The 144,179-nt window shown below is 38.2% G+C and overlaps 2 protein-coding genes and 1 long non-coding RNA gene across 3 annotated transcripts; 2 read left to right on the top strand and 1 right to left on the bottom strand.

Moving 5' to 3' along the window:
* The first annotated feature begins 23,972 nt into the window (after nucleotides 1–23,972).
* TMC1 (transmembrane channel like 1) lies at nucleotides 23,973–68,819 on the top strand. The gene is made up of 18 exons (XM_088130196.1): nucleotides 23,973–23,982; nucleotides 25,995–26,045; nucleotides 26,924–27,251; nucleotides 31,003–31,140; nucleotides 35,652–35,742; nucleotides 36,676–36,757; nucleotides 38,081–38,187; nucleotides 39,218–39,316; nucleotides 48,124–48,266; nucleotides 49,962–50,106; nucleotides 51,003–51,197; nucleotides 56,080–56,259; nucleotides 57,365–57,517; nucleotides 58,821–58,949; nucleotides 61,067–61,134; nucleotides 64,991–65,230; nucleotides 68,229–68,354; nucleotides 68,714–68,819. Exons 1-18 carry the CDS (start codon nucleotides 23,973–23,975, stop codon nucleotides 68,817–68,819), a joined length of 2,391 nt encoding a protein of 796 aa, XP_087986322.1.
* Nucleotides 68,820–82,385: 13,566 nt separating this feature from the next.
* Nucleotides 82,386–123,122, bottom strand: ALDH1A1 (aldehyde dehydrogenase 1 family member A1). The gene is made up of 13 exons (XM_088130386.1): nucleotides 122,966–123,122; nucleotides 109,488–109,592; nucleotides 106,189–106,329; nucleotides 104,206–104,335; nucleotides 100,790–100,851; nucleotides 98,074–98,202; nucleotides 95,305–95,418; nucleotides 94,181–94,283; nucleotides 93,794–93,978; nucleotides 91,426–91,590; nucleotides 87,839–87,996; nucleotides 85,431–85,505; nucleotides 82,386–82,871 (listed from the first exon to the last, which is right to left on the bottom strand). Exons 1-13 carry the CDS (start codon nucleotides 123,053–123,055, stop codon nucleotides 82,799–82,801), a joined length of 1,530 nt encoding a protein of 509 aa, XP_087986512.1. The 5' UTR covers nucleotides 123,056–123,122; the 3' UTR covers nucleotides 82,386–82,798.
* LOC112540316 (uncharacterized) lies at nucleotides 121,730–139,884 on the top strand. The gene is made up of 3 exons (XR_003084383.2): nucleotides 121,730–121,839; nucleotides 138,871–138,929; nucleotides 139,234–139,884. It is a non-coding gene; the product is annotated as an uncharacterized LOC112540316 (long non-coding RNA).
* The last annotated feature ends 4,295 nt before the right edge of the window (nucleotides 139,885–144,179 follow it).

The raw sequence follows: 144,179 nt of genomic DNA, 5'->3' as shown, positions 1-144,179 counted from the left end.
GTAAATATGTAAATGTATACACACACACACACTGTATATATATTCTCTCTCTCTCGTATGCTTCAGACCATTCCTCTCCAGTGAAGGGATGAAGAAGAATAGGACTGAGCCAAAGGAATGCCGTAGAGAAGGAAGAGCAAAAAGTGGAGTTCTCCTTTTTGCATGAAGGCTAGAATGCCTAAACAGGGGATAGCCTTCCAGTGAAAAGTAGTAGTTATTAAGGTTTATAATTAAGACATAGAAACAAATTATCTTGGAAGACAGTAAAACAACCCTTAAAAATATGGATGCATGATTATATCCCAATTCACAGCAACATTTCTTTTTTCTTGTAAAATGCCAACTTTTTTTATGCAAAAAAGACCAAACTCCCCCGTACATATCACAGAAAAGCACAGTGTGGTTTCACTCAATACCCTCTTAGTTTCTCCATGCTTCAGCGTGTGACTTCTCTAAAGTGGCAAACAGAAAGGTCACTTTTAATAGAGAATTCATAACTAATTGATTTTTAATTAGGAATGTGGGATGGGCACCCTTGGCTACTTTGAAATTGACCCAATAACATTATGGGGACTGGCCTGCAGAGACAACTACAATTGTCTTTAATGAGGGGACTCACTTAACAACCTTTGATAATCCCAATGTATTAAAAGTAAGTTCTGTCTCATGGTCCAAAGATTCCATCCTCTCATTCATCAAAGCCAAGAAAGTTAAATGAGATGTCATAATGTATGGACAGTTCCTAGCCCTGAAGGTATCTTAAAAGCAAGTACATAATTATTCCTGTAACTTAGGGTGAAAGGTAAACTGTGACAAACCCTAGTTTTGGTATGGCACTACAGTTCCCAGGTCATCCGTGAGGGTGGACTATAAGAAAGTCAGGATGGCAATTATGACCATATGATTGAAGTTCCTCTTCTATTTATGTGCATTAATATTGCACACAAGAACAAGGGTTGGGGCTTTGATTGCATGGTTGTGACCACCATCTCAATTTCTTTGATCCTCACTCCCACAGATACCCCTGACAGTGTCCCTAAGATATCTGATAAACAGACTCCATGCTTAGAGGTCAATTTTTGTTTCCTTGAAAACCCTTCCCTGCCTAATCTCATTTATAAGAAGACAAAACTGGTAACAGCTACCCTGTGCCTTATAATTCCATCTTGGGTCATTAAGAAAGTGGGCTTAGCCCCTGGTTAATTTCTCATTTGATGAGTAGACCTAGTACATCATAAATGGAGCATTGTCCTTCATTGGGCAAAGTAACAGTCATTCTTTCTCTCCCCTCCCCCCATCTCCCCCCCCCCCCGAAAGACTGGCTTTCATTTATCGTCAACATTCTCCAAATCTTTGGAGAAATTCTCAGAATGAGGGAGAGAAAAAGGTGACAGTTCTCCAATCTGACCTATAACCTTGGTACTCCCTGAAGATCTCCCATATAAGTACTAATGACATCTGACCTGGGTACCTTTTGAATCCAAACAGGTCGGCCAGGTGTTGCCACATTTTATTTTATTATTATTTGATTCTATTGTATTATTTAATTCTATGTTATTGCTTTGTGGTGACAGGTTTTATTCCACTTGTCTCAGCTTAATGTTATGATTGACTCTTATGTCTTTCAGACACCTTTCGGTGTCATCCATTCCTCCCATACATCGGAAAGAAGTAACTGGAGATGTTAGCCCTTCTTACTTATTGAAAGCTGTCCAGAAAGCGACAGAAGAGACTCTTGCTTTAAGAAAGCTGATTACAATCTCCAACTTAACTACCTTATGGCCGAAATGGATTCAGCTTAATAGTTTTTTATTCTTTTTAATACAGAACATTAAATAAATACTGTAGAGCCATGCTGGAGTTTCAAAACAGCTACAAATATCTGTTTATCATAGCTCAGCACATGTGCAAGTATGCCTTTTATCTGTTTTGTTTTTAAGGTTAGATGCCAGAAGCACATCTGAGAAGTACTGGCTGAAATCTGATCTCTGACAGATTAAATATAAACAAGGTCACTTTCCCTAAAATCCAGTGAATGGAGGAGACAGTTCCAGAGTTTCCTCAACACAGAGGGATATTGGTGATGTTTTTCACTTGAAGTGGTTAAAGTTTGGGGATCTCTCTGAATTGTCTAGCAAGAACATATGTGTGCTTCAGCTCTGGAAGCTGTATTTTTTTAAGTAGATCTATTAACTATCTAATATATCACCCTTCTCCACAGTGCTTATTTAACAATTTTGACTAAATGACCAGAGCAGGACAAAATAATAATAATAATGAAAAAAACCCTACCATGTATGTTCTGTTAATGTCAGTCCCTCAAGGTAGACCAGATCAGGAAACAGGCTCCACAGGAAGTATAGAACTATACTTTATTGAGATAGGCTATAATAACAGAATCTTGCAAGTCTGTGTCTTCCCTTCTCTCTTTCTTGGAAAGGTGTTGGGGTGGGGGCTGGGGGGATAGCAACACTTTCCCATCTCTCTGGACTTAACACATGTTTCTTCTGCATCTGATGTTTCCCTAACAGCCTCTGGATTCCTTCTCAAAGGTCATCTCCCTGGCTCTCTACAGTTTACAACTCCAAATGGAACTGAATGAGCCCTGGAGTTTGAAATGGAGCAGTGTGATCCCCAACCTTCTGTACTTCCAGGGTGTTGAGCTACATCTCCTGTCTTCCCCAGCCAGCATATGGAGAATTGGATTGCAGTTTTATTTCATGGCAACAGCAGCAATTAGTGCCACCTCCTGGTTTTCAGTTGCTGCCAAATTTCCTTCCAAGTTTACGTAATCAATATCTGTGTGAGGTTAGTAATGAAGTGAGGCAGAAAAAAGTGAGATGAATCAGCAAAGTGTGTGAAAGCGATACTACAAAAATACTCAGTGATAACAGAAATACCAAAGGATTTTTAAGTTTCCATGCTTACTTTACATATGGCCAAATTAGAGTATAAGAGAGGCCTGTTATAGCAAGGGTGAGGAGAGGATAATTCTATTTCCAGAAGTTCCTTATAGTAAAAGAATGGCACAATCCATAAAAATAGTAATGCTGTTGTTATTAGAAGTTATGAGGGAGAAGGAGTGAGCCTTGGCCCTACAGATGTTTTTGAACTACTCTGATATATTTTAAAACATGCCAATTTTTAATATTCCAACCCCTTGTAATCAGACAAGAGGCCATCTCAATGACTCTTTTGCTTTTAAAAAGTTTTATCCCTGTCCCCAAAAACAGAGGATACTAATCTTTTTTTTTCTCAACAGAAGCACCAGCTTTATACTTGGTTTTTAAATACAGTATAAACATAGATGACCCTCAATTTGTTGAACCACAAAGAAAGAGAGATACTTTTATTATATTTCCCCCTCCCCCTGAAATAAATAGATCATCAAATGTGAGGATCTTTTGGGATGTGTTTAAAGGTTTTTTACAGGGTAAGACTACAACATATGCCTCATAGAGGAAGAAAATGAAATATTTTAGTGTAGTAATTAAAAAATCTAGGGGAAGTTTTGAATAGGTATGCTAGGAATCATACTTTGTCATTGCACAGTTACTTAACTTTGCTAAGTTGACTCTTGATCAATTGTATACTTTGAATGCATTATATAAATTAAATTAAAGTGTAATTTAATTAGAAGGAGGAAAACCAAGCAAATGGTTGGCTTCTTGACTGAAACAATGTAATGTAATGTCCACGAAAAGAGATTCCACAGGGAAATACACAAAGATTCAGGTGCAATTAATTCTCAATGGTTGATTTTTATGTATGTCTTTGTAGCACAAATGTGGACATACCTATAGAAGAGATTATATTTTACCCCAATGCTGCAGAAAATACTTGATGAAATTGAATTTAGTAAATCTAGGAAGCCCCTGGACAAGGGGGATTCCCATAGGATAGTATAAAAAATAGAGTAATTGGCTCCTATATTGTCAGAGATATATAACGAGTCTTAAAAGTGGCCTTTTACTTATTCAAATAGTTTGAAATTGCAAAAGGATCCTACAAATTGTTCAAGTTATTGACTACCATCTTTGTTAAATGTAGAGGTAAACATTCCAACTACAGCTTTGGCATGAACATTGCAGATGTGGTTATCAATCATTCATCCTGTACAATCTGACTTTATGAACAGAAGCTAAACTTTTGTTAATATGAGATTACTGGTAAATATTTTAGCAATACTTTCTAAGAAATAGCCATTCCTCATTGGATGTAGAATAAACCTTGATATGATACTAATTACATTTCTGAAACAAGCACTAGAAGCAAAATAGATTTCCATCAAAGTGTATCTCTTGGATTAAATTTTATTATTCCAGTCCTTCTGCATGAGTAATTATTAATGAGATAATGAGATTATTCTACCACATGTACACAGACATTGAAGATGTCTGGAAGTCAACAAGGATGTGCATTTCTTCCCTTATATTTAATTTGGTATTTGACTCTTTGGCTTGACCTTTCATATTCAAGATATACAAGTGACAGGAAACTGTTACTATATGCTGATTTAAATGATCATAAAATCAATGTGGTAAATATTCTGGATATAAAGGACTTTGGAATAAATCCAACATTTTGCCAATAGGTACAAAGATTTCAGTGGAAATACATAAGAATGGATTTTTTTCCCCACTTTCTATGAAAATTTGGGGGTCATTATTCCCAAGAGAATATCCTCTTTGGTAGATCTGAATAGTTCAAACTGTGTAATGCAGATCAATTGTGATATTAATAGGTGGTTGAAAGTGCCTAGGAGTTTATGGGGGAGAATAAATATTAGGAAAATGAATATTCCCTCAGGACTGATATACTGTATATTCCAAGAGGGATATCTATATTAATCCTTTTAGATATTTTTAACAAAGTGATACATTATTGATTAATTTTTTTATGAAATGGTCAATCTCCAAGACTTTTCATTTCAAAGTTATGGTTTTCATATAAGATACGTGTTTTAGTTTTCCTGATTTTTAGTTATTAGTTGGGCATATCTGCTAACTCCTGCATTGTATTGGAACAAAAATGATATTGAGTATGCACCGTGATGGGTTCAATTGGAAAGTTATTCTTTGGCACCTTTGCAATCTTGGCATGTGGTGAGTTCAAAGTATAGTAGAAGTTCAGTAGTCTTTTCAGAATTGATGGTAGTCAGATGTAGTTGAGCAATGTTGGGTAAAAGTTTAAATTTTGAATCCTATTCTTATGAGAAACTGGCCCTTTAAAATAATCCATACATTTTAAATGAGGGGTGATTTTTTTGCTTGGAAAGTATGAACTTGGAAAGTAAGGGGAGAGTTACCTTTAGTCAGCTAATTCTTAATGCTACTACTACAAGCAGAATGGCAACATATCCACTAAAGCATTGATTCTGCTCTCTGTTTGGAAACCACTATGATTTTGAACATATTAAAGAAAGCTTTTTTTTAAAGAAGCTAAACCAACAGTTCTGTTTTATTGACAATTTAATTTATTTTAAGAACATATTCTTAAGTTTAGTAGTCTCTTCAGTAGATGACTAAAAAAAGTTGGTTGTTGATCTTATTTTGGAAATGGAATAAATTTGAAGGCACACACTTTGGTCTTGTCCTTTGATAGATTTTTTGTGGTTGCTGTTGCTTGGTGCCTTCAGCTCTGGTGACCCCCTGGACTAGTCCCTTCAGTTTTCTTGGCAATGTTTTTGGAAGTGGCTTGCCATTGCCTCCTTCCTAGGGCTGAGAGAGAGTGACTGGCACAAGGTCACTCAGCTGGCTTTGTGCTTAAATTGGAACTAGAACTCATGGTCTCCAGTTTATATCCCACTGCCTTTGACCACTCCATCAAATTGGCTCTCTTGGTAGATTCTTATTGGTTGGATATTCTTACTGTGTTGAAACTGGATCTTAGAATGAAGTTAATATTTAAAGATGCCAGTGTGTTGCTGAATGATATTCCACAAATTTGGAATTTCTTTATTTATGAAGAACTTTGGATTGAACGTGCCTGGACTGTTGCCCAAAAGTTCATTATGTGTTCTCAAAAAGGCAATTGTGGTTCATAGATCAAAGCTTGGTTTGATGAAATGTGACACTGCTCAGTGTCTGAGTTGGATCTTTATCAGTGTCAAGGAAAGCCTGAGCGATGTCATTCCATGTGGTCAGGATTCAATTTGTTGTTTAAAAAGTGAGTTGTAGCGGATTCTGTATAGATGTAATTATTATTGTATCTAGAATATGTACTTGATTTAGTCTTTTTTCTTGTTTGTTTTAGTGGCTTTTAAATATATCTTGTTTTGTTTTATTTGTATTAACATTTTTTTTTCCTTTTAGCCACAAATAAAAATGTCTTGCCATACCATCTGCTCTTAACATTGAGTTGCATGGGAAATGTTAAAACAAAAAATACTCTGTGCATGTTCAAATCAGTTATTATTTTAATTATTGCTCCTTTAATTTGAATTAACATATTTCAGGCATCAGTTCCATTGTACTGGGGCTCAGCCTTGGTAAGCCTTTGTACCAAATAATTCTCGGGTCTGCTTATTATCCTAATGATTACTAAAAGTCAAGGGATAGTACATTCTGTTTTCCTTATCTTTTTTTTTCCTATTGGCCTTGGTTATAACTGTATCGCATGCAGGGCATGTGCTCAGAAAATGACATTTGATTAAATAATGGTGTTTGCTTGCTCTTCTCTCTCTTTCTCAATCTCCTGTTCTCCAGGACTCAGTAGGAGATAATCAGAGCTAGACTTTCTTTGACTGCTATTACTAGACTGCTTCTTTCCATATGACTCTGTCTATCACCTGGGTCTTCACTGAAGGTCGTCCCTGGATAACCCCACCTGCCAAAGATAGGCTGATGCTAGTGCAGCCAGAAACATTTTGTAAACATCACCATAAGTGATACATTTCCTCCCATGGATTGATGGTCTAGCATCATCTTTGCTTTCTTTTAAATGTTGGGCTAAAGTGTGGCCTGTTGTCTAAACCATTGAACTGCAACTTTTTTTTTTGTCTCCAGCTGCTATCGACTTTTACGTGTTAAGACTGCACAATCTGCTCTTAGCTGGTTCACACTTGTGAAATTCAAGATGCTTTTCTATGTTTTGTCAGATTTATTTTTATGCTATTATATTTTATCTAGAAACATGCTGACAGGAAGGTAGAATCTAAATCCTCTGAAGAAATGTCAAAATGAGCATTTATGGTACAGTACAACTGCGTGCAGGACTACTCTGAAATTTAGAAAAATGTTGCTAATTCGTTTCTAAAGCTGAACTAATGTTCTTTTGCCTAATCAGATGTTGTTGAGTGGCCTTTGGTTACTCTGAAGTGAAAGAAAGATGTGGGGAACTATAAGCTTAGAACTGTTTGTACTTCACATTTGACTGTCACTGGATCGTTATAGTAGTATACTTTTTTTATAGGACTCAGATTTTAGTTATAATTCAGCTATCAAAAATATACATGAGCATGAAGTAGAAAATATGATTGACAGCATATTTTGGTTAGTGATCTGCTGTGCCTGTGTAACTTTTTAAAGCACCACATGTCCAGAGAAAAGAAAGGAAGAATAGCTCTTTGTTTTCTGGAGAGCAACAGATCTTCAATTGGGGGCTGCTCTTATCAGAAAGGTGTGGGCAACATGCTGAGACAAAAGTCCGTGTGGAAGTTGTCTGGCAAAGGCATGGAAAAGAGTGACATGAAATGCAGATTTCATGATGGGTTGATCCAGAAAGCAAGCCAGTTATTTTATTGTCAAGGCAACTGACTAGGCATGGACATTTTTGTATTTTAATATTTTTTCTTTTAACTATTGTGTTTCTTTATAACACCTCCAGGTATTTGAATTTGTGAGTAGTATTACAGGAGCAAAAGTAAAGCTCCATTTTATTTCAGTAATAGTGATGGTGCTATGATGTAAGAGAATTTGAATTCTAAACTAGCATGTGCTTAGAATCCTTCCTTCCTTCCTTCCTTCCTTCCTTCCTTCCTTCCTTCCTTCCTTCCTTCCTTCCTTCCTTCCTTCCTTCCTTCCTTCCTTCCTTCCTTCCTTCCTTCCTTCCTTCCTTCCTTCCTTCCTTCCTTCCTAAAACATCATTGTGTTTTCATGCTTCACAACTGAAGTAAAACAACTGTCAATTGGCTATCAGCCAGGTACTGTAGATTAATCTTGGATGCCAATTGATCCTTTCCTGGGTAGGAAGTCCCTCTTCACTGTCTTCATGCCCTGGTCACTTCATGCATGGATTACTGCAATGTGCTGTACATGGGGCTACCCTTGAAGACTACTCAAAAGCTACAGAATGCATCAGTATGAGCAGTTATGGGTATACCAAGGTGTAACAGCTATGCAAGCTGTTCTGGTTCTCAGTGAACTTTTAGGTGACTGTTGTTGGATTGAATAATACGTGGCAAAGGAAAAACTGACTGAATATATTCACAGCAGAAGTCTAACCAAAGTCAAGGAGGAATGGTTCCCTTATATAGAATATCACACAGCAAGGCAAGCTAAGATGCTTAGAATATGTGGAGCCCTTGGTGGTCTCTGAGCTTGGTTGTCTGCTTGCAGATGTTTCATTACCCAGCTAGGTAACTTCATCAGTGTTGTTGTAACAAACAAGTCAACAAAGTAACAACAACCATAAAGTAACAATCCCACCTCATACAAGAGAAGCTGTGTAAGAACATTATTCAGATGAGCACAACCCAGAACACCAGAAAAAGGAAAGAGACCACCTATACAACATCTTCTAACAAAATGGATACCCACGGAACTTTATCAAAAAGTGCCTGACCACTCAACCCACTATAACACAACAGCACAAGCTATGAAAAGGATAACACTGCCATACATCAGAAACAATCAACAGACTATTACAACCACAAGGCATCACCATAGCACACAAACCAACTAAAGCCCTCCAAAACATCTTAAGTAAACCAAAAAACCAGTAGCCTAAGAAGAAAAAACAGGAGTCATCTATGACATATAGTGTAAGGACTGTAAAAGCGACTAGCAGAGCACATCCCTAACACCAACTAGCAGTCAGAAGACACAATGAAAACTTCTCAATTTCACAACATATGGACAGACTCAACCATAGTTTCAGCTGGAAAATTGTGAGCATCCTAGACTAAGCTAAATCCAAAAATGCTAGGGAATTTCTGGAAGCTTGGCATTCATACAAATCAGCCATCAATAGACACATAGAGAGAAACCACATTTACACACCATTCAAAAGAGACAATAAAAAAAGCAAAGAAGGAAACAAAAAGACTCGAACACATCCTCTCTAGCCGCCTACACCCAGATAAGCAGGGATTAATACCAGACAAACAATCAAGCAAAAAAACCCCAATTGTCTAATCAAGTAACTACCAAGGAGAACCCCCCCCCCCCAACACTGGCAGGGCAAAATACTGTATATATACAGGGAACAAACCCCACACTCACAAGCACTGATGATGTTACCTAGTTGGGTAATGAAATGTCTGCAGGCAGACAACCAAACTCAGAGAGCACCAAGGACTCCACAGTTCAACCCTGAGCTACATATATTCTCTTCTATTGATACCTAGAATATGGTTTTAGAAGAAAAAGAGAAACTGTTAAAAAATAATAATAATCAAAATGATCCAAACAGAAATGAGTAATAATGTCCAAAGTAAAGTATTAAACTATTCAAGTAGCAATTAGTGTCTGGAAAAAAAAAAAGGGGGGGGGGAGAAAGAGGGTGGCTACCAGAATGCCCTTTTAATTAGTGTTTTCTAAAATCCTTTTTTGTTGGTTTTGCTTTTTTTACTTTTTTCAAAATCTTTTATGTATGTATATACATACACTCTCTGGAATATTCTGCCCCCCAGAGGTGAGATTGGCCCCCTCACTCCTGGCCTTCTGGAGGGCTTTGAAGACCCGGTTCTGTCACTTGGCCTGGGGTAGGGAAGGAATACTTCAAGCGTGGGGATGGCTAGCCCAATAGAGGCTTGCTGTCTTCAGCCCCAGATCCTTCATCATCTTCTTGGACTCTTTTTCTCTTTTTTAGTAATGTTTTTAAATTTTTATGTTTTATGTATTTATATGTATTTATGGTTTTAATGTTTTGTGTGAACCACCCAGAGTCCCCCATTGGGGGGGAAATGGGCGGGGAGAAATGTAATAAATAAATAAATAAATAAATAAATTAAATAAATATGTTTCTTTTTCCTTTCTCTTTGCTTCTGCTTTTTTTCTTTGCATGTTTACTTAACCAATGGAAAAAAAAATCAATAGATATTTAGATTACAACCTTTTCAACAAAAAAATAATATTTTAGAAATGACCTCATTGGATTTATGTTGCTGGAGATTCAATGAAATTAATGATTTATTTAAATAATTGTTCCATTTAGAAAAAAAGCTATTATATGCATTAACTCAACTTTGAGATTTAATATTTTCAGATGTTTATATTCTTTTGAAGTTTATCACATGGGAATTGACATCTGAACAAAGAAAATGGATTTTCTGTACCTTACTTACAGCCAAAAAATTTACTGTTTAACATTGGAAAGACAAACATGTGGCTCCAACTATTCAGTGGTCTGCAGAATTGATTAATAGAGATTAGCTATAGATGACTGTAATGAATCATGGTTTCCATTTATTGATGTGTATATGTCTGTAAATATATGCCCTGTATGTTTTGATTCCTTTTTTTAGTCTTTCCCCTTCTTTTATAATTTTGTGTATTTTTTCTTTTTCTTTGTTTTTTATATTAGTGTGGGTATCCATCCATCCATCCATCCATCCATCCATCCATCCATCCATCCATCCATCCATCCATCCATCCAATAAAGTAAGCTTCTGGGTGTAATTCAAGATGTTGGTTACCCCTATAAGCTCTTCATGGCATAGGACCTGGTGATCTGAGGGAGTGGCTTTGTTCCAGTACTTCTGCCTGCCCCACCCATTAAGCAATGTCACTTGATGGGACCTAACAAGCATGGTTCCTGTGTCACAGCACTTGCCCTTTGGAATAGCATCCCTCTGGAGGTTTGGACTGCCCTCACCCTACAATCCAGTCCTTAAAAAACTGGCTTTCCCCCCAAGCTGTGGGACAGATTGGTGGTAGGCCAACTGATGACTTTTGTCAGTTTTGATTGTGATATGTGATATTATGTGATATTTCTTCTGGATTTTTTAAAAAAACGTTTGCTTGTTTTTTGGTATTGTACTGGTTTAATTGTATGTCGCCCAGTGTCAGCTTTAAACTGGGGCAGCTGTATAAATTGGAATAATAAATAAATAAATAAATATCCCATGTGGCAAGCAGCATCAGTGGGAGTCATGATTGCTTCATCCTGTAGCCTTCTTCCATGACTCTGAACTGTAAGATTGGCAACTTGGCCTGGAGGAAGACCGTGTGTTGAGACCGGAGAGAGAGATTGATAGTGAGTGTGCTCCATCTTTGATTAGCGTTGCAAGGGAAAAGTGCTGGCAATGAATGGTCGTGGCTAGCAGCACCCAGGAGCAACCCAAACTGCAGGAGTAAGAGTAGGCAAAGCGGTGCCTCCTATGCCATAAACAAAGCAAGAAGTACAGCCATGTGAAACCACTTACCAGCAGAAGCAGGGGAAAACCTGTAATGTACTCACTGGTGACCGATCCAGCAACCCCCAGCTAGTAGAACCCTGTACTCTTTTCCGGTTTACATTGACTTTCTGTGCAGCATGGGCTTAATGCTTGTTGAAAAGACTGCTAATCCTGTATTTGAAAACATGAAAAAGCAAAGCAAATCTGTATAAAGAAGGAGCCCGCATAAGACCTGACAAGTGCTTGAGAAATTGTGGGCATTATGCGGGCAGATGCTTTGAGGAAACCAAGTGTCTGGTCTCTCTTGCAGTGCCAGCCAAAAAGGGCAATGGCCACAGTAGCCTAAAGTGGCCATAGGAGAAAAGCAGAAACTACCTCAACTTCATCAACAACCGCATGCTAAATTGGTGTCCACAGCAAAACTTGTGCTGGGAGAGGAAGGAAAACACTATTTTAAAACCGCATCAGCTAAATCTGACATTGAGCTACCTTAGTTGTGGGGTGGGGATGAAACATCATGAGGACAGCATATAAAAAGAGGTATTGGTCCATGGTGCATGTCCATGGTGCAGTTAGAAGGACATAAGAAGCCCAAAGAGGGAACCAGCAGAAAGAAACATGGCAGAGATGAGTTGAGAAAGATGAGATGGGGTTTACAAGGAAGATGTTTTTCAGACCTTGAGAAAGTGGATATGGGTTGCCAAGAGCCGAACAGAAGCACAGTGCAGGGAAAGTAGAAAGGAAACAGCTGAGAACGTACAATAATAAAAAATGGGTGGAAAACCCAGTGGCAGCTGTGTGCAGGTAGGGAGAGAATGCTGCGAGGGCTGAGGCCACAAGGTATATGGCCTTGTTTACTCCCGATTGTTTAAAATGTGGTTTGTTGTTTAAGCCATAGTTAATAGCTAAGTAGATGAATTCACAATTACCCATACACACATTCACATTCTGTTTTTTTTGTGATGTGTGAATCAGCAAGGGAGTTCCTGCTTCCCCCTAAGAACCAACCCAAGGCCTCTCTTCCAGATTTATCACATGTGTCATCAAAGCAATTTAAGGGCATAGTTGCACTGCGCTAACAAGCTGCTCCTGTCCTGTGCTCATGGGAGTTTAAGTCTTTGTTGTTGTTGTTCAGTCATTAAGTTGTGTCTGACTCTTTGTGACCCCATGAACCATATTGCACCAGGCCCTCCTGTCCTTCACTGCCTCCCGGAATTTGCTCAATTTCATGTTCATTGCTTTGGTGATGCTATCTAACCATCTCATCCTCTGCCATCTCCTTCTCCTTTTGCCTTCAATCTTTCCCAGCATCAGGGTCTTTTCCAAAGAGTCTTCTCTTTGCATCTGAGCTTGAGCTTCAGTATCAATCCTTCCAATGAGCAGTCAGGGTTGGTTTCCCTTAAGATTGACTGGTTTGACCTCCTAGCAGTCCAAGGGACTCCTAAGAGTCTTCTCTAGCACCACAGTTCAAAGGCATCAATTCTTCGGCGCCCAGGCTTCCTTATGGTCCAGCTCTCACAGCCATACATTACTACTGGAAAAACCATAGCTTTGATTATGCGGATCTTTGTCGGCAAGGTGATGTCTCTGCTTTTTAATATGCTATCTAGGTTTGTCATAGCTTTTCTCCCAAGGAGTGAGCGTCTTTTAATTTCATGGCTGCAATCTCCATCTGTGGTGATCTTGGAGCCCAAATAAATGAAGTCTGTTACTGCTTCCAGTTCTATCCCTTCTATTTGCCAGGAATTGATGGGTCCAGATGCCATAATCTTAGTTTTTTTAATGTTGAGTTTCAAGCCAGCTTTCACACTCTCCTCTTTCACCCTCATCAAGAGGCTCTTTAGTTCTTCTTCACTTTCTGCCATTAGGGTGCTATCATCTGCCTATCTGAGGTTGTTGATATTTCTCCCTGCAATCTTAATTCCGGCTTGTGATTCTTCCAGCCTGGCATTTCTCATGATGTACTCTGCATATAAGTTAAATAAGCAGGGTGACAATATACAGCCTTGTCGTACTCCTTTCCCTATTTTGAACCAACTGGTTGTTCCATGACCAGTTCTAACTGTTGCTTCTTGGCCCACATACAGATTTCTCAGGAGACAGGTAAGGTAGTCTAGTACCCCCATCTCTTTAAGAATTTGCCACAGTTTGTTGTGATCCACACAATCAAAGGCTTTTGCATAGTCAATGAAGCAGAATTAGATGTTTTTCTGGAACTCTCATGCTTTCTTCATGATCCATGTTGGCAATTTGATCTCTAGTTCGGTGGCTGGTGTGGTTCTTCCGGGCTGTATGGCCATGTTCTGGAAGTTTTGTTTCCTAACATTTCGCCAGCATCTGTGACCGGCATCTTCAGAGTGCAGGAGCACAGACAGGAGCATCTCTAGTTCCTCTGCCTCTTCGAAACCCAGCTTGTACATCCGGTAGTTCTTGGTTCACGTACTGCTGAAGCCTAGCTTGTAGAATTTTGAGCATAACCTTGCTAGCATGTGAAATGAGCACAATTGTGCGGTAGTTTGAGCATTCTTTGGCATTGCCCTTCTTTGGAATTGGAACGTAAACTGACCTTTTCCAATCCTGTGGCCACTCTTGCGTTTTCCAAACTTTTTGGCATATTGAGTGCAGCACTTTAACAGCATCATCTTTTAGTATTTTAAATATCTCAGCTGGAATACTGTCATCTCCACTAGCTTTGTTGTTAGCAATGCTTCCTAAGGCCCACTTCACTTCAGTCTCTAGGATTTCTGGCCCGAGGTCAGTGACCACACCAGTGTGGACATCAGGGACATTAAGATCTTTCTTGTATAGTTCTTCTGTGTATTATTTCCACCTCTTCTTAATCTCTTCCGCTTTTGTTACGTCCCTCCTTTTTTTGTCCTTTATCATGCCCATCTTTGCACAAAACGTTCTCTTGATATCTCCAATTTTCTTGAAAAGATCTCTAGTCTTCCCCATTCTATTGTTTTCCTCAATTTCTTTTCATTGCTCATTTAAGAAGGCCTTCTTATCTCTCCTTGCTATTCTCTGGAAATCTGCATTCAGTTGCTTATATCTTTCCCTTTCACCCTTGCTTTTTGCATTCCTTCTTTCCACAGCTATTTGTAAAGCCTCATCAGACAGCCACTTTGCTTTCTTGCATTTTTTTTTCTTTGGGGTAGTTTTAGTTGCTGCCTCCTGTACAGTGTTACGAACCTCTGTCCATAGTTCTTCAGGCATTCTGTCTTCCAAATCTAATCCCCTTAATCTATTTTTCACTTTCACTGTGTACTCACAAGGAATATGATTTAAGACATACCTGAATGGTCTAGTGGTTTTCCCTACGTTCTTCAATTTAAGCCTAAATTTTGCAATAAGAAGCTCATGATCTGAGCCACAGTCAGCTCCCGGTCTTGTTTTTACTAACTGTATAGAGCTTCTCCATCTTTGGCTGCAAAGTACATAATCAATCTGGTTTCGTCATTGACCATCTGGTGATGTCCATGTGTAGAGTCGTCTCTTGTGTTATTGGAAAAGAGTGTTTGCTATGACCAGCTTGTTCTTGTGACAAAACTCTATTAGCTTTTGCCCTGCTTCATTTTGTACTCCAAGGCCAAACTTGCCTGTTATTCTGATTATTCCTTGACTTCCTACTTTAGCATTCCAATCCCCTATGATGAAAAGGACATCTTTTTTTGGTGCTGGTTCTAGAAGGTGTTGTAGGTCTTCATAGAACCGGTCAACTTCAGCTTCTTTGGTATCAGTGGTTGGGGCATAGACCTGGATTACTGTGATGTTGAATGGTTTGCCTTGGATTCGCATGGAGAATATTCTGTTGTTTTTGAGGTTGTACTCCATTTCTTCTAAGGGTTGCTTGCCCACAGTAGTAGATATAATGGTCACCTGAATTAAATTCATCCATTCCCATCCATTTTAATTCACTGATTTCCAAGATGTCGATGTTCAATCTTGTCATCTCATGTTTGACCACATCCAGCTTGCCTTGATTCATAGATCTTACATTCCAGGTTCCTATGTAATATTGTTCTTTACAGCATCGGACCTTCTTTCCACTCCCAGATACATCCACGACTGAGTGTCCTTTCGACTTTGGCTCAGCTGCTTCACTCTTTCTGGAGATACTTGGAATTGCCCTCTGCTCTTCCCCAGTAGCATATTGGACACCTTCCGACCTGAGGGGCTCATCTTATGGCATCATATCTTTTAGCCTTTTGATATTGTCCATGGGGTTTTCTTGGCAAGGATACTGGAGTGGGTTGCCATTTCCTTCTCCAGTGGACCACATTTTGTCAGAACTCTCCGCCATGACCTGTCCATCTTGGGTGGCCCTGCACGGCATAGCTCATGGCTTCATTGAGCAATGCAAGCCCCTTCGCCACGGTGATCCATGAAAGGGAGTTTAAGTCTAACCTGGCTTAAAAAAATCCGAGAAGGTATAGCAAGATGTTGAAAAGGATTCCATCTGGATTGCAGGCTACCATGCCCTCCCATTGGACAATTCTCTGCTATGCCCTCCCACCATTCTGTTCTAGGAAAGCAATGGCCAATTACTTTCCTTCCCATGGGCAGGTCTTCCTGCACACACAGACACAGAGTATGTGTGTGTATGTGTTTGTGTATATGTGTGTGTATGTTGTGTGTATCTGTTGTACTGAGGTATCTATTATGTCTGATGTATCTGTTAATCATTTCAGGCTAATAACAGTTCTTCAGGACTCTTAAATCCCCACACTGTAATGCAGATTAGAGAAATTCCAAAGTGCCTTTCAGCTGCAGGTTTCTATCAGCTGAGGATGAAGGCCATAGAAAAAAAGAAGTGTAAATGTAGTAATAGCTACAAAATTCAGTTTCTTGAGATTCCTAGGATGTTCTTAGTCTAGCCTACAACCCTGGAAGTTCCAGGTTGTCTCCTATCAAATTCTAGTGAGGTTGGACCTTGCTTTGGTTTGGGGAGGAACAGCCTTTTTTCTGCTAATTTATACTACTTGAAATCCAGATTCTTAAGAATTTAGCATTCCAAATATATATTTTTCTTTAATGGACCAATCTTTTAGTTTTGCTACTTTTACTATTTAATTTTTTTTAATTCTTTTTTCTGGGAAAACAGGTTATTTTAGTAAAATGAAAATGAACCAAATAAAATACTGATTCTATGTGGCCTTCTTGGTGTTTCAATATGCTTGTAATTGTACAGAGAATGTCTTGGGATGTTCCTGACAATATCTATGATTATCTGACACCATCATTCAAAGCTGGGTCCAGTGAGGAGAAACTAGTCTGTGGGTATCTTATTTACACTATTTAGGAAATCTTAAATATGTTGCCCTGAAGTTATATCATGATCAGCTTTATGAATATACTGGCCTTGCTCTGAATCTCTCTGAAAGAATACAAAACTTCCAGCCTGCTCTGTGGGAAATGAAACTTAGTTTACTGTTTTATACTGAGTTGGGCTGTTGTATCTGAGTATTATTGGATTGGGAATATGTGGTCCTCTAGATGTTGGTAAAAGATGACTCCAAACAGCTTTGCCAGTATTGCTGAGAGATCTGAGAATTGTACTTCAACCCCACATTTGTTTATCCCTGCTATATTGCATACTTTGTCTGGTGGGAATCCCAAAGCAGCCTTTCAGAACCTGACAGATGTGCTACCAGCTGGAAATTCTGGATTGCAATGTCAGTACCTTCAGAGGGCATCAAATTCAGATAACACCACTGGGTCTTAGGCAAGTCTTTATGAAAATAATTCCATCGATAGCTCTTTTTAACTGGTTATGTATGTAGAATATCTGCTCTGTCATCAAGCTATAATCCTGTCTTGCAGAACAACTGCATTCATGATATTATGCTGGAATAGATATACCATATAATGAATGATCTTCTAATTTGTCTAACATATTTATTCCGTATCATATATAGTGCCTTGTGCCGTTTCCCAACTAGTGACTTACAGCATCTTTATAGCATCACCCAGTTATTGTTGAAGTGATATGAAGCCTGACCAAATTACTCATATTTTGGCACAATGATGATTGGACGACTCTAGAAGGCACTGTGAGTTGCTAGTGGGGAAATGACTTCAGCGTTCCACTGATTCTTTCTTTGTAAGAATTCTTAGCAGTATAATCTGATATATCTTTCCATGCCAACTTCTAGAAACTTTCCTACTTTAGCAGAAATAGTATTCTCATTCTGTTTGAGGGGAGTGGGAAAGAAACAAGGTGAGAGAAACACTTCAACTCTGTTGACCCTTCTATGCTGCCCTTAAATGATAAACTTTCATGAAAAATGAATGACTAAGGAAATTAGTCCCTTCTTAAATTTCAGAGAATTAAATTGCAGCAGTACCCTTTCATTGGCAGACAAAACTATGTTGATATGCGAGATACTTTATCTTGAGCTACTTATCCTGGTAACTGCCAATGCAGGCAGGAGCTCAACCAGCCTTGTGAAATACAGTCCGAATGCCTAGACGTGAGAAACCAACCGCCTCACCAAGTAATGGTAATGACAGTTTTAATTATACATCTTATTCTTGCAGTCTTTAGGTGCATAATCCTAGTGTGATGGAGGATATATGGAAACTCCTTTTGGACACCAACTCTCTTTGAGAGGACTTGCTTTGCCTTTGAAGCTTATTTTGTTTTTGTGGATTTTGGCTTCCTCTTTTCATTCTGGTGGTCTCGCTACTCACTTGTAAATCAAAACTCTTCATCAGTGTTCCCTGTTTTGCAGTACATCTAAGACAGGAGAAGAAAGCAAAAAACGAACTTTTGGATCAGCTTGGAGTCTCAGTAGAGGCCTGCCTTTGTATATATTGTATTACAATAATGCAAGCTGTCAGTCATGAGATGGGGAGAAATGTTAGTGTTTCCAGCTTATTGTTGCTAACATCAGCAGGTTATTTTTCATCTGAAAGTCATCTGGTTTTATAACATCACAGGCTGGTTTTCTAGAAAATTGTTATGTAAATTATGCTAGTTGGGATCAGGATTTTGCCTACTATGGAAAAAAAAAGTATATACTGTACCTCTTCCAAAAAAAGAAAAAAAAATTAGAAACTGGATCATACATTTTAATCACATAGTTTTCCACCCTGTGTATGGTTAAGATAAATCATATCTGTTGTAAAGTCCAAAAATATTGGAAAATAATTCATTCTAGAATGGAACATATTTTGAAAGTTGTAATCCTATTGCAACCTGAAATAGTCTAACTAAATTTCACTAAACTATATATCCCTTCAAAATACACTGAATTAGCATTGTATATATTAATGGCTGTAAGGACTTTATATACCTTTTATTGGAAAAGATCTTTGATTCCCTGTTTGGAAGAATAGATAACTAAATTGTAGGATTATGCCTCAATGTCTAGAATAACTTTGTATTTAAAAAGTAAATCTGGTGTAGAATTTAATTCTAATTGGAAACCATTTTTGGTCTACAATCTTATGTAGGGAATTGTGTCACATCCAAAATTTGGGTTTTAGAATTTGATGTAAAATTTACTGTATTGATTTAATGTATTGCATAATACCTACAGTTTCTTTAACAATTTCAACTATTCTTAACCAAGCATTTTTAGCTCAACATTCAACATAAAATGGATATGAAATATTTTGTAATATCATAAGCTTCCAATGATATTATTTTTTTGCCTTTTTAGAATTGTTGTTTATCCACTCATATTTCATTACCTGTACGTGATTCTTCCACTTGTGTTATCTACCTCTTATATTCTTTCAAAAATACAAAGCAATAAATTTTTAAAAAAAGATAGCTCATACTGACGTTGGTTCATATTACATTAGAAAATGATTATTTCTTTGAAAGAAAACAGATCCTTTGTCATGTAGATGTTATGCAGCTAATTCCCAAAGTAAATTTGGGGTCTGGTTCTGAATTTTCTGGTTTCAATACTAGTTTCTATTCATTCTGAAGCATCAGCAAATTTTATATAGACCCCTTCCCCCTAATGTCAGTGATTTTTAGGATCAGGAAAACTTTAAAACTTGTGCCAAAACTCAATTTAATTAAAAGGCCTAGAGTAACATTCACATTCCTCAGATGAATTTCCCCTTCTTCTCTCCCCCCCCCTTTCATTTTTCACTTTTTTTTTTGTAAACAACACGCTGGGCTTATTTTCACTGACTTAGATTGAGAATGTCTATTGAAGCTATGAAATATCTGAGATTAATTGACTGCAACATCAAGCATGTTTATGGATGAGTGCATACTTACTGTGTTCAGTGGAATTTACTTTCCTGTATGTCTTACATATCAAGTTCAAAGTGAAAGATAGACATTGTCTAGTCCTTGCAGCAGAACATCATCTAATACTTTTTCTACCTTAGCTTCTGCCTTGTTTCCTTGACAGCTGGTCAGAACTGACTCCATGTTTGTGCTGGACCTTAGCAAATTGCCCCCAGTGGGCTCTGTCCTATATCTGAAACCCCTAATAAACATATTTGGTAGCAGCAGTAATATAAATAGCAGTGGCTAGTTTGGAACCACAATCAGTCTTTCCCCAAGGATCTGATATGGTGACTCCTAACCATAACTATTCCCGTCAGTCCAGTGGTAGATGTTAACCCTCCCTTGTTAACATTTATACCAATCCAGGCTGTTCTGTATTTGGACATTCATCTTACCTTTTCTCTTAAACCTCTGCCATATCCAATCCTAAGATATCTCAAATATAAGATTTGGGAACATCTACTGATCCAGTTTCTGCTTCAGAACCTTGAGCATCCTTAATTGGTGCAACAGAGACAATGACAGCTTTTTTAAACTGCTCCATAACTGAAGTTCTTACAGAAGTGTACAAATAACAACATAACTTACACAAGTAAAAATGTAAGCCAAGAAATCAATGATAAAACCACGGCAAACCCAGCAGCAAGAATCAGAACAATGCAGTGTGTGATAAAATCAGAATAAACTGAGTGACAAAACAAAACTGCCCAAAGATGTACAAGCATTAAAAACATTCTTAAACTGTCTTGGAGGATACAAAGGTCTTCCTGGAGCAGAAAAAAGACTAGAGTATTGATGCCAGGCAAGACTTTCTAGGGAGAGGATTCCACTTATGGGGGATATTGCATCTGAAAAGACTCTAGATTGTAGTCAGTCACCTAACTTCATTGCATTGGAGGCACCTTATGCAGGTCTCCCTTGAGGAGTTTAGAATCTGTATAAGTAAACAAGAAAAAAGATTAGTCTTTTTGTAACCTGGCTCCAAAATGTTTAGAATGTATGCATTGAAGAAACATTTAGGTTTGCCACCACTTACCTAGAAGAGGTCACTGAGGACTGATAGCATTTCTGTGATACAAAGTTTATTTATACTTATATAAATGCTGAGTATAATAGTTAAGGTTTGTTCATAACATTAACATTTCAAGAGATGCCTTCTTTTCACAAGATCTCTAGGGACACTCATAGCATCATTGAATTTCTTGCAAGAACCAAAGGCAATTCTTAATGTACTTCTAGGACAAAATTGTTTTCTGCCACGTATGTCCTTCTTTGACTTTCCCTCTCCCCTTGACTTTTGGGAGGAGAGAAATGTGAGTAATCTCTACCTATCACTGACCATCATAGTTCCTGTGGTTTATGAGATTATTATAGCCATCAGCTGTCTTCCTAGGCCATTAAAAAACAAGTCTCCCTGTCAGCTGCTCTTTTAATAGGTTTTTATATGATGAGAAAATGAGAGGTTAGGAAGCATTGTTTTTAAATTGTAGGACTGTGAAATGATTATGATACTCTAACCAAGGAAATACCAAGGAGAAAACTACACCCCCACCAACACTGGCAGGGCAAGCTACTGAATATAAACAGGGAGCAAACCCCACACTCACTCGCACTGATGATGTTACCTAGTTGGGTAATGAAGTATCTACAAGCAAACCACCACGCTCAGAGAGCACCAAGGACTCCACACTGATGGATATGTGTAAATGAACTCACAGCCTGGCTGCTTTAGTGCACATTGCAATACATATCATAAACCTCAAGCTTGAACTCACCCAAATCACCGTGTAGCTATTCCATTAGCTTTCGAATACTTCCAAGAGAATTGTCTCTTTGGAACAATCAGTGAAGGCATTATTGCTAATAACAGATAATGCGCTATTCCAGTAGGCAAAACATTTTTCAGAGGTGTTCGTCCTCATCCCTTTAAAGGTTTAATTGTCTATAAGGAAGACCAATTACTGCTTCCAATAGAAAGTATATAGCCAGATTCCACCTTGTTCTCCCCACAAAATGCCCAACACATTATTGACTTTGTAGAAAGAATTTCCACTTTTGCATGCATTTCAATTTGACATTTCAGCCTGTCAAATTCATATTCAAAAACAAGATGAAGTGTGGCTCTGTTTTTCACAGCAGTATGATTTGTATCATTCTTTCAACAAGGATGCTGTTAAATTAAATTTTTGTTTTAACCAACTAAAATGCATGCTGTTGTTTTTCAAATGGAATAGATTTATTTCAGGTGATGAGAAAATAGAAAGCAATAGAAAATAATATGATTGAAAGAATGTAGACTTCTTAACTTTTATTAGAAAAAGATGAATCTGTACACATGTAACTAAAGCAATCTGAGTGCCAAAGTTGATGCCACACGGGACGTTTGTGCTTCACTTTTATTTTTAACAGCAGCCATAGGTTGCTGCTGGAATTGGATATGGATTGCGGTTTTGAGGAAGAGGAGGTTAACCCTTTCCTTCTGCATTTTTTGCTCCAGTTTAAATTTAGTCTCTTAAGGCTTTTCCAGTGAGACTGAGAGGCAGATGGTCCACTCAGCCCATGTATACACCATTGCCACTCTCTCAAACATCACAAAGAAAGCTTCAATCTCTTTCTCTTTTGCAGCTCAGGAATTGTAATGTGGTAGGGAACTTCCCTAAGGACACGGCTAGCATCTGGAGAATATTCTACTTCTTCCCCCTCTTGTTTCTGAACCTTGCAGTTTTCACTGATTCCTGAAACTCCTTCCTGCAATCCATTCTCTCTTTCTCCACTGGCCTTTGACTCACTCTTTGCATTCTGTCTCCCTGCACCTTCTTTCTTCCTGAACCATCTGTGCAGTGAGTTCTGTTTCTTCCTGGTGCAGTTTCAGCATTTCTTGGAAAACTTTGAGCCTAGCTGGGGTTACCTCTTGAGGCTTCCTCAGACTTTGGGGTTCTTCTTCCTTCATTTACTGTGGGAAGTTTTTTGTTAGCTTAGGGTTTAGCATCAGGGTCTTTCATTCTCCTCAACCAAATATTCTTTTGGTATCTTCCTGTCATATGGAAACATTCTATCAGTCTTGGAGTTCTCTCTTCCCTCATTGGCTCATTGGCAGGTTTGATCCACCACGGTCTGTCTCTGCCAGGCCTGCTTTGGTTATTAGCTCATCAGTAAACATCTTTGCAAAAAGCACACATTGGTGGCCTTATGCCTGGCTCCAGGCTTGCAAGATCCTCTGGATTTCAGCAGGGCTCCTTGGACTAACTCTCCTTTTTCCCCGTCTATGTTATGCTTTTTCACAGAAGTTGTTGTTTATCTGCTGAGTCCCACCACTGCTGTCACCTTGATATTAGTTCTCCAGATTAATTGGACAAAGTACAGCATGTAACATCTTAGGTGTGAACCATTCCCACTTTTTTCTTTTTTTCTTAGCATGACAAGAATAATATTAATAAAAAATCAGCTAAAAAGCAGAATTCCAGTAATACATACGAACAGATCTACAGTTCTCACCCTTTTGACCCCACTCTTCCTGTGTTGGTCTTCCGAGGGGTTTAGAAGAGAGTAGAGTACTTTATGACCTAATTACAATTCCGAAATTAACTATTTTTGTGCCAGCAATAATACTGCTTCTGCTAAAATAGCAATGTGCCTAAAATGTAATTGCTATTAAATTCCCCAAAGAGAATGGTTTCAAAGTTTGGGTCTTCCTTCTGGTGGCTTCAGTTCTTCTCCCTCTAGATATCTGTAGGGTAGAAGATCCATTCTGTGGCATGCTCCTTGAATGTCAATTCCTATGCTGAAATCTTTTCAGTAGCCTTGAATCCCCCTGGAACCTGAATCTCTTTAGCAGCCCAAAACTGCCTAACTCCATCCTTGCTTGCTAGCCACTGCTGCCGCTGCTTGTCCATCTCCTCCTCCTCCTCCTCCTCCTCCTCCTCCTCCTCCTCCTCCTCCTCTTCCTCCTCCTCCTCCTGTCTGTCCCACTTCAACTCAATTCCTCCTTACAAGCTTCTTAGCCACTTTCAACTTCCTTCCACCCCTAAAAAGCTCTTCCTGTAGGCAACCCCTTATCTGTTCTTTTCTCAGCTGTTTCCCAGGCTCACCTTATTAGCACAAGTGCAGTTCATATGTCCATAACCACATGATCGTTGTCCATGGTCACATGACAGAATGGCTGATGGTATTTGCCTTCTATGTTCTGTTATATCACAAGATACTCTTGGTTGCATGGTGCAGGCTGGTTTGTGAGAGGGACAGGTTTTTATACTGCTACTCTTGTACAGGTAGTCCTTGCTTAACGACCACTCATTCAGTGACTGTTTGAAGTTACAATGGCATCAAATGAGTGGTACTTACAACCGGTCCTTGGTTGTGGCCATTCCAGCACCCCAATGGTCATATGATTGCGATTCAGGTGCTTGGCAACTGGCTCATATTTATGATGGTTGCAGCATCCAGTGGTCATCTGATCACCATTTGCAACCTTCCCTGCTGGCTTCCCACAAGCAAAGTCAAGGGGAAGCCAGCAGAGAAGGTTGCAAGTTGCTCTGGTAAGCTGCTTCTGCTCCTGCCGCTTTTTCTCCTGAGGAGCCTCCAGATAGCAGGGTGAGTACAGGCCCCAGGTGGGCAGGCAGCTGCCCACCTGGCCACACTCACCCTGTGCTGCTCCCCACCTGGCCCCCCACCCACCCGCGCTCCATCTGCCAGCCTGCTTGCAAGCCACCTAAGGAAAGGCTTGTTGTGACTAGGACTTGCAACTTCCTGCTGGCTTTCCCTTTGACTTTGCTTTTGGGAAATGAGCAGGAAGTCACAAGCTGTGGTCACATGAGGTCCTCACTTAATGACCCACAATCCGAGGACTGCTGGGATTGCCATCGCGAAGTGATGTGGTCATGTGACATCATGCTTTACAACTGCATTGCTTAGTGATGGAAATTTTGGTCCCAATTATCATCTTTAAGTGAGGACTACCTGTAAAACAAACTATTACATTTTATTTATTTTTATAATGTTGTTCCTCCTGAAACAGACAGAGCTGTGAGGTGGGTTGGGCAGAGAGAGAGTGACTGGCCCAAAGTTATCCATCCAGCTTTCATGCCTAAGGCAGGATTAGAACTCACAGTCTCCTGGTTTTTAGGCCAGCACCTTCACCACTACATCAATCTGGCTCTGTTTTTATAGGCATTTAACATGAATCTTATTTTTCCAGTTCAACTGAATGATATAAGAAATAGGACTCCCCATCTTTCTCTCTCTGGGGTCACCCTCACAACCCCCTACCTATGACAGGAAGATGCCCAAATAACAGGTTTTATAAGAACCTGATGTGGTCTTTGCCTCATCCCCTGCCTATCACAGGGGAAGTTTATACCTCTATTTACCTGATTGAGTTAAAATAGTGCTTTCCCTCTTCTTCTGATAAAATCCTTGCAATATACCTGTTCTACAATATTTTGACAGTGATGTGCTCATACAGGATCAGGGGGTGGGATCTGCCCAGCTCTATTGGCTACTTTACATTGCTGGAGGCAGATGCCCCCCCCACCTGCTTCCTGGGCACTGTTTCCCAGGACCATTCTGCTCTTGACACTGGGAAGGTCCAGTTCTTCACACTGGGATTTCCCCTGCACCAATTACTTTCCAATCCCAAGCTGATCCATGGAATAAGAGACCTAATGGGCAAAGAGTCAATTTCTCCACACTTCTATTATCACTACTAAGCAGAGTGATGAGAGAAGCAAGAGACGGGCCCACTTCACTGGTAGCTCTTTCCTCTAGACCAAACCATGGCATAGTGGGAGGAATTCAGGTCACCCAGTGAAGCAGGGAGAGTCTCTTCTGCTATACTCTACCCTCACCCATCTCCACAGAGTGGCTGTAGCCCCTGATTGGTGGGGTGGCTATGGCTTTTTGGTAAAGAAGGAGAGGAGAGCCTTTTGTGATTTACTGGGAAACTCCTATCTCTGATCCATGGGATGGTAGGAGATTCCCAGTAAGAGAGAACAACTTCACCTACTTTACTGATTAGCATCTCCCCCTCATACATTAAACAATTTCTAAACTCACAACTGTACATAACAATTAATATATGTGAATCTGTGAATTTTATCCTCTTTATTCTCTTCTTTCAACAATATATCACAGATCACCCAGTTTTTACAGTGTACAGAATATCTGTTTTTTTCTCCACAGTGGATATTGAAGATGACAATAAGGAAGGCAATGCTGCTGAAAGTGAAGAAGGTAAGTACACTAAAACTTACTCTGTGGAAAACAACTTCAGCCCTAGAGATAGCCTTCTCTGAACTGGTGCCTTCCATATGTGTTGGGCTAAAGGTGCCATCAGCCTCAGTAATGCTAGCTGGGGATAATAGGATTTGTAGCACAACATATTGGATAGCTTCACGTTTGGGAAGGCTGAAATAGTACCTACAGTTTATGAGCATGTTGGAAGATAACTAAAAACTGGTTTACACTGCCATTTCTGCTGCTGTTTCTGCATAACAAACTTATTCAATTTTTTTGATTTGTGAGACACATTGAACATAAACATGGGCTGGGTTCACACAACTCACTAGGCTAAAATGCAGTAGGTTAGCTTGTGAGTCAATGTATTGTAGGAAGAGGGCAGAGAATGAAGAGGATCACTTCTAAAAATTATAGGTAGTTTCAGCTTTAGCAGCATTGACCATGTTTTGAGTAAATGCACAATGTATTGCTTGGTTTGGGACAAAGTTATCAAAATTATACCTTAGATATCCCTGTAGGTCACCAGTACTTTGCACTGTTTGATGCAGTTGAGCACTGAATGCATGTATATTAGCCTAGGCATTCCAACACAATTATAAGGAATTTGCTATTTTGATAATTGTATCTAAATTCAGATGGAAATGCTGTAGTTTAAAACGTGTGACTCTAAAGCCGATTCCCAGAAAATGATCACCTTTTACGTTTTGGTGGCTTTTTTTAACACTGTATTGTGAATGGCTACCAAACAATTCATTCATGGCATCAGATTGTGCTACTAAAATAATAATTTTATTTGGGATGGAAGGCAGAAGAGAGACAAGTTTCTTTTTGTCTTGGCTAAAGTGAGTGTTTCTTTCCTCCTTTCTATGAAGAGGAACAGTGTGAGCGAAAGAAAAGATCATCAAAAAGAAAGAAAAATGAAGCAGAGGAAGAGGATGAAGATGAAGATGAAGAAGAGACTGCTGCAGAACGCAGGAGAAGATACAGAAGACGTCGAATGAAAGATGGTGGGAATGAAGGCAGTGAATCAGAGGGAGAAGCCTACAAAAACAGGAAGAACAGAGAAAATCAGAAGATTAGGGATGAGTCCAGGGAAGATGGGGAAGATGAAGAGGATGAGGACAAAAGAGGCAAGGACAAGAAGAAGGAGAAGAAGAAAAAGAAAAAGAAAAATCAAGACAAGAAGAAAAAAGGATCAAGGTACTATCTTCTTATTTATAGCTCTTGGTTGTTTTATTATCATCTGAGCCAATAGACTAACAGGTTTTCATTCTTTATAAAATAATCTGAGACTTTCAGTTAAGCAATCGTAACTTAGTTTACTGAGAGTGACAAATATATAACCCACTTATAGTATTTTGTCCCTACTAGCAGCCTCACTCCTCAGCTAGTTTCTGCTTCTGTTTTTTTTCAGGGTTTTTCCTTCTTATATATGGTATTGTCTTCTCCTATTTGCCATTTGGGATCACACTGCAATAGTGGAGAATCTAAGTAGATCAGTATTGAATAGTTGGATTCTTGGTGTTCTGCAGGTGTTTCATTACCAAGCCATGAACATCATCAGTACATGGGGAACTCAAGTTTGCTGGCGGCTTATATACGGTAGCTTGTCCTACCAGCCTTGATTGGGTTATTGTTTCTGTTATCTGGTTCCTGTTTATCTGGGTGTTGGTTAATAGGCATAATGTGGTGAGGAAGGATGGGCTTAGGACTATTTGCCTCTTTTCTTGACCTTTGGATCACATTTCACTACAATACAAATTGCAAAGGCTTCTGTAACTCTATGGACCATACCCACAATATTGAGGTCTCATAAAAACAGAGCATTTTCAAAAACAGTCCCAAACTTGCTAAGAGAGATGATGCTTAAAGCAGTTAAATATGAGGCATGTACTGAAAGATGATGAGACTTCAATATCCCAAAGACAAAGCTCTTTCGGTAATTCAAATTGTATCAATTCCACATTCCAGTCATTTGGGCTCTACCCCAATGCCTGGTTACTAGACCTTCAGAGACCCCAGCTTTTGGCTGCTGCTTAATGCCAGATGAGGCTGTAATAAACTCCCCTCATCCGTGATATAATTACAGAAGAGAGGGCTGACCTGGCATGCACCATCAAGACCTGAATAGAGGAGGAGGGGCAGTTTCCCTCTGAACTTGTGCCTGTCAGTCTGGGGTGTGGCATCATCCAAGACTCCAAGCCATGGACAGAGGAATAGCTTATGATCATCTAGAATACTGTAGATGATGTGTTTTCCCACTGATAACTGGATGTGAGACTCACTTTGTAAAGTTGGGCTCTAGGGATTAGTTGGGATTGCTGTGTGTAGCAACTTCCCTGCCTGAGTTGCTCAGTTCTGTGGCTGGGTTAGCAATGGAGTTCTCCAGGCTTATGGTCTTGGGGGACTTCAATCTATCTTCCTTGGGTGCAAATTTGGATACAGCTTGGGTGTTCATGGCTATCATGGCAACTGTGGACCTGATCCAGGTCATCAGAGGCTATAGAGTTGACTGGAGTGTGGTTTGGCTGTGTTTGGGATAAGTTTGATCCAGGTAGTCCTGGATTCTTGGGGCTGTGAACTTAGCCACCTGTATTAAACCCATGTCCCTCTTGGTTAGCTAAGACTTCCTGGGAAATGACATGTGGCTGGGTCCAGGTGATGGTGAATTCATCCCTGAGAGAGGAAGTTCACCTTAAGAAATCTTAGCCGGACCCAACTGTACTGGATAATTTTTGTCCTATTTCCAACATTCCCTTCCAAGGAAAGGTTGTTGAAAGGGTTGATGTAGATTGGAACTCCTTTTAAAACCACAGTTAAGAATTGTCAGATCAAAACCTCCACAGTGAAACCAATTTCAGAGCCATAGTTTTCATATACACTTTGATATGAAATGTATTTTTTTTAGATTGAAGGGGGATTTTCTCCAGCTGAAAAATTACCTTCAAAAGGTAGATTTTCCTCAAGATCATACCAAGGGATGAGAGTGTAAACTATGTTGTAGGCTTGGCTGGATTTTCTACTTCATGAGCCTCCAGATGATGCATTTTTAAAAATCTGCATCTTAAATGCAAAAATACATTTAATAACAGGTCTTCTTTGGACCTCCAGGAAAATTCCAAGAGATAGGAGCATAGGAGATAAAATAAATGGACATCCATTGCATTCTGAGATATTGTGATGACCTTAAAACAAATAACATCTGGGAATCCTAATGGAGTTTTTGATAAGAGCTAATAATTTTTAAATGGATAATAAAGGCCTATAGAAATCTGGTCTTAGAATTAGCTGAGTGACTTTCCTTGACTTTTAGAGAAAAAAATATCATAACTAGTAGTAGTTCTTTGCGTGTATGTGTGGTGCATGTGTAGAAACCATGTCTGAAAATGACATCTTGAACTCTAAAAGCAAGAATCAGAAGAAACCCTTTAGAAATAGCTTATACCCCAATTAGTTTTCTATTAAAGGTAAACACTATTTTTAAGTAGAATGGAAAAAGACCAAGATCCATGCACTGATAAACCCTGATTCACAGTTTGCATTGGAAGAAGATGTAACATTTCTCTGGCAAAGTGGGCTTGTTTCAACACAGACTCCATATAGTTTCTTTAGTGTTCAAGAGAATTTTGGCACAGTTCTTTTTATCAGTTTCAACTAGGTCACTAACTTCAACCTTATCTGAAAATGTCCAGCCTGGCAATAGATGAAGTGGCTGCTTTAAGGTAGTATGGAAAGGTAGAAACAGTAGGCATTGACTCTTCCTCCCAAGGTCCATAATTCTGTTCCCTTAGTAGGAGGACAGAATTATGTATACCACACAGTCTGCATTCCCAGTGTGACCTGCTGCTATCAGAGGTGATAGCACAAGGTTGTTTATTACCAAGATTTAAGTATGTTTCTGTTTGTGAGAAGAAGGATACCATTTTGTCCTGGTATGTCTTGGGCTGCTGCCTTCTGGTTTCAGTTTTTTTGGCCCTAGATGCAATCAGATGGACTCATGGACTATTGATGCATACATGAAGGGTAGGGAACATGCGGCCTTCCAGATATTGATGAACCGCAACTTCCAGAGTTTCCAGTCAGCATATCCAGTGATAAGGGATGCTGGGAGCTGTAGTTCAGCTATATGATGAAGGACATAGATTTTTCATGGCAGTATTGATATTAGGTGCAGGTTCTTATCAGTAGTGACTCCCTTTGTTCTCAATTTTAGTAGCTCACCTCTCTTTCTACAGTTGTATGTGTTGGAAATACAATTTTTTTTCCTGAAATGCTTTCTTTTAGTAGAACATCTTTTTCCCTTAGCGTGACTCCGAGATGCTAAAACTGCTTTTCCTGATCTAATTCCTTCTAGATGTGTGGGACTTCAGTTCCCCAAATTTCCAGCCATGAAGGCCATCCAGGTTTAGCATAAAATAGGATGAAGAAAATGATACATTTGCTCTCATGAAGTTTCTTTTTCCTCACATCCCTCAGATAAGCAATATTGCTCATAGATAACAACTGACTGAGGCACTTCTATTAAAATTCAGCTAAATTGAATTTTAGCAGATATTGGAAAATTGTCTTTCCTGTTAATTTTTCAGGACATTGCTTCATTTTCTTTGAGACTACATTGCTTGGTGTCTGTTTTGTTGCAAAGGAAGTAGCAAATATTGCAAGTGCAATGTATTTTTAAGAAAAGCAATATGTGATAAATTAATAAATTTTATTCTCCCCAACCTTCAGTTTGGTTTCATTATCAACATTCAAGACTGCATCTGCTGACTCAGAATGTATACATTCTGCCAATGGCAGTTCTTTTACCACATAACGTAGAAAGCTTAACATGTAATGTTAAGCAATATATACCTATTCTCAGAAACTCCTCATAAATTTTCAGGAAAGGTCTCATCCTTTTTATACCCTTTTCCTTTGTGTCTCTCCTTACTTTGTGTTTTCCCTCGCAAAGCTCTGATTCTACTTCTGAAGAGGAACTGACTGAGGAGGAACTGGCCAAGCTGAAAGAAGCTGTGGAAGAGAAGAAGAAGCTGATTTCCACGTTACGAAACAAACCTTGGAATATGAAAAAGAAACTGAAAATCTTGAAGTAGGGTCTTGTTTTATGTAATATTTAACCTAGAGTTTGAATTGTGAATTCCATTTGTTTTTAAATTCTTTCTCCCATAGATCCGCGTTACTTTTTTTTCAGTACTCAATAGGGATGCTAGAAATTGTAAAATGTAAGATGTAGACTCTCTTTTGAACCAAACTCACCTCCTAGTGACTCCATGGGCATGAAGTTTTCTTGGCAACAGTCTAGACAGCCCTGCTATTCCCTGGAGGTCTCCCATCCAAATATTAATCAGGCCTGACTCTGCTTAGCATCCAAATCTAAACAAGTTAAGATAGTTGCTACCATTTGGTAAGACCCAATCTGTTCTGCCAGGCTGCACAAAAGGTGAGCTTATATCTGCCTTAAACTATGTTCCGGTCACACACTTTATGGTGCTGAGCTTTGGCATTGTGAAAAACCAATATTTGTGAAGAAATTACTTGAACAGTTGAAATTGGTCAATATTTGTACCACATTTCTCACTTGTGGGATTTGAGCTGATGCCTGAATCCTTCTTGACCTGTTAATGAAAAGTTGGCCAACCTATTCAAATCTTCAGCAGTGACCTCTTATGTTTAGCAATTCATTCCCACTGTGGCAACCTTGAAACAGCCTCAGTATAAGACACCACATGCTTTGGGAGTTGTAACCCTACACCTACAATTAATTATTAAGCCAAGCCATTTAAGGACAATTATGCATGGGCTAATGAAACATTGATGTACCTTGTGTTGGTAATTAGATTAAAGTTCCTTTAATAAAGTTTTCATGGGCTAACTAAGAGTGTACATTTTAGTCTATCATGTGTTATTTAGAATTTACCCTGAACACAAGTTCATGCAAAACCCACTTCCACATTTCCTGTGTTTTTGACACTACCCCATTTATGACCAGGGTTGCCTAGGTTCTATTTTTTTTTTTTTTTGGCTTTCCAAATGGCTTTGCAAACAGTTGAGGTGACATTTGGCATTATTTAGCATTTTAATGCTATGGGTTGTCCACATAGCTTCAATTTCAGATGCTACAGGGTGTTCAAGGAGCTTTATATGCCTACAGCTCCACAAACATACATGTCATGACATGCCTGTTGGGAACTCTGCATCAAGCATGTTTAATTTTGGAGTTCTTGGTGCTCTCTGAGCTTGGTTGCTTGCTTAAGTACAATCAAGCAGAAAACAATACCCTAATTAAGGAACTAGCAAGGATAAAACCACATAAAAGAGAATATGTGCAGCTCAGGATTGAACTGTGGAGTCCTTCGAGTTCTCCGAGCTTGGCTGTTTTCTTGCAAACGTTTCGTTACCTGGCTAGGTAACATGCACTGAAGATGCTACCTAGCCGGGTAACGAAACATTTGCAAGAAAACAACCAAGCTCGGAAAACTTCAAGGACTCCATAAAATCACATCCCTACCAAAACTGGCAGGGCAAGCTACATTATATAAATAGGGAGCAAACCCCACACTCACTTGCACTGATGATGCTACCTAGTTGGGTAATGAAACATCTACAAGCAAACTCAGCCCAGAGAGAACCAAGGACTCCACAGTTCAATCCTGAGCTACATATATTATCTTCTATTGGAATATTTAATTTTCCATAAAATCCCTGTGGAATCTACATTTCAGTGTTCTACAATATTTCTGTGGGACACTATGTGAGAAGTTAAAATGGTGGCATTGGTGCTCTGCCACTATTTCCAGATAAGGTGGAGAAAACCCATTTTCTTTCCAACAAAGGGCTGAAATCACAGTCATACTATAAACTCACCCATACTGAAGGATATGGAGAAAGTTTGCATGAGTGTGTGGATGTGTATATGTTGAGCAATGTCTATGTACATGTCTGTCTGAGTCTGGAGAGAGGCTTGGATGTATTTGCAGCTGTGTGCATTAATGTTTGCATAGGTATAGTCTTTAAAGGCTTCTTGGATCTAATGTGGCCCTTAGGATCCAAAGTTTGCTTCACCCTACATTAAAGGACACTTTCCTGGAACATATAAAACATTGTACCAAAATAGAATTAACATTTATGTGAATAAAGTCAATGTAATATAAAATCAGTATTTAGGAGACACGAGAGTAAGCCAAAGTTAAGTCCTCTGCAGTAATTTAATTTTGATTGCACTTCTGTAGAAGACTTCATTTTGATTGAACATAAAAGCATGGCTATTTTCTTCATTATTAATCATTGGCTGTCTTTTGGGTGATTTTATTCATGCAGCACAGTTGCTTTTCAATAAATTTTGTTAGGTTAGGTTCTATAGTAATGGTTTCTACAGCTATATTCTTACTGAGATGTTCTTTGAAGTATCTGTTAAATATGACATTTCAGCTATCCATTCAAATATTCCATGAGTCCTCTTAATGTGTAGATTCTCAGAATATATACGTGTTTGAATGTGGCAGGCCAACAGCTGTTTCTTTTAGGTTGTTACTTTTAGTAGAATACAAAAGTATTTCATTGTCCACTGATCTTCCTGATACAACCTTGCCTATAATTTCACACCTATAGGCTACTGTATTTTTAAAAAAACTTTCTAAAACTAGTGGGATTCAAAGAAACCTCCACTGCTCCCCAGTTTAATCAGATATACAAAAGCGGGGAGCAGGATTTCACTTCCTGTACATTTTGTCACAGCTTCACTCAGGGTTCTTTCTCAGACTCAAACCTACACTCATGAACCAGCAATGAAGAGTCAAGGATGTGTCTTGAAGAGATTGATTATTGAACATGCAAGAAACCCTAATAATGAAGGCAACTAGCTGCTGCAGAATCAAGCAATCAAGCCCTTCCTTTGTAACAGCCCCAGGGTTTAAAACCTCCATCTCTTTCTCTTACACTTATGTGGTAGCAGACTTCTTGCCACTCATTTCTTCACTTTGGATGTGGAAGCCACCTTAATGGTCCTGCCTGGTCTTAGGCTCTTTGCTACCAGTTCTGTCTCTTTCAACCCTAACTGATACCTTCTGATAGCAGTGGACTTGCTGGCCACTAGTGTGGAAAGGCCCTTATAATATATGATATGCCCCTACAACCCCACTCCTTCAAAGGTTTTGATTGGCAAAAGTTCTGAAAGCCATGCCAGAGTCATACAAATTGGGCATGTTTCATACAATGCCAAATGAATGGCCACTAGAAGCCATGATCTTTTTCCTCTCATTCATTCACTGAATGCATAGAGTTAAGCTTATCACATATTCCTGAGTTAAGCTCATTATATCTCCTTGCCAAAGGTCTGGAAAAATATTATTCAGCGGGATTCTTTGCAATTATTTTTCTTCCTAAATGTTAACTTTTAAAGAATGAAGAGAAACAGAAAAAAACCCCTGAAATATAGTTTTTGACAAGAAATTTTTTTTGCCTTGTTTTAGCCAGTTTATATGACACTGTAAACTAGGTGTATACAACATTTTGGGGGCCAAAGGGCACACTTTGGCTTTGGATGAGGTGCCAGGAGTTTCATTCTGAAATGTGGGCAGGTCCAGGCAAGAGAAGTGAGTGAGGCAAAAACAAATTAATTACATATGGTAGTCCTTGTTTAGTGACTGCCTCATTTAGTGACCATTCACAGTTACAACAGTGATGAAAAAGTAACTTTGTGACCAATCCTTGCATTTATGATCTTCACAAGTCTGTAAAGCAAAGGAAAGCTGAAGTAAGATCATAAGCACAGTCACGGTTTCACTTAGCAACCTCTTTGCTAAACAACTGAGTTGCCGGTCCCAATTGTGATTGCTAAAGGAGGACTACCTGTACAGTTAATACAATTATACCCCAGTAGGTGACAGTATCCAGCCAACCTTGACTGTGCCCAGAATCTAAGCTAGGTCAGGTTTGGTTAGTGTTTGGATTAGAGATCATGAGAGAATGTTAGAGGTGCAAGCTAGACTGGGAAGTTGAAAAAAAAAAAATCCCAGAAGTCAGAAATGGCAAACCACTTCTGAACTGTTGCCAAGAAAACTACACAGATACACACAGGGCTTGAGGGGACCACAAGGCTTATTGACATACTTAACGTAAATAAAAGTAGACTCAATATTTTGGTGGGTGATACTCACATTTCTGTAGAGACATAAGGTGAACTGGGAATAACTTAAGAAAATCTACAAGGAGTTGAGGTTATTACATCATATTTCATGATGTTGTGCCTGAAAATGGCACAATTTTTCTGGTTTTCCTCTCCATGGTATCTAATACAACTTTTTATGATGTCCTGGTTGTTTGTATTTAATTGGCTTGTTCTAGATTATTGGCTATTGTTAGCAGTTAAATGGGAAACTGAAAAATATCAGGACATGGGTGAGCTGTCCTAGACACATTACAGATGCGATGGAAGAATGCAAGGCAGAGCTGCCATTTTGGAGGAAAAGAAGTGCTTTGAAAACACATCACTGGATAAAAAAGTCTTGAGCAATTGCTACTGGTTTCAGGGTATTAAACAGATAGGACAATGCTTTTTTTCTGGTATATCAATGTATCTCTTTCTTTTAAAAACTTGTTTAGAGATGCCCAGCGCTTTGTGGAAAAATTTGAAGGGGCTCTCGGTAAAGGCAAGGGGAAGAAGTTTTACGCATATAAAGTGATGATGATGAAAGTAAGCCTCATCTTTCCTTATTTAATCTCTGTGAAATAGCTCAACTGAAATGGCTAATTTCTTCTTTCTCCCCAGATCCTCTTCTAGACTAAATAGCTTCATTTTCACTTAGATTGCATTCAGTTGTTTTTTTTTTTTTTTAAGAGCAGGATCAGGCAAATACTGCAAAACACCATCCTGGTTTTATAATAAATTTTGAAGACATAGGTATTTTCAATCTATAGTACTTATGAAAAAAGAAGAAATAAAGTAAAATAAACTTCAAGTGCTTATTGCAAATGGTAAGGCTTGAATAATAGCATATTAATTCTGATGATGTTTGACTGAAATCACACTGTAAACAGTCCAAAGAAGAACAGTGTGGCAAACTGTCATGAAGATCACCAACATTAAGTACTTCCATGCGCACTTAGAACCACAGTTTTAAGTACATTCACCCAAAGTGGACAGGCTAGGAATAAAAAAGGAAAGAAATGTTCACAGAGTAAGCACAAACCTGAGGGAAGAGTGAGTTAAGCTGTGTAAGTCAGATTATAAAATGTATTCAGATGTTTTGATAGAGGTACAGCCCTAACTGGCTTCAGGTGATGAAAAATACAGGTGCAGAAAGGGCACAGAAATCGTCTGCTTTATGTGTCTTTCATAACAGCTGAGATACTGGAGAATTTTTAGATTACTCAGGCCAATGCTATGTGTACAACATGGCTAATTAATACAGCAGCTTGCTTGGGTGAGGTAGTCAAGTTTTATTCTGAAAGAAACAGAACTACACAGAGATATTAGAGACATCACTGCCAAAGCTATTCTGAGGAAAGGATTGTGTATGCATTATGGATATAGGTGGAGAGGTTTATATCCGCCATTTTCACCCTCATTTCCTTTTCTTTCCGTGTTATCCAAATGGGCTATAGCACTGTGTGATCTTTCTTTCAGAAATGGATGAAATTTCAGCGTGATTTTGAGAATTTTAAAACAGCCTGCATACCATGGGAAATGAAAATAAAAGAAATTGAAAGTAAGTGACCAATCCCCTTCCTCTCCTCTCTCATTCTGTATAAATAAGTGGCATATTGCTGGGAATCACAGATGATGAAAGAAAAATTTAAATTTCCATGAAAGTATTTGCAATATAATCTCCTCCCTCAATATTTAAGGAGCTGCCCCGTAAAGTAACCCTGATGCTCCGTCTAGGCTGGTATCACCTGCACCAATTGTCAGTGCTCATCTAGTGTGCTAGGGTTGGGATGTTTTGCATCCAAAAATTTGCTGTCCCTCCACTGCTGATTCCCATTTAAATGGCCTCACTGCCATTCAACATGAGTTATCTCCTTCAGCTATCACCTTTTGTTATTGCATGCATGTATGTGTGTGTGTGTGTAATATATAGACACACACACTATATACATATACATATATATGTATATATAAAAATAATTTGGTGCCTTCAAGTCAATGTTGACTCGAGTGTGCCTGGACTAGTCCCTGCAGTTTTCTTGGCAAGATTTCAGAAGTGGCTTGCCATGGCCTCCTTCCTAGGGCCAAGAGAGAGTGACTGGCCCAAGGTCCCCCAGCTGGCATTGTGCCTAAGGTGGGATTAGAACTCACAGTCTCCTGGTTTCTAGCCTGGTGCCTTCACCACTACAACAAATATCAAATCAGCTTCTCCAAGAGAACAAATAACACCAAAACTAATGCAGGTTGTAACATTTTGACCTTATTCTTGTTCAGAAAGGATCCTTTTGGAATAATTTTGTGAAGGTTCCTGTTTCTCAAAGAGGTGGATGCTGGGATTTTATAGAATTAAGGAAAGGGATAAGGCTTGAAAGCCTGAAGAAAAAGGGGTTTGTACGAAAATTCCATTATAAGTGAATGCAGGGATAGTAAATCTGTACGTCCAATTACTGTGGATACAGCTGAATAGTTGAACAATAAATGAACAAATTCATAGATTCGTAATTTTATTCTTATCTTGTTAATTTTAGTTTTTTAACCTGTTAATTTTAGTTTTTTAACCTGTTAATTTTAGTTTTAAAGTTTAAATTCTGTTGTTTAAAATTACTATTGTCCCACAATTTTCATTTAAAAATATGCCTTCCTATAAAGGATGCTGAAAATCCTTTGCGTGTACACATACACACACCCCTTTACCACATAAGCCTACATTTATACTCTTCTGTAGTTTTTGTCATATCAAATAGTAATATATGTTTATAGAAAAATGTTATTTGCTGATATATGAATTTGTTAAACCCACTTAAACATTTTTATCAGTTTTTTTTTCTTTCAAAGGACAAGGACAGTTTGCCATTTTATCTGACTTTATCTGAATATTTCACAGGTCATTTTGGCTCTTCAGTTGCATCTTATTTCATATTTTTGCGATGGATGTATGGAATAAATATAGTTCTGTTTGGGCTGACCTTCGGTCTTGTCATAGTGCCTGAGGTAAGCACTATTTCATTTCCATGTGCAACTTGTTCCTTAATTTAAGTTAAAGACTCTTTGCTGCCTCTGTTTAATTTTACCATGGTAATAATTTTTATAGCACTTTTAACAGTGAGGAGCCTGTGAGCCAGCAAGGTGTAATGGACAAGGTGCTGGACTAGGATAAGAAAACCCAGGTTCTAGTCCTCCCTTAGACATGGACATTTCTTGGTGACTTTTGGCTAGCTACTCCGTCTTACCTGAAATCAGCATAAGATTATACAATAAACTGGCTGGAAAACAAAACTCCTCATCACATCATGCATTGATAATGCTTTGCTGTAAGAACTGCTGTAATGTATTTGTAATTTAATTTTAATAACATAAAAAAAAGATAATGCTTCGCTGTAAGAACTGGCCAAATGAAGTGCAAGTGGATCTTGCAATTTAGCCAGACAAATGCTAAGAAAAACACCAATGTAGAGCCTGTGGACACCTAGAAGCTTTGACCTACAATTTCTATAATCCCTGATCTTTGGCTACATTGACTGAGGCTAATGTAGCATTTGGAGGGCCACACCAAGTATAAAATGAAAAGTTCCCTCCATCTTTTTTGCAGATATAACAATGTTACAACAATTCCTACTTAACTAGAGGAGTTCCAAGTTTTCTGACATACATCTCCTATGAATACACTTTATAGTTTTGTCCATGTGTTTGTTTTGTAGGACTTGCTTTAACAACGATTTCAGTATGACTTGGTAGAACTGTCACCGTTCAAGGCTCAGGTCCCCATCTCCTAAAATTCCTTGGCTAAAAAAAGATGGTAATAGCCATCTTCTCCTTCCCCAATACAAAATCAATAGTTCTAAATACAGGTTCATGAATATTTGAGATCTTATTGATGTGACATGTGAATGATTTTCCATGTTGAATTTCATATTACATTTCCAACATATTGGAACAATAAAAAAATAACATCCCTCTGTATTGGAATATTGACTATTGATGCAAATAAAATGGAAATGCTTCCCTCTGTTTTTGCATACAGGCGTTGATGGGGAAACCTTATGGGTCTTTGCCTAGAAAAACCGTGCCAAGAGCAGAGGAAGGAAGCGCTATGAACTTCGCTACTTTGTGGGACTTCAGTGTAGGTAGACATTTTCACAATCATGTGCTACAGCAACCATCTCCAAGTTAGGGTTCTCATTACGTGTGATGAGAGTACTTATGCTTTTGTGGCCTAATGTCATGCTGACTAGTAATTTGGGAATGGCGTCCCAACACATTTGGAAGATATTTGACTGGGAAAGACTATGCAGTGTTGGTTTTACTGCATTATGGAAAATGTTGAATTAAGTCTTTAGCAAATTACTAAGGGTTGCTAAGTCAGTATGTGGTATTTAATTGAATTAAGCAAAAACATTCAAAATCATTTTGGGAAAAAGAATAAAAATGGTCACCAATAGGATTCAGTGGAACTTTCTCATAACACAAAAGAAAAACCCTAGGACTGATTTGTCACAGTTTTCTTATGTGAATAATGAAGATAGAAGATCTCACATTTTATTTTATATTTATTAAGTTGATGTGCTGTAAAACAGATTCCAGGGGCCACTTTCTGAATTGCTCCAGGACAAAATTATGATGTTCAAAAACCCTGTAGTGGGATCTGCTTCAGGAGCAGAATTACTCTGTTGGATTAATTTGGCCCTTTCTGCCTATAAGTCTGCAAAATGATAGTCACAAGAAAAGTAAGTGAGGAGAGTGTGACAGGGTGGAAGAGAAGGTGTGTGTAGAGGATGTGTGTGTAAGAGGAAACATGACAAACAAACAGCCTACAGATGGGGAAGCGGAGGCAACATCTATTACTGTAGCTACTACAAGCAGGCAAGAGGACTAGTATTCAACTACCAAGACCACAGGTTGTGGGGAGCAGCATATCTTGGTGGAAGTCCTGCCTGGAGCTTGAAGCTTTGCTGAGAGAGATGGAGAAGTGGAGGTGATGCCTAAAGACTGGGAGCTGTGGCAAGCAGACAAAAAGACTATCATTCAACTGCCAAGTCCGCAGGTTGTGGTGAGCAGCTTATCTTGGCCAGAGTCCTGCCTGGGGCTTGGAGTTTTGCTGGGAGCTCAGTAGCAACTAAAAGAGGAACAACCACACCAAAGCAGTACCTTATCTCAACTAGTGCAGGAACATTTGGAAAAAAGGCAAAGGTTGTATGCCACTTTACAGACTTTATATATTTATACAGACTTTGTGCATTTGATAGACTTTTGCTTGAACTAAGTATTAAAGGACTGTGTATCACTTTGAAAGTCCTAGATGGGTGAAAAGTAATAGTCTGTGGTTGGGGGATGGTGTGTGCTGCAATAAGGCTGAGCTTCTAATCATAGATTTCACTGCCGTCTTTTACTCTTAGCAAGTAACTCTATGGGATTAACAGTAAACTACTTAATGGAGTTTCCAAATTACTGAGATACTGTGATGCAAGAGTTTAAAGTGCTGGAGGAAGCAATTCACTGTGGGAGATGTACAATTCTTGTACATCCTATAGTAAATATTTGCTATAGCCTGTCCTCTTTGAAAACCAGCATGAGGTCAGTAGCTAAGCTAAGCCCCTGACTCTGTAGGCAGCTTCCTCGTGTGATTTGCCATCAGAATTAAACATTGCGACACCTTCGAAACAATGAAATATTTGCAAGGCTTGAAAATGACTTCACCAACTCAGATGGATCATTAGGCCACTCCTATACTAGTCTTTCTGCGTGATTGGTTGGATTATTGGGCATTAAGGTCTTCCTAGCTCTGGTTTGTTTATGTTGCTTGACTGTGTTTCTCTGCTTCATCTTCATCAGTTATCTGTGATTCTTCCTGACATTTTCACTGCTAGGACGAAAGGTCAAGGGCACTAGTTAAAGCTGCTGGAAAGAACTGGATGCAACAAGGGTGATCAGTCCCTACATGCCACTGCTTTCATATCAATAATAGGGGTGCACACTGATGTGGTCAGGCTCAGAGAATTAAGATGTCTGTCCCCCCAACCCCCCATCTTAGGAAACAGCTTATTTCCAAATTTCTCCACCCACATGTTATCTAGAGCAGGATCTTCCTTCATGCTCCCTAACAAGCCTCCAAGCTACAGGAGAAGGGAAAGGGTTCAGGCTAGTAGGAAATGGATTACAAGTTACAGAGAGTTTCAAATTCAGGCAGTTGCTATTTTCTCATAGGTTTTTTTTTTTTTTGCCCCCCCCCTTTTTTTAAAGTGACATTTCTTATATTTATGGGTAGAATCTGAAAAGGTAAAAGTGCCCCAGGCCTCCCTCAGGTCTCATTCTTACATCCCTCTAGTCAAAGCACAAAGACGCCTTGATAATTGTTTCTAAAGGACACATCTTCATGCTGTAGCCTTCAACCGAACCCCAGCCCATCAAGGAGGCAGCTTACATTCCTCTTTAGTTCTTCTATTTCCTCTTCTTCCAGCACAAGCCTTGCCTTACAAATGATTTAACAAGCCTAATTGCTAATGTTCATGACATGACAGTGTGCAAAGTAGATCAGCATGCTTTTCTGTCACCTCAAGGACTGAAGAAGGAGCTTATAAACTCTGAGGGGACCTGAGTATCCACAATTCATATCTGTGAGCCAGGAAGTATAAAACTCCTCATACTGAGTAATTATTCTCTCTCTCCCTTCCTTTCTCTCTGTCTCTCTCTCTGTGTTTGTATGTGAAAGCGCTATTCAGACTACTATCAATACATTGTTTTCTGTAAAACTGAGATATTGATTTCAATAAGCTTGAAAGCCATATATTACATTGTCTGTAGAGCTTGAGGGATTCCTTCAGGTCAAATCAGAAATCCTGGTGTTAAGCTTCAGAGGGATAGATTTAACCAACAACCATACAAAGTTGTCATTTTTAAAAAGAAAGAAAAGATGAGCATTTTTTAAAAAATACTGATTCATGAATCAAGTAGAAAGGCACTGGAGAGATATAAAAAGAAAAAGGATGGAGAAAAAGAAGATGAAAGCAGAAAGTGGCTTATCCCAAGAATGAAATGGGCTCTGACAGTTTGAGAGTATGAACTCTGCATTAAATGTATATAGAGTCCCAAGGAAGGCATGAAGTCATGACAGCCAGTTGGGTGTAGTGGTGAATGTGCTGGCCTAGAAACCAGGAGACTGTGAGTTCCAGTCCTGCTTAGGCATGAAAGCCAGCTGGGTGACTTTGGGCTGGTCACTCTCTCTCAGCCCAACCCATCTCACAGGGTTGTTGTTGTGGGGAAAAGAGAAGGCAGGAATATTACATTACCTTGAATTGACCAAAATATGTTAAAAAGATGGGATACAAATCTAATAATAATAATGAATATATCAGAAAAGAAGGGGTAAGACTATTTGATCTGGGCTGTAAAAATCCAGATGACCAATAGATGACAGTAAAGAGATGGAGTTTTCTCTCTCTTTGCTGCCATCTAGTGGTCATTTGGATTTGTGTAGGCCTGATATGGAGGGGAGGGCACAGAGAGATGATCTTACTGGAAAACGTAGCAGTGATACCATTCTTGCATTTATGCAGTATGCTACACCAGGCTACGGTCAGATTGGTTAGTGGTTCAGGGTATTCTGGCAAACCTGCCACTGTTTTGCCATCCCGTGTGAGCAGGCCATCCTATTATGAAATAATGTGGTTTATTTATTTCTGTACAGCATATTGTATAAACACCGCAACTGAGGGAACCATGGCTGTGGGTGATTGGTACACCCCTGGGTGCCCCCTATTTTATTCTGGAGGCCAAGAGAACCAGGACTTGGATGAGCTCACAGCAATTTAGCCTTTTAAGGGCATCGCTCAGAGGTGCCATATCTGGGCTACAAAAATCTGGATGGCCACTAGAGGGCTCCTAGGGTTTGTCTGGAGTTTTGCAGCCCAAACCTGCTAATCCTAGCCTACCTGCCAAAGCGTCACGTGGCTAGTCAGCCAGACCTAGAAGGAAGAGTGCAAACGTTGGTGGTTGCTGCCCCCCAGTGTCATATGTTTCTGCTTCTCTCCTGTCCCTCAAACAGTTTGGGAAAAGAAAAATATTATATCATTTTTGGTTTCAAGTAGGGGACCAATGAGAAAACAAAGCAACATTGTACTGCTTGTTGAAAAAGCCACAATGATGGGATCACATGAAATTGTATTTCTCTATATAGCTGATTCAGAATCATTGCCTACAAACAATGGTGGCTGAGCTCACACATTTTTTTTTTTTTAATTTGCGCTCAGTCGTTACCGACTCTGCAGTGACTGCTTTTTGGACGAGTCCTTTTGCAGTTTTCAAGGCAATTGTTTCGGAAGTGGTTTGCCAGAGCCTCCTTCCTAGAGCAGAGCCCAGCTGGCGAGCGCAGGAGGCGGGGTTTCCGTTGCTTCGCGCCCTTTTCGGGCGCGCACGGTTTTTCGCGCTTACCGGCAACTGCTCCTGACTCCCTTTTTGCAAGGCGCCGCCAGCATTTTTCCTCCCACCGGAGTGAGAGTCCCCATTTATCTACTCATGTGAGTTTTCGACCTGTTGGGTTGACAGGAACTGGGGAGGAAACAGGAGCTCACCCTGCTAACGCGAAGGCTGGACTCGAACCGCTGAAGCGTCGACCATTTCTGGCCGGCAACTTTCAGCGTCATTAAGCTGCTGCGCCACCGCGTCCCCCTGAGGTCACACATTATTCTAAGCCAAACTGTACAACTACATTATAGTTCAGAACAACCCAGCCACTGTAGTTTATCAACATCAGTTAGTTAGTTAGTTAGTTCATAAGGCTGCCCAACTCTGCAATGACTCTGGGTGACATACAGTAAAATAATCATACAAGAAAGATTTACAGTAGCATTACATTTGTACTTTATTGCAGCATAGTAGAACTAATGTTTTATGAAATCTTAATTGTTCCATATTGCTTTATTATTTCCTTTTTTGGTAACATGTTAAAAAAACTGATTTATTTAAAACACACTACATGCATAGATTAACACTGCTGTCAGATTATTCTCATTTGTCAGGACTTTCCATCTTCAAATTTACTAATAAGTAAATTTGTTCAAACTGGGAAAAAACAGGCTTCATCAGGAAAAAATAGATTGGTGCTATTGTGTTATTGTTTATAATCTTCAGTTGCATTTTACTGGTGTACAGATGTGCATCAATAAAATAGAGAAGAATGAAAAGGAGAGGCAAAATATGCAAACTCTGGAATTTCAGTGCAACCTTTTTTTAGTTAGACTGGAAACCAGAAGGAGGAGACACCAGGGCAGAGAAAAGTAGAGGAACAGTAATAGGATTTTTTTTTCATACATAAAAATGCAGAACCCATGTAATATTCAAGAAACCATGTTCTTCAGGCCAGTCTTTGACTGACTGACTGATTGATTGGTTATGTGCCTTCAAGTTGGTGTTGACTCCTAGTGACAACATAGATAAATTTTCTCCATGATGATCTGTCCCTAATCTAACCTTTCTTCCAATGGCTCACCCATCACCACTGTAACTGAGTTCATCCACCTTGCTGCTGGTCATCCTATTTCTTTCTATCTTTCCCAGCATTATAACCTTCTCCAGAGAGTTAGATCTGTATATTCTACATCATATTATCTGTGCAGTCAAAAAGAACACCAGAATATTGTAGGCAAGAGCTGTCAGCAGTGTTGTAATTTGTTTACAGATGTTTCATGTAAAACCCACATTCCACGTCAACTCGGCCACATCTGTTCCCTGTGGAGGAAAAAATTTGCATCAAAATTAGCTCCTAATTTCATAATGAGCAGAGATTAATTGGAGGCAAACACCAGCAGGGTTATTGGCATGGAATCATGGCTTAAAATAGAAGCTATAATCCACAGAAGCAGAATGAGAAGCTCTTTGCATTTGTTCTTTTATCTATATTGTTGCATCAACAGTTGCTGCCACGTATTGCACGGTAAACTGCTTCTCAAAGTCAGTGGGAATTAAAAACACTGTATCACATGGTGGGATAAGGAACAGCTTTACACTGGAAAAGTGTGTGGAAATAGGAAATTATGTAGGGATGAAAACAGGGAGAATTATTTGGGAAATGAGTTTAAATAAGGGACAGAGGATGTCCTTGCCAGAAATGCAGCTCAATGTCCTTTAGACATCTTCAAAGAGTGGGAGAAACAAACATCAGACTGGTGACATGTTTCATTCATGTCTTTATCAAACTTGTATGGAAACAAAGAAAGGAGTCTCACTCTTCCTTGCCAAAGGCCTGGGTGAAGAGCCAGGTCTTCACAGCTCTTCTAAACAACAGCAGAATAGGGGCTATTTTGATCTCAGGGGGGACCTCATTACAGATGGCAGGCACTGGTACAGAGAAGGGTCCTGATAGACGACATTGTTTAACTGAAGGAACCTGGAGTGCGCCAAACTTACAAGATTGAATTGGCTGGGCAGACACGATGGGAAAGAGGCAGTTCCGCAAGTAGCCTGATCCTAATCACCATTACCTTGAATTGCACTTGGAAGCAAACTAACAATCAGTGTAGCTCGCAGAGGTGTTACATGCCCATCACTGCCCATACCACTGTGTTCTGGACTAGTTAGAGCTTCCAGATGGTCTTCAAGGGCAGCTCTATGTAGAGCATGTTGTAATCAAGCTGCAAAGTGACCAGGGTATGAGTGATTGTTTGATCTAGGAAAGGGCACAGGAAGACCCTCCATATTGTGTACTGCCCTTGAAATGGGAAGTGTAATCCCATCCGAGGTCAAAGATAGAATATCCCCAGATCTGGGTGGCTCAAACACCTACAGCCACTTGGTCTTGGTAGGATTGAATCAGAGATTGTTCTTCTCCATCCAAACCCACCCAGCCTCCAGGCACTGGGACCAAACTTTGACAGCCTCACTTGGCTGGCCCTGGGGTCGAAAAAATATAACTGTTAAAAAGCCAATTGATTCATTGTGGCATAATATACTGAGTACTACCATCTCTGAAACCTTATTTTATAATAAATTTGTTCATCTTTAAAATTCCACCAAAGGGGACTAACAATTATCAGGATCCTATCAAGTCAGGAGAGAGAATTTATCTTGTCCTCCTGATATAATCTTCTGAAACTGCAGTTTGTATGGGAAGAAATCACCCATTGGTGCTAATATGTGATCTTCCTGAATGTCAAACAGCAGAAGAGGGTTAATTCCTCCCTTCTTCCAGTTAGCTGCTATTTGAGTTTAATAGCTGGTAGTATTTGCATTTTAAAAAAATTCTGCGTGCTTCATGGAAGCGTGTCTTTAACTTCATCTTTATTTTGTATTATTCACTTCCTACTACTTAGTCATGAGAATTTGTGGACAGAACTGAAATTGATAAGCACTACTCTACTTTCTTTTTGAGAACTGAACACTTAGAGGGTAATAACTGAGAGAACCTGTGCTAAATATGTGCTAAATGTGTGGCCAATGTGGTGGGAATTCTCATACTGCCAATTTTCTGCAATTAAACTGATCCTGGCAATCTCTTGGTCCTGTAATTCACCAATGAAGGCAATGCTTCTGTCTCTGCATTTGGTAAAAGAGATTGATAACCACACTAAAAGTCAATTAATATTTACTTGCTCTGTATTAATATTTCATTTTTATCATGGTAATGATTGCAAATGAGGCTTAGCAGGTCCATGGCATGATTCATCTTAAACAGCCCAACAGCCTCGATCTATCAAATACATAGTTAACTAAATGAAAATGAAGGATTTTGACAGGTTAATCTACTAATTTTTAAAAGAAATAGCCAGCAGCAAAACAGGAAGAGGAAAAGCATTAATGCAAAGCACTTGCAAACCCCTCTTCATTACCCCATCCCACTGAAGGCCTGGACACAGGTAGAGTATGAAAGCACATGCTGAACTCTGCTGTATTTATTAGGGCCACATCCAAGCTCTGCAGCAGTTTGACTTTCACCCAGGGGTGGTCACACACTGCAACCAATATTAGCTGCAGTGAAAATGTTTGGCAGAAAATCCCCAACCCTGTTCCATTATGTTAGGGCAGTGTTGTCCAAACTTGGCCACTTTAAGATGAGTGGACTTCAACTCCCAGAATTCCCCAGCCAGCCATGCTGGCTGGGGAATTCTGGGAGTTGAAGTCCACTCATCTTAAAGTGGCCAAGTTTGGACAACACTGTGTTAGGGTCTGTAACTCTTGACTGGACATTACACTTTGAGTATCCTTTTATTCTGGAAAACATCTGCAGTCTCACTGTACAAGATTATTTTCTTATTTCCATGATGACTTTGTTTTAATATGCCTATTGCTTTTCTAGTGCATTCCAAAATGATGGGTTTCATTTATAGAAGCCTTGGTCTTGACATACTTTGTGGTTTCCTCCCTCCCTTCTCTCTCATCATAATATTTAAGCACAATCAAGAGTACTCTCCGCTCAGGAGAGTCTATTCACTGGGCAAACAAATCTACTGACTGTGGGATATAATGGACACCAAGAGGATATTTTTCAGTTTTGTCTACATAGCATAATCTCCATTTAGAAAAGAGGTCACCTGTAGGCAGGATGGACCAGGATGACTACAAAAGTTTCCTAAAGATGACTACAAAAGATGACTACAAAAGTTTCCTAAAGGTTCATAGGCTCAGCTCCCAGCAGAACTGGCTCCAGAAGGTGAATCATGACATGCAATAAGTATTTGGTTCCAGCTCTGCAGCCGCTATTTTGCACATGACTCAGACTGTGTATTGAAACCATATTACCTGACCTTTAGATACATTAGAACCGCATCTCCCAGAATTTCTAGCCAGCATGACCAAGGTTTAGAAGTTGTGGAAATTGCAGTCCCAAGATGGTGCCAGGCTGAGAAGTGGTGATTTAAAACAAATTAAATCATGCCAGGCTAAAGTTTGCCCATGTCTTATGGAATATACTTTTCAGAACTCTCGTCACTGGTTTTTCAGGGCTTTGCACAATATTCTGTGCTCTTCTATGGCTATTACAGTAACCAGAGAACAATTGGGTGGCTGAAGTTCCGAATGCCTCTCTCATATTTTTTGGTTGGCGTTGGGACCATTGCTTATAGTTTCATGGTTGTCATCCGCACGTAAGTTTCTGGTGATTCAAAGGTATTAAAAACATGTCATTGTTGATTGATCTGATTATTATTGTGTGTTACATTTACAGTATATTCTGCTTTACTTCCAAGAGTCCGAGACAGCAAACATTTTTTATCCCATTCTGTTGTGGCTTCACAACAATCCTATGAGGTTAGGTAGACCGAGAGATGGCTATTTCCAAAGTCATCAAGTCAGCTAAGAAGGAATGTGAAAGTAGGGCGTCCTAAGACAAGACAAATCCAGCATTCCCCAACCTGGTGCCCTCCAAATATCATAGGATCATAGCCTGAATCCAAACAACATTGATTGTTTGGACTTTTCAGAAGTAAATAATCTTAAAATAGTATCAGCCATGTTGCTAACCTCTGTGTTTGATTATTGCAATGCACTCTGCATGAGTGTCTTTTTATTTAGTCTAACACCTAGTTTAAACAGCTGGTGCAGAATGTAGCAGCTAAGTTGATTCCTAGAATAACTCAGAGTTATTAAAACTGCATTTTGAAACAAATTAGGGAACAATATACCTTAAAGCTTTTGAATAATTTGGTCTGAGTCACCTGGGATGTATTGAGGCAGCAGTTTATTTTTGAGATCTTGTTCCTTTAAGAGTAGACCTTAATCCTACTGAGTAGCAGTTAGATTTGTGAGACAATGTTCTGTGACTTAGGGCTGGAGGTTTCATTCAAAGAAGGACAAGAAGCTGTCCAGAGAAGCTTGCTTTTAGTGCTAGCATGCTTAAAATGTGGATTTAGAATTATGTAATTAAATATTCTTCATCAAACTTGTGGTGTCTTCCTATGGTTTTGTTCACAACTCCATGTTATCTGAGTTTCTTCTTCCCCATAATCTCCAGTCTCTGTTAAGGTAATCTGGGGAAGCCTGTTTGTAGTTATCACTGGTCTGTTGGATAGTGACTTGAGACTGCATGTTTGAATAGGTGTCTCTGAGGTTTGGAACGCCCTGCCTGCTGAACTTCTGTACATGTGATCACAGAGTATTTCAGCTCTAGAGCTGCAATATGCAGGGAAAATGGAATCTCCCAATGCCAGGTTTTAAGGCTACATACCTCATTCTGTTCCATTTCCCATTGCTTACTTGATTAAGGTATAAAAACAATTTCACACAAAAGTTATACTTTTTTAAAAAAAAAAAACCTGTTATAAATATTAATAATATTTCTTTGTGTGCCTGAGAAGTTTCTTCCTATAGATTCCTCATGGGGCAGGATTGCTAAGTAGCTGCTACTTAGTAATTTTTTTTTTTTTAAAGAAAACCTTACAGCACAATCTCGGGAGGATAAGACAAAGGAAATACCCTTGAATTAGCATGTAGTTCTGTACATGCTGACTTTCCATCTGGCCACAAGGTAATCTTGATCTATATTTAGAGAAACCTGAGAGTAAATCCTCTTACCGTCTTTGGCTTGTTGATAATTTCATCAAAAACAGTAAGATAATTGAAAGATCCAGTTGTATTTATGTGCTTTTTGTTTGGCTATTTTTTTGTTTTTGCATGGACAGATCAGAAAACAAAGGCCAGTCATGAAAGGAACTGAGATGACATCTACCTAAATCTCTCTATAGTATAATTCATTTATCATGGAATCACAGTGTTGGAAAAAGACATTGAGACCTTTAAAAAAAAAAAAAATCATATAAACTCCCCTCTTTTGATCTTTTCAGAATGGCAAAGAATGCACATAACGATGGTGGGGGAGATGATACAAGTTTTAACTTCAGCTGGAAAATGTTCACCAGCTGGGATTATTTGATTGGCAATCCTGAAACAGCAGATAATAAATTTGCATCAATAACTACCAGCTTTAAGGTAATCTTTGCTCACGGTTTGTTCAGACTGATCAAGGGTGAATAATGGCATTTCATTGACTAAAGTGATATTACTCTATTATTGCATATATTACTGTGAAATCAATATCTGAATCATTCAATAGCAGGGTCCTACTGTAATACAGGTAATTGTGTTGCTGACAACACTTAGAAATTCAGCATGCATAATACAGGGATAATCCTGTCCGTTTCTTGCTTCCTTTGTAGTCCTCTTCCCTTGTCATGAGAATGCTATATGGGTCTACTAGAAATATTCAAAATCCCCACTTCCTTTGTCTATGAAACCCAGAAGAATCCAAACCAACTCACTGCATATTGAGCCCAAATCCAATCCAGAACCTTTTTTGTAGAAATGATACATAATATTGCATGCTTAATGTTACTATGGAAGTGAATTTTGCAGTCTTGGCCCTATTTGAAGGGTCTCTGACCTAAATCTCAGACAGCCAAACCTCTCAGGTAAAATGATAAGGTGCAGCAAATGCAGTCAACTCAGCAGCTTAGTATTTTGCACATAAGCATTGTAATTATTCATTCACAAAGTAGTCATACATTCCCGTCAATTAGTTTTAATATTTGGATTCCTTTGTATATTATTATCTTCATTCATGGCATTATAGTGAATTATTTCATTGACTTTCACTGATGTTTGAAACTGTCCATGCTTTTTAATTTGTACTTTGTAACATCTTATAATAATAGTACAACATGCTGGCCAGCAACTGCCATAAAGTTAAAGGTACAGAAGCTCTAATGAAGAGCAAAAGACAGTCTTTTAAATATTCTGGCCAGAGATCTTTTGACTGGTATCTTGATTCTTCTCAGTTTGCTTACTTATACTTTTTTCCCCCTTCCCCATGTTTCAAATAAGTACAGGAAGCCATTGTGGAGGAACAAGAGAGTCGGAAAGAAGAAAATATCCACTTGACTCGATTCCTGAGGGTCCTCGCTAATTTTTTTGCTTTATGCACCCTAGCTGGGAGTGGTTACCTTATTTACTTCGTTGTGAGACGATCCCAAAAGTTTGCTCTAGAAGGTCTTGAAAACTATGGATGGTGGGAGAGGAATGAAGTGCGTTCCAGCACGCTTTGGTTTCTAAAACAGATGTGATTAGAAGAGTTATAATTATGTAGTGAAAAACAAATACTTTAAAGAGGAGAGCATTTACTATCATTAGTTTAAAATAGTTGTTTAAATCAGAGGAATAGAATATACTGATAAATTATATCAGGTTACGTTTGGATAAGAGAAGATGCCCGTTACATCAGTTTTGTCCTTATTTATGCTTAGCTGAGCCAAGATGCATATGTTAACATAGCTTGTCAATGAATGATTTGTAATGTTATTCAAACGATTTTTTCATAAGATGCTTTGGATTGCATCTAGGGTACTCACACTTACTTTTCACAGAAATTAACAGGATAACCCAGCTATGAAATCCCGTAGGTTTCAACAAGAAATGTATGACTTGTTAGGATGGAGTCTACCAACTGAAGAGCTTGGTGAAAATTACACCTAACTGCTCATTCTTCCTATGTAATGCAACAGTTACATTTGTGCTGAAGTAATGCAACTGCAAACGTTGGGCTTTCAAACAACATTTCTGAGTCTGAGCAATATTTCTGAATTCAAACAACAAATCTGAAATCCAGCTGTATTACAGTTCTGTTGCTACAAGTGATGATTACATGTTCTTGTCAGATTTGGAATGCAATATTTGGTGATTGCACCAGAAGATTTTCACAATCTGTACAGCCTATGCTTTATATTATTAGGGCTGTGAAATGCTTTGGATCCAGTTGGGAAAAGGTGCTTCATATCACGGAAGAGTGCACATGCAGTGCCTACCTGTGGCTTGTTACAGCCATAGTGTCTACTTCTAGGATTATACAGTTGCAGCAGATCTGGAAATAGGTTTATCTCCCTCCACACATTTCAAGCACCTTTTTGTATTCAAAGCCAAAGCACAACAAAGCTCTAATATTCACAGGAACTTGATGTTATTATAATAGATTATCTACTACTGCTAATAATAATAATAATCTAGATTCTGAATCCAGAATACATAAAATAGGTGGCCTTGGGCCACTGCAGAACTAGAGTTGGCTCACTTTATTTGGGAAAGAGTTCTGTTCCAGCCTACAACTGCTGAATATTGAAACCACTGATAATGAGATCTTGAGTCTGTGGGAACTGAGCAATCGGGTCCCAGAGTCCCAGAAAATCACCAAAAATGCACTGCAAAGAACAGCGTTGTGTGGCAGGAACACAGAGGCTGATGGGAAGAAGGGGGCGAAGTGTTGTGAAGTTCAGTGGATGAGCCGAGTTGATGATGGGAAGATCAGCAGCAGAGTGCTGAGAAGATAAGGTAGAGGCTTGATGGATACTTTTATGAATGAGCAAAATCAGCACAAGATCAGAAACGTGTTCAGATCCATTTACCACAGATGATGAGGCTTGGACATGAAGTATGGATATGCAAACACATGGATAATGAGACTACAGATAGAAGGCTACCTGTATTCATTATGGTCATCCAGTCATAACTTTACACCCTGGCTTTGTTCAAATGATTCTTTAAACATGGTTTGGAGGATCACAAATGAAGACAATTCACACACGTTTCCATTTCTCCATCTCTCCCTTTACATGTGAGACTTGACTCTGTGCTTCCTGTCTGAATTAAATATATCTCATATAATAAACTATTTGATTGTAGTGGCCATTCCAAATCATGATTGCAAACATGGTTTGTAATCCTGCTTTGGTAGGGTTGTTCAGTGTATAGTCATTTGATTTCAAGATCATGGCAAAATGGGTTTTAATACATAACACTGAACATTTATGCAGCATTAGGGATAGAAGAGATAACTTTCAAGTGAAGTGGTGTAACCTGCAGAATAACATTTGTCATCCCATGCAGAAAAACATAACTAATGGATTCTGCTGGCATCTGTTTCAAAATATATATTAGCTCAAAAATTGAATCCAAAATATTTGGGGAAAGTTGAGCACAAAAATAATGTATACTTGGCAAAGCTGCTCAGGAGAAAAAGTGGGTATTAGGGAAAATTGTGCACACGTAAGAATGAGCTAAGAAAATTGTTATATAACATTAGTTAACATAAGAATGAACGGATACTTTCATGCATATTATACAGATGACATTTAGACTGATCCATGCATCCCTATTAAGGCTGCAACTGTGGCGGTTTTATTGGTATGCTACAAGCAGACAGAAATGTATGCACACAATTGGTTTTGCAGATATATATACAGTGTTTATGTGTGTATGTGTATGTACCAATAGAGGGGTGTGTGTGTGTGTGTGTGTGTGTGTGTGTATGTATATGTATGTATGTATGTATGTATGTATATGGTTTTGTGTGAACCTTAGATTATACTGAAGAGAATGCTGCAGATCGTGTATTTGGAGGCAATGGTTAGAAGATAAATATCCAGAGTTCAGTGTTTTATATGAGATTTTAGAATTGTATTTCTTTTCAGCCCCCCTTGTACTTGATAGCAAGAAAGGCTTTTAAATGGAATGTATCAGCAAAAACAGTTTATGGAAGGATGTGTGTAAAAAAGAAAAATAATAAAACAATGCTTTTGGGTTCACCCAAGGTAGGTCTTTTCATTCTGATCAGGACTGAATGCTCATTGGGCGGCCTTGATTCATGATAATAAGGAAATATGTGTGCCAGTTAAAAGAGTTGTATTCTTGTTCTTGGCTAGAACAAAGACCTGTTTTTGATTGGTGTTGGTTGGATACCTCCAATTCATACTCAGTTACTTAGGCTGTCTGAGACAAATTTTTAAGTAGACAAGTTTGGGATATCCTCTTGTTTTCTCTCTCATTTTCTATACCATTCCTTATTTGCCATGGTTACACTTTTTAGTTTATATATCAATCAGACGCAAGCTGGATATTAAAGGAAAAACAAAGTGAGCTTGTATTACAGAAAGGAATAATGGATTAGCAAATATGTGAGTTAAAGACTTGAACTACTCTGCCATTGCTTATTTTCAAATTTTCTGCAATTTATAACTAGAATAAATAAATAACTTATACTTATTACACTAATTATGCAGAAACAAAATATGTTCATTCAAAAGGTAGCTTTTTATTATTCTCTGCTGCAGCTGGGTTGTCTGAGAAGGTTTTTGCTACTGTGCACAGTGTGAGTTTGAGTGCATGATTTATATACATACATCTGTTAATTCTTAATTAAGATACATTTTAATGGCAACCAGACAAGATTAAACTTTTTTTATGGAGCTGGAATATTGGAGAATGCTAGGATTTGGCTGTAATCTCAGCCTTGCATATAAATTCATGATGATGCTTAGAAGTGGAAAATCTCAATATCAGTTATTGTCCAGACTTTATAGCCTAGGTTTAAAGGGGAGATTAAATTCATGAAAGCATAGGGTTGGAACAGGGCATGTGGGCCACTGAATTCATCCTCTTGCTAACTATGGGAATCCAAATTAAAAATCCCCAACCAAGTTGCCTAGCCTCAGTGGAAGAGAGCCCACCATCCTTCTGAGTAATTGGTTCCACTGCCTAACTGGTCTTTCTGTTACAAAGTTTTTTTCTATCGAAATCTGCCTTTATGCTACTCAAGACAATTAGTTTAGAATGATAAACAACCAGTCTTGATTGACTGTGTGACATTCTTTTAGGTATTTCAAGAGTGCTTTCATCTCTTCTCATAGTCCTTTAATCTCTCTTCATAGAACTTAGTTTCTAGATGCCTGATCATCAACCTTGTCTGAGCCTATTCCAGTCTGTCTGCATCCTTCAGTGAGAGAAGACACATTCTCAGCTGTAAATGAACAGAAATCTGTTTATGATTCTTACTTTACTGTTAGTAAGAATTAGATAATTAATTAATGTGATCTGTTCATTTATGAATTCATTTCTCAAAATAAAAATGTAGATTTTTATTCCAGTATAATCCCAGAAAGAAAATTATCCAATATTGGTGTTGTGTCATAAATTACATAGCTAAAAATCTTAATGTTCCCTTTGCTTATTTTTAAAATGATAGTTTATTGCGCTGGGCTTCTTTTTAAAAAAAGAACAGCTTATAAATAAAATAAACAGATATTTTCCCCCCAAAATCAAATAAGTAATACAATTAAATAAGCAAAATAATACTTGATCCAAATATGAGAAAGTACAACCCATTAATTAAGACAGACCTTCATAAACAATTATGCAATGATACAGACAAGGTTTAAAGATAGCTGGGTGATGTTATGAAGATGCCATGAGTCACTGGTGCAGAAGTGACCTCCCCAGCGTATAAAGCTTGTATATTAAAAGAAATCAGATGAGAACTTGTATATTTCTCAGATGTGTGTATTTTTCATAAATATTATAACTGCCCAAACCCATAGATTTAAAGGGAGGAGAACTTGGTGCTTTATTCTTCTGCCTCTTAATATTGCTTTTCAGAAGACAACCCCACAACTACAATTTATGTGTAGATACTCTATTGCCTGCTTGACATTCTCTATTCACTATATGATGTTTGATTGTGTGATTCATTTGATTACCTGATGAGATCAGATATGTACTTTTCTCCAAAATTATCTCATCTGATGACTTAAGGGTTCATCATTGTCTAATCTCACTGTCCCTTTGTACAGTAAAAAGAAAAACCCACCTTTTTAGTATCTGCGTTGGTAAAACTCTTAGTGCTTTGTTTTGATAACATGCTACAGTAGAACTTTGTTATTTGCTGGCAAACTATTTCAGAGTTTCACCTTTCAACGGTGAAGAAAGGAAAAAAAGGAAGTAGGGTAAATAGAAATACAGATAAATACGGCTACTATTTTTGTTACATCTTATTCTTTAATAAAAGTTAATAACTTTTACTGCTATAAAAGTAGGACACGAGCACTACATTAAATATTTTAACTTCTATTCCCCCTCCCACAGGTGAACATGGTCATGTCTCTTCTAGGAATGTTCTGTCCAACTTTATTTGATGTCATCAGTACCCTTGAAAATTATCACCCTCGAATAGCTTTACGGTGGCAGCTGGGACGCATCTTTGCTCTTTTTCTGGGCAACTTGTACACATTCATTATTGCTCTCATGGATGAAATCAATCTCAAGGCAAGAATGATAGCCGTTTCTATATTTTCAGCTTTCTAGAAGGAGGTTCCAATCTGAAGTTTTGAATTTCAGAAGTGAGAAGAGCCCTGATTTGGCTAGTTATTAATGTCATATTGACACCAATGGAATGCTAGTTGAGGCTTACTTGCTTTAGATGGAATTAATTCAGACTAAATTGAGCTGGATTACAAATATGATATCTTGGATTTTGTATGGCTAAAGAGGAAATAATTCTTTTCATATGTGGGGAAGAATGGACAAATATTTGCTCTTAAATTAAAATGTTTATGGAAGAGGTGTAAAGATATATTATACTTCTAGAAGGATAATCCTAATCACAGCAAAAATAACAGAGTCTTCTGATGCCTTATCATGTGCTTTCTGGAACAGAATTGTGTTTGTTAGATGCACTAAATGTTATTCTCAGTTACAGTGTAATATGCATGATTTCTTGGATGTAGGTAAGAGGTAATTTTACATTTCATTTTTCCTGGACTTCATTGCTTACAGTTCCCATGTTTCCACCAAACAATAAAATTTACCTGCCTACATATTATATATGCAATAAATAGATTCATCTTTAACACTCATTGTTTTGATAACAGTATCTAGTAATACTTACAATTCAAGTTAATTAGTTAGAACAATTCTTTCTCTAATAGTTTGCAGGGGGTTGGGTGCCTTTGAATCAGGGTTGACTCCTGGCAACTGCCTGGACTAGTCCCTGCAGTTTTCTTGGCATGATTTCAGCAGTGGCTTGCCATTGTCTGCTTCCCAGGGCTGAGAGAGAGAGACTGGCCCAAGGTCACCCAGCTGGCTTTGTGCCTAAGGTGGGACTAGAACTCATGTTCTCCCAGTTTCTAGCCTAGTGCCTTAACCTATACACCAACCTGGCTCTCAGTTTGGTATTATCATTACTAAATTATAAATGATGAACTGAGGGTTGATTTAATGTATCTAGTTTGTTGCCATCTATTGAGTTTTTTACTGAAATAATCTGAAAATGAGTCTATGTTATAATCAGTTTTTCTACACTGGTTCTGAATTATCTTAATTAATATGATTTGTGATACCAGGGGAAAAAGAGTTTTCTTTTTCTTTTTAGCTGGAGGAAGAGAAGATCGTAAAGCAGAACATGACAATCTGGCTAGCTAGTCTCTACAATGGAACACTGCCAGAAAACATCACTACTCCTCCTGTTCAAGTCAACCCTGCAGATGTTCCTAGAGGCCCTTGTTGGGAAACCATGGTTGGTCAGGTAAAGCAGGTTTCTGAAATCATGAAATGAAACTGAAATCATGTTTGCTTACTCTTAGTTGCTTGTTCAGTTGTAAGTTCTTATCACAACTCTACATAATGTCCTTTGTGGAATCACTTTAAGACAGATATGGTGCTGAACAGTGAGGGAAGGAAAGTATTCGATTAGGTAGCATATTAATGAACGAATGTACCTAGAAAAATTATTCCAAATAAATCCATTTTTTGACAGTGTAGAGGTACAAGGGAATTGTACTCCTGAACTTTTCTGAGTGATTCTGCCTCTTTTAACTCACATAACAATTTCATCAGACAGCCCAACGCATTCTACCAGCATATCAAGTGGAGGGAGCTCTAGCTTCTTCTTCTTGTTTTCAAATTTGTGCTTTTTATACAATTTTTGAAAACAGTGTTCTCCAATATTTTGTACATTATTGTCATGAATACATATACCATTAGAAAGACTTTTCTTTAGGTTGCTTTTGTAATGGGCAAAGTACATTGCAAAATTCCAATTTTGCACATTCTGAAGTTTTTATTAACCTTTAGTTCATATATTGGCTTAAAAATGCAAAATTTGATAAATTCAAATGCAAGCTAAATGAATTTTTCCACTATCTCTAGAAAATCTAAGGTTTAAATTTGGCACTTAATTTTTGATTGCATTATGACTCTCCCTATCTCTGATTTTGTGAAATAATAAATGAACCCCCCCTAACAATTTATTCTCTTTTTGTGCCATCTAAAATTAGTGGATTTAGTGGCTTTGCTTTTCTGAATGAATGGCTAGGTTGGGCCAAGCATTTTTTCCTAATTAACTCAGAGTGGCCTTGACAACAAACTCATCTACATCTGCTTGAAACAATCCAACAATGCTTTTTTCACCCATGATAGGGGGTCAGATTTAGAAATATTAAATAATTTGACTTAATCCAGATCTTATGGAATTGAGTCAATTCATACTCATGGAACTACTACTTGGATTGTTACATAGTTATAATATTCTTCAGTTTTGCAGTCTATGGTTCAGTTCTTGGCTGAAAGATATATATTAAGGAAAGTTGCATACAGAGAATAAATATGAATTTAGTAACTTGATTAATTATAAAGTTATTTTAACTGCATCCTAATGCTTCCTGACTGTGTACAAGTTTTAGTGGAAACTCCAGAAATAAATTTGATAAATAAATAAAAAATAAATAGAAGAAGGTGGGGTGGGGGAGCAGAAGCCCATCAGTTTGGCAGTAAAAGCAATCCACAGTTCTTTTCATAAAAAAAGAGAAAACATTTTTTTTTTTCTGAAGGAATTTGTGCGACTAACAGTCTCTGACACTGTGACGACCTACATCACAATTTTAATTGGGGATTTCCTAAAAGCTGTTTTTGTCAGGCTATTCAATCACTGCTGGTGTTGGGATTTGGAATATGGCTTTGTAAGTATTGACTCTTTGTCTTCTTTTTTGTTGGGGCTATGGAGGACAGATCCTTCCAAAAGAGTCATTATTAGGAGAAATGTTGTTATGCCTTGCAGGCTGTGTTACGAGTAGTTTTATATTGTACCATTGGGTTCATGTGCCGGATTCATCATCATTCATCATCTTTTCCCTATGCCCCATGAATGCTGTTCCCTATGCCCATGAATACAACTAAATCACCTTCCTTTGGGTGGTGAGGATGTGAGAAAACAAAAATTTGTACTGGTGTCAATGGGAGCTATTCCCTCCCCTAAATCTTATACAGTATTTTTACTAGAAGAGGATTTAAGCTCAGATTGCCTCTGGAGACATAAACCTCCTCTCAATATGGACAGTATTTCTGGTAAAAAAAAAGCCTTCCATGCAGCAAATAAGTAAATGAGGAGAAAGTAGACCACATACCTGTAGGATTATTAATTCAGCATAGAGTTTAGCTCCTGGATCCCTCTGGAAATTTACACAAGTGGCATAGTGAGATAACTGTTCCCTTAAGGTATGTGTTAATTTTCAAACTCCCTGTGCTGAACACTGTCTCCTGCAAGATGGTTAAAAGGTAAATAAAAAGATGGTTAAAAGGTAAATAAAAGAGGGAGGAAGAGGAATGGCTGACATTCAAGTGGTGGAGTATGTATTTAATCACAGGCTTACAAACTAATATGAGGGGAAAGTACAAAGCTTTATAATAATTTCAGATTGTACCTAGGACTCTCCTAAAGGCTCCTGGATCATGAAGCTATTAGCAAACAATGGTGATCCTCCATTTCTGGAAACTGAAATCCATATTTCAGATGATAGGCACACTGTTCCTTCCACTCTTCTTTGAAATGCATATTGCATAAAACTATCAACACATTTCCTCTTTAATCATGCCAAATGAGTCAGGGATAATCAGTTTAATTCCTTACTTGAGATGTAACATCAGTACATTTTGCTCAGTTTTTGGCAGTGCAATTAAGGGATTAGTATTAGAGGGTTTCAAGAGACCTTCTGCTGATCTACCAACATAAAACATTTGAATTTAGGTAAACATTTTATGTTTAATATAGACCGGTGTTTCTCAAACTTTAAGTTTAAGATGTAGGGACTTTAACTCCCAGAATCCCCCAGCCAGCATGCATAATTCACAACAATCACTTTTTTGGCTGGCTCCTATGTTTTAAAAAGCTTAGTGTCAAGCAGATATAGCAGATAGAAGGTGTTTTTTTCCTTCCAACACTTCAGCTGTAGGCTGATAAAAATTTCCATTTGTGGATTTTCATTGTTTATTTTTATTTTTTTGCTCATCATGCAGCTGTGAAAGATAGAGAAACCTCTTCCAGAAAACTGTTGGTAACTTTAGTAAGGATTATTTACACATTTTTCCTATCTACCATGTTGAATGAAACATGAAATGCTCGATGAGAGTTCTGCCCCTGTTTCTGTACTACACATAATAAGTACTTATGGATGAGATCGTAAGCCACGTTAAAAGAGTAGGGAAGGCATTATTTGTTTTTAGAGAAATTCAGCAAAAACAGTGCACTGAGGACAGAGGCACCTGCCTTTGATTTTTTATGCTGTTATGTGGTGGATGTGAGGAGAATGTTCTCATCCCCCAATCCACATAATTTAATAACAGAGGTTTCCATAAGGTATCATAAATAAAGTCAAGATGACAGCTACAACCGTCCAATTGAAGCACCACAATGCATATAAGAGTAGGTCGAGCTTCAATTGCACTATTGTATCTGCCATCTTGACTTTTTTTTTCTCAAATCCTGCAAGCAATCCTGTTCCAGAATATTCTGGAATTATAATATTTGATTGACTTGCTTGACAGCATCTGTATCTGAAATATAAATTATAGTGTGTTTGTAGTTTTTAAAAATTAGAACCTTAAAGAAGTCCGTATGCTTAAACAGCTCTATCAGCACAATGTAAAATTCTGCTTTAAGAATTCTACATGCAGGTGACAAACTATTTCTCAACAATATGTGTTTGCACCTGGAAACCCTAATGCAAAACAGTTACAGTGGAATAATTTTGCTTTTCACACCATTGTAAATCTAAGAGAATCTTCTGTTCTTTCCCCTTAGCCTTCATATTCAGAATTTGATATTAGTGGAAATGTGCTTGGTCTGATCTTCAATCAAGGCATGATCTGGTCAGTGCATCTCGGGGGATTGCAAAAGACCACAAAATTTTTTTGTAGAGGCTACAACAGGATAACAGGGTTGCAACATGAGAGTGAATTGTTTGTTCAGTCTCTAGATCTGTGCATACAATCACAGTTGTAACTCTGGCTTTGAATCTCCATTTCATTGTGCCAATTTGACTTTTGTGTGATATGAAATTCCCTGCTGGGTGCTATGACATAAGCTGGTATAAACTAGGAGTAAGAATCTGGTTCTTCCTCTGAAGATAGAAAGATATTGGTTGGCATCCTTCAAACAAAAGGACACATGCACCCTCCCCAGGCAAGTAATTTAACACCATTCTTTCCATTTATTAACCACTTGAAGTTAGGAAACAGACCATTAATTCTGTTCCAAAGATCGTACACATAGGTCACAGCACGTCTTCAGAAGTGCACTTTCTTCCTTCTGTGATTTACTTTTCTGTGCTTATGAAAGTGACTGGCAAAGCCAGTCTTGGAGAAGTAGAGACAACATGTTCACGGCAATTATTAATAAATAAATAGTTTGTATTCAGTGCTGTTGCTGATATTTGCTTGTTCTTTATGGGCACAGGAACTCAATAAATACCATGATGTGACATAATTGCATGTATTGCTTTTCATTTTTCAAGATGGTTCCCAGACTTCAAAGTCCACCACTAGCAAGCACCATAGGGAAGCCCTTCTGAGCACAGTAACAACAGTTTTGAGGCTTGCTTGATGGAGAATGACAACTGTCCCAGAGCAGCAGGTTCCTGCTGTGGTTACTGTACCCACCCTTGGCTCTAGATTTTACAGTATGATTTCACAATGCAACTCTTCCCCTTTTGTGGAGTCCTTGGAGTTCTCTGAGCTTGGTTCTTTTCTTGCAAACATTTCATTACCGGGCTAGGTAACATCTTCAATGCTAAAATGGGATGGGGTTTGCTCTCTATTTATATACTGTGGCCTACCTTGCCACTGCTGGTGGGGTGGGGGTTTTGTTTTGCTCCTCTGGTAGTTCCTTGATTAGCATATGTTTACTGCTTGATTGTGTGCCTGGTGGTAACCTTTGCTTATCTGGGTGATGATTGCTGGTGAGGTGATCTTCCGGTCTTTTGTCTCTTTTGAATAGTATGTAGATGCTGTTTATCTCTATGTGTCTGTTAATTGCTGCCTTGTCTGAATACCAGGCTTTCAAGAATTCTCTTGCAGTTTTGGATGTAGCTTGGTCTAAAATGCCGACAGTTTCCCAGTTAAAACTATGGTTAAGTCTGACTTAACTGCTAATCAAAGAACTACCAGAGGAGCAAAACAAAAGCCCCACCAGCACTGGCAAGGCAGGCCACAGTATATAAATAGAGAGCAAACCACATCCTATTTTATCACTGAAGATGTTACCTAGCCGGGTAATGAAACGTTTGCAAGAAAAGAACCAAGCTCAGAGAACCCCAAGGATTTCACAGTTCAACCCTGAGCTACACATATTTGCCTCTATTGGTCTTCCCCTTTTGTTTCAGGAGAATGGAAATGGGGATGGAGAGAGTAACAGGTCTACTCTCTCTCTGTTCCCACTGTCCTTTTCATATGGAAAGAGATTGGCTACAACACAAAGTCTCTTTTGTCAACAGAGGCTTCACTGGAATGTTAGTAGCTTGGAAAAGATTCTGTTATTTCAGGGAGAAACTCAAAGGACAGTGGACCATCTCCTCTGAAGGAAGTTGCCCACAAAGTTGTGTAAAGATTGACAAAGCCATAAGAAAGTGAACTGAGCTTGGATTTTCATCCCCACTCTCCTTCCTTGCAAGTAGACTGCCTTGGAGAGCTTTCACAGGACTAAGTAGAGCTAATGAAGCTGTTGCATATTTATTGGACCACAGCTATTAGTCCCTATGCCTTCTGGGCAATATTTTTTCCCGCAGGAGTGATGTATTGTGGGCTATGCTGCATGTCAATGGTAGGCAAGTCTGAAACAAGCAGCAAAGAGATTAAGCACAATCACGATTTTCTCTCTGATCCCTCCATTTTTCTGGCCCCTCCTTTTCTCACATTCTGATATCCTCTTTTCTTTTTCCTCGTGCAGCAAGTCTTATCACAGGCCTGAATTGCTCATTTCCAAAGAACTTCCAAAATCAGCTCCTATGAAGTTAAACTAAGGACAGTATGTGCCTTAGGACTCAGATTGCCTTTGCCTGCTTCAGGTTTAACCTCAGTTAAACTGAGAATATTTGTATCCCACACAATAGCTGGATGGTGAACTACTAAATTCCCTGAGCGACTGAACAATTATATGCTAACATTGTAATAGGTCAGCCAGAATTAGTGATACCATCAATCACTTTAAGGCCAATTTGGCACAGACTTCTTATACTGTAATGAACATCTATGCTATTGTGAATTCACTGAGACACTTCAGCTATGCTATTCAGGTAATGCATTTAGAAAGAAGTATGGGATATATTAAGGTCTATCCATTTAGTATTCAACACATTGATTTAAGGGACTCCAACACTCTGACACCAACCTTCTGGTGAGATGGTGACTTGTGAGGCTACATGTTTGTGACATCAGATTTTATATCTATTTTCAAAAACTGAAGGTAAGGTATCAACCATCAAAGCAAGGTGATGTTTTCTTGAATTTCATGAAATATCTAGGAAAAAACTACTCTTATGTCAAAATCTAGTGTCTAGTGTCCTTCCCCACCCTCACCTCTTTTGGTATTTCAGCTTTCTTAGTTCACTTTGGACAATGTTATTATCACACAGGAGAGAAAAGAAGCAAAAACCACATAAGCTCCCTGTAGTTTAATTTACCTATGTTGCAAATATCAATGTGCTACCTATAGCGATTGACTGAAAGACATGCCTTTTCAAGAAACAATGCCAGTTCTCCATGCCAGCTGTAATAAATGAAAGTACAATGTATTGGTTTTGTTACACCTTTCTGTTAGAGACTATATTCGCTCCTGATCATCTGCCAGTTGTTCATAATGGCACTTGATGAGATAGAAGGAGCTGTCCTCAAGGGGGTGGTGGTAGTGGTCCAGATGGTAGTCACAGTCATGCAATTGAAACTCTAGTTTTCTTTCCCTACGCATACCCCTGGGCAGAGGCTAGTTGTAGACCAGCCAAAGCTGAAAGTGACTGTGGCCAATGTATTTCTTTTTCTAACTCTTATTTTCTTTGACTCAGTTTCTTTAACTTCCCTCTCTCCTCCTTTCTTCATCTTCTCCTCAGCTTCCTTTCCTTTCTTTTGCTCCCCCATCCTCTTTCTTTCTACTTGGTGGATTGCTGAGAGAACAATAGAAGTTTTCTGAAATGAAGCTTCAGCTCCTTGCCCCTCCTAAAAATGAACAACTCAATTTGTCAACCTTATTGATTGGTATGATACTTGAAAATCTTCATTTGCAGAAATGGATAGCGGACGGTGAAAACAGGTTTAAAAAATGTCATTGTTTAACAGAAAGCTAGCATGACTATTTTTGTCAACACAGTTTTATTTATTTGCTTGAACATTCAGTTCATTTATTTCAATCACAAAATCTAAAATACCTTAGAAAATAATAAGAGGGCTTCATCTTGTTCCATATTAGTCAACTGAACTTAGAATAAAAATATGATCCTATATGTGAGATATAGGAGCATACAGTATATTAATCAATCACCTTATATGACAGCATTGGAAATAGCTTCTGTACAAAGGATCTCTGGATACTGGGCAAATAAAATGATGTAGATTAGTAGACTGTGTTGAAGATCACACTTTGTAAGCTCCAAGTTAATAAGCAGAGAAAACCAAGGGTCATAAAAGCTCAGTTGTGACTAGCATGTCATCTTTTGGTTGCCCTTATTGTTATTTCTAGGATGGGCTCTTTTTATGCACCATGTCTTCCTGCCATCAATGTCCTCCGCCTCCATACATCTATGTACCTGCAGTGTTGGGCTGTGATGTGCTGTAATGTTCCCCATGAAAGAGTCTTCAAAGCCTCAAGATCCAACAACTTCTACATGGCAATGCTCCTGTTCATTCTCTTCCTCTCTACACTGCCAGTTGTCTATACCATCGTATCCATTCCACCATCATTTGATTGTGGTCCATTCAGGTCCATTGCTTTTTGAGTATCCTTTTCTTTATCGACTGCTATGGGACTGTTGAATGGATAAATAATAATATTGAGCAGATTCCTACAAGATGAATAGTTCACATCACATGACTAGAATCCAGGAGTAAAGTGTATTGAACTTTGTAACATACATGTCTGAGCTACCATGTTACATTTGATTTTCAGCATGAGATTTGTGGGCACCTATGTGCTCAGCAAAACTTCTCTTGATGCTTACCAGCTTCAAGGGGCTATCAACATGCTTACAATATAAAAATAATTTCTTTGGAAAGGTTACCTACAAGCCAAGAAAACAAACAAACAAACAAAAAACAAACTGAGGTAGTAGAGAGCATCTTATAGTGAGAAGATTTTGCTAGATTTGCTTTCAGGGTGTTTGTGACTATGCCCATAGTTCACACTTTTTATGAGAGTGTCTATAATTTTCTTAAAATTGCAACTATGTTTTCAAGTCTAAAAAAGCTGAAGATCTGTGGCTGTTGTTCACAAGGGCAACTGAAATATTTCCAAACACACCTAAAAGTGTCTCAATTACACATCAGTTGTGTTTAGCCTGCAATATTTGTTAACTTGTTAATGTTATCTTTTTATTAATAAAAATGTGTATAACTGGTTATAACAAGTTACAGAAAAAAATCATTACAGGAGGGGAAAGCTCTGTCAAGCTGAACCCAGAGTTCATTGTGGGTCTTTCGTATTTAAAATTTTCAGTGCTGTAAGTGACTGTGCCATACAGACCTGTAAGCTTTTTCCACAATTCCAGAAGTCATAGAAAAGATTTAGCTTGAGAAGACAGATGATAGTGAATCTCTTGGAATTTGTGGAAGAAAAGAAATCTTGCCTGTTGACATCAGAGCTCAGTCTCAGTTAGTTGTGAGGTTCCTGTCTTTGGGAATATGAAGATCCTCAAAAGGACAGATTAGTCCTATTTAAGCATTTTGAAAATGTTTGAGGGCTAGAGTGGGGGACAGATGGAGGAGTGCACATTGGTCTTAGCTATGATAATTTGTAATGCTCTTCTAATCTCTGATATTGCTGGTGATCTGCAAAAAGGTTCCACAATTTCTCTTTTCATAGTTGCGTGTGTGTGCAAGCACACACTTTTAGTCAGTGTGGACTCCTGGCAACTGCCTGGACTAGTCCCTGCAGGATTTTTTTGGCAAGATTTTTGGAAGTGGTTTGCCATGGCCTTCTTTCTAAGGCTGAGAGAGAGGGACTGGCCCAAGGTCACCCAGCTGGGTTCATGCCTAAGGCAGGACTAGAATTCACATTCTCCCGGTTTCTAGCCTGGCACCTTACACCAAATTGGCTCTCTTTCATAGTCACAGCTTCAGATAAAAGTTTTATTGGGTAATATCTATTGCATTCATGCCAATAGATCTTCCAGCAAGTTCTAGCTGTTCAACATGGCAGGTCACTTTCTGTCTTCAGATTTCCTTTTCACTTTCAGTACACTACACCATTTTTTTTCCTGCCATGGTGCCTGCCATGCCAGACAATTATAATCCAGGAAACAAAAATATTTTCCATTGTTTCATGTTTCTGTTCTTTTTCCAGCTACCTGATATGAAGTGTTTCCAAATGATTACAGGATAGGAATGATAGAATATGAGGTGGAGTTGCCTGATTTATTCACTCACCACTGAGTCATATATGTATATATGTCCAGTAAGACCCACCCACAGAAAGGAAAATGATTGGCAACTGCTTTCCTGTAACAGAAATTTGGGACGACCCAGGAGCAGAGATGTTGTCCTATGGGGGGCTCTGGTAGCCTTTAATCTGGACTGACTTCTTTGCAAGCTGCTGCCAAAGCATCTAAATACAAAGTTTTTTTAAAAAGCCAGTTTAGCGTTAAGATGATCTCAGCAGGACATCTTAAAGATGTAGTGTGGCTCTGCTCTTAGTCTTAGAACTCTTAGTGGGAAGTTGATGTGCTTGCATTGAGTACCCCTAGAAAGGAGGCCTTATAAGGATTATTCAACTTTGGGGCAAATCATGGAATACTTTTGCCGTCTTCATTCCAACATATAGAAAAATGGCAAGTTTCGAGAAAATATTAGACTACAGTCTTTTCTCCCAATACTTGTTGTTCTGTAGAGCATTCAGTCACATCATTTGCCACCTCCAGTCCAAGTTATGTAGTTTTGATTTTACCCTCTACCTTTTGGAAGAGGTATAGCCAAAGCCATCTGGTGCCATACAAAACAAAGGTCTCACGTGTAGGATGACTGTTAGAAAGAAGAATGGCATAAGTAGTACTTAGACACTTTTCATCCATAAGGTGGCCACAACCTCATAGAATCTCATTCATACGCTTGTGAGCCCTTTGGCAGCTTTTCATTGTTTTATGTGGATTGTGTGAAATTCCAAATTCTCATCAGAGTTTATTGAAATGCTACTTTTAGAACAGTGATGGCTGTGCATATTTTACCATATGGGGCAGATGATGGTCCATAGAAACTGTCCTTCACCCACAGAATAGGACAAGAACCAACAGATGGAAGCTTTACAGACAGAAATCCAAACTGAAAATAAGGAGGAATTTCCTCACCATGAGAGCTGTTAAGCAGTTGAATAGCCTGCCTCCTGGAATCATGGAAGCTCAATCACCAGAGGTTTTCAAAGAAAGACTGGACAGTCATTTGTCTGGGATGGTCTGACGTTTCCTACCCTGGAATCCTAGGGTTCCTTCCAATCCTTGATTCTTTGAATTTAGGATTCTAGGATTCATATGAACCAGTAACAGCTGTACGAAATTGACTACCTTTTTGAACAAATTCCTATGTGAGAAGAAAGTTTCCATGATGGGGTTCTTCCTTATTACTAAACACACTGGAATCCAGTAACCACCCAGGCTGATGTAATAATATTCTGGTGTTGTTATAAATGCCATTTATTTTTATTTGGTATTAATTTGATGAAAAACAGTCTTCACGTGGTTTTTATTTACATCTCTGTGTATGTCTGTTAATAGTGGTAAAACCAGAATGTTTGAAGTCATCGGAGAAACTCTGGAACATGATTTTCCTTCCTGGTTTCAGAAAGTTTTCAATCTTGTTTCAAACCCTGGTGTGATCCTACCTTTCATTCTTCTGATGGTGTATGTACAGAAACTATTATTTTTTTCCTGTCAGAATGTTTATTCTATTTATTATATTACTGTCCTCACTTTCCCCCAAAATGTTCAGTGATCCTTCCTTTTCAATTTGTCTGCACAGCAGCCCTGTGAAGTGGGTAATTTAAGAGACAGAGAGCAACAGAATGGATTTTAATCTTGGTGGGGACAACCTGTAGCTTGTGAACTCGTGTACCCACTCCATATGCCTCCCCAGCCTGTTTTTTTCTCTTCTTGTTTCATAAGTAATTAAACTTTACTTTTTCAACTTGAAGATAGTTGTTATACCAATGTCATCATCACCTTCAGTATCTGCCATAAAATATATGATTTCCCTGCTTTAGGTTGAGTATCTACTATCTCAATGCTACATCAAAAGGATATCAGGCTATGAACTTGGAGCTCAAGAAGAAATTGCAGAATGTAAGGAGGTTGAAGAAACAGGGCTGACTTTCCTTTTGCTCATTAGGTAGTGATTCTATCAGATTTAATTATGAGATGTTTCTTTTTATTCTTCTTTCCCAGCAAGCTGAAGAAAACAAAAGGAGGAACAAACAAAAGGTTCAGCAACCACAGGACAATGAAGTAATCTCTATTGAGACTCAGAATGATCCTAAGGGAGGCCAAGGTGAGGAATGCTTTGAAATCTCTTTTACTCCCAGTCTTAGTTCTTTCCTTTAGAATGATTTCCTTCCCTATCATTGTTTCCCATTTATCCATCTACCCCTAAGGCAGAAACAAACCTTCATCGAGACTTTGTCAAGATGGTGCCACCTTTCATTCCCCAGACAAAAGCTGAGTGAATTGGCAGTCGAATCTTTTGACACTGAAAATATGGCAGCATTCCCTCAGTCTGGCTTAGGAAACCCAGGGCAGGCTGTATAGCACTCTCTCCATTTTGCTTCCCTCTCTTCTTATGTGGCCCCTGAGGTGACGGGATCACTTTATCTAGCAGCAGGGTCAGTCCTGACCTTTCTCCATCTACAGTTCCATACCTGATGAGGAAAAATCCTGTTGAATGTCCATCTTCTCTACATGTGTGAACTTTGGAACTACTCCAATAGAGCTTTTGAGCTGTTCATACAAGGAGTCATCCTTAGTCATCTTGTGTGCAAATGGGGTACTTGGTGGCTGCAAATGATACATGGATTATGGGTTGCTACTTTGTCCTTGAAATTTGGATCTGGAGGCCCATTTTCTATTAATCTGCCTTTGATTTGGGTGAAGAGTTAATCACTTTCTTGATTGCATTTTTTCCCCCTACTTCATTTAGGGCAAACTGCACCTCTCCCCAAATCTTGGCTTCTGGAGCCCTGCAAAAACTCACAGCAAATTGAAATATTTCATATATCAGAGTGGGAAATTATTAAATTTATGGGAGGTGGACAATCATGTTCACTATATTTATTTAATTTCATTTGAATTATACTTACGTTTAGTTTTAGTTCTGGCCTTACAGTACCTACTATTTGCCCCGGATGTAACACCAAAAGGACAAAAAGGATTCTGCACCTGTGGTTTAGGCTGAGGTTTATCCTTTTCTCATGTTATACTGTTCCTGTATACAACATTCTTCATAAAAATATAAATGTTCATGTAAGCATAAAGTGGTATTTTATGATATTAGCAGTTTTTGCTATTTTGGAGGATATTTTTCTTTTGAAATGTGGCATTAAATCCTTCAAATAAGAAAGGCAGGATATAAATCTAATAGATAAATGAATACCTCCATATACCACCCGTTATCCATTTCTATGTTAAAAATAGCTAAGGTTTCTACTGTTTCATCCCCAGCTGCTGTAACATCTTGCCTTGGTTGAGGTCCTGACAGAAACCTACCTTTTGTGTGGTTGATTGTTGTTGTTGTTGTTGTTTAGTCGTTAAGTCGTGTCCGACTCTTCGTGACCCCATGAACCATATTGTGCCAGGCCTTCCTGTCCTTCACTGCCTCCCTGAGTTTGCTCAGTTTCATGCTCATTGCTTCAGTGATGCTATCTAACCATCTCATCCTCTGCCGTCCTCTTCTCCTTTTGCCTTCAATCTTTCCCAGCATCAGGGTCTTCTCCAAAGACTCCTCTCTTCGCATTAGGTGGCCAAAATATCTGAGCTTGACCTTCATTATCGATCCTTCCAATGAGCAATCAGGGTTGATTTCCTTTAAGATTGACTGGTTTGACCTCCTAGCAGTCCAGGGAACTCTTAAGAGTCTTCTCCAGCACCACAGTTCAAAGGCATCAATTCTTCGGCGCTCGGCCTTTTTTATGGTCCAGCTCTCACAGCCATACATTACTACTGGAAAAACCATAGCTTTGACTATGCGGATCTTTGTCGGCAAGGTGACGTCTCTGCTTTTTAATATGCTAGTGGTTGATTGTACTTTATGTAATTTTACAGCTTTGTATAATTGTACAAATTTGCCTTTTAAAAACTAAAACAATTCTGTTCAAATTAAATGAACTTCCATTAAACAGCAAAACCTGCTCCCTTAGTTCTGATTTTCAACATTCATTCAAAGAAAAGACTCAATTGGGTTTCTGATCTAAAGGCAGAACAGCAAAGTGAAACTTTAAAGCAATTTTTATTACTGATTGTTTTCTGTGGATGCCACAATACTTTCTTCACCCTGAAACCTCTCCAAATATATCTTTGATGAGGTAGATTCTAGTCCTCATGAACTTATGCCACAAGGAACCACAAGACACTTTGGGAAAGGCTTCAGTTAGGAATTCACATTCTTATGCTGAGTTTTAAAAATCCGTTTTCCTTTCCAAAACTTGTTTCAGATAAAGACAAAGGAGAGAAGGAGTCCAAGAAAAAGTCATCCCAACAGCAGGAAGAAAGATCTGGCGTTGCCAGTGGAAACTTTCCTTCTCCCTACAAAGGACAAGGGGGTGGTCTTGTGCCTCCTCCCCACATAGCAGTGACACGAGCACCAGTTCCTCGAGGCAAAGGCATGAATGGATATCCTGGAAATCCACCCATGGGAGGTTTTCAGCCAAGGATGGCAGGACCACCTCTAAATTACTGATGATAAAAACTTCCCAGCAACACATTTCCATAGTTCTATTTGCAATGCCGCAATTGAAAAATGTGTAAGAGAAAGTATCCAGGAATAACCAGCGGGAATAACCAGCAGGAATATCAGAGGTGACATAGCTGACACGAACCATCCAAGAAGAGACCTGGTGGATCAGGCCATGGATCTAGTCCAGCCTTCTGAGTCATATTCTGGATGCATTTGGGAAGCTCACAAGCCTGAACTGGAGAGTGATAATCTCCATCCATTGCTGTTTCTCAACAACCAGCATTTAAGCAAATGTTTTTCAAATCTGGCAAATTTAAGATGTGTAGACTTCCACTCCCAGAATTCCCCAGCCAGTATGGGGACAAATAGCCATTGATAACCTAATTCTTCTATTGGGCTGGAGTCTCCCAAATTTGGTTTCAATGGATCTTTGAGTTCTAACACAGGGAAGCATAATAGCATTATGTACATCTCTGCATCTATGCCATCTATTATCCAGCTCTATCATGTCTCCCTTTACTCTCTTCATTCCAAGCCAAGGTTCCCAAATGTATTCATAGGGGAACCCTACATTCATTTTGGTTGTCCCCTTTTTGCACGTTTTCCAACTCCATGATTCGTCTCTTAAACTGCAATGAACAGAATGGTACATTCCAAGTGTTGTCTCCCCATAGATTTGAGTAAGGGCAATATTCTAAAAAACAGTTCTATTTTCAGCTCCCTTTCTAATGTTCTCAAGGATGGAGTTTACCTTTGGTAGAGTAGCTGCCTATTGGGTTGACATTTTTATCTCAGGAATTATTCATCACTGCAAGATCCCTTTCCCAGCCAGTCACTGCCAGTCCAGATTCCATCAATGTATAGGTAAAGTTTGTGTCACCGTGGAGTGTTTTATACTGCACTGATTTGCATTTGCCACTTTGAAGCCCAATTACACAGTTTAGAGAGATTCTTCCAGCACTCTTCATAACCCCTTTTGATTTTATAGCCCTGAATAGTTTACAGCCCTTCAGAAACCTGATCATCTCACTGCCTACCCCAGTTCTAGTTCATTTATATATACATTAAAATATCACAGTTCTGTAGTGTTGGTGGTTCCACTGGAATATTAATGGGGAGGAATTGGATAGCGATATGTATCTTTTCCCCTTAGGTGCATAGTACCTAGAACTCTACATGATTTTATATTTTCAAATAATGATTCCATATATAGTGCAGAATTAAGCAAGCATCATTATAATCTCTAAAGGGTTATACTTGGGTCATACTTTGTTTCTGCCCTGTACCTGCATAGAGGAGGATGATCTTTTTCACCTACATTTCAATTAACCTTGAGAAGCAGATACTCCTTAACTCTGTCTCATTGCCACCTGGTACAAACAAAGACTCCTTAACTTTCATGGTCTCAATCTTGGCAGGAATCTTCAGCCTTGAACCTTGATTGTCTCATTCTTGCAGGAAGGGAAAGCATTCCAGGATAAGATAGATTTGTCCTCTTGTCCTTTGTAAAATGTAGTGAGATGAGACCATTGCAAAGCAGGCATGCTTAATTATGGTTCAGAACCTAAATAAGCTAGTCAGAAACCTCCATGGGATGAAACTCTGATGCCGACCTAACTGCGAGGGTGCTGTGTGTTTGCTGGTTTTGAAAGTGTCTGCCTGCCATAATCTCTTTGAGGATCCTTGTCTTGCAGAAGGGGCACAAAGTTGTTCTTTCTTTGTCTTACTGTATTCTTCTATATTCTTAAACATTGTTTGTGAAGCAAAGATAAGCAATGGTTTGCAATCTAAAGTTTTAGCAACGCTCAAATCTGGATGGTCCATGCTAGCTTGATTCTGAAATACATGCAGATCAATTCTACCAAAAAAGGAAAAGACCTTTTATTTTGTTTTTCAGAGAATTGGCTCCAAAAGTGGGTTGATGAATGGAGGGAATTTTTGACTCCTGATGCTCCTTTCTTCCAAATATCATCTCCTGCACTATACTGAATCCAGAAAATTGTCCAATGTTTTGAAAGAAAAAAAAAAAGGGAAAGCCCCATTAAAAAAAGAAAACAAATTAGAACCCATGTCAGTTTTACCAGGATGTGAAACATTAGCTGTCAGCCCTTCAAGACAGACCAGATTAGGAAACCAATGCCATGTAGGACAGTAGTCCTTTTATTATGAAGCTATAATAACAGAATCTTGCAAGTCTGAATGCGCTTCCTCTCCCTCCCTTTACCTTCATGTGAACAAGGGAAGAGCTTATCTGAGTCGTTTGCTCACATTACTTTCTTGGCCTGTTTCTCAGGCCACCTTTCTCTGACTGTTGTCTTGGTAATGGCTTTTCCTCCTGTCCTCCAAGGCCGTTCCTTATACCTCTATGTCAGCCCTTTAGCTTCTTTTCACGATATCTCTATGTGCAGGGAGCAGGAGCTGACTACATCTTCTCTGCTCAAGGTCTTCTGCCTGTAGAGGCAACTGTAACTTGATAAACTGCCCAGGAAATGTAACTGCTGAGCAGATGAAAGCTACTAGTATCTAAGGCATAAATTACCTAATAAATTAAAAATGAATGGATTATATGGGAGAACCTGTTTTGTAGCCAGAGGTGTTCCATGCAGCTAAGAACTCTTGACAACAAGGATCTCTTTCCTGCATAATCATCTTCTACAATACTGGTTGCCAATGTGATACCCCCAGATGGCATCCCATTTTGTTAAATGCTTCTCTATTCTAAAAGAATCTGTACACGCATGCTCGGGAAATGAGCTTTTCAGTGTATGGGGATCACATCTTAAAAGTGGATTACTGCAATGTGTTCTTGGAGGAGCAGCCCTTGAAGATGGTCCTAAAGACTTAACTGTCTTCAAGGACAGTTGCTCTGAATCACCTGTACTGGTTACCAGTTACTTTCCTGGTCCAATTCAAGGTGCTTAAGTCGGATGTGCACAGATTAATTTTAACTAGGTTTTAAGAATATTTATTGCATGAAACTTAGGCAAGCAACCTAGAGCCAGGAATGGGAAATGATGCATAAAAGTTTTTAAAATTAATAGTAAATGAACACATAAAGACTAAGGAAAGGAAGTTACTTTTGTTTTGGTCTGAAAATTTATTTTTTCTTCCTTGTCCTTTTTCTTTAGTTCAGGAATCCAAAATAACACATACAAAAATACTCTTACAAATTAGGAAGAAAAGGTTACCCTTTTAAGAAAGTGACTATTAAAGAAATAAGCGGATTCATGTTTTATTGAGATTTTTTTCTGTATGTAATAGAAACATGGCCCCACCAGAGGGCAGAGCTTAACTTATCATGCTGCAGCTCATGAAAGCTTATGCCTTTTAATAAAGTATGATTGTCAGAAAAGGCGCTACCAGAGTCCTTCTGATTTTATGCTAACCTAGACTAACACAATTCTCCTCCTATATTGTTTTGCCTAAATGTGCAACTCTTGCTGTCTTACTGATGTGCCGCAGACCAACACAAGTGGGTATGGGGTGGTTCAGATGGCTTTTTAAAGAATGCCATTGAACCATTCCTCTCCAGCCTGTCCCCAGTGTCTCTTAAACCAGTGTTTCTCAACAGTGGCAACTTTAAGAAGTGTGGACTTCAACTCCCAGAATCCCCCAGCCAGCATGCTGAGTTGGTCCACATTTCTTAAAGTTGCCACTGTTGAGAAACACTGTCTTAAACTACTCAATGTCTAGCTCAGTGTTGTCCAAACTTGGCCACTTTAAGATGAGTGGACTTCAACTCCCAGAATTCCCCAGCCAGCCATGCTGTATATAACTGGGAGTTGAAGTCCACTCATCTTAAAGTGGCCAAGTTTGGACAACACTGGTCTAGCTCTTTTTCTTTTTTTAAGGGAGAGAACCCATATTGCTCACCAATACATACAGTATGAGGAAGCCAGGATTTTTTTCCTCAATATTTTTAGGACAAGCTACTTCATACCTCAATAGAAAAGAAAGAAATATAATCATATTGTGAAGTGGGAATACATTAACTTGTGGGAATTCATCTTGTGAATCCATTTGGCTCATCTGTTACAAACCCCCTTGGAGCTACCAACCAGGATCATATGATTGGTTTGGGGGCAGACAAGCAGATCAAGGGCCACAGCCCGCCCGCCCCTCAAAAAAAGACAGGGTTCCCAGAGACCCTCCAAAGGTCTATTGATGACCAAACTGTGCTTTAGAATGAGACAGAATGAGGAAAGTTATTAGGTACATAAGGAATATAATAGTAACATTACCTTTAGTTCATTGAATGAGTTTAATTTAATTGGTTAGTTCTCTGCACCGTTTTGCAGTCAAATAGCGGCCATCTGACATTTTGCAGCCCAGATATGGTAGCTGTAGTGAATCTGGGGGCCAGTCTTATTTTTGATGACTAGAAGAGAAGTAAGATGCTGATGAAAACAAAACATAGAGAGCAGATGCAAATGGTTGCAGATTGCAGAAAAGCAGTGATACTGCTAAGGATTAGCTTGAACATTAGCTATTCTCTGGGTGAAATGGTTGCCTGGTGAATTTGAACCCTTTTTCAAACCCCCAAACAGGGTTTCTTGCTCTTTTCTTTACTTCCCTGCCTAATTTCCTCTTCCCCCTGCAAAGTTTCCTTTTTCTTTCTTTGTTTCCCAGTGCAGCCACTGGTTCCCTCCATCTTCATCCTCTTTTCTTCTTCTGGTTCTCCTTTTTTGCTCTGTCTGCTAGAAGGAGAAATGGCTATATATAAATACTTCTGAATTGCTGTGAGCATGGTTTGTGTGTTACAGAGTGAGGGGTGGGAATTTAGTTACTTTTTAAAAAATGAGCACTATATTTTACAGGCAATTAAACTATTATTTTAGTCCTTTAAAAAGTGCTTCCAACAGATACACATGCATGTATTTATTAGGGAGAAAGAAATCTCCAGGGCTGGTTCACTTTGAATTTGGTTGGTTTTCCTAGGATTGGCAAACTTAGATTAAAAAGCTGGGAAGTGGTCATTGCATAGACTGTTTGTGTTTAAAAAATTTGTATGTCTTGTGAGTGAGGAGATATTCTTAAATTCAGAATTCATAATAGCAACTGAATCCCTATCACTATGTAATGAATTAAAATTAAACAGATGTTTTCTATTTATGGGCACAATGCTTTAGTTAAACAATGAAGATTTTTAGTTTTAAATATTTAACTTGTTCCTGGATTTTTTCAGTTCACGGGTTCTTGTCTCTGCAAAATCTCGCATTTTGGCCTCTTATTTGTTATACATTTGCCAGGTGTCTGGTCCAGTGTTGTGATTAAATGTCTCACCTTCAAAATAAATAATTTTAGGTCCATCCAAAGTTTACTGTTTTAAGAAGTGTTGGGCTGATGAGTTTAAAGCAAGAGAGACACTGTGGATTGTTCTTGTCTGCAGACTTTTTCTCAGATCGCTTTAACCTGTGCAGTGCCAAATAATTTTAGAGAATGCCTATAGAGGCAAAGTTGAACTCTGTGCTTATCTACCATAGAATAGCATCTGTAGAATGGGTTTTTTTAGATATCCCTATATACATTCAAACCTCCTGCATTCAAGAGAAGCCCTGAAATCTAGGCTGACCATCCGGTCAGAGGGTCTTTCCCCATTACTGAGTTAAAGTGTTTCCACTCATCTTATAATAACAGAAAACTCAACAGGAGTGAAATTTGTTATACCATTGCTGATCCCTAGCCTGTCTATATTGCTTCTGTTTCCAGTTACAGCTGGAAAGCCTAACAGATTTTATATATTTTGACTGACTTCAAATAGAAAGTGCTTGATTCCAAATTACAAAATGCCAATCCTAATTTTTTATACCACCACTACAGTGACTTTTGTAGCGTCCTTCTACCATCCCCAAATATTATTACAATATTCTTTCTGCTCCACGTTCAAGGAGTATGGTGAGATTTGAAAATCTACCCTTGAAGAATGCCAAGGCATATGCAGGGAGGTTGAGGTTCAGACATTTGGGTATGTTCTGTTGAGTTGCCCTCTATATATCACCTGGTATACAGAGTTAATTTATCTTCTTGTTAGCAGATGCTTGGGTTGGCCCCAATTATAGAATAGATTTTGAAATACAAAGATTTATTTAGTTGGATTTCTTAAAATGATTTATGCCTTTCATAAAATTGTGTTCAACTTCCTTCTTTGATTTCCATGTTAACGTTTGGTCTATAACTGTACAATAATCAATCAATCAATATCTAGAGACTGCCCTTGAAGAGTGTGAGAATAGGAAAGAAAATACTACTTTAACACGGGCACAGCTAAGGATACATGGGCTTGAGTCAAGATAAAGCCACCATCATGACGAAATGCCAAGGCATGTTTGTGCTATGGTTAGTACAAATATGGAAAGGCCCAACTGTTCTCTGTGCCTCAGGATGATGGAAAATGGGTGATGTTGCTCCTGAGATCCCTTTGCACATGCTCTATACTACCCCTTACCTTTGTCTTTGTTTCCAGGTAGGTGGATACATTTCCATACAAAGCTATGAAACTTACATGAGGCACAGGGAGATTCTTTCGTTTGCTGTTGCAGGCCACAGCAGTGCCTTCAGGGACATTTGGGTATGTTCTGTTGAGTTGCCCTCTATATATCACCTGGTATACAGAGTTAATTTATCTTCTTGTTAGCAGATGCTTGGGTTGGCCCCAATTATAGATCTTCAGGGACACTGGTGATCATGGGCTAATGCCTAGTTTATTGTCATGTGCTGAAAGCAGTCCTGAAATCGGCAGGACTAGCCTTCTCATTAGACAAGTGAGCTGGTTGCCTCAGCCACTTAATTTAGGGCATTGGTGTGAAGGACTATTGTTGCATTTTATTGCCACCAGGCAGGAGAAGCATGTGTGGCACCAAAAGAACTTGACTCCTGTAGGTATGTACCTAGGACAGGTGAGTGAGAAGCACCATTTGCTTTCTTCTCTCTCAGGCATTAGAGTGCCGGCTTTGGGCTAACAGGGCCTTGGAAACCTTATGAAACAGCCCAGTGTTTCACCCCGTGAGCCAGGAAGGGCCCAGAAGTGCTGCAACTCAGTGGGCTGACTAAGGAGCAACTCAGTCTTCGGCCCTGTTCCTGAGGTCCCCCGTCTGCCAAAGATAACAGTCACAGCTCATTCCTGGGCAAAGACAAACAAGCACCAGCCAGTTACTGGCAGGTATGTCCTGGGGTTGCATTGGTTAGAAAGAACAATATCTTTTGTGGTGCTGGTTGCCACAGTTTGCACGGGTCACCTGTCTGTCACTTATTGTGAAGGGCTTGTGGAAGAGTTTCATAATGTGCTTAGGCTGCATTTTGCTGGGTGCTGTCCACTTGGAGAGAGCCAGCTGGTGTGGCAAGAAGCATGGGTGCAGCACTGGGCACCTGTCAGCTTCCTGCATTCCTTCTGACAGGGCTCCAATTTCAGGCTTTGGGTGAAAGGAATCCTTTAGAGGACTCTTATGTCACAATTGAGCAATTGTTTGCTCAAGGTGTGGCTACCCAAAGCTCATTCCTATCTCTCAGAAACTGGGCTTTTCCATCATTCAGAGGTTGTCCCTAATGACTTCATTGGTGGTGAAACCCGGTGAACCCTGTGGGTTTCATTCTGAAAAGACTTCTGCAGAGATTGCGGTACCCTGAAACCTTTCATTCTTTCCTTCTGCATTAAAAATAGGCCTCTAGATTTTCTCTCCAAGCATTTTCGCCTTCCATCAGTACTGTCTTTCTTAGCCCCACAGCTTTATTAGGAAAATTAGCAGTAACTCTGTATTTCTTATCAAAAAGCTGTATCGAACTCATCTGCTTATATCACTCACATTCTCATCATTGCCAAATTACTTGCAATGAAGGCTGAACTGGAAATTCTTACAGGGAATATTTTCAAGAATTTTAAGTGGAGAGAGGGTAGAATGATTTATCCAAAGTACACCAAGACCCCGTAAGGGTAGCAAATGAATACAATCCCAGAAATCCAGGAAAGATGGAAGCCAACATAAACAGTTTCATTAAGCTTCATTTCCGCTCAGTGATGTACAACAGGGCTAAGGAATCTGCAGCCTTCCATAAAATGCCGAACTACAACTCCCAACAGCCCTCACATTGTCCAGCATGGCTGGGATGCTGATATTTGGAGCCCAGCAAGAGCTGAGTGGCTGCAGGTTGCCTTCCTCTTGTGAGGAAGGATAGCATTTTGATAGCAGCAACTGAGACCATAAAAAGGTGGTTAGTCCTCTTTCCATCATACACTGAATTTCATCAGCCTGACTGATCCCTGAAACTTTGCTTCCAAATTCAGGAAGGGAACTAGTAGGGACTGAATCAGTTTCACTAAGAATTCTAACATTCACTTATCAACCTTAACCCTAACTTACATAATTGTGTCAGACATTAGAACACAAGCGCTTAAAGGAAGCATTTGCATCATGATGTCAATATGGACACCTCATCATTTTGATGCCCTTTCGGCTTGCTGAAGATGCCCTTGTTGAGAAGTGCCACAATCACATTTTCACAGTTATAGAGGCTTTGATAATGTTATACCTAACAATAAGCTGAGAGTTTTACAGTTAAAGCTTGCTAAACAAGCAACAGTGACCTGATTCATATTTTACACTAAGCCATGATGGGTAGGTTCATACATCACAGTCAGCCAAAACAAAACAAAACATCCTTAATTTATGATTTAGTATATCTTCTCCTCTATTTATGAACTCTTCCTAAGTGTCATTGAGCAGGCAGGGTTAAGAGTATGCTTGGAAAGTTTTCCCTCTCCAAATACCTATAAGATATGCACAAATTGAAAATTATCAACAGACATCCCATGGCTACAACATAGTTACTACGTCATCCAAGATTCTTTGGAAATAAATATCTGTTTTCTTTTCAGCTTTGCAACTTTTTTCTCAGATGGTTGGGCACTTTATAGATTGCTAGCCATGCTGGCTTTCAGAAGATTTTTGTGCTCAGTGTTTAGCAAAATTCTCTTATTTGTATCTCACACTAATTTTGGAGCAATCCTGTAGTACCTGTCAGGTTTTCTGATTTTCTGCATTGAGGCAGATTGCAAATGGTTCTGAGCAAAGCTAAACATGTTTACTCTTAGGCTGCCCTGGATTCAGAGTTTGCAAAAGGTGTATCTCTTTGTTTTGGCAAGATCTGTGGACAAATTCAGCACATTGGATTAATACAGAGCTGGGCTTGGCTCCAATGGAGAAAAATGTATGCTTAGATGGCATTTGGGTGGAAACCTAAAGCGTGTATTTGTCTGTAGTATTAATGGCCAATGTTAAATTACCTCTTTCAACGCTGGAAATATTTCCTGATTTTTTTTCTTGGATTCAGACCAATCAATCTACAATATTGCATGATAAGCCACAGCAGATAGCTACCTATTAACAGTTTTGAACCCTTCAATGTTCTCTACCTTTTCATATTTTCATTTTTCAGCCAGTGTGTGGTATAGTGGCTATAAGATATGGTAATTAAATTGATTAAATAAGTGAATAAGCAAGCAAGTACCAACCTATAGTGTTAGCCTGATGAATCTGAGGGCTCCTCTTCCTGTGAAGCTAGAAGTAAAGTGGGGCAGGAATGACAAGCGATCTTCCATTTGGAAAACAATGGCCCACAAATGAATGTTTCATTCATCCCTAAAACAAGGGAAAGAAAATGGATATGCTGAAATGAGGAGTGGGAGATTTTGGAAATCTGCATTGCATTAGGGCTAGGGTTTGCAAATAATATTTTGTTATCAATGGAGGTGCATGGAGAAACTGAAGTGGGGAAAAAGCACCCGGAGGTACTCAATGCTTTTCATGAAGTGAGACTAAGTAATGATAAAAAATACTTCGCTGATAAAATGCAATGTCAGGCTGCTATCAAAGGTACAGATTTTTAAAATACATAATTATTTCCAAGAAAGCTTGCTGTATGTTTGTTGGGCCAGTGCTTCCCCAAGGCTGCAGTCTGGAAGGATTTTTTTTTTTTAGAATTAAAAATGGAGGCATCTTCATTCTTTCTTGCACATTGTATTGTGAACTCCCAGAACTGACTGATATCCTTCTTACTAATTTACATGACACTCTGCCTTTTGCCCCTCCATTTGCATTAGAATTAAGATTATATTTACCAAATTATGGTGATGCTTCTGAGCACCCTTGTGTCAGCCCTTCAAGGTAGATTAGACTAGGAATCCAATGTCATGTAGGTCAGTACTACTTTTATTGTAAAGCTATAGTAACAGCATCTTGCAAGCCTGAAGGTGCTTCTTCCCTCCTCCCTTTATCTTCATGAGAACTAGGGAGGGGCTTGTCTGAGATGTTTACTCAGGTGATATTCCTGCCCCAGATTCAGTCCTCTTTAATCTGACTGTTGTCTTGGTAGTGGTTCTTCCTCCTGTCCCTCAAGGCCATTCCCTCTTTCCTCTACATCCTGAGGGTTTGTAAGATGTAAAAAAATTTCTGACCTCAAGACATTCTGTTACATCACAAAGAGAAATTTGTGGCCCTCTTGGTCTTGTTGGATTACCACATTATAATCCAATTATTATATCAGGTGTAGGTTATTAAAATTAGAGTTAAACAATGTGAATACCACACGTTTTCCTTCTCCAATAGATTCTTATTCTCTGTACCAATTGGTTATCTAAATTGATGGTTGGTGGTGGTGGTTAGGATCAGTAGTAGGGGACTCCCAACTGTAATTATATAATCAGTCTTTCTTTCATGCAAATGATAAGTCCAGCTGAATTCAGCAAAGTTGGCATCTGTACAGATTCCCCTAGGATTTAACAGAGGACAAATGTAGTCTGAGCCAGCGCAAGAGTCCATCAATAGCATTACACAATCTTGGAAGTTCCTTTAACAATTAAACCACTGCGCTGTTTGCATTTGTTGATATGTGCCAATTGCAGTTGGGGAAAAAAGAGAAAAGTTTAATAAAATGTATATCCAGAATACTTCTGTAATATGAGCAGATTCAGAAATACAGCATGAACCACAAGACTGATATCAAGAGGAAACCATTAGCAAAAGCAAACTGTTTATTTGATAGCCATGTATAAGTACTTTTGCCAAGCTCATACAAAAGAACAGAAAACTAACACCTCTAGAATACAGTAAACAAATTTTGTAAATGTATATTTTAACCATTTATTTTGCACAGCACTACAGAACTATTTAAATGGGCAAATAAAATTTTAATAAGGTTCGAAAACTGTTAATTTGATTCTGGCATTAAGATATTCCTTCTTCTTTTTCTAACTGAAATCATTTCAAATTTTCTAAATGCCTGTTCAAAACTGTTAAAGATATATAAAAAGGAAATTAAAATTAAACAGAGAAAATAGTCTGCTACAAAGCATTTCACAACACAACCGGCTTTTGCAGTTTGGCCTAGCATTTGACATGGCTTTGTAGTGCCATTATGAATTCTTCTGTGGAATTTTGATTGTGACTGTCTTGACTTCTGTATACTCATGAAGGCCATATTCTCCCCTTAAAGAAAGAAAAGAGAAATACCGTAAGAATAGTTCTTGAAGTTTGTATCCAGACTGCTGTGTTCTTTTTTAAGGGCTGCAACTACTGCAAGATGGCAACATTGTCTGACGGTGTATTTGATCTTTTCATGTGTCCTGGTGGATCTGATCACAAGAGAGGCCATATCCTCCGTATCTGCTGTTGCTTTAAATTCAGGGAACAGGAACCTGTACCCTCTCCGATTGTGGCCTGAGTGCTAGGCCTCCAGCCCAAATTTCAGCAAGATCTCATAAGATTGAGGATTTTTAAATGAATCTCATGCAAGACCATCAAAATCCCATCAAATACAGTGGTACCTCGGTTCACGAACTTAATTCGTTCTGCGACTCTGGTCGTGATCCGAATTGGTCGCGACCCGAATCAAATTTCCCCATAAGGTTCAACGTAAATACGGTTAATCCATTCTGACCCCTCCGAATTTGGTCGCCAACCGATTTTGGTCACGTCCCGAATCAAATTTCCCCATAAGGTTCAATGTAATTACAGTTAATCCGTTCTGAACCATATGTTTTTTTTTTTTAAACCACAAAAATATGACACAAAGTACAGTACGAAGAGAGAGAACGCTAACCTTGCTCGACGCAACTTCTGGCGTGGAGGACTGAAGGCTGGTGGGGAGGCAGTTATTGCTTGGAGGGAGAGTCCCCCTCCCTACAGGAAGCCGAGACCACGTGTCACGGGAGGGAAAATGGCTGCAGATCCTGTTTGTCACCCGATCTGGCGTTCGTGAACGGAGGCAAAATTTTGCGAACGGAGCTGTTCGTGACCCGAATTGGTCGTGAACAGAAGCATTCGTGACCCGAGGTACCACTGTATTAAGATACTATGAAAATTCTTTGTGGAGTGGAGAGGCAATGATGCTTCTTCTGTTGCTGACCCTACTTCAATAATTATAATGATATATAGAAACTGGGCAATTTTGGCTTACCCACCAAGTTTCAAAGAGGATTTCAAAGACTTTAGAACTTAAATTATAAGGCCAATGAAATTACATGGCTTGGAGTGGGACTGCAGCAAGGAGCAAAGGAATGAGGCCTCCCTACTTTTTCCCCACACACCAGTAGCTTTCTCTGAATAGAGCTCTATCTCTATTCTTTAATGTTCCCTGCTTTCATTTAGTTGTTATAAACTATTTCTGCAGTTATTGTGTGAACAATGTCTCATTTGGACTGACTGTTACAGCTGACCAGAACAGATAGCACCTTATCCATTTTAAAATTCTGTCCTAGGAACTATAGTTGAATAATTTTCCATAAATTTCATCTCCACCTACTTAAGATGCCACAAGAGAAATTGGTGACTTGGAATTATAATAAATTTCAACTCCCATATCTGGAGGCCACCATATTGCAAAAGCCTGATCCATATCTTTCTTTATTTTCTTTCTCTGTGCTACAAGGCAGCACTTCGAATAAAGAAGAGGCAAAAAGGAGTTTGTCTACCTGTGCAAAAGGGAGTTAAGAGTAGGTGTAAGAAGGCCTCCTCCTGCCAAATAAGCAAGGGGGTGCCTTCTTACACCTATTCTTGGCTCCCTTTTTGCAATTAAAGAATATGGAAGGCCAAGCTGAAAGAAAGAATGAATTTAGCCCCAGGTGGAATATCTTTTCTTCCTCCCAGTTTTTGTTTATCTGCTTCCAAAATAGTAGAAGTGAATATATAAATGTAGAGAATGAGATACTAGGAGTGACACATTCATCCCAACCTCCAAATTTAAGAGCTGAAATTCTGCTACATCTTCAAGGAGAAGAACTAAAAATGCAGAGTTTCTACCTGTCACAGAATTAAAAAACGAAAACAAAAACCTCCAATGTTACATAGAGGGCAATTCTGTCTGCAGTACAGCCTCTAGCATCCAGAGGGTTGTTGCAAGCTTAACTAAGTTGCAGTGCTGCTAGGGTTGATCAGTCTCTGGGCAAGGTAACCTATAAGGTCACTCATACTCCTGGGTATTCTACTCCAGTTTTTTTTTATAAGAAAGTAATTTTTGCAGATGCCCTTTTTTTCTGTCTCCGTACTACTTGGTCATTCCTCCCCTACATAACCAGGCAGTTGCATTTGTACCAATAGAAGTGAATATGTATAGCTCAGGGTTGAATTGTGGAGTCCTTGGGGTTCTCTGAGCTTGGTTGTTTTCTTGCAAATGTTTCGTTACCCGGCTAGGTAACACCAAAGGCAGAGGGGTGAAAATGCCACTTAATTATTTCCAACCACTTCTGAATAAAAAATGAAATCATTTCTAGTAAAAAATGGCTCATGAACACCATATCATAAAATGAGATTTTATGATTGATCATCACATAAGCTATTTCCTTGTATTTCTTTCTCATAAACCCAATGGAACAGCTGAAAACTATGTAGTGTGAAGGTAAGTCTCTTGCAAACAAGAATGTACAGTAACAATCACATTATTCTAATACAAAGAATCATAAAACTGATTTATGTATGCTAACATTTCTGTGAGTGTCATACAGATACAAATCTCTAGAAACTGAAGCAAAGTCTGGGGACTATACTTACAGCTCTCGTCCATTTCCTGACATTTTGAATCCTCCAAAAGGACTTTGAGCAGAGACTGCACTATAGCAGTTAACCCTGAAGAAAAATAAGAGAAAGTAAAGGCAATTTATGCATGGGGTAGAATTATAAGTAGAATGGCCAGCTTAATTTAGTAATAAAATTAATTGTATTTCTGATTTTACTTTGTTGTAAGCCGCCCAGAGTCCCCCGTTGTGGGGAGATGGGTGGGGACAAATCAAATTAATAATAATAATAATAATAATAATAATAATAATAATAATAGACTGAACTGTGTATAGGATTTTTAAATTTGTGAAGAAACTTTAATTTCTTTCTCTCTGGTTCTACTTTCCCCAACCTTATAACTTTTAAAATGCTTACTCAGCATAGCAATGACTGGGCATATTTATCTTAATATTTATGTCACAAAATATCTGTAGAGAGTAAGGAAGATGACCTTGTGGAGATATGCAGAACTCTTGCCTAGGCAAAAAGGGCTGGGCATTTTTAAAATCCAGAACATCCAGATAATGTTCAAATATCTCCCTATTTCACTGAACTATAAGAAGGAAGAGGAGGTACAGCACAATCAGACTTACAGGATTCTGTTATTATAGCCACTCTCAATAAAAGTAGTTTTAGCTTTCCTCTGGAGTTGATTTCTTGGTCTGATGTACCTAGTGGGGCTGACAATTTTTTTTTTTTTGGTGCCTTTGAGTCAGTCTTGACTCCTGGAGACTGCCTGGACAAGTCCCTGCAGTTTTCTTGGCAAGGTTTTGGAAGTGGTTTGCCATGGCCTGCTTCCTAGGGTGAGAGAGAGGGACTGGCCCAAGGTCACCCAGCTGGCTTTGTGCCTAAAGTGGGACTAGAACTCATGGTGTCTAGCCTGATGCCTTAACCACTGCACCAAACTGGCTCTCATTGACGCTATCTTACACACAAAATATCTTGTCACAAATATATCTTGAGAACTTTTACATGCTCAGTTGCTACCTCATTTTTCCTTTTTCCAACCTTAAGTGGAAACCTCAACCAAATTCCGTGTCCATATCAATCTGCGATATTTTAAAATTCTGTGGGAAACAATTTTTTTGAATGTAGCGCATTTTTGCATTGATAGAGATGCCTGGTCCTAGAGACCTCAGTTGTGACCCCATTTCTAATGAACATGTCTATTTCCTTGTCCCAACCTTGGACAGGTATGGACTCATAAAGCAAGACCAGCCTGTTGATGACTCTGTTGTAGGTGAAGGAATACAGCTCTGTGACTCTGTTTCGTCTTGGCTTCTACTTTAAGCCTTGCCATTTCTGTTAGGTATCTCTAGTCCCACTTTCTTTTATGGTCTACCTTTTGTTCTTCTGTAAAAAGTTGCTGAATTTTGTCTTTGGGTCTTTGTTTGTGTCACTTTTCTGTTTCTTTGGGAATGTTTTGATTTTGATATAGAGATTTGTAAAAATTGATTGCCTCTGGGGTTGGCCGCCTGGGATCTGACTGTGAAGATACACAAGTCTCACGATCAGTGCCCACATGTTTTTGTCGTGAAGGCTCACAAATTTAGCATGGTCTGGTTGTGTTTGGGTGCCAGAAATGACTTTCCAGTCTCATTCCAGCTTCCACTTGTCTCTAAGGTTTTATTTTACCTGGATTTTACCAAAACTGTGCTAGCAAGATTATATTTTATTTAGATAAAGGGAATGGTTGTCTTTTATTTCATTTCTCTTTTAAATCTTTACTCATACTTTCTACTAAGTATCTACTATCTCTGAACTTAATCCAAGTATTTGTGACAAACACCAGAAACAAACTCATATACTATTCGACCCACAAATCACTCCTGGTTCCCTCCTCTAAACAATCTACTATAGATCATGTTGAGATCTATCAATAGATTTACTGACTTTCTACTCACCTTTGCCCTGATGCTTAAGGTGGGCAAAGTACAGCGTGTATTTATTAGGAATGATAGAAAGCACTTATTCTTTTATTGGTTTATTTTATTTATTGTGCCCCACCAATGGTTCACAGTAGAAGTATTACTGGAAAACATGGAACTTTAAGCAACAACAGGAAAGCACAAAATGCCTAGAACTAATCACTCAGGGGACTGCATTAGCCTAGAGCAGTACTTCTTAACCTTGGCAACTTTACGGTGTCTGGACTTCAACTCCCAGAATTCCCTAGCCAGAATGCTGGCTGGGGAATTCTGGGAGTTGAAGTCCAGACACCTTAAAGTTGCTAAGGTTAGAAACACTGGCCTAGGGTAAAAGATCAGTTGTGATGTGCTCCCACTATGTGACTTTACGGCAGTTGGTGATGCGAGACAGGGCCAACTTTGTGGATGCGCTAAAACTATTGAATTCCCTCCCAAGAACAATTTGGCTCAAAGAAGAGCACCAAGAATACATACCAAACAGTTCCAGCCTGGAGTGCAGCTGCAAATGTCAGTGCTTTATCAATGTCTTTGGTAAATACTGCAGCTGCTAGACCATAGTGAGTATTGTTTGCTCTCTTGATAACTTCATCAATAGTTTTGAATTTCATTATTTGCTGGACAGGCCCAAATATCTGTGTCAGGGCAAATATAACAATAATTGTAGAGGTAAAATCAGTAGGAAGAAAATGAGAAGTCTAGTACATTATTTAGGATTTCAGATTTCCCCCAAGCATATTTTTCCTTTTTTTTTTTTTGGTCTCTGCTCAGTCATTGCTGACCCTGCAGTGACTGCTTGGACCAGTCCTTGCAGTTTTCAAGGCAATTGTTTTTCGGAAGTGGTTTGCCAGAGCCTCCTTCCTAGAGCAGAGCCCAGCTGGCGAGCGCAGGAGGCAGGTTTCGGTTGCTTCGCACCCTTTTCGGGTGCGTGCGGTTTTTCGCGCTTACCGGCAACTGCTCCCAACTCCTTTTTGCAAGGCGCCGCCAGCATTTTTCCTCCCACTGGAGTGAGAGTACCCATTTATCTACTCACGTGAGTTTTCGACCTGTTGGGTTGACAGGAACTGGGGAGGAAACAGGAGCTCAACCTGTTTAACGCGAAGGCTGGACTCGAACCGCTGAAGCGTCGACCATTTCTGGCCGGCAACTTTCAGCGTCATTAAGCCGCTGCACCACCGCGTCCCCCTATTATATTTTTCCTAGCCTATAGATAGTATTCTGTTTGTGTATTGGTTGGGCTGATGCTTGTCTTGTTAATTGTTATTGTATTTTTATCTTGTTGGTTTTGACATCATGAGCTACCCAGGATTGTGCTGGACCTATGTGGTGTCTAAATCTAATAAAATAAATGAAGAAGTGTTCTTACCTTGATAAAATGATAATAATAAAAAAAAATGATAGTGAAGTTTCTATTGCTATTACCGTCAAATTGCAGCCTAAGTAGATTCTACAGGTTTCAATTTCCTGCTTCAAGTATACAGTTAATTTAAAAAACTTATATGACTCCTTCCAACTCCATGATTCATACATTTGGGAAGAAAAAATTCGATTACCTGTCTCCAAAAAAAACACCCTATACCGTAAGAGAGAACATGGGATGGAGCACAGGAATTGTCTCAATGAAAAAATGATGACTCAGTCTATTTCCATACATGTAACTTTCTTTTATGGTCACTCTTCAGTCTGTTCCATTGCTCTTCTGCACATTTTTGAAAGACTACAGAATTTAAAATGCATTTAAAATGTATATATATTTAAATGTGCAATTCACATATTGTATACACTTAGATATATGTGCACACCAAATAAAAATAGTAAATAATGTATTTACCCCTAAAATGATACAATTAAAACAATCAGTAGCTGGCTGTGAGCTAAGAATTACATTAGAATGTAGGAGAAATGTGAAAGCTGAAGAGTAAATAAATTCCAACTCATAAATCTGGAAGACAGTCAAGTCTCATCAGAACTCAGATCAGATCAAAAGTCTTAAGCTTCCCCAATTTAAACTGGATTTTTGTGAAATACTTATTTTGCAATATATTACAAAACACAAGGAAGAAAATATGCAGAAATACATCTTCATTGCTTTACTTGAGAAAAAAGATCATCCTTGGATGCCTTAGCCAGATGTTGTTACACCTGGGCAGCTTCCAGAGCTCACTTTCTCCGTGATGAACTAGAACCAGATCTAACTGATCTTGGGGATTTGTTTGTTTTGGGCTCATTTTTCTTCCAGTTCAGATTTCTGGAATTTGTTCACAAGCTGCTTAGTCTTGTGGTGGCTTTGTTTTCCTCTGAACAGTAGACCATTTGAGAAGAACCAGGTTTGTGTGTGTGGCATGAACAAGAATGAAAAGCAAGTTGGATCAAAACAGACTGTCTAAATCTCTGCTGGTGATGAATATGGTTACAATGGAAGAAAAGTAAAGCAGATCCTTCCTACTGATATGCTTTCATTAAAATATTAAAATCATATTCTTGATTACTTCTCATGCATGTTTATAGGGATCTAGGGACTTTAAAACCTTCACGGGTTACTGCACAATGAGGAAACAAGGTAAAATGTGTTTTTTATTCATTCTGCTTGCTTGTGCTGTTTTTAGAATAAAAGATTTCCACTAGACTCAGATTTTTTATTCTTACTGAGGCATTAGCTAAGAATATTGCCCTCCAATTAAAAAATATATATCTGCTGCTAGAAACTAGAAATTAAGAACAGATAGACAGATTAGATTAGCTATAGCTATAGATATATGTTGAGTTCTGTGGATGAACCTCAGGGATAGTTAAAAAAAAAGACAAGATGGTGGCCATGATTGAAGCCTCACCCTTTTTTTACAAGGATAAAAAGAAGTGAGTCTTTGATTGTATGGTTGCAGCTGCCATCTTGACCTATTTTATTTCCCCTGCCCCCAGGGACATTTCTGAGCCTCCTCCCAAGAAAAAGGAGCAATGATCTCATTGGTTCCTCCAAACTGTACCTGTTCAAAGAAGAAAGGTGCCATCCATTGGGGCCCAGAGCTACTAGCGAGCAACACAAGTTAGCTTAAAAGTAATTCCTTTCCTGCCCTCAAGTTCTCAGGTGCAAGTTTCAAGGCTCACCTAATGCTTTAAAGGTGCCTTAGGATGCTCACCTAACCCCATCCTCATTTGGCTAACACTTCTTGCACAAACCTGCTAAATGTGACTATTGTAAGTAACTAGACCTAACTGTCTACTGAGCTAGATACCCATTCTCTTTCCTTTAATAAGCAGTGTAGGGAAATCCAGTGCAATACAGCAAAACTTTTCTAGATTGACCCACAATTGGCCATCTAATTCTGTAGTGAAAATGGAAGAGCCGGTGGTCTGCTTGCAGGAACTCAGCAGGGGGATTGTTTTTTGCTACTAGAAGTTTTGGTGCCAGTTTTTTCCATACAAATTTTCTGCACCATTGAGTTTGTGGAATAACACCTGTTAGTTCAGCTCTGGATAAGAATCTAAGGCTTATCTGGCTGGGTCACATTTCTGTGAAAGAAATGAATTTGGTACAGTGGGTACAGTGTTGAAGTAGAATAGGAAGGTTGTGATTTAATTTTCATTCAGCTACACATGTCACTGGATGATCTTTGACCAGTCATTACATCTCCATCTAACATACCACAGAGGATTGTGATGAGGTTAACATGGGGCTGAGAGAACCATGCACCCTGGTTCCTTGGAGTAACAGTGAGCTAAAAATGGTTTACAGTATGCATTTTGGAAGCTATTTCTGCCAAAATCAGCTAGGATTCTAAGTTTCTCAGAAGGTTTCAAGGGGAAAAAATTCCCAAGTGTTTCCCTTTTCATCTTTGGAACTATTGGCCTAGGAAGATATTTCATGACTGCTGAAAGCATATGTTGATGCTTCCAAGATAACTCTGAGTAACTAATTAGCTGTGATACATGCAATTCAGCTCTGGCTGAAAAAAAAATCTTGCATATTCTCTAACCTTGCATATTTGATTATAAAAATGCACATTATGTCCAGCTACTGAAACATTCAATCCAGCCCAAATACACAATGTCCTGCATTAGCTCACCTCCTCTTTGGCGATGCGCATGTCATCGGTAACATCAGAGAAAACTGTAGGCTGAATGAAGAAGCCTTTGTCTCCCCCAGGGCCTCCTCCACATTCCAGCTTGGCGCCTTCTTTTTTCCCACTCTCAATTAGTGCAAGTATTTTATCATACTGCTCCTTATCAATCTAGATAGAAATATTGCACTGATAAGTCACTTCCCAGCCACTTGTTTGGCCTTAGGATTACAAAGCAGGAACAAATACTTTTCTAGGGGGAGATGAAGCAACAATTTGCCTTTGAGATGTTGGCTCTGGGCCAGCACCTTTCATGAAGTTCAGTAATTAGGATTTAAAGAACAGAAGGTTTTTTTTTTTTTTTTAGGAAAACCTTATTACACTTCAAATGTTCTCATGGCCTGGGTCTTTCTTAGACTCCTTTTACTCAGAATTATATTAATTCCTCCCAAATTACTTTAATTTGGTGGGCTACATTCTGAAGTACAGTGTCTGCATTTGCATGGATATCATTCTCCAGACTGTAATTTTGGAGAAGTCATAGTAACTTCAGAATTTAAAACCAAATTCACAACTGTAGCTTTATGAAACAGTTAACAAGAGATCTCTGTAAGAATTTAACAAGGTTCTAAGAGAAGAACAATTGCAGTATATTTGCACTGTATCTTAACTTGAGGCATTAGGCATTTCCCTCATTAAAAAAAAAAAAAAATCCTGAAAATGCTCAGCTCATTAATCAAGGTATTTTGCAAAGGTATGCAACTACAGAATCTAGGAACTCTGCTTGCAGTACTGAGTGGGTGGCTGCGTATAACTGCAGAGTCTTTGATCTTTATCAAATTATTACAGAGGTGTAATAGTTGCTCCTTCCTTACATGAGGCTTGTTCAAGTCATTTTCAGAAATTTGTTTTCCGGAAAACTGATTCAGAACAGGAGATCTGATTTTAAGCATTATGAAAGCTTACTTCAAATTATCATGTGCGCCAGATAGAAACTGTTGGTAAAATATTTGGAAACTGTTTGGCACACAAATAACTCTCATTATGGAGAGAAGGCTCACACCACTGTCACACATTTTCATAATTCACTCTTTCCAGGGCTATCGATTTGGGGAGTTATTTGTAAATAACTCTCCATGCAGCCAGCAGGGTATAGATTGTACTTAACTATAGGCTCATTTTTTTCAGCATTCTTTACCCTGGCTTCCCTATGGTGAATTGAAAGTCTCAGAGTTCTCAGACAGAATTGGAAGTTGTTGTTCAAAGTGTCTGGAGGGTGCCAGGTTGAGAAAGGCTGTGTGACAGTGGTGTGAAATTTGCAGTTCTCAATGCTGATCCCAATCCTGCCTCAACTGCTTCTGTTTCAGGTCACTGCTAGGCACCTGACTTACTTGTAAGGTAAAGTGACAAAGCCCAACAGATTGTATATACTTTCAAGTGTCCTTGGACAGTGTCAGAATTAAGGGGGAAATGCTACTTTAATATCCATAAAGTTAAGGGCAACTTAAGGGTATCTCATTCATGGGCTAGGGATCAGATGAAGGCAACATAATATGGGCATGGCATATAAACATTATTGCCAGAGCATGTTTATGTCAAGGCTAGATGTAAGTGGGGAAAGGCCCACTGATTTATTTCAGGAAGGACAGGTCAAATGTTACTATTTCCACATTTCTAAAATGAATGTTACCTGATCCTTAACACTGAAAAATACACATTCTGCACAAAGTAGCCAGCTTTTTCAGTGTGGACTGATTGCACATTTATGAAGTCCTTACATCTTTTCAAAGAGTTGTCAAAGTTTCTAAGTAAAAATCCTGGTTAAATGACAGGAATAATCAAGCCCCTGTGATGTTGTCAGAAACAGAGTAATAGGGAATGGCATTGCTACCATCCTATATGTAAGAGGGAGACTAGTTCAAAATACCCATCCGTGAGGGAAACATCCTTTGTGAAGACAATCTGTGCTTGTTTGTCAAAAAGTCACACATTAGGGTGGGACTCTGTGCCCTGTAGGTTGAGCAATTGGTTCACAAATTTAGCTGAGTTCAGTTGCCTGAAGGCAGCTAGGGCAAGTTCCACAGGTGTGGAGAAGAAAACAGGTACCTGGAGCCTCATAGAACCAGGAAATTGGGAGAGCCCCAAAGAGGCAGGGTGAAAATCAAATGAGGAATTGAATTCCATTTGGCAATGCTTTCATACACAAAGACTCTAAAGGGAAGGAGCTAATCACACTGGAGAGCAGTACTAAAACTTTTATAAAAACACTTTGGCTAAGCAACAAGGCTTCAGTCAAGCTCCAAGCAATCCTGCATTTGGGTTGATTCTTGACTGGCAACTCTGATAGAAAAACACTGTGATTAATTAAAATTACCTGAGGACCTTGAGTTACTCCAGGAGACAGAGGATTTCCAAGGACACTTTTCTTTGCTCTTTCCACACTCCTACGCACAAATTCATCATAGATCTTCTCTTCCACAAAAATCCTAGATCCAGCTATACAACACTGCCCCTGATGGTAGAACACGCCAATGTGTGCGAATTCCACAGCACTGTCCACTGCAGAGAAATGCATTCCTATTATATCTTGATTAATGTTTACTTTTACAGAGTTATAGATATTAAATATTGCCATGACTCTGGTCTGATTGCATTTTCTTTTGTTTTCCTTTCTTGGATGTTCCCTAAATTTTAGAGGGAAAAGAGAAAAGAACAAAAATGCTTTTAAAGAAAGTAAATCCAGAAGAAATGGGCTACTCACAGTCAGCGTCTGCAAATATGATATTCGGGCTTTTCCCCCCAAGTTCCAGAGTGACTCTTTTCAGATTACTCTTTCCAGCAGCTTCTTTGATCATCTGGCCAACCTGAAGGGAACACAAATGAAACACTGAGACAGGAAGGAGATGGAAATTGAAGTGCAATTGCCTTCTGAGAAAAGGCTGTGAGGTGACCACTGTTCTTTTTGGCGCTGGTTGTACCTCCTTTGTCCCTGACCACTTCCCGTCAGCCTCTAGCCCCATCCTTTGGCCACTAGTTTTTGTATTATGCCTATGGCCACTTTTGGTTCTGGCACTGGTCGCGGTTGGCATATGGCTTCCAACACATTGTCCTTAAAGTGATAAGCTACTAGGGGAAAGAGTTCCTCGTTCCCCACTAAGATCTTTTGGGTCACTGTCAATCATCCCTGGAAAGGAGAGACACCATAAGCAGAGCTGATCCCTTTAAAGAGAAAGTCTCAGGTTCAATCTTAGTTGACTCAAAAGAAGTAGGAGATTGGAAAGCACAATACCTCTTCAAATAGATAATTCAGTCCTTGAGAGGCAAATATTCTGATTTAGAATAAGACATCTTCCTATGATTTACACTTTCTTAATGTGAAACATGTCCAGAAAGAAAGCGGAATATAATATAAGAACAGATATTCTTTGAATATCTAAATGTGTTTTTTGAGATAAAATGAAAGAATGAAAATGCAGAATGTGATTTTTCTGCATGAGCCTAACCCTGACTATGTTTTACAAAAAGTGCTGCTATTGTTCAGAATGACTATTATCTTCCAAAACTCTTTTTTTAAGGGATATATTTTATTTACAAGATTTGTTACCAGTTTTTCATAATTAAAAATAATTTGGGGACCCAAGTTGTAGTAAAAAAAAGTTATAATGTAGAATTCCAACAAATTCAAAATAATATTTAAATACTGCATAGGAAAGAAGTATTTGAGATGGCTGTAACAATCAAGAAATAATTACAGAGACACTGTTTAACACAGTTAAACTTGAAAAAGGTAACATAGTTACACATAAACAAGTTAGGTGATAATGATTTGTCAGAACTGGAATTTAAGTTTTTCTATTTCAGTTCTTCACAATATTAGGGAACTACCTCAGTTGAGCCTGTGAAGGACACTTTGTCTATATCCATGTGATTGGAAATGGCTGCTCCAGCAGTGGGCCCATATCCTGGCACAATATTCACCACTCCTGGTGGAAATCCTGCCTGGAAGGAGAGAATAAAATGTCACCTTTCAGTAGAGGCTTCTCAATTTCTTATATTTTTTATTCTTTCTCAAGACTGGATTCACACGTCATCTTAATCCATAATGTGCCTTGTTTCATTTTGGCTAAGGTGTGGTGTGATCCCAGCAAATTGTGGTTGGCAAACTTTGCTTTATATAGTTTGGGGTGCATGAATCCAGACAACTGTAGCGTTTGCAAAACTTGTGGCTTAGCATGATGTGTGAGTTCAGTCAAAGAAGCCTAGGGCAGTGAATAAGGTTCCTTCGTTTTATGTTTCAAGGAATAATATTTCATACTGCCATTTGATATTCTTAAGTTTTCATGCCATTAAACATGTTTCAATTGACTAATCAGCTGATCTGGAGTATCAGGGCAAATACACGGAGTATGGCTACTGTACTATTAATAATAAACAATTGCCTTTGCCTGTTTTTTTCAGATTCTCTTCTTTTTGGATACCACGTTGCACTGGTGGTATTCTTGGCTTTTTATTTTGCTCAGGAATCATAGAAAGCCACTCTGCAGCTTGCCCAGCAAATGCCATTCTGCTGAAGAACCCAACTGGATACTAGAATGACCATATCTCCTACTTTTATATAGCAACACAAATCACATTTGCTCAAAGTAAGATTTGGAACACATATGGACTGCAATGTGTAGAGTCTTGTCATGATGGATAGCTCTACTCTTTGAATAGCATGGGGCATATCAATATTTTAATGGTTCTCCCACAGACCTCCTGAGCCCTCAAGAGTGGTGCTGTTACTGATGACTTATTACCACATATTTCCATCACTCAACTTTTGTCAGCCTGTAGTTTACACTCCATAATTCTGAATTCACCTCTGCTCTATATTGGCTGTGCACCAAGCAAGCCATCAAGGTGAGGCTTCTCAATAGAAGCTAAATGGGTACTCTGCTCTACTCTTACTAACAATAGCTATCTTAAATTATGTGATGCATGGTAGTAATGCCAAGAAATTAATTGCATTTGGGATTTAAGATGGTTGGCTGCCCAGTGTGAAGCTAAGAAAAAATTGGGCTCTCATGCAGAAGCACTGATATCCAGAGAACCAGGCTGTCAGCCATTTGAGGTAGGCCTGATCAAGCACAGAGATTCCAGGAATGCTACTTTATTGTTGTAGGGCAGTGTTTTTCAAACTTGGCAACTTTAAGAGGTGTGGACTTCAACTCCCAGGTTGTTGGCTAAGAAATGCTGGGAGTTGAAGTCGATACCTCTTAAAGTTGTCAAGTTTGAAAAACGTTGTAGGGTGTAACAACAGAATCTTGAAAGCTTGTCCAAGTTTCTCTCTGTCCCATCTTATTAAGTTAATTAATTAAGTTGGGATTATTTTGAGGTTTTTTCCCCCCTCATGCTTCCATCTGTCTCTGGAGTGTGTAATCTCTTGTCCAAGTCCCTCTTTAAGGGCTTAGTCCTTAGCAGATCTTTTATACTTTCTCCAAAGTTAGCTTTAAATTCTGTTAGACAGGCAGCTCCTGATACTGATTCTAATTTCTCCACTACAAAACTAAACCCAAAGCTTAGAAAGCTTCCTTAAAGAAAAAAGCTAGTGCATTAATGGACCAAGAAATGGGGGAGCATTCAAAGATATGCTACCTCACCTGTGGTCTCCAAAACAGCGCAAACCACTTTACTTCTTCAAGATTCCATAGGAGCTTATGAGACTGTCTCAGAATAATACTTTTGTCCCTCAATAATTCCAGGGTCTTTGGTCCCCTTTTCTATGGCACCAAATTTGGCTGCATTTGTACATCTAGTCCAGGGGCTGGTATGCAGGACTCCTTCCTCCCAATATTAAACTTGCCTTAAAAAATAACTTCAATTTGTAAAAAAAAAATCTAATCAGATTTCTTTCTGTCTATAGCACTCTGACATGGAATCTCATGAGATACTAGGAAGAAATAGAAAGCTTGTGGAATTTGACACTCTTGGCAGATTTCAGAGTTAAAAAAATTATTTTGCATGCCAGGACATTGTACAAGATTGTGAACTGAAGGTCAAAGCCTGAAATGTTGCCCACCCTGATGTAGGCTAAGTCCTATTTGTTTGAACCAAGTGACTTTTAAGTAAGGATGTTTTGAATTACAGCTTTATAACAGGTGTATTTTATCCTGGGCACACCTAGCCTGACACTTGACAGTTTCATACAGCTCATGTTCACTTATTGGGTAAGGCAAATATTTCAGTGAGAAAGCTAAATTAAAACATCAAGCTGAATTACCAGGTTTCATCACTGAAATACTCATGTGAAAAATCAAAACCACCCTTCCCATCCCCCCTTGCCCATCCCTTTGCTTTCCTGAGCCAACTCTTGTTTGTTTTTGCCTCCCAAAAGCGTGAGGTTTGCCAAGATGTTCAGTTTACTAAGCTGCTAATGATTTGTTTTCTGAACCATTTAGGCTGGAAAAGTATGTGAGTTTCTAGCCCTTGATTTGCTTCAGTGGTTTGTAATACAATACAATAGCTCAAGACAAGACCAGGCATGCTGGGAGCTCCTCTGACACAAAGCAGACTAGTCCTTACTATTTATAAAAATCATAATGTAAAGATCACATTTACATCAATTTCTCTTCTTCAGGACCTGCATACAGTAGTTTTGCTATGGCAACTCACCTCTTTAATTAAAGAGCCCATGTGAAGAGCAGTCAGTGGAGTTTGCTCGGCTGGCTTGACGACCACCGTGTTTCCGCAACAAAGGGCTGGGGCAATCTTCCAAATGAACATAACCAGTGGGAAGTTCCACTACAAAGGCACCGTAAGAAGCGATGACCAACAAATCATTATAACAAGTTTATATTTCCTACTTGTACTTTGTAAATGTCTACCATCCATCAGAAAACAGCCACACGTTTTAGCCTGAGGTTTGATGAATATGCTTTCAATGAACCTAAGAAGATATAGCCGACCAACTTGGGGCTCATTTCAGGGACTGGCAGTGGAAACAAGTCTGCTGTGGTGTATCGCCAAAGGGCAAGGATTCATTTGAAGAGGTTCAGAAACAATAAGCCCTGTAATTGGTGAAGGTTATAAACTTTATTAGACTAGATTATACTAAAGCCTAACCTATTGGAACCAAGATTTACAGCTTAGGTTTACTTTCTGTCCTCAGAAAATTGGTGAGCAACAAGAGTGACCCTGCCAGTGGTCAACAGGAAGCACCTTCCAATATTCCAGATCCTCAGAAGGCACTTATATAGTCTAAAGCGACAACACGTATGGGCTATCCAAGTTATATTCTCACCTGTCTATTGCATATATACACTCCTTATACTCTTTCAAAGCAGGAGATACATTTTAGCAAAGATGAATATAGATAATTAGATGATCATTCCTAAATTCCCAAACCATTTCATGGTACCAGAATTTGTGTTTGGAGGTGACACAGCAGGTGTGAGGGTTCCAGAGAAAAGCTTCAGACACTAGCAGAAAATCTATACACAAAAGGTAGAAGGATTCTATGCCACTAACATTCTCCTTGACTTACTTACAACTTCTGACACTGTCCACTGTATGTACTGTGAATCTAACCTGAATAAGCAGTTTCTGGAAGAAAATTTTCTGATTTTTAAAAATGTTTTCTCAAGTCTACTTTGTACACTTTTCTCAACATTAAATGCACAGAAAGACACACGCACACATGCACAACATGTCTTAAGTATAGCAGTAACTCAAGGAAATGCCACATGGTGCCCAATATTGCTAACGCAATTTCACTCACCATCTGTAGTAAGGAAAAACCAACCAACTAAATAAATGAATACTAACTTTAAAAATTATTGGGAAAAAAAAAGCAGAGCTACATCCATTGCTAACCTTGAGCCCCATTCATTGAGAAACTACTGGAGACCTTCTCCTTTCCCACTGGGGAAGCTTGACGAAATACAGTCATCAACCAGGTTCTCATCCCCCAAAATAGAACATGATACATTTGTATATAGTTTTAGTAGTGAGTAGTATACTATAGACATCAGTGAAGATCCAGGAAGAAGGTACCTCAATTTCCTGGGATGCTTTCTGTTTTGTTGTTGACCCTCCCCAAGACACACCCATCTGCTGCATCAATTTTACTTAGACTGGTGCTTTCCGGATTTTTTGGACTGAAGCTCCCAGAACTTCTATTGGTCAAATTAGCTGGGAATTCTGTTAATCTCTTTTAGCCAAGCAGACTTCCTTGCATACAAGCTATAAGTTTGCCACATCCTTCCTTTTAGGCTGTTTTGTTGGCTGAAGCACACAAGTACCCATTTGAGGCACTTTTATTTAGATACTGCAAAGCAGTTGGTTCGATCTTCTTCTCATAGATCTCAGAAAGCTGAGGTCTGCTGATGTGCAATCAGTTTGAAATGCCTTCATGGCCATTAACAGTCTTATGAGTATCCCTCCAGATGATGAATTGGTTTCTATTGTATTGTATGTGATTCCCAGTTTTATACACGCTCTTAATTGTTTGTTTCTAATCCCAAGTTATGTTTTGGGGGAGTTGTATGCACTTAGAGTTAGCTGACTGGAACAGGCTATGAGCCATAGAACAAACAAATAAGGAAACAAATAAATCTACCAGTTGTCCTCAGCAGGTAGCTTCAAGAATGTGAAAACACGCACTAATTCTTAACGGAATAAACTTCTAACTAAACTATGAATGTACAATCAACTTTCAGTCTAGAGAAATTGCTAGCATCTCTTAAGTTCAGTTCACAGAACAAATCGGACTGTTGGGAATTAAGGTAGATATGTACAGGTAGTCAGGTCGACCCATCTGGACTTATGTTTTACATAAATGTTTACAGACAAACCATAGTTAAGAATGGAGCCTATTGTAGCAAAATGTGACTTAAATACACAATGATTTGAGTTAAATACACAATGGGTTGAGTTAATTACACAATACTACTTATACAGTATTATAAAATAATAATGTTCCAGCTTACATACAAATTTGACTTAAGGACAGACATTGGGAATGGAACTCATTTTTAAACTGGGGTTACCTGTATATGTATCTTTGTGTATAAGTATCTAATTCAAGGGTAGCCAAGTGGGTGGCCTGGGACATGTAGTCCTCAGAGTCCACCAAAAATTGCAAGCAAATAATAATTTTTAATGAGACAGAAGGGAAAAGCTATTAAATATACAGGAGTTGAATTTATGTATTTCATTGACAAAATCTTAATTCAAGTTAAATTAAAATTATATTAAATCAATTAAATTGATGCATGTTGTTTCATCTGTTAGTTAAAGCCTCTGGCAAATGAAAAGCTTATCCATGAATGGAAACTCATGTGCAATGAAGGATATAACTCGTTTTGTTCACTATATACATGATACTTACAGGAATAATTTGACCGCAGACTCCAACAGGTTCATGTCTAGTAAATGTGAAATAGTTTCCATCTAGGTAAAATAGTAAGAAAGCACAGACAAGGTATAGCAAGAGTAAAAGAAAATCTGCCTTGTTAATCTGCCTTTTCTACATGCTGTTGTAGCTGTGGCATGTTGCTACGGTATGATACAAGCCAAAAAAAATATAAATGTACCTAGATTCAAGATAATAACCAAACATAAAACTTGGACAGCAGAGATGGTGAGCCTGTCAACATCCCTTTAACTAGTACACAGAAGAAAGGAATTCCAGCAACTGTACTTTATCATAGTACAAGCTTGCAAGGCTGGTGTAGCAACATGACTGAGTCAATAGGGTGAAAGGCTGGAGGTCTTAAACCATCTCTCTCAGAAGACTTTTGGGTTTACACAACCCAGCTCTACATTCTGCCCTGGTGTTGCATTGTGATAGTTCTTGCTGCCACCAATTATCTTCTAGGGGAATTCATGCCTGGCTGTCTCCTCTGTCCTGATTCTGGTAGGTGAGAGAAATAGGGCTCCCATCATCTCAATTGCTTAAAATATGAGAAAAAATTGAATCAATTCTCTCATGCCAACTCCTAACTCTGTAGAATTAAATTGTGGGACTAGGATAATCAGTCCCCTCCCCTTTAAGAGATTGACCAAATTCACAAGGGATAAATAAAATCAAATTCTATGAAAGAGAGAATACAAAAAGCTGCCTTTTCAGCTTTCACAGATTACAATTTAAAATGATCTCACTTAAAAAAAAAATCAATAGAAAATATAAACTGATATTGGAAAGTCTGCTGTAGAGAGATTCCCATTACATAAAATAAGCAACTGCTGAGCTTGTTCAAAGAACATAAGTACCAGGGAAATTAAGCTTAAATAGCAACATATAGGAAAATTAAGATTAAAATTCTAATATAGTTTGCTCTTGTTTACCTACTCATCCCAAACAATCAAAAGTAAAGTCCTCTGCTTGTTTCCCAGGACTTTTTCCAGCTTCTTTAATCAGGATCTCAAAAGCACTATGATATTTCTCTCTTTTATTTAGTTGTGGTACCCAGCTTCTTCCTTTGTTCTTAAAAAACATAAACTTTGCTATCTAGCAGAAAGGGAGGGGTTTCAGAGTAATCTCTGTACATAGGTGATATGTATGCAGCTATACAGGTAGTCATCACTTACTGACTGTAATGGGGACTGGCTAAGCAACATGGCTGTAAAGTGAAAAGTCACATGACCGTACCTGATTCGTGACATCAGTTCATCAGTTCTGGCTGTGGTCATTAAGCGAATCACCATAGGTTATTAAATGCAATGTCATGTGACTGTGACTTGCAAATTCCTGCTGGCTTCCCTGTTGATTTTGCTTGTTGGAAGCCGGCTGTGAAGGTTGTAAATGGCAATCATGTGACTGCAGGATACTGTGGCTGTTGTAAATGTGTGCCAGTTGCCAAGTACCCGAATTGCGATCATGTGACCATGGGGATGCTGCGAGATAAGTCATAAGTCTCCTTGTTCAGTACTGCTGTAACTTTGAATGGTCGCTGAATGAGTGCTCGGTAAGTGAGGACTACCTGTAGTATCTAAATAAGTGCTGGCAAGTTCTTATTGATATAACTAGGCATTCAAATGAAAGTTTAGGCATCTAAAAACAATCAAACGGGCCAAATTTTATGTTCATTTCCTTCTACTGTTCTCTCTTCTGTCTGTTAAACTGTAAGCTGTTTTTCCTCTAATATGCATTATTTCTTTGCTTTGTAAACCATTCTTACATTAAAGACAGTGCTATGTAAATAAACAAATAAAGAAATAAAAATAATACAAAAAATAATGTAGTAATGATATTTAATAGTAGCTTGGAGTTTCAAGATCAGCAATTAACATCCTTTGAAATGTCCAGGGACCAGATAACATCTTGCCTATTGCAACTGGCTTCAAGAATTAAAAGGGGGAAAAACCTGGAAGGCAAGACTTTCCTTTGCATATAAGATGATACAGGCAACCAATTTAGCTAATTCTTATTCATGACAACTGTGGGGTCAAGGGACAAAAAATGGATTTCTTGGATTTCAAGTAGTTAAGACACTGGAAGTCAAACTGGAAGAAGGTTGTGACCTTCCTGTTCTTTAGGAAGGCTGTGAAGATCTGGCCTTTCCCCAGGTGCTGGCCCAGGATGTTAGATGAACCCCGTATCGGTGTGGTTTATGTGTTTGAGTCCGTTATATAGTGCCTTGACTACTGTATTATGATTTTCTTAATTCTGATTTTTTGTTTGATTTACAGAGGTTTTATTATATTGTTTTTGTTGATGTTAGTCACCCAGAGTTCATATGCAAAGTGGGCACCATATTAATGTTCTAAAATGAATAAATCAGTAACTCAGTAATGCAATAAAGCATATTTCTCTCTGTCTCCATAATCATATATTATTTGCCCATGTGTAAATGAAAGAGGCAGCATGAGAAAGTTATGTAATTCTGCAGAACCAATGTCTTTAAAATCCCATGAATGGGTCCCATGGAATTAGATGATTATTTTTCCTGCTGTACAGGGGTTGGAGACTTGCAGCCCACAGGTCATATATAGCCTTTGCCCCCACCCACTTTTTCTTTTTTCTTTTGCAGTCCTAGAGTTGCAAACAATTAAACCACAATTTTTATTTTCTTTTAAAAAAGGAAATAAGCATGTTAACACTCTTCCCCAAAGGATTTCTCCAATGGGAAAATTCCCTTCCTTCCTTCCTTCCTTCCTTCCTTCCTTCCTTCCTTCCTTCCTTCCTTCCTTCCTTCCTTCCTTCCTTCCTTCCTTCCTTCCTTCCTCCCTCCCTCCTTTCTTTCTTTTTCTTTCTTTCTTTCTTTCTTTCTTTCTTTCTTTCTTTTTTTCTTTCTTTCTTTCTTTCTTTCTTTCTTTCTTTCTTTCTTTCTTCATCTATCTCTATAAAAAGGCTAAAAACAACATATTTCCTGCAGCCTTAGATACTGATTTTTCTTTTTTAAAGCAGGGCTCTTGAGAAAAAAAAAACATTGCTCAATTCATATGGTTATACAATCCAGTCACCCTGCAACATCACTTGGTAAAAATAATGTTAAGAGCTGTATTCTTACACACACACACACACACACAACAAAAGCATTTATGATGAAACCTGCTAATCTTTGTGACTGAAGGAATTTCAGTCAGGATCGAAAGCTATAGAAATGAATTACACAAAATGTACCAACCATTAAATAACAAAAAAACCAACCCTTGCTGATAAGCCTTTACCAGTATACTTTTATGTAACAGATTTCTAAAGGTTACATTTTTCTCAGATGAAAAAGTTCTTTAACTGAAGCCTTATTTAAATTCACATTAAACCAACTTTATCTCATGTACAACTGGTCTGGAGTGACTCACCCATGGGGATGGTACGTCCTTGGATTTTATCAGCCCAGCCAGCAAAGTAGCGCAAAGTGTTGATACAACCACCTACGTCCATTAGGTAGGCGTTCGAAAAAAGCTTTCCCCCATTAAGACTCTCCATTGTCTGAAACAAAGAATGGTTTAAAAAATTAGTCATGGTAGATAAATGAAAGAATGCAACTGTCTATAACATGGGTTTATTAAGAATTACACTAACCAGGTCATGATAATTTAAGAATGGCATTGGGAAAGTAAGACTATCTTCAATAGGGGATGGACAGTATGCCTTAAAATACGAATTTTTTAAAAAAGCAACTGGACATTATGATCATATTGAAGAAACGTATGTAATGAAGTGAATATGTAGCTTTGAGTGGTTTTCTAAGGAATAATTCCACCGTGGCTGTTTTGTGGATGGTTATCTAACTAGAGCTGAGACATGCATCTCAAACGATAGTGCTCGTCAGCATGTATGAGCTCGAGAAAGGAATTGTTTGATTTCAGAGAAGACTGCAGCCAGCAAGCATAATCTTTGCTTGCCTTTTGCTATATTATTTCGCTAGAAGACGTTGCCAGTATGATTTCTAGAATGGAATTCACTCCATGAAAAAAGGAAAAGACTGCATTTTGAACTAAGCCCCAGAATGGAATTCTTTATTACTTTTTTCAGACTACTAAGTTATTCATTCACTTCAGTAGTTAGATATAACAGTCTAGCTGTACAATAGTAACAGATTTTTCAAATGCCTCCTTCCACAGTTTAGATAAACTACCAATTTATTAAAAAACCAAATATTCCATCATAGCATAAAAAGACCCCCCTCAATTAAATATTGTTACTTCATAGCAACCATTGTTACTCTACCATCCAAATGCTAAAATGAGATTAAACACTGAGAGTAAGGACAGCCAACCTGGCATTCTGATAAACCAATGAAGATCTTCACGGCTGAGGAAACCCCCCAGTAATTTCCCAGTCTTCACATATCATTGGATTTCAAAGAAGGATGATTAAAAGTAAATAAGATTTTAATGTGCATATCAAAGTGCAGTGCTATCACTGCAACAGAAAGAAAGGCCTGCTTAAAGAAATCTGGATTAGAAAGACAAGTCTTTATGGAAAAATAAAGATATTTATTTTATATTTATGCATTTGTTTTTGCTTGCTGAGAAAAGAATGGAAAAGAAATGATTAAACCCACTAGGATGGGTTTTACATTTATTTTCATTCTTTCATCTGAAATACATCCACATTCTTCGAAATTAGTCAACAAGTTCATTCAATTTTTCCAATTTTCCCCCTCATTTGGGAGATGATAATCTCTGCAGCAAAGTTATAGTTGACATTAAAAAAAAAAAAAAGGCTTTGGCCATATAACTGAAGATTGTACTTTTGATTCTCAGATCCTGGGTAGAACAGTATCAAACTAGGTGGGCCTGTGCAGGAAAGCAGCAAAACAAATCCAACATTCTTGTAATTTTAAAATTCTTCTAAAATTGTGACTGACCTAAATGCATAAAATATAAATAGTATCAGAGGCACCTAGGAGTTGACGACTGGAAAACAGAGGGAAAGTTAGGTTGATATTGATCTATTCAGGAATGGAAATTTGGTGACTCTCCTCAGTACAACTTGGTTTTCAAACTAATAGTGGGAGCATTACCTGGTGACCTCTTCCCTTCATTATTTTTCTTCAGTGGCAATGATGAAATATGACCTTATCACGCTAGGTGACTTTTTAGTCTTGCTTAAGATAGACAAGGGAGATGCTAATCTACCTTGTATAACAGACTGAACACAACAGGCCTGTTTTTCTGACAATGGGACTGTGTGGGTTTCTCAAATGAACTATGACTTTGGACTGGTTGAATTCTCTTAACATAAGAATATATCTTTTCACAGAAGTACTCAAAGATATCAAGAGAAACTCATCTTAAAAAGATGGATTTGCTTAAGAATCAGTATTTTAGACTTACAGCTAAGAGGAGACGGTCTCTTTCAATTAAATCAGCTAGTTTGTTCAACAGCCTTCCTCTTTCTGAAGCATCTGCTGTCCTCCAGCGGGATCCAAACTCAAATGCTTTCCTTGCTGCTTTAACAGCTTTGTCAATATCTTCCTGCAAAGAAACCACAGATGTGATGACACATTTATTTTGCTTGAATCATATCAATACTTCTTTGATCGTGATTTTTAGTGAATAACAATTCTGCAAATACCCACACCTGCACAACTCCAGGCATTTTCCTTTCTTAATGCTATTATTAGTACATACCAACATCTTCATTCTCCAGAAAATGTAAGTATAACATGACTGCTAACAATTCTGACAAGGCACACAGGTGTATCTTATTGAAACATATTGAAAAATTGTGTTCCTGCTGAACACTGTATAAGGGAAAACATTCTTTCTCCCCTCAGCAAAAGCTGGTCTTAGCAAGTCCACAGCATAAAGAATTTAATGCTAGAAAATTAAAATTAAATCTAGTTAGTGAAAGAATGATTATTAAGCTCCATGGTGCTAAATAGCAGAAGTCCATACAAGCGGAAATAAGCAAATTACTATACCTTTATTCAGTGTTTAATGAGACTTATAAGCAATAACAATCTTATGGAACTCTACTCAGAAATAGATCAGCAGGCTGTGTATAGGATTGACATCTAAGGCTTAATAGGACTTGTAGACATGTATAGAATTGCATTTTTTTCTTCACTAAAAATATAATCATGTTTTTAGGTCTTTCTTGTCTTAGTGATCGTAGGGTGAATGAACAAACTAACTGAAAGGATATTATTTCACAGTCCCATGTATGTCTTTGCTTTATAACCTCTTAATTTTCTGAGCGAGGAAAAAAGTTTTCTGAAATGTACAATCCTTTGTTATATGTTATATCAATTGTAGACACAGATTAAAGCCCTAAAATGTATTGGTTCATTTACTAAATACTAGAATCTGGAGTTTACACTGACTTGTACAATCTGTAGATTTGTGCACTTCAGAAAACTATTTAGTTATTGGCAATTGTTGATACTGTACGGCTTAGGGCTTGGATATCTGATGGACCACTTGTCTCCAACCGTTTCTGCCTGCCTGGTATGTTCTGGCAGAGTGGGGGTGCTCCAGGTACCCTCTATTATATGTTGTCATCCTGTGGGACCAAGGAAGTGTGCCTTCTCTTTCACAGCCCCCACTTCCTCGAATAGCATCCCCCCAGAGATCAGGACAATGCCCTCCCTCCTAGGGTTTCGGAAAGCTCTTAAAACTTGGCTTTGGCCCCAGGGCTGGGGTTAATATATTATTGTATTTGGGGGGCATTGTTTTGTTTGATTTGTGTTGCTTTTAAGATTGTTTTAGTTTGGGCTGTCTGTGTGGTTCTGTTTTTAATGATTTTTTTGATTTTCTACACCACCCAGAGTCCATCAGAGTTGGATGGCTATAACAAATTTGAATGAATGAATACATACATACGAAGAAAAAATGCTGAATAGAAAATTAACCTTAACTCAGATTGTTAAACCTTTTATGAAACAACAACAAAAAATCTAAATTATTGTAATGAATTGCATTTGTAATGCTTTTTTGTTTAAGAGGAGATGATAAAATGAAGTGAATAATTATCCAGGTCTTTGTCCTCTTTAAAAAGTACTCCTGGATATGGGTACGTGATTCAATTGACATTACAAGGAGAGGTCAGTCATACTAAGGAGATGTACAGTTTTAAAAATACTCCTAAAAGGAATCTTTGGACTGAATGCAAAGAACAAACTTTCTAAATGACCTTCAGTACTCTACAAATTAACATAAGGTTTCATCAGTCACCGAGTTTTTCTTAGTACAGTTCAGGAGTCTACTGCAGCAACTTCAATAACTTTTGTAATCAGACCAGGATTCCTCACTTAGATCCATATGAATCTGATTTCCCAACTTTGACTGAGTATCTTCCCAAATTATCAGGGATTCCTTCTTTCATCCAACCTTAAAGGACTAGAGACAAGACTACAGCCAAAGGTACGGTAAAAAGATGTTCTAGTTTTGTCAGGCCAATCCTCATTTTTGGGGAGACATCCTGGACACTAAACATCTTCCACCAAATGAAGAAAAGGTCTCTGTTTCCAGTAACTTGCCAATTCATTCAGCAGTAGCAATGAAACAACTTTTGTGTTTGCTACTCTTTACAATTATGTGAGCACTTGAGAAGGACTACTGTATATGGTCATCCAGATTTCTGCAGTATGGTGATTTCACTTCAGGTCTTGAGATATAGTAGGAAGTACAGGAAACAATAGTCATAATAATAACCTCAGACTCTCTTGGCAGTGCCTGGATTTTCTTCATTTATCATGTTTGGGGGTTCTGCCAGGTGGGAGTAGGAGATGGAGATGGAAGTTCATTTCCTGACTGACAGAGGGAGCAATTGCTCGTTAGTGATCTATTAACAATGTTTAATGATAATGTATTTAATTGATAAGCCAGTTTGATCTAGTGGTTAAGGTACCAGGCTAGAAAGCAGGAGACTTGAATTCTAGTCCCGCCTTAGGCACGAAAGCCGGCTGGGTGACTTTGGGTCAGTCAGTCTCTCTCAGCCCAACTCACCTCACAGGGTTGTTTTGTGGGGAAAATAGGAGGAGGAAGGAGTATTAGGTGTGTTCACCACCTTGAGTTATTTAAAAAAGGCCACCAAATCAGAAATTACCCTAAGGCAACACACAATAGATCAATGTTTTTCAAAGCTGGCAACTTTAAGATGCATGGACTTCAACTTGCATGCTGCTAGGGAATTCTGGAAGTTGAAGTCCACACATCTAAAAGTTACCAAGTTTGAAAAACATTCCAATAGATTAAAAACATCATCAAAAACAAAATGTGACATGTAGTAGTAGCAGCACATTGAGAAATACATAGAAAAAGAAAATCCCAGCAACCACTCAAGCAGGATCACAAATCAGCCTGGCCCAGAGCCTGCTTGAAAAGCCAAGTTAACCATAACTTGGTTAACTTGGTTTGACTGGGCAATCATTTTGCACCCAACAGAAATATGGAAGTGTTTGGAATTGTTGAAAGCTTCTTCATGACTGAGAAATCCTTCCAGATATTAACTACCTCTCTCTCTGCATGTGTCTTTGCTATTTTTGTCTCAGAAACTTGGGGAACTGAATTATGGATTAACTTAAATATGTAAATGTATACAAATAGATGTGTTCCAGGTTTTAGTCTTGGAGTGTTGGTCATGCTAGCCAGAAAGGAAATCCATGACATAGCGAAGATTAAAAGCATACCTTATCTCCCTCTTCCAGCTCACAAATTTTCTCTCCTGTTGCAGGATTATGGACTGGAAATTTTTTGCCACTGGCTGAATTGTGCCATTCATTGTTTATAAATATCTGCAAAAGAATAGAATGCAGAAGTAGAAATTGATGTTGTTAAATACCATATCTCATTTCTCTGATTTTCCCCACATGCACGTTGCAAAGAGCATGCCATTTGGAAATGAAAAAGGATGCTGAACAATCATGTTCTTCTGGAATGTCATAATAGAAAACTATTTAGACAGAACAGTCAAGTGTAGGTCTTGGCATCAACAAAATGGCAGGGGAGGGGGAAAGAGATAATTTCAGCTTTTAAAAAATTGTTCTGGCTCACATAGCATTTAACTGAAAATGGTATTTGGAACCCAATTTAATCACAAGCATGTGTGTGCGTGTGTGTGTGTGTTGGAGAGGAAAGGAGGCAGGGAAGAGAGTCCTTTAGTAAAATCTTAATGCTTGGATAAACTGGTCTTAGGACTGACTGGTGGCTGAAGAGATTCTTTGTTTGCAGCCTGGAGGTGGAGTTAAAAAAATATTTTCCTTGCTCATTTTCAACAGCTCACTGACCACTAAAGATCACTTAGATGGCTGGTATTCACCTTCCACTATTTCCTCTCTGTGGTATATCATACCCCATTCAGTCTTACCAATTATGCCTTAAACCAGGTTTTCTCTGTATCTGATGTGCCAAGAGAGTCACAACCTACTTCCAGGGTATGTAGGTAGATAGTTATATATGTATGTATTTAATCAATCTGTATGCTGCCTCAATCACAAAATGAATTTGTGGTGGCCTACATAATAATAGGTTAAAAGCAACATTACAATAATAAAAATAAATTGTAATCTCACAGTGCGCACATGGCATGCCCAAGTTTTTTGGGTTCCCGCCTGGTAGTATTTGTAAGCTACAATGTGGTAACCTAGCTGGATTAAAAATAAGCCAATGCTTCCTTAATCTATTTTTTTTGAAAACTTTAATGTCCTTCTACCATCTTCTATGAATACTCTTTTCTAGGGCTAGTCTAGCCATTCCTTGTGGAATGTATAAATGTGGGGATGGGGTGGGGTGGAGATACAGAAGAGCAACAACAACAACAACAAAAAAACAGTTCAGCTGAATTGTCACTTATTGTAACTCACTAAATCTGCAGTCATTTACCCTTTCTTCAAATTCACTTACACGGGCTTTTTCAAGAAGTGGTAACAATGGTAGTACTTAATGGTAGTACTTCTAATTTTATTAAGAGCAGTAATGGAAGGACCTCTCCTCGCTTTAGTACAGCTGTGTAGGGTGGACCATGAGCACATGTTTTCTCCACCTACCATACCAGTTAATCTCTAATATCCTCATAGAGCATGGAGTATTTGAATGAAGAGTATGTGTGACAATTCAACATGCACAGGCTATACAACAAGGTTCTCCCTTTGTTCTTCCCTGCAGTGAAATGTTATACCACCACATGGACAGTCAGAGATGTTGATGGCACTTCAGACACATGGATGATTATGTGTATGCTCCTTTTTATGTATATGGGATGGACTGGAGAGAAGATCATCTGATCCAGCCCCATCTCCTCATTTCCCCTTATTGGCTTAGGTTTTTTTTTTAATTAATTTTTATTAAAGAGGTTTTTGTACAAAGCAAAAACAATACAAATTTAAAGAAAAAAGAAAGTAAAGATAAGTAAAATAAAAGTGATAATAGGAAAGAAAGAAAAGAAAAAAGACAAAGAAAGAAAGGAAAAAGAAAAAAGATACAAAGAAGTGGCTTCCAATCTTCTTTACAGCAGTTATAAATGCATTTATATTTTGTCCTCCCCCCTTAAGGTAAAGCTTAGCTTTTAGACTACAAATATATCATGATATAGGTATCTCATTTTCCCACATCACGAATTGAGAACCTAAGAATAATAATGGTAATAATGGTATTACTTTAATCTTATACATACTATGATTTCAACAACTGGGAAATCATATTGATCTCTTAAAAGGCAGATACATAATAATGAAACCATCCAATTTTAAATAATGAAGCTTTTTATGTATGAAATGTTAACATTGAGCAAACAGGGAAAATAAAAATGGCTTCAAAATCTCTTTTATGAGTAAAATAAGCATATCTTGCACTAATTGAAGAATGTTATGGGGAACATGGTAACCAGGCCTAGATGCAGATTTTAAATGAATAAATAAAGCCAACAGTGATCTACTCACAATAAAAACTAAATCAAGCATGAATGAGTAACAAGCAGAATGTTAAGTGAAAAAAAAAGAGTTACTTGGCAGCAAGTTTAGCTCCTAAAGACACAGAGAGAAAGGTAAATATTAATATAACACTGCTGAGTCTGTGAAATGACAGTATGTCAAATTCATGTATGTTTGTGAAAGAAAAAATGATGAGGCATGCCTTTTTTGGAAGTTCTCTTAGCATGCATTTATCACCACATTTTGGCCATTGGCTCAATGGCTTACATCAGGCACTTTTTATTATTTCCTCATGTCATTATTTCCAGTCACAACTTGGTTATAGCAGAACCAATATGGACTGCAGAACTAAATCTTTTATTTAAGTTTACAGGGGAGCAGCATGATGGGAAATACAGAACCTCAAATTTATTTATTTAAAAATCTATACTTGTTCCCCTAAAAATTTTCCATGAAACTTAATCCTAGATTAAAATAGCATCAGTGTCCATCAATACATCCTATGCTGTATTTAGGGCACAATTTATGGACAGAATTTCTCCACCTTCCCACATAACTCTTATAGTCTCCCCAGATGTGTTCATGAGTCTCCAGAGCTCTCTGGAGTTCTTAGGATCTGTGAAACTAACGACCAGGAAGAAGTAACGGAGAACCCTTGTTGTACAGCCAGGAGTCTGATTCTGTCTGGATGGGTTACAAAGAGCCAGGATGGTGGAGAAACACATTGTGACACTTTGGCCTCCAGTTATTGTTTCAATATATTCTATATTGAACTACTCAGGTTTTCAGTTAACTTGATTGGGCTACGGTATTTACATTTAATGGGCAGTATTATCTAGAGCCAGAAATCACTGAAATTCTTCAAACACAGATGCAGTAGGTTTTCTCTGACAAGATCCAGTTACCAACATCACTTCTACACTCTGGACTGGCTTTCATTTCAGAAGACTTTCCAAGGTACAGGTAGTCCCCAGTTTAAGTACAAGTTCCATTCCCAAGGTCTGTCCTTAAGTCGAATTTGTACGTAAGCCGGAACAGTTTTATTGTATAATTCTGTATAAGTGGAATTGTGTAATTAACTTGAGCCATTGTGTATTTAACTTGAATTTTGCTACAATAGGCTCCATTTTTAACTATGGGTCATCCTTAAACTGGGCATTCTTAACCCAGGGACTACCTATACTCTCATTTAGAATGCTTTGTAGTAATTTACTTTGGAAATAGCTATGGAAGATAGGAATAAAAACCTTCCTTTCTCAAGAAAGGTCACAGCTGGCACCACAACCCATGTTAATGAAAAGCTCATCTGAATGTATTGTGATCTAACCTGTAAGGAAGAATATCACCCAAATCAATCCAACAAGACTACATTCCATACTCTTCTCTTGGCACAGATCATTCACCAAAGCAGCTGAGGCAATATCATTTCAACATAATGAAAGTGAGGTTGAAATGGATCCAGATAAACAATACCATCTATTAAAATTTGGAGCTATGTTTGGTATATCACCATGTATCGTATTTCATCCAGAAAAGGAAAACTGGATTAGTAATTTAAAAGGACCCTGAGATCTAGAGAGAGTTTTTGTAAGAAATGCTTCACTACCAGTTGTCAAGCCCCACATTACATGGCACAACCAAGGAAAAAAATAATCACACAGACATCAATAAGGAGCTTTAATGTAAGAATTTGGAGGAAAGTACATAATCTTTGAAACTGCAATAGAAACTTCTAGGTTTCATTTATTAGAGAGTTCACTGAAGCAAAAGTCTCTTTGAATGTTTTGAATCTTTTCTTCCTGGGCTTTTTGCAGCCTGACTTGAGTTTCTGTTTATGAGATAAACTACTAACAAATTTCACTCCCATCTGCTGGTTGTTTATGTCTAACATTCCTCCTGTGACTTTCCCAATCTCCTCAAAATCTCTCATACCAGCTCCATTGAGCTAATGAGACTACATTCTCCTGTAGCAGGATGTAAAACATTTCTTAGAACCATCTTATAGACCCTACCGCCTGTTTAGATCTTGTTACCTATGATAAGTAATAGTTTAGCATTGTTAGCTCCAAGGTGGATCCAAGCACAATGCCTACATTTTTGGGTTTTGATCATGAAGCTTACAGGAACATACTGTATTAATTGATACAGACCATTGCCCCATCTAGCTCATTATTCTTTACACTGACTTGCTTTGGCTCTTTAGGATTATGCATAGATTTTGTTTTTCCAACCCTAGCTAAAGATGCTGGGGTTATTCAACCTGAGAAGCTTTAGGCAGAAAGGAGATGATCCTACAACTGATTGTCTCTTCCAACAGCCAAAGACTGAAGTGCAGTCCATGTGGCATTATTAGAGCAAATAAAAGCAATTTATCTGCAAAATGATTTGTAAACAAATCACAGATTCCTCAGCATTTGGAAAAAGCCTAGGTAATTCTGTTTTCCATCATTAAGAAGTACTTCATATGGTAAGTCATGTTTGGTTGGACTTGCCTGGGATCTTTTTTCATCTTACCTATTGCTTTATTACCCCAAGTTCAAAGAATAGAATTGGTACCGATCAATGGGAAAGATGATCATAAGGCAATCATAATCTTCTTGAGTAATTTTCTACTTCAAACACTAACTAGAGATTTGGTAAATCCATTAACCACATAAACAGGAATTTCTCGTACCAACCGCTGCTGGTTTTAGAACCTCCATGCTGGAACTCATTAAATGCCCAAGGTTACTATCTCTTAATCTAATCTAAATGAATTTACTTGGTGTGAAAATACATTAAATAACCCCATGCCCTGAATATCTTGGAATGAAAGTAAATTACAAATACAGTGGTACCTCGGGTTACGAACTTAATCCGTTTTGTGACTCTGGTCACAACCCGAATTGGTCGCAACCCGAAGCAAATTACTTTCTTTGGAGCCATGCTGACAAGCACACCAAAAACCTTCCAAAACGCCACAAAACACACCACAAGCCTCACTGAACGTCTCCTTGCTACCGCAATCTCGCCCACAGGAAGCCGCGACCACGTGGCAGCAGGGAAAATGGCCGTGGATCCGGTTCGTAACCCGAAGCGGAGTTCGCAAACTGAGGTAAATTTTTGCGGCCGGAGCTGGTCGTAACCTGAAAAGTTCGTTAACAGAGGCGTTCGTAACCCGAGGTACCACTGTATTCATGAAAGGATCAATTTATAAGGAAATTACAGTGAAACCCCCCCCCCCGCCTTTCTTTAGCATGTGAGAAAATTACTATTCCCTTCCGCTCAATGTTCGTTCCCTGGTCCTTTTTATATAGATAAATTCTGCTCAGCTTACCTACATTTTCATCCCAACTTTTCTGAAATGACACAGAAGTTGACAACCTGATATCCCCACTCCTTGAACATTTTGAATTATATTTCCATCATCTCTGGTGAATGCTGTCCTGGACTGATGGAAACTGTGACCCCAAAATTTGGAAGGGACTAAGTTGCTTGTCTCTGTACTATGGCAACAAAACTCTGCTTTTTGTGAAATTGTTCATTCATCAATGTCTTGCTGACCAATGTTGTTCCCCTAGGAGCTACAGAAACCACAGGTTCCCTGGTTTGATCCTAGGGTCACGTCCATCTATATGCCTGTTGACACCCTAAAAAAATTAGGCAGAATTTATCTTTGCAGAATTTATGTTGATTTCCCTTTTGTCTCTCTATGTACTTAGCCATAGTGTTCATAACAAACCAGGATGTCATCAAAATGATGACACATACATCAAGTTCTCACACAAATAGTGTGATTAAATAAGGACGTTATGATATCTGACTCAAATACTTTAGTTACCTTTTTTGTGTGACAATGTTGTGACATGTGTTGACATTTACCCCCTCTTGTAGATACCCATGACACTTAGTTATTTTAAATTTTATTACTGTTTCTACAAAATGTGCATAGAACCGACATAGGATGAAAGCTTGTAATTTCCTGAATCTTCCCTGGATCTCCTTTAAAAAATTGGTATCCAACCGGCTTTTTTCTAGGCTTTTGGGACTAACCATGATTTGAGGGAGAAGTTCTATATTCTTGCTCAATCAGCAATTGAAGAACTCTCCCTGATATTGAAGATACCATCCTGGTTCAATGACATTACTGTATAATCTTTCCAGATGTTCTAGAATATCTTCTGTTGCTACCTCAGTTTCTGTTAGTTGTTCTATTTTTTGCCCAATAAAATCAGTTCAGGCTTGGATTATATATTTAGTCTGTTTTATATCTTCTGTAGCAAACATGGAGACAAAGAATTCATTCAGTTTTTCTGCAGTCTCTGTATTTTCCTCGAACATCCCTTTCACATCTTTTCATTTAGCAGCCCGACAGCTTCCCAGACTGTTTTTCTGCTTTGAATTAAAGAAATGTGTATTGTTTCTGTTGTTGTTGTTATTATTATTATTATTATTGCCCTATGTTCCTCAAAAATTTTTTTGCACTTCTTATTGTCACTTTACACATTTTCTGCCAGAGCCTCTGTTCCATCTAGTTTTCCTGATTAGGACTGACTTCCCATTTCCAGAGGGAAACCTTCTTAACTTTAATAGCTTCTCAGCCACAACTAGAGACCCCTGCTGGCCTGAAGATCCTTACTTCAAGCAGTCAGTTTTGGCAAGGCAGAGTGCACATTGCCTCTTTTGAAAGGTGGAAGAACAAATAAGGTAGCAAGAATATCAACAGCTGTGCTACACCTGTCTGAACTGGCCCTCTTTGCTCTGAATAAGCAAGAACAAGTCCTGGAAAGTATATGATGAGGTGCATGTTTACTTTGCTAATTGTGGTTTTGGTTTCTCTCTATAGCATAATGAAACATGGATGTTCTCTTGTGCAGTCTGTGAATCACTGACTTTGGATTTTGGAGGGGAAAAAAAACAAGTTTAAGAACTTGCAGCCTAAAATATTTAGGTATGCAAAAATTTCGATCCAAGATGGATGGTTTTAAAAATAAACTAAATAACCCTTTGGGTCATCCTTTGACAGAAAGGTACTGCAGTCTGATGTAACCAGAATGAACATTAAATTTTAGGCTGACCCTATTTTTTTTTTTACCCCAATGCTGGATGGTCCTGTGATCATCTAAGAAGTATCTATATCATAAATAGAAAAATAATTGTAGTGGCAAACTTCAATAATAAGTCAATATTTACTTACCTAAACAGATAAACGGAATGACCACGGGTGGGCAAAAAAGCAGTGGGAGTGGAAGCGACTTCCGACTTCCTGCCAGCTTCCCCATTGACTCTGCTTGTGGGAAGCTGGCAGGGAGGATCGGAAATCATGATCAGGTGACCGCGGAATGCTGCAATAGCCACAACTTTGTGAATAAAACTGGTGTGAACATTGAGGAAAACTGAGTTCCAGAGGTGTAATGGGTCCCAGATTTTTTATGCATTCTTTAGTGGATTTTAGGTACCTTGATTCAACAGTTGTTGCAGCATAACGCACCATTTGGGCTAACTTGAGGGTACAAACAGACAAACACAACGACAGTTTTAGTAGTATATAGAAAATAGTATGGCTTGTACCAAGGCTTTTTCTTCTTTTCAACTGTTTCCTTACCTGCTTCTTTCTCGAGGCCACAGATCCTATACTGAGGATGCCACAGCTCTTCTGGCTCCCATTAGCTGAGCTGATGTGATGTCACAGAAAGAAATCCTAGTAGATGTTTCTCTTTAGAAAACTGTTTAGTATAAGGTTTCTATTTGAGGTAGGATATAGATCCTTTTTTGGGCTGTGGGTGGCATCTGGCCTTTGAGGAGCAGTGCTGGAACCACACTTCACAAAGGCAATGGGGCTAGATTTAATAACATAATATATAAATATAAAATATCATGATATTCAATAATTGTATACTAATATATCACATGATATTATATATATATTCTATCCCATTAAAATTGTACATTGGGGCTAACTTTGGAGGAGACCTGAGGCCATTGGGGAATACTTGTGACCATGGCCATCGTTTGGCACCTCTCAACTCTGACTAAGGATTGTGAGTTGATGCTTTATGTTCAATATGTGGTCTATGAAAACAGAACAATTAGGTTTGGATCAAACATATTTGAACTGTGATTAGTTTGCTGGTAATTTTATTAATAAGAAAAATAATCATGTAATGTTACTTTTCTTTCCCAGTTTGTCTGTAATGAATGACTTGATCATTCCAAGGATAGGGAAGTCCATATGTGTGAAATTATATTCTTAGCGACACTTTTTATCCTAAAACCTGACTACCCAGAAAGAAATCAAGTAGTGTAATGATAAGTGGGAATGACCTTGGGAGATAGGAGGAAGAGCCGCAGCCTAGACAATGGTCTGATAAATGAAATCTGAGTCTGACAGAGGGTTGGGAATGGAGAAAGCACCTCAAAAGGGACCCTCCCTAGTTTTGGGGAGAGTAAAAGTAAGGGAGGGGAGAGGTATTTTCAGATTTGCAAGATTTTATTACTGTAACCTTACAATAAAGGTAGTGTTAGTACTCATGGTTGGCACTTCTTGCCTGGACTTTACTAGGTAGGCCAGAGAGGAAACACGGCCAGATGAGCTAATTCTACTTTATTGTAAAGCTACATTAACAGAATCTTGCAAGTCTGAAAGAACTTCTCTCCCCCCACCCATCCCCTTTATAGCTCTCCAAAAGTAGGGAGGGTCTCTTCTAAGCCTCTTGCCCCTCCCACATTCCCGCTGCAGGTTCATCTGATTTTTATCTGACTGTTCCCTTGGCTGCATTTCTTTGCCCTGCCTCCCAAGGTCATTCCTACACACCATTACAGGACTTCAGGTAGTGCAGCAAAATGCACCTTGGGCCATTCTGAGCCACTATACAGTTCAGATGCATTTTGTCTCAATAAGTGTACAAATGTATAAGTTACATTAACACACCCTATCAGAATATGGGCACACATGGAAAATCACACGTATTCTGTCTCACTCAGAACGAATCTTAAAAAAAAAAAGCATGTTGTGTACAGAAATGCACAGATTATTACTGTGATTCATGCAGATTCATTCTTTTCTCCAAATGTAATTAGTGATGTAGAAATGGAGCATAAATGGATATAAAGAAGAAAACACCAGAATCAGAGCAGAAGGGAAAGTGACAGGTTTGCTATTGCTTATTGCCTAAGAAAGAAAAGTTGGGCAATACTAAGCAAACCCCATCGGTCGTTGACACTTTTCAACTGCTAATTAAGCTGCTAATATTCCTATTTGCATTGTGCTTTTTCATGCTTATCTAATTAATATGTTTTTGTTACTGTCCATTTGGCTTCATAAAGGATGACAAAGAAGTATGTTTTTTTTTCTTTCTGTCCATAGTTACAGATTATTCAGTGTGCAGTGTGTGCCTATGAATGTCTGTGCAGAAGCTCTGGAGATTTAGTATAAGTAATGATATGTAAGATTGGAGGCATTTTTTAAAACGAAAGTTTAAAAAGTTTTCATAGCATGATGTTAAATAACCATTATTAAAGTTCAAACTATAACCAAGTAAAACATTTACTAGGGGAGAGATATCCTAACAGCTTTCCTGAGTACCTTACACATTCAAAATGTACAAAGTTCTTTTGACTGACTTTTGGTATGAATTTGAGGCATGGAAGGAATGCAGGAGCAAATCACCTTTGTCAGTTACATGTGCTGGTGAAATCAGTGGAAATGATTGGGATTTAAATTAAATTCTATTGATTTCATCAGGACTATGTCTAATCCCATTTGAGTTATGGGATTAGATTTTGGAGGTATTAGTGTCCATCTGATAGTTGTTAAAAATGTTAAAGTAGAGTGGATTTCTTGTAGAAGAGGCACTTTCTCTTCATGAAAGCATCAGGCGCCTATCATTTGTTCATGAAAGATTCACCTTCTGGATCTACCCAATCAGTAACTCAATTCAACTGAAAAAGTGATGAGATAAAGAGCCAAAATGATTTGCAGTTTCACACATCTTTTCAACTGTTCTGTACTCAGGCCTCAAATATGGAAACTGATCTTGCAAAGAGGGAATAAATGGAGTGGCTGAACACCTTAATTCTAATAGCTACAGTTTGGCACAGTTTTAGGCCATGAGCCTTGGAACAAGTACTCTTGAATTTACTTTTGAGTAAACATGTACATAGATTCATAATATTGCTTCTGAGTATGCATTAGTATGTCAGCTATAAGAAGATAACAAAATTCCAGAGGGAAGTGGTTATTTTCAGATCCTTGTATCATAGAGAACGTTTTTCCAGACTATTTAGGTACATAGATTGCAATTCCCATCATCTCCATCCATCTCATGGTTGTGCTGAGTTATGATGGGAATTATGGTCCAGCACATCTGGACAGTGGCTGGTGGGCTACATAGCTATAACAGCATATAGATTTCCCTTTGGGGAGAAGCTGTTCCTCTTATCTATGCCAGGGCAAATAAAATAAAAATAATAGTACAGCTGAAGCCTTGGGTTCATATACCCAATGAACAACCCAAGGAATTTTTAAGTTAAGAAACTTAAAAATTCCTTGCATTGAAAAAAGTAAAATAACATTATCATACTCTAGGAGATCCTAAGGAAGTTTGATCAGCAGGGGAGACTTCAAAATCTTCTTATATTTAAAAAATAAAATCCTCTTTTATTTGATGAATTGTAGGATTTGTATATTTTCCTGGAAGTTATGCACCTCATCTAGTCGAGGGGCAACCTTGTTAAATATTACCAAATTCATTGACAAATTTTTCACAAAGAAATAAAATAACTAAGATGCAGATAGGCCTGGCTTTAAGGCGGGGAGGCTGCTATAATTTCATATTAATGAACAAATAAGTCAGTTCCCCTCTTTCCCAATTGCTCTGACATGTCTTGATGTGATTCTTAAATTGCCCGCATTGGCCTCATGAACGATTATGTAATTGAGGCACATTCCGGCCAAAGTTAAAACATCTTTCTGATTTCTGTGGGAGAGTTAAGTACAGATTTAATTTTCTACCACTAAAATCAATTGGACTTAAGAGTGCTTAGGGTTGTGAGACAGTCAGGAAAGTATCAAATACAGGGCTGTCCACACCTTGCTTTCTTGCTTTTAAAAGCAGTTTAATATGCAGTAATGATCAGATAACCTTTTCTCCAGATGAAGTTAAACGATCAAGTCTCATTTACAGCACGGGCACATGCATGCAATATTGGAAGTCCTGATCTAGATAGGAGCATTTTTTCCTCCCAAGATCCTCATATGCCCGTGCTCAGTAAATATACAAAGAGAGCTTCTTAATAAGCCCATGCAGCAATCTGGGCTTGAAGAGCAAAATGTACTTCAGAGAGTGCACCTGTCAAGAATACTCTGGATCATTTTTAGCCCTTCAAATCAGATTTTTGTTCTGGATCAGTGTTCTCCTTGACTACTTCTCCCTACCCCTCAGATTCCACCCAAAAGTCTTTCAAAATTCAGGTGATTCTGCTAGCTACCCTGCTAAAGTTCAGGGGTACTTTACAGCAATCGTTCTTATGAAAGAAAAACAGGGAGAAGAGAGAGAACTGGTTCAAAAGTTAACTGAAATAATGTGTCATGTTTCCTCTTATCTGTTTGTATCTGCATGAGCAGGGAAAGAATTTGCTAGATACCTTTGCTTGCAAGGCAGATTTGTTTTTAGCAAGGTGCTTGGCTGGATATGCAAGCTTATGTCTTCAAAGACATAAGAATCTGAAACAGTATTAATTTCTTCAAGAATGTCTTCCTTTTCCTAGTGCACTGAGATTACATTATTTTCCGCTACCTATTTCTTCACTGTAAGTCCCATTCTTCTGAAAGGCATTTCTTCTGAATGGACATAGGAAAGATTGCACTGCACTGTAACAGAAACACATTCGCCTCCATCCAAGTCCACCTCTGTTCTGTGCAACCAGTGTTATTAAGTAGCAGACTGGGAGGGACATTGGAATTTACAACGGGCAACACAGATAGGATGACTGCAAATTCTTATCCCAAACCTGCACTACAAATATGGACTACATCACGCTTTTCTCAGTCTGGGGGGAAGAAGTTTCTGAGCATCAAATACCTCTGCTGGATTGAAGCAACTGCATAATGTGTTCTGGTGCGTGCAGCAAAAGTGTAAGTAAAAGCCATATACAACATTATAAATACATCTCTCCTCCAGTATAGTTCCACTGAATTACCCCCCTGGGTTAAATTCAGACTTCATAGCTCAACTGATTTGTGGATCAAGTTGCTGACTGGCATAGATAAGCTTCTTCAGCTTGATTGCAGTGGACTTAGCCAAACTTCATGTTTTCAAGCCCAATGAGCTCTCCTTGAAGTAACATTCTGAATCTGAGCATATCTGAGAGGAGTGGATTTTTTTCCCCACTTCATGTAGCACTTGAGTATAAATCTGCCTACCTCTAAGTTTTCCAGTTTAACTGGGTGAAGAATAAGAGCTGTACTCACTGATTATTTGAATGTCATGGCTTTGTAATTCTGTGGGCAGGAGTGGCTTTCAGCTTTTATGCACTTATCATCCAGCTATATCTATATGTTTTTTCATTGGTCTTGATGGGCATTATTTTTTTCCAAGTAAGTATTTATATAAATTGTGAAATCACAGTTCAGCAAAGTTTCACTGATTGCAATATATTCCATTATATTCCTTAGCTGATCTTAGAAACTAAACCTCCTCTCTGTTAACATTCTCTCACAACCTTCAGTTAAATATACAGCTGTGGGATCAGGGATACAATTTCTACAGTTTGTTGTCAAACAATAACCAATCTTATGGAATTTTTATAGTTCCACTTTCAGCTATCCTTACTCCCTTCAGAGTTTCACAATACTCGCTTAGGTTCTGCTAGACCCAGTGAGATTTATTATGCGTAAATAGGCAGAAAGTTCAGTTCAGTGGGGTTCAGTTCCAAGTGCTCATATGCAGGTCTGCACCTGTACTTAACATCAAAATCCTAAAACACTTTTGGTTCATACAATTACAGCTTCAACCTTGTTCCAATTGCTACTGAGGCTGTTACCACTTCTCTGTAATACCTTCTTGAGCTAGAAGATTCAAGAGTTCTATCATTAGGCACAATAGGCAGACTGAGGCAGAGGAGAACACACAAATAGATCCACAACTGAGCTCATGTTAGATCTGAAGCAGAAGCAAGAATGGCAGCAAGAACAAATAAGGACATCACATAATTTGGGGATCATGGTTTGAAGAAAGTTAACCAACATAAATAGAACTAACCTTAGTATATTTAATCTTCAGATCATTAAGGGGTGCAGGCAAAGTCAGGGGAGATGGAGTGGAATCTGATGCCTTCTTTGCAGTGGACATATTTTGATTAGTTCCTGAAACACAGGTGAAAGGAGGCTTTAGAAAAGTTCACTGATATTTGCCTTGACTGAGTACTTAGATTTAATTGTGCCTTTTTATCTGAGCAGGCTATAGTATATTTGCATGAAAGACTATGATTGGATGAGCAACCACACAGCAAAGGGGGGGGGAAGTACAAAGAAAGTGTAACACTTAAGAAAGCAGGCTATGTGCTCAGGGGCAAAAGTCTACATGAGTTATGGCAAATAATCTGAGTCTTTTTTTCCTAGTAGAGTAGTTTATATTCTAATCCAAAGCATTCAGATGTGAAGTTCTGAAGTTCTTTCAAAATGCACATATTTTTATTTAATCTTCCGTGTTTTCTTATAACAGCAGCATGACTGACAAGGTTGTAGTTCCTTTTTCTTCTTTGCAGAAACCTGTGGTGATGAGAACAGAGGGCCATTAAAAATAGGAGTATCACATGGAAAAATTCCAAGAGCTAACTCTTTTAGCCTAGGGGAACAAAACCAACAGAATCTTGGGGCACATTGAAAATAATTGGATTGTTCTAAGGCAGCGTTTCTCAAGTTCAACAACTTTAAGATGTGTGCATCTCAACTCCCAGAATTCCGCAGCCAGCATGCTGGCTGGGGAATCCTGGGAGTTGAAGTCCACCCATCTTAAAGTTGCTGAGGTTAAGAAACACTGTTCTATGGCATAAACTTTTATGGATCAAAGCCTATATTTTAGGTACATGAAACAGGTTTGTATGTTTGTGTGTGTGTTTACTGCAGTTCTATGGATTATTAGTTTGGACATTAGACCAATGAATTAAGAGGGCTTAATTTCTGATGAGCAAAAAAATTAAGGCTGTCTCTGAATTGAATTTGTTTGTGGGTGACGGTTCCACACAGTTTTCCTGGCATGATACAGAAGTGGTTTGCCAGTGCCTTTTTCCTAGTAACTCAGTTGCACTCTAGCCTACAGCCCTGGACTTCCAGATGTCCCCATTCAAGTCTTAACTAGGGCCAACCATGTTTGGCTTTCTAGATCAGCCAGGTGTTGGCTAGCTGGCTAGGGAATTCTGGGAGTTGAAGTCTACACTTCTTAAAGTTGCCAAGTTTGAAAAACACTGCTCTGGTTGGACTGCTCTTGAAGAAGCTCTGATAAAACCTAATATCAAAGCCTTCTTCCTGATAACGGTGGCCATATTTGTATGTTAAATAAAAAATACAGCTAACACAAGGAAGATTAATGTGGAAAGGGTTGTACTGAAAAACGTCTGCCTGGGGGAAAAAAAAGTAACAGCTTCATTAGTAAGTTGTATGTGGGAAATTATGCCATGTGAGTTGGCTGCTTTCCCTCCCTCATAAAAGGCATGGTCCTCTCCTCCCATAACAGTTCTACGGAGTCAACATGCAGGGTGTGGCAGCATGAAACATCATCCAGGCTTTATATATTCAGCCTTGTCCTTTAGTCCTGCACATTTCAACGTAGGGATACCTGGCCCAAAGTTGTTTGCCTTATGACACACCTAGTCTACAGCTTCACTGTTTCTTAAACCTTTGGTCTTTACAGTATGTATTGTGTCAATACAGACATCCCCAATATTAATTGATCAGGAATCATTCCAACTTCTCTTAGGGTGTTGTTGTTGTTGTTGTTGTTATTTTTAAGAGGTTCAGGAGGAACAGAAATAATGGGAAATTTCCCTTCCTTCTGTGAACTTCCATCACTTGTTTTGGAATCCAATTCACCTAGCGTGGCCAAGAAATCTTAATTTTACCTGAATAGGAGATGAATAATAAGGCGCGGCTATTAAGACAAAACAGTTAAACTTTAAGTAGGGTTATTTGGAATTAGTATTTATCTGAAGGCTGTTAGTTATTGAATGCTTAGTTAGTAACAGGTCTTGCTAAATACTCAATGTTTTCCCATTAGTGTTTGCATCAAAGTTAATACATAGAATAATTTTGTGGGTACCCACTTTATAAATTGACTATAAAATATAAAGACCATTAGATTTTATTGTACCAGCAACTTAAGCAGATATCATAATCATTTCCCAAACAAAAGACAATTTTAGAAATATAGATACATCTACATGTGCCTGAAATCAATGGAATGTGAAAAAATTATTGTGGACTCAAATCCCATTGATTTTAAACTCACTTAGATGCCTCTTTCCTTGATTTGTGCCCAATGGATACAATCCAAAACATACACAATTTTGTTAAAACATGTCATGGGAAAGGTTCTATGCGTAATTGCATACATGGTGTTCACATACATTCTTTTGCTTGCAGAAAAGAACAGGGAAGTCTCTGTAAAACCAGGCAGATGCAGCTCTACTGAAATAATCAGATCACTTTTAATAAGGTTATTTCAGACTGTTGGGTTCTAGAATTAGATAGTAATTGCAATGATTGGCAATTGGTTTTCTAATCCTCAGAGAATATAAACACTTTTTGTGTATCTGTGCAATATTTTAGTCACATTGGTGGTGTGAGAGATGCACAATTCACCTGAGAATATCATTTTCACTGTGAGCGAAAGTGCAGCAACAGGTTAGTTAAAAACACATAACAGAAAAATAGACATTGGCTAACAGTTAAAGTAACTAAAACAAAAATACCTTGCTAAGGTGTGCTATTGTGTGATTATTTTAATACTTTCTCAAAAAGAGAGCAAGTAAGCAAAATAACATTTTGGTACAAATTAAAAGCTCAGGAATGGTTTAAATGGCACCAACATGATAATGCAGTTGTGACAAATTGTACAGGTATGGAAATAGACTTAGCTACTGCATATATTTACTTCTTTTATTTATGTATTAAAATCCTAGCTTTCATCCAAAAGTTCAAGACAGCGTATATAGCACACCCTTCTTCCTTCTATGTTTCTCCACAAAACCCTGTTTCTTTTAAAAGACAATATGCCCGCAAAGGCTGTCCTGTTCTTTCAGACTTTCACCCTTCTACCACCACCCCCCCCCCCCAAAAAAGGGGAAAAAAAGATCATTTCAAGAGAAATAAGCTTGAGAACAACATACGGGAACAGAGATTTAGTGATATCATGGAACTATCTTATAAAAAGTATGTGAATGATCATATTTACTGTCCTCTTCTTCTCATTACATAATTGTTTTTTGATATAGCAGAAATTTCCATGAATGAAAGGGAGTGGGAGAAAGAGAAGAAAACATCCCCTTTCCCGAAGTATTGTGTAGGTTGCACCCGCAGAAACGATTTGAGGGACAAGAATGCAATAACTGACAAAGCTGAGAGGTAACAGGTTGCATCATTTCCCTTTTCATGCAAAACATGTAAGCAAGGTAAATTAATATGAGGAAGTTTTATGTGAAGCTTCAAGGAAACTTATGTTAGTCTACAATGCCTACTGAAATATGCTGTTAATAGCAAAATGTTTTGGATAAAATATGAATATGATTACAGCACTTTGGTAGATGACCAGGCTCAAATTATCCTACTTTGGGCTCATTATGCGAGCACCTAGAAGGCTGTAATGCTGGGAAACGTAGAAGGAAAGAGAAGAGGATGACCACCAGCAAGGTGGATGGACTCAGTTGCAGTGGCGATGAGTGTACCACTGGAAGACCTAAAAGACCAGGTTAGGGACAGATCATCATGGAGACAATCTGTCTAGAGTATGGTGGTCACTAAGACTTGACCACATAATCAATCAAATTATGGTTAATTATGTATCTATGCAGGCAGTTCTCTATCCTCTTCATCAATGAGATTCCAGAATAGTGGAATCATTTGAAAGAACAATTAAAAACTACTGTTCAACAGATACAGTAAATGGTTCTAAGAAAAGAATCCAGATTATACAAATAAACTAAAGATGTTATGCAAATTAAAATGGCCGAGTTAAAAGAAACATCTTAACACCACAATATTCTGAATTAGGTTTCAAGTGAACTACTTTACCATGGACATTTCAAACTAAAAGATGATGCAGAATGGGCCTTCTCATTGGTAAATAACAAAACCCTAACACATTTCCAATAAGGAAGGCAATTCTTATACAGTAATAGGTGTCTAGTAGAAGATCTTAAGATACAGGCAAACTGGTATGGGAAGAGGTGCCTTTTCAAGTGTTTGGGCCCCAAACTTAGAGTTTTAAATAATCAGTCTTTGTTTATAAATTAGAGTGACATGAACCAACCTGGTAAAACAGGTAAAATTCTAGCTATTGAATTCTGTACATGCTGAAGCTTCTGAATTGACTTTAGGACAATATTACATTGCAGTTCACAGCACATGAAATAGCACAGCCACAATATATCTATCTAGAAACAGTGGTGGGTGGCTCAGCAACCAAAGTTAAAAGCTACTTCAGGCTACTGAGAGCTCCTGGACTCATAGCAACAAAGCTGGACCTGAGATCATTTCCAGGATATTAATCTATGGAATAGCAACTGTTTACATCTAAATGTACTGCATCACAACAACTCTCATTTTCTTCAGATTCAATTTCAGTTTTTTGACTTTCATTTCAATGTTTCCATAGCCTCCCTAAATTACTCTCTAATTTAGAGTAGTAGTTAATTACAGGGTTCTTAGAGTAGACCACTTAATGATAATTGGTGTGAAACCAAGGTATCACTGAGACAGTGCTTTAGAGTGAAAGGAGGTGAGGTTTCAAATACCCCTACATAAATCCCAGAAATGCACGTTATATACTTTTGTGGTTGTTTGACACATCATGATCACATAAGGACATGGTATGAGAAGACAGGGAAAGTCATTAAGTTAACTCTCTCACTCTTTCTGTGCTGTTTGCAGGGACTGAGGGAATAACAACCCGTGCTTGTGACACCATAATGCAACTGAGGTACTTGTACCAGAAATCATGATGCAGTTACTAACTTGCATCTTTTGTGCAATGATGTCATGATGTACTTGCCATAATTCTGACTTCACTGCAGTTTGTTAGATGTTGACCGCTCTTACGTAACTATGGCTGGTAATCTTGATTAAAAATAATGCAAATAGCTGGTCAACATACCTAATAGATACCAAGTTCAGAATGATAATATAGGCAAATGACCATTATTCTCTTCCAGGTCTACCTTTGTAAGTTAGAACCAGATGACATCAATCCTTTCATTGTCTGAACAAGAATCCCTCCGACATTTTGTTACAGTCCCCACTCCCCCGCTCCAGCCAGCATGGCCAAGGGCAAGATACTGTGGGATTTGCAGTGTAATTGCAGGTTGTTGGAGATAAACCTGCAGAAATATCAAATCTTTGCACCTTTTGTCTTGTTGAATAGGAGGGGAGTAGAAAAGAGGGAGCAAGTAAGGGATGGACTTTTTGGTTCCTCTTGTTGCCTTTGCTCTGCCTTTCCTGACTAGACAGTCTTAGGTTCTCCCTTCAGTTTGCTTTCTATAGGAAGCATTGAGTAATATTTTCCATTGTTTCTTTTTCCCATCATGAGAACTGAATGCCCAGAGAAGCAAGCCTTCAACTGGAGTATGTAATTTCCTTGATAGACTTTCCTTTTCCTTTTGGAACTCTAAATACTCTTAATAGGCTTAGTTCTACTCACACACATTTGCTCTGCTAAACATCAATTCCAGCAAAAAAGCTGGAGGATTCCAACCAGTATCTAAACATTTTCTCAATGCAGTGGCCTTGCTTTCCTTTAAAAGAACAGGAGTAAAGTTTCTTAAAGGTGCTTTTTTTTTAAAAAAAGTGTAAGTCTCTCAGTTAAAAAATGTCATGATGGGCAGATCACTGTAAACATACAGTATATATGGCAGCTATATGACATACTGAATTTCACAAAGGGAATTATAGGGGATAAATTTAAAATAAACCAGATAGCATAATCGTCTTTTTATAAACTGATGATATGTAAGCATTTGATGTTATGTTCAGTTATGATCATTTAACTTCAAAAGGATATTATAGGGTTCAAAACAATGTAGGAAAAAAGCAAAAACAATCCAGACATTTAATTACACAATTTGGTAATGTGGACTGATTCATGTCCTTATTACCACACAGTGGACCACTCTCCATGGGGCTGCCCTTGAAGCCCACCTGGAAGTATCAATCAATACAGAATGCTGTGACCCATTCACTGTCAGTAGCACATCACATCTGTACTTAAGGATCTCCATTGACTATCCATAGACCTTTGGATCCAATTTAAAGTGCTGGTTTACTTACATATAAAGCCACATATGGCTTGGCACCAAAGAATCTGCAGGAATATTTTCTTTAACCAGAATTGACCTGTTCAACACAATCTAGCTATCATTTATGCAGCATTTTAGCAAGATGAAAGGGGCTGAGATGAGAAGGTGGTGTTTTCTGTAAGGAACCAATCTTATGGAAGATCTGCCTTGGGATGTTAGATTAACCCTCACAGTATGGCCCTGTGAGTGGTGAAGACAGAATTGTTCTGGAGGGCCTTTCGTGGTTGATGCTCTTCTTGGATGGTGCCCTTTTATGAATTACCAATATGATTTGGTTAGGGTTGTAAATGAGTTCTTGGATATTTTTGAATTTACCATGGATGTTTTAATATTTAATTTTGAAGGTATTACAGAAGTTGTTATTATTTTAATAGTTATTGAAGATGTTTATATTCATCATGATTTACTGTGGATGTTTTATCTATGTTACTGCTATTGGTGGTTTATGTTTTATATGGACTGTTAAGCCACCATGAGCCCATGTAAATTCTGTAAATCTTTATAGACAGACAGACAGACAGACAGACAGACAGACATATATATATATATATATATATATATATATATATATATATATAATCTTTATTAAATATTTTTTTAAAAATAAGATAAAAATGAATACAAACTAAGACAAAGTAAGGAAAAGAAAAAGAAAGAAATCAAAGAGAAAGCTAAAAGTGCAAGAAAAGAAAAATAAATAAAAGAAAAATAGAAAAGAAAGAAAAAAAGATACAAAGAAATAGCTTCAGATCTTCTTTACAGCAGTTATAAGTACAATTATAAATTTACCTCTTCCTCTATGGTTACAACATAACTATCTTCTTTCTATAATCTATCCTGTCTAATCATCAAAACCATAAATGATAAGTTCATTTTTTTCTGTTTCCTACAAAAAGTCTATAAGGGGTTTCCAATCAGCAATAAATGCAGATATTGTCTTTTCTCTGATTAAATAAGTCAATTTAGCCATCTCAGCATGTTCCATCATCTTCACCAACCATTTCTCCATTGTGGGTGATGCCGAATCTTTCCATCTTTGGGCATACAATAATCTTGCTCCAGTTATCATGTACAAAAACAAAGTTCCATAACTTTTTTTCAACTGTTTGTCTATCAATCCCAAAAGAAAAACTTCTGGTTTTAACTGTATATTAATCTTTAAAATCCTCTGAATCAGTGTATGTATTTGAATCCAGAATTTTCTAGCTTTTTTACACATCCACCAAACATGATAAAAAGTCCCTTCTTGTTCACATTTCCAACATAAATCTGAAGTGCCTTTATACACTCTAGACATATTCTCCGGTAACCATATGCCAATGGTACATCATTTATAAACATTCTCTTTAAGATTATAACATAATGTAAATTTCAATCCTTTCAGCCACATATTTTCCCATTGTTCCATCTGTATATTATAGCCAAAATTTTTAGCCCACTTTATCATACATTCTTTTACTTGTTCTTCTGTTTCAAATTTCATTAAAAGTTTATACATTTCGGCAATTACATGTTCATCATTTGTATACAATTCTATTTCAAACTCAGTCTTACAATGTTCAAAACCATAAATTATTTTGTCTACTTTAAATCTTTCTAGTAATTGTAAATAAGAGAACCATTGACAACTATATCCCTGTGCCACCAGTTCTTCTCTTGATTTTATTTTACATTTCCCTTGACAAAATTCTAGAATCTCTCAATAAGTTAGCCATTTGTGTTTGCCGACTATTTCTTGTCTATAAAATGCTTACTTTGTAAATACTTTTCTGGAATACCACTGTGAAAACAATAGACACCCTGGCCAATAAAAAATAGCAGCCTACTTAAAGCTGGAATCTTTTTTTTTTTTCCTAATTCCCAGTAAAGTTGACGCAGTTAAACATGTAATAATTGGTCAGACTTCATCTTGAGTATTTTGTCCAGAGCTGACCAGCATACTTTAAGAATGATTCCAACTGGAATATATTCAAAGAAAGGGAATGAGGATGATCCAGGGAATAGGAATAGAGTCTGTTGAAGTGAGACTGGGAATATTTGACCTTGAAAAGAGAAGACTGAGAGGGGATATGATACAGTAGCACTTTTCAAGCACCTGAAAGGACATCACACAGAAGGAGGCTAAGATGTGGACAATGAAGACAGATTCTAGCTGAGTGTTAGGACAAATATTCTAACACAAAGAACATTTTGACAAAAGAACCAATTACCCCTTCACTGGGTGGATTCAAGCAGAAGCTGACAATAATTCCTGACCAGAGAGGGACTGGATATGTGAGTAACATCATATATCTTTGTGATACCTGAACTTAGCAGTCTTGAGAGGAAACAATAGTTGAAAATATACTTTGCATTCACAAAATCCTGATTCAATCCATGGTGTTTCCAGAGATGTTTGCTGATCTGGATCAGTAATCAGATTTGGAACAAGACCATCCCAAATACTTCAGGGGAAGTGGTTTTTGATTTAATAGGTACTTGGGAGTTTACTAATGCTTGAAGTACTACCACAGTTCCCTATATAAACATGAGGATGCATATGGATAGGTAACTCTGAAATTACATAACTTAGGCAAGACCTTGGAAATGCAAATTCTACAGGCTACAGGGGATTTATTTCTGAGTAAAATTCTAGTTTATGCTGTGAATGTCCTGTGGATACCAACAGCACTAAGCATAGTTTTATGAGAAGAGAATCCACAGAATCTGTTTGCATGATCCTCACATTAGAACTTGGCATATTTATCTTTGGCAAGGTCCATTAAAAAGATCAATCACTTGAACAATTTATAGTGAACAGGTTAGAATAGTACAATTTTCTGCTATTCTTTTTGTGCAACAGCACACAGCTTGCGCAACAACCTATAGCAAATATCAGTGAACTGTGGAAATGTTTGTTAAGTTTAGTGACCTATAATGTGGATTTCAAACTGATTTTAAAAAAGGTTTTATTCAAGAAGTATTAAATGACAGATTTAAAAATGGCTTATGGTTTAAAACCAGGTGTTTCTGTACTGTTAACTTTAAGAAAATGTTGATAGTGATCACACTGTGGAGTCCTTTGGTGTGATGAAAGGCATGAGCGGGGAAGGTTCTGGAATGGAGCTTCAAGATTGCCAGGAAGGGGGAGAGACATTCCAGGGGAAGCACCTCCTCAGCCCCCAGCCAGAGTGTGGGAAAGCCAAGAGAATGAGACTGGCCCCTCCCTAGGGGCCTCATGGTTATAGTTACTGTTGTTGTGGTATAGATTTAGTCTGATGAGATTCTGTCTATTAAGTGTAAGCTAATAAAGGAGCTAAACTATTCTGGACTGTCTCGCTGTTGTTCTTGGGCTGAACCTGACATTGGGGTCCTCTGAGCTTGGCTGTTTTCTTGAAAACGTTTCATTACCCAGCTAGGTAACATCTTCAGTGCACAGTTCAACCCTGAGCTACACATATTCGTTTCTATTAGTGATCGCACTAACTGAAAATGGACAGCAAGATTAGGTTTGCGATAATGTAATGCAGTGTAGCCCTCTGGAGACTGAAGAGAAGCATATGAAGACTGTGAGATCTTCCATTTTAGTTGAAACTGCATAAGAATGTCCCATGAAAATAATCTAAGCGTGCATTCTGCCCTATATTTGGCCAAAATAGAAATGTAACATACTAAGATTATGAAACAAAATAGCTAAATATTTGCCTTACTTAAAATTCAAATGCTAGTAATCAGAGGCAAATGAGAATTTACACACATATACATTCTGCACAGGTACAAATTTATTTGGGGATAGCTCAATGACACTTATTTCTGAAAATGCGTATAGAACAGCACTGTTAAATATTTTGATGTAGATTTAAAAGCTATCAAAGTTGATGGTACTCTTATTCTCCTTTGGAACCACAAAATATTACATGTTAGCGCTTTCTTTAAGAACTGCAATATTTAAAGGATATACTCAATATTTTATTTAATTCATTAAAACAGCCAAATACAACTTTGTTATTATGCCTTGTGAGGTACATTCATTAAGTGGATTTCATTAATCTGTTAGGACAAGCATGTAAATGTTATTTTTCACCTAATGCTAACAAATAGCCAGTTTTACAACTTTTGAATAATATTTATATCTTGATGAATGAAAAGCAGTTGCTCTTGTAGATAGTGGGGGAATTTGAGGAACCTTTAGGATAAGTATTCCAGGAGTTAGGATTAATATCATAAACTTCCGATTATTTTAGTGAATGAACAACTTCATTCTAAAGTCAACCTTTACTTTTAAATAGGTGTAGTAGCATAGAGTTAGAAATGTATCAGACCACTATGTATTCTTGAATATTTCTACAATAGTTCACAGTTTGAAAACTGTTTTATTTCAATCTATTTATTTCTATTTGTAGAACAATTACCACAAGTTTATCTCAAAACAAGTCCTGCTGTGTTCAATGGGGCATATTCTATATGTTTCTACTTTACTCATCAAATAATTAGATTTATCAGCATCCCTCAAACTAAGGTGCATGCTAAAATCTAATGTTTCCTTAAATAATACACCACTCTATGAAAACTAAAAATGAAACAAACGAACAAACAATTTAAAGGCTAACTACAGTATATTCTCGTATAAAATGCCTATGATTTTTTAAAAGTATAATCAGAACTTTTCTAGCTATAAACATCAGGGTCTAGGGATATTTCTTTTAAGACAGAGTTTATCAATTTATTCATCTGAGTTAATAATGATTGCTATGTAGACTGGATTTCATCAAAATAAATTTTCTCTTGTTTCCAATTTAGTCATTACAAATTAGACAAAGTAACAAGCAGGAAATTCTATATTTTACTGTGTTTCAGGAGAAAGTCTCTTTTATTATACAAGGATTTGTTCCCCATTAGATAATCTAAGGACTGGGGTCTGCTTCCTTGTCAAACCTACTTCTAGCTGCATGTTGGCCCTCTTCGCTTTCTGTTATAAAGGCAAAGCTGAACAGGCTTTTTCAGTATCAGTTATATATTCAATATAACCTATGTGGATTTTGAAAACAAAATGACACACTACAATTTCTTAGCATTGCTCTTTGCATCAGAAACACATTTTTCCAACTTTGCCATAGGCAGTAAAGAGCTTTTCTGCAATCGCTCAAAAAAATAATTAAGAATATGACCATCAACTTTTCTCAGTTCCCAAAACAATATATATATAAACATGGTAAACAAGCTTTACCTTTCAACTTGAAAGTTAGTTTGTAGATATATGCACGTCCTCACCAATAGCACACCAGCACGCTCTGTCCTGGAGTCTGTAGTCAACACAACAAAATATGATGATATATATACACACACACGCACACGCACACCCCACAAGTGATTATCAAGAGTTCTGTTTGAGCCCTGTTTATCAAGTGAGATTGTTCCTAGAAAGTGATCCTTTAAACAAACACTACGTCTCCAATGACTTGGGAAGAAATAAAATACATTTGGATGGGAAAAAAAAAAGATGAAAATACCCACATACCATTTATTCTGTTAAGCATGTAATATACATTGTCATTTTGACATGCAGACCATTTCTCTCTTTCCATCACCTCCATGTCAGTCCAATTCATTCATTCTGACCAGTGATGAAACTGGGCAAGGAGGGTGGGGGTGGGAGAGGAAACATGGAAAGATTGTTTTCCTAGACGATGTATTTGCAGGGCATTTTTAAACTCATCAGATTAAGTATTGGAAAGATGGTGGCCTTGATAAAGGAAGCCCTGCTGGTTTTCTGTCTCCTTGAGACAATAAAACCACATAGCTGTGTCTGTGTCTTTCTATTTTGGATTGTTCTGCTTTAACACATAAGAGACTGAAGTCCAGCTACTATTCTTAATTAACTCAAGTTAAACTAATGAGGGTGGGTTGGTGGGGAGGGGGAGAGATGGAGGATGGGGAGGAGGAAGGAGGGATGATTAAAAAAAAAAGTGACCGAGCTTCAATTTAAAGGAAGGATCCAGTACAATGTATATTTACTGTAGAAATGTTTGCAAAGCCTCATTCTTTTACTAAAAGTAATGAGAGCAAAGGATAGCCTGGAATAAATCCATTCATCAAAGAATATATTCTGAATTGAATGCTGCTGTTAGTATATTCTCTTCACTATATGACACAGGATCTTCAGTCTAAGTCTCCATTAGGAATAAGCATCCAGTAATGCTTGTATATAATGGGTAAAACCCATACTGTAAAAAATACTTCCCAACTGTAGTCAAAAACAACAAAGAATAAACAGGAACTTGAGATTTTTGAGAGGTTACTTTATATCATAATTCATTTTTTAGCCAATTGTATCCACCTATTGCTGCTGTTTTTGTTTTATTTAATCTGACTGTGCATTTATTGTGCCTTCTGTTTCTGTAACTGTTAATTGTTAGCCACCCCAAGCAGTAGCATTTTACAGATAGAGAAATGAGGGCAAGTGCCCCAGCCCTATAATGGAAGAATCTGTATCCAAAAAATTTAGATAGGATCAAGCCTTTTCATTCATTCAACTAATCTATTAACATATTTTCAGAGCCCTTATACGCTGTCCTGTTTACTGGGCATTGACTCCAGGGAACAAAGGCAGTGGAGGAAGTAGTTATGGATGCAATGTGGGTAGATGGCTGAAACTAACAGTCTGCCCCTCACCTTCTCAGATGTTAAAGATGGTATCCCTTTATAATAAAGAGATAATAGTTTTGGTTCCAGCTGTAGTCAGCACTTTGGCATTATTGCCTGGAATTAGTCAAATTATGTCCAATTTGGTTTGTGGTGGGCTAAGAAGGGTTGATTTTGCTTAAATTTTAAGTGCTACTGTGCACTTCAATAAGTAATTTTTTGTGGGTTTATCTCACTTTGCCGCTATGAAAGACCTGGAGGCAGGAGGACAGGAAGAATCTTGTGAGTTCCTACCAGAAAATGGTTCCTCTTAGTATCAGACAGCTGACAAATTGGTGTCCATCCCATGGTTGGGCCCATCCATGATTACAGGCTGATGTTCTTACCACATAGTCCAAGATCAGCCTACAGAAAGCGGTTAGAGTGGGCTTCAGGGGCACCTGTGAGAGGGTCAAAAAAGTCAAGATTGCGTCTGCAACCATGTGATCAAAGCCCAACTCTTTTTTAACATGCATTGCACATGCGATGCACTAGGGTGTGGCTTCAATTGCACAGTTGTGAATGCCATCTTGATTTTTTTTAGAGCTTCCTCTGTGGATGGTCCTGATGGGCTTTAACTATTATGTTTAGAGTGTCACAGAGTAGATGTGGAACACTAACTTAATATGGACTAGATCACCCATTATTATTAAGCACTATTTTCTCTGAGCCAAGCAATAGTGGTACCTAGTCAACAGCCAAACAGCAAATAAGATTAGCCTCCTGCTACCTCCTACTTGTTTCATAATTCACATATATTCTGCACTCTTGTTTCTCCAATGGGGAGGCAGAGAAGATCCCATTATTCCTTTAGCAGCAGCCTTTCTCTCTTCTTGCCATAAATGGTTTGAGTGGGCATGATAGAAAGACAATGAGAGGGTGTGCATGTGCACAAGGGTAAGAGTCATGCACATGATTCTCTTTTCTTGGTTAGGGAATTGCAGCAGATTAGGAGGGCTCCTGCAGGCACACCTCCCAACCTGTCCACTCTCTCTGAGACTATAATTCTGGTAGCAGCTATCGTGTGCTTCTGAAAGTATAAAAATGTGAAGCACTCGGGCTGAAACCTATGGCTGATGCAGGTAAGACAAGTGGAGATCTGGACAAGTGCTGTCTTGGTACTGCAGCAGGCCCAGATTTTAGATAAGCTGCTTCTAACAAACCAAGGCCTTTTTTCAGTTTAATGTAGGTCTGCACAACTTTGAAAACATCACACATAGCCCTGGCAGACCATCAATAAATCCTTGAGATCGGCTGCTTCCCTCAGACTTTAGTTTTGAGTCGCCAAACACCTGATATTGCCACAATGTAAGTTTGGAAAGTTCAGTTCGGCTTGGTGAATCACTAGCTGTGCTGGCCCGATTTAATGCAACTGGTTTGAGTGTAATAGCAACATGTGCCAGATTAGAGAATTTTTCAAACACAGAAATGTGTTTAAATGGCAAACATGAATTCATGGATACAAATACGAAAGACTGCCTTCCCAACACAGCAAATTCTGCTCTGTCCATAACGATTTTTAATATCTACTGAATTCCACCTGGCAAGATCCTGAAGCCAACTTGTGTATTATCTGTGAATTCAGCTGAAAACTGGATTTGTACTATTGCATGCCTGCACTTCTACTTTGGGAAGCCTATCCAAAATTTTATAGCATCATCCAGCCATTACTGCAGCAATCTTAAGTGTATCCACTTTAATGATACATTATTACAGCAATAGAAATTGCTGGCATAGAAAGCCTTGACATTCCTTTGAATGGAAGTAAACCCTGGCAGCTTTAACACACAAACACCATGGCTGGTGTTTATTATGGCATGGGGCAGCTGTGCAAAGTTTTCATCAAAAGAAAGAAAGGCAATTCCCCTATGTGGAAAGAAGAGCAATATAAAATAGATGAGTAATCTATGTTCCTCCAAGAAATTTGACATGGCCTAACTTTCTGCTTCTTTTCCTTCACCTCTCTATTCCCAATTTACTGATGGAACAAATGTTCCTGGTGTTCTAGAAAGCCTTGTTTCTGCAAGGCCAGTGACCATGGGAACTTCTTAGAGCAGAAGCCCAAGTGTCAGAAGTCATAGCTCATTATTGGCCCAGTGGTTCTTGATCCCTGCAAGGAATATGGTTTTTCATAAATTCAATATTTCTGCTTCTCTCTCTCTCTACACACACACACACACACACTTACACTATAATGGACCTGAGGCAGATGGTATAGGAACTATAGTAGAAGTTCCAAGACATGAGGATTACGGTAAAGAAGCTGTCAGAATGTCGGCATTCTAGGGTGGTAGGATCAGAATGCATTTGCTGATTCTGTTACAAAATAACAGCACAACTTTTGGTGAAGCCTTTATTTATATACAGATGTATATGTCTTTGTTGGTCATGGCTTGACTGGGTTTAATAGAAGTACTGGCCGCTTTCAAAAACTTAAAGGGGAAGAATAGGAAACATGGTTCATTGTCATTATTTATGCCTAACAAGGCCAGTCAGTCAGTAACCTCTTTGCAGATGAAATGAAGTTGATGGGCTGAAGAAAAGGAGGCATTGTGCCCTGACAGGCTGAGGCGTGACCTGATGTATCCTAACCACCTCGGATGATGTCAGAAGACCAAGTGAAAGGAAGAAAAAGGTGGAACAGATCAGAACTGAGATCTCAGGAGAAGGAAATTGAAGAAGAAAGAATAAGATTAGAAAGTAGCCTTTCATATCTGGCATCACACTCTCCAGACATATTCCATCATCCTCAGCCAGTGTCGCTAATGATGGGAGTTGATATGAATTGTACTCTAATGCTAATGAAGGGCACCAGCCTAGAGAAAGAGACTCATGTATATCCTCCAAAGAGTGGACGGGGGTTGGAAAGAAACAGATGCAACAAGATCAGATTGTTGTTGTTATTATTATTATATAAAAATATATATTTTTTACCTTGCAGATAACAAACAAGCAAATAAAGATGTTGGGATAACCCAAACTAATCATCCTTACCCAGAGGTAATCTTTATTAGGTAAAATTCACATTTAAATAAATAGCTATGCTCACCTATGGATATCCTTCAAAAATAAGCTGGCTAATTTTGGTGGGACTTAATCCTAGATAAGTAGGTAGACGATTTTGTTCTTACAAGTTTAAGAACTTAAATGATCCTTAATTGGAATGTAAGGATTCCTGGCATTACAGGAAAGATGCAATTCCTTTGCTTCTCTATTTAATTGCATATGTAATATAGAACAATATTTTCACATTATTCAATTAATTTATTCATTCATTTTGTTTATTACCCCCTTTTTTCTACAGGAGCTCAAGGTAGTTTAAACGGGGATCTGCATTTTATTCCTGCTGCAACCCTGTGAAGTAGGTTGGGCCCAAAGTCATCTAATGAATTACCACGACTGAGAGTAGACTTGAGATTCAGAATCCTCTAAGCAGGTCATTTTGGTAGCATTTTGCTGCTTTACACTTTGATCAGCCATTTGTTTGCATATAATTTTTTTCTACAAGTATTGCAACTCTCTCCATTTAAAAAAAAAAAAGAAAATATTGCTCTGATTTTAAGATGTTACGGTAACATATGTATTATATTAAGGCACATTTCTGGAAACATGTTCATATGGTGTGGAGAAGAGAAAGGGGTGGAAGGGTGAAGGAGAGAAATGGAGTGTTCTCCACAAAACCCTGCACATTCCAAGCACATTTACTTCTGGAAAACTGTCAACTACCCCAAAATGGATCCCTGTGTACTGCAAGAGAAAACTGAATATTTGGGAAATTCTTTGGCACTTTCTTTGCCCTGAAGATAAAGCTTTGCTTTGCACATTCTTGATGTAAATAAATACATACATACATATGTCCACATGTAATGCCAAACTTCTCTTAATTTTATTAGGGAAAAAGAAATGAAACAGATAATTCAATTTCTTGTGATTAATTTGCTACTAAATTATTGGATACTGCTGGGAAGTAAAATGAGTTGATCCTGTTCAAGGTAAAGAACAGATAAGAGAGAAATGAACAGCAAAGGCATCTTGATCATGATATTAATGGAACACAGAGTTTCATTTCCTTAAATAGGCACAGAATAGCTAATCCAAATACAAAGGGCCAAAGTTCTTTTGGGAACTTTTCCTGAGTCAATGCAAGCCAAAATAGATTTCCAGCTTTAACAAAGGATACATTACTGATTAGAAGTGAACTGCTGTAAAAACTATTTTGCTGAAGAACATGTTAGTAGTTGAAGGCTGCAGAAGCTAAATTCTCTACTATTTAAATAAAATACATAATCTTGGGAAGCACTTGTCCAACATAGCAAGGTTTAAAGAATCCATGTACTCTAAGTCTGTACTGCAAATCATAATGAAGCATTTTGCTTCTAAAATATCTAAAGATACAAAGACACCCTGCTAAATCTACCTTACAACCTTGAATATTGGTTATGAAAACACTTTGAAACAATAATTGTGAACTCTGTATTAGCAAAATTAGCTCATTTTCCTCATTCCTCATAATTCTCTGTGGCATTTGGTACATTTTCAGATGATCAAGAAAGACTGTATTTTGTAACAGAATTCACCATTTGATAATGTTGCTTCATTTAATTTGACCAAACTGGAATCTCTATATTCTAGAAAATGGTTTTGAGAATTAAGAGTTGCTGTTGTATGCTGTTATCTTTAAATGACAGAAATAAACACATCTAATTCTATAGATGGAATAGAATTAGAACATGTGAAGAATGTTTTATCCACTTTAACTGCAGATATGCCTAGTTAAGAAAACAACAACCTCTATGCTCTTTTTACTATAAATGCATCATATCTTAACAGTGATTGAATGTGTTTAAAGAATGACATAGACTGGTGATCTTTAGTCTCTCTCTGCTCAGTTGTGACCTTTGTGATGGCTTTCCTCAACATTAGTATTCAGAATTTATAGTAATCCAAGTTTTTGCTGGCCTAGCTATTTCAGCATTGCTGAGTTGATTCAAAGCGCTGGCAAAAGGCCACATTTTGACATTCTCTCCCTTCTTATACACCATGGTTCACTTCACTCATTTCAGCAAAACTCACCTTTCAAGTTCTATATTTATGATGGCTTTTTGGGTTTCCAGGCAAGATGGGTTCTAAGGAAAATATTACTAATATATTAATATCTGGAGGCTTTTTTGTAATTGGGAATTACTAGCCAATCTTGAATTGGTAGGAGAAAACTTCAGAGGTGAATCTTTTGATCAGTTTTCCAATCTAGACGTTTATGTGACAGACAGGAAGAGGAAAGGCTATGATAGATAGAAAGAGAGGAAGGTAAATTCGAAACTTGCTGGAAATAAAACGACGATTATCAGCCATTCTGTTCATTTTTTAAGGTATTGCCTACTCACGATGTATTTGATGCATATGTACATAACTAGATATTTCAAGGTACAACTTTTCCAAAATGTTTCCTGAAAAAGACACCTAATTTAAGGAATGTAGACAAGATGTTCCATTTGTAACCCCAAAATGTCCAACCTTGGTCTTCTCTCTGAAAAAGGAGCTCAGGATAGTGTGCATTAATCAGATCAGCAGCAGAGCTGAAATAGGACAGCAGCGCAGGACACCTTTTCTCCAGCACAGAACAAAACAATCTCAATCAGGTTGTAGCAGCTACCCCATAATTATTATCCAGGAATACATTGAGGCTGAGATGTAGTACACATAGGAGAGAGGCACAATATGCTGAAGTTAAGGGTCAAGAGAACTGGAGAAATTCCTGAATTTGGCCCTCTTCTTAATACTGGGTCCCAAATACTTCATTACAATAAATTTAAAAAATACTGAATCCTGGGAGAAGCCCTTGCCAATATTTACATTTATAAAGACTGAAAGGAAGATTGAAACAAAACAAAGAAGAAGGCAAGAAAGTTAGCTTTTTTAAAAAAAAAAAATTCTCAATTCTATAAGCAACTGAAAATACCCCAAAAACTATTATCTTGGTAAGATGCCAGGTATGTGTTTGAGAAATAGATGAAATAAAGACTGGGACTCCATCACTGGCTTTTTTTGAAAAACAAATTAATTTGATGCTCTCTAGGAGAGAATTAGTTAGAAAACTACTAAATATGTTGCCAAGCAACCATCTCTAGTTCTAAAGCCCGTAATAATTAGAGAGAAAAAAGCTTTAAATGTTTTTTTTTCTTTAACAAAAGAGAACTGGTGAGTCATTTTCAGATGCTGGAAAATAGAACTCTAGCAGAGAAAAGTTCTATGTTTCTGAAATCCTATTTAGGGATATTTAGCACAATTAAGTCATCTCCAAATACCGGGGTCAATAAAATGCAAAAAAGCTCATAAATCCTGTCATGCTAAAGGCATCCAAGGTAAAACTATGGGAAGGCACCTTGTCTTAAATAGCCAGGATAAATGGAATAGAGTGGTTGCCTTTTTAATGGTTTTTCCACCAGACAAACTAGAAAGGGATGGTGAAGATCCTTCAAGTCAAGAGTTCTGATGTCTGGTGATATTCTACTTACAATATAGTATCTATTCAGCAACTTAAAACAGGAAACGTCAACAGAGTTTGATAAATTATTTGTGAAACTGGGTTGATTTTTTCAGAAAATAAACAATATACATACTTACAAAAAAGGGAGGGAGAGAGGGAGGGAGGAAGGGAGGGGATCTCCCCTCCGCTACCATCCCCCCAAAATACAGGCATAAATTCACAGATGCATATACTTACATACATTTCTACATAAGCATTTCAATAAATGGTAGCCATATTTCATTGTAATCATCCACAACTATGCTGTGTTGATAAGTTGATAAGTGATATATTTGTATGTTGTTAGTATCAAATCTGTGGATCACTGAGTAGTTGGAGCCATATATTTAGCTTTTATATGCTGAGACAAATAAGGTTTTTTTTAGTTAAAAGTAAGGCACAGAGATGATGCTTTCTTTGTCCAGGTGTTAATTTCCATGAAATATGAATACAATTTGAACGAATATCAATGTCTGAAAATATTCAATCTTGACTTGAATTTGATTAATTCTTCCAAGAAATTCTTCCCAAAAATGGAACCATGACAGGACACTATAGTACATTCCTGTTCAAAGCATTGCTTTCATTGCATCTTCCACAACAAGATGATTACTTCAGCCTTTTCAATATAATCACAATGCAGTCTAATAAATACAAAATACTGCTTTTTGTTGAATAAAATGTAATCTAAGATTTATTGAAGTTTTTAGCATTGATATTAAAATATCTTCCCATTGTCTAAGCAAAATAGGAATCCCTAATTCTTTATTCCATTCAAACATTCAAGTTTGCATATCAAATGAATTCATCACCAACAGAATTTTAGGAAGACTAATTATAAGGTTCTTTGTGCCACAGGGTCCTGCCCATGATCACTCATCTCCTTGTGACCTCCAGACTGGATTATTGCAATGCCCTTGAAGAGTATTTGGAAGCTTTAACTGCTGCAGAACACAACAGCATGGGCAGTTACTGGCGCTGGTTACTTGGCACATGTGACACCACTGCTTCATGAGCTTCATTGGCTTCCAGTGTGCTTCTGAGTACAATTCAAGGTGCTGGTTGTCACTTTTAAAGCCCTTCATGACTTGGGACTGGGCTACTTGTGGGACCGTCTCTCCCCAATTGTCTCTACCTATCCTACCTGATTCAGGAGGAGGAGCGTGCTCCGAGCACCATCGGCTAAGGAGTGTTGACTTGTGGGACCCAGAAGGAGAGATTTTTCTGCCCTGGGCCAGCCCTGTGGAACATAATCCCCCTGAGATTAGATTGGCCCCATCCCTGATGGCCTTGAAAACGTGGTTTTACGATCGAGCCTGGGGCCTTGCATATATGCAGACAGATAGAGTCTGTCTCCTGGTTGTGTAGATAATTGGCTGGATAATGCCTGGCTATATGGCATTATCCAACCTATTGTTTGGATAATGCTATCTGTTTTATTTTTATTTTTTATATTGTGTATTTGATGTATTTTATTTATTTTATTGTAAGCCACCTAGAGTCATGTAAAAGAAAGAAGGGCAGCTATATAAATTGAATGAATGAATGAATGAATAAATAAATAAATAGGATTTAACAATCACTTGTAGCAGATTAGGTGTTTTGAAGTTGAAAATGCAGATCCCAATTGGGATATCAATAGATAGAATGATAAATATTGCCACTGAATCCTCCTAGGCCATTAATACTTTCTATTTAAAGCAAAAAATAATAATTCCAAAATT

This window comes from Python bivittatus, unplaced genomic scaffold (assembly GCF_059951505.1).
Source record: "Python bivittatus isolate LINGU-HERP-01145 unplaced genomic scaffold, Pbiv_v1 ctg000850_np1212, whole genome shotgun sequence".
Classification (NCBI taxonomy): Eukaryota; Metazoa; Chordata; class Lepidosauria; order Squamata; family Pythonidae; genus Python; species Python bivittatus.
The sequence above is the reverse complement of the archived record's forward strand: the minus strand, read 5'-3'. Positions and strand labels throughout refer to the sequence as shown.

What these genes read in the sequence shown, in the direction of transcription:
- TMC1 (XM_088130196.1), top strand. An exon ending in AAGAAACTGAAAATCTTGAA is followed by an intron (nt 31,141 to 35,651) that starts GTAGGGTCTTGT and finishes AAACTTGTTTAG; the next exon opens with AGATGCCCAGCGCTTTGTGG. An exon ending in GAAAATAAAAGAAATTGAAA is followed by an intron (nt 36,758 to 38,080) that starts GTAAGTGACCAA and finishes AATATTTCACAG; the next exon opens with GTCATTTTGGCTCTTCAGTT.
- ALDH1A1 (XM_088130386.1), bottom strand. Translation starts at nt 123,055, where the DNA reads ATGTCCACTGCAAAGAAGGCATCAGATTCCACTCCATCTCCCCTGACT. An exon ending in AGGACGTACCATCCCCATGG is followed by an intron (nt 100,852 to 104,205) that starts GTGAGTCACTCC and finishes TATTTTACCTAG; the next exon opens with ATGGAAACTATTTCACATTT. An exon ending in TCAGGAAATGGACGAGAGCT is followed by an intron (nt 82,872 to 85,430) that starts GTAAGTATAGTC and finishes TCTTTCTTTAAG; the next exon opens with GGGAGAATATGGCCTTCATG.